This window comes from Equus caballus, unplaced genomic scaffold (genome assembly GCF_041296265.1).
Source record: "Equus caballus isolate H_3958 breed thoroughbred unplaced genomic scaffold, TB-T2T haplotype2-0000451, whole genome shotgun sequence".
NCBI classification, from domain to species: Eukaryota; Metazoa; Chordata; class Mammalia; order Perissodactyla; family Equidae; genus Equus; species Equus caballus.
In genome coordinates, this window is record NW_027221893.1 from 1,955,407 (window position 1) to 2,093,208 (window position 137,802).

Genomic DNA, 137,802 nt, shown 5'->3' on the forward strand with positions numbered 1-137,802 from the left:
GAGAGATCAGATCATTGGATGGTCTATCTGCATGGATGTTGGGGCCTCTGATTGATTCCTTCCCCTTTGAGTTCCTTTCCTGTCCACAGAATTGGCATTTCCTCTAACTCTAACCTTCAGTCCATGGCATGACTCTGGACAAGAAGGCAGAAATGGGGTGGTGAGAGAGAGGGTTGAAGTAGACATCCGTTTTGTTTTTGTTTTTATTTTGACACTCAGCATTCACTCACCTTCTAAAAATAGTCCTTCTTTTGCCCTCTGGGGATCTAACCCCGTTGTCAGTTTCAGTCCATGTGAAGTGGAGCTGTTTATCACTAACGCTCTTACTTTAAAGGAGGGCATTGAAGTCAGGCTTGGCCAAAAAGATTGGTCCATGCTTTTGGCAACAGTGATTGGTCAGGGATGGGCATGTGACCCAACAGGAAACAATAAGGCACAGTGGGACTTTTGAAGGGACTAGTGGGAGAAACAACCCATTTTTAGCTGCGCTTTTAGTTTGGAAGATGTAGCTACGAACTTGCCAGACAGACTTACAAGGTAGCCAGTCCAGAATCTAGAGCAGAGAAATGGATAGAAACTGAAACTTGATGACATCAGCTGAGCCCCAATATGAATCCTCCTGCGTGAGGGCAGCCTGACTCCCAGAGCTTTTTCAGGTGCCTGAGTCAACAGATCCTGTTTTTAAAGTCAGTTGAATTGCGCTTGCCATCATTTACATCCAAAGAATCCCTCACAGCCTAAGGGGGCTCTCCATCCCTGGCTCCCTCTTCTGTGCTAGCACTCTGAATATATATTACCTTCTCTGTCCTTCAGGTCGTGCCCTTCTATAAAAGAGGGTAAAGAAACCTACTTCAAAGCATTGTAAAGTTTAAATGGGATAATATACATAAAAAGCATAAATTTGTTTCACAACATTGAAGTACAATAAGCAGTACTTAATTTTTCTAAATTAAATTAAATCTGGCTCAAAGACCCCATTTTAAAGGGTAGGAAGATATACAATAGTAGTCATTAATGGGAGCTTTTTGCCTATTTAGTTAAGTATTCACCATCAAATATGTAGGTAAGAGCCTGTGATCTTGAGTCCATCTTGGTTGCCCCTGGGATTTTCATTGCCCAAGCCCTTCAGGCCCATTGAAAGGCCAGTGGCTGCACAGCCTCTGTGCTAAGTGTGAGCAATGCCGTGTCTTGCGACAGCTCTCAAGATGATGGGGCTTGATGATTAGTCATCTCAGCATCATCACTTCATCCCTTAAAACATTGTGCTGTCTGCTAGAGGACTTCCACACAGAACCCGTCCACCTAAGGGACTCGTGTCTACATCCTGATTCTCAGGGTCTTGGAGCCACTGCTACCTTTAGGCAACTCTCCTTCTCTCACCCCAGCACTTGTGTCAACCCCTATCTCCTCTCTCCTTGGAGCAGCCAGCTAAAGTCTCCTCCCACATGAGGGTCTGGACAGGACTGCACAACAGGTGTCTCACAACTTCTGCTTGGGTTCAGGAAACATGAAAGCCATTAATAACTCCTGAACCCAGAAGCCCAGAACTTCCTGTAAGACAAATGAGGAAAGGTAACTTTTATTCCTTCTGGAATCCCCTCAGGTGGAGGGTAGAAACAGCATTATCCTGCTTCAAATGAAGGTTGCCTCAAGCTGGGCAAGAATCCCTGCAAAGGAAAATTACCTACTCTTGTCAGCCCAACCCCCTCCCACAGTGAAGCATTGCTAAACTTGCATAATACTCAGTTCCTTCTCTACCTCCTGGCCCCCATAGAAGGAAGGAACAGACCCCGAGTCTCCTGGGAGAGATAGGGAGGCAGCCTCCACAAATCTCTGAGCTTCCACTTGGCCTCCCTAAGGAAGACCAAACGTGTCCTTGTGACCCCAGGAAAATAGCCTAAATTAGGCTCTGATCCAGGGCCAATGGAAGTTCCAGAGGAAAGGCCTCAAGAGGAGCCCCGGGGCCAGCCCCGTGGCCAAGTGGTTAAGTTCGCACGCTCCGCATTGGCGGCCCAGGGTTTCACTGGTTCGGATCCTGGGTGTGGACGTGGCACTGCTCCTCAGGCCACATTGAGGCGGCGTCCCACATGCCACAACTAGAGGGACCCACAACTGAAATATACAACTATGTACTGAGGGGATTTGTGGAGAAAAAAAGAAGGAGAAGATTGGCAACAGTTGTTAGCTCAGGTGCCAATCTTTTAAAAAAAAAAAGAGAGAGAGAAGAGCCCCTTCTCATAGCCTGGGCCCCTTCATTGTGGCTGCAGATTACGGCACAGTTCTGAGTGTTAATCCATGTGAAGGCTGCCTCAAGAAAGCTGATTCCCTTAGGCAGCACCTGGTACCAGAGAAATTCACAGTGCCTGAAGCTGAGATCTGGGGTTCCCATACCCAAGCCACATCAAGGTACCAGTCAATTCATGCATTTTATTCGCCCTGACATTAGGTTTGGAGTGTGGGCTTGAGGGTATAAAAATTCAGGTAACCCATTCCCATCACATTCTATGTCACTGAAAATTCTTCAGGTGCCACAGAGTACCATGTAAATGAGACCCCCACCCCCACCCCCCACACCCCCCAAGCTGCACAGCACTGATCTCTGGGTATAAGCAGCAAGCCCATGAAATCTAGAGAAATTCCTCCTCATCTCTCCAGTCACTGTTCAGCTAATACGTTTTCCTTCTTTTGGTAAGAGTCCTGCTTTCCCATAGGAACTGGAATCTGGGAGAAAGGAAAACAGTACTAGAAGCAGAACAAGAGTGTGGGATCACTCCTGGGCGGTACTGTCACCTCATTTGGACAGTTCACTGCCTAGATGTGCTGAGTGTGCAAATTCTGTCTCGTTGCCTCATCCAGTGTTTCTCTGAATAGAAGCAAATATCTGGGCACCAGGTATGACTTGTCTTGTGACCCCAGCCAGTAAGTCAGCCCTTTTGAGCCACCACCTCTCCCTTGGTTAGAAGCTCTTTGGCAGTGGGTTCATGGAAAACATCCCAGAATGGGAGCTACATGCTGAATTCCCTAGTACTGGCTTTGCCATCGATTGTGTGATTCATTCTCTCTGATGTTCAAGCTGTGAGAAGCAAATTTGAAATGATGGATGTGCTATATTAAATATATCAATAAGAGCAGAAGTTAAACCTTGCAAGCTGTAGGGTTTGCTTCCTCGATAAGCCTGGCTATCTCTATGGGAACTGAAGGTTGCTTCTTTAGGCCTATAGTCGGGGAGCTAGAGCAGAGTGGAGATTTGGTGGCAGAGCGAGGATGAGCCGTCTTGCTCCTAATTTTTCCTCCCCTCTAAGTCTGAATACTGGCAGTGGTGAGGCAGGTGGTTCTAAGGGCTCCTTTCACTTTACCGTTCATGATGACCCCACACCGCCTTTACCTCCATGCCACCTTTCCCTGCTTCTTTGGATGCTTCAATCTCTTTGATGTTTTTCTTACCAGACGTTTCTCCGCTTAGCCATTAAACAGCTTTACCTTTGATGACGTGGATATGGATGAGCACAAGGATCCACTTGGTCCCTTTGGTCACTTTTGCTTCAGTGAACTCAGTGGGATGTCCAAGAAGAAACCCTTGTGTTAGGAAGAGTTCTAAGAAGGTTTCAAAGATCCCTTCTTTTGCTAGTCACACCCTTGTATAAACTGCTCCCCTTGAGTGTAAGCTGGACCTCGTGATTTGCTTCTGACTAATAGAATAAGGGAAAGGTGATGGGATATCATTTCCCTCGTTAGTTTACAAGATTGTGACTTCTGTCTTGCTAGCAGACTCTCTCCTGGCTTTGATGAAGCAAGCTGCCATGTTGGAGAGGCCTACATGACAAGGAACTGAAGGTTGCCTCCGGCCAACTCCAGCCAACAGCCATCCAGGAATTGAGGCTCTCTGTCCAACAGGCCTTCAGGAACTGCATCCAGCCAGCAGCTATAGAAGTGAGCGAAGAAGTGTGTATTTCCCCAGTCAAGCCTTCAGCTGAGACCCCAGCCCCAGCTGCCACCTTAATTGCAGCCTTGTGAGAGACCTTGGAGCAGAGAACCCAGGTAGGCCTTGCCTAGATCCCTCACCAACAGAAACTATGAATTAATAAATACTTGGTTTTTTAAGCCACTAACTTTTGGGGTATTTGTTATATAGGAACTAACACACCCCTAAATTACTGTAACCTTGGTGTAAGATGTAGCATGGCTGGGAAGGCAGGCACCAAATGAGAGGACAACCTCCTTGACAGCATTCCTGGAGATACTGTCTTCAATCTCGAAGACTATCCCAAGTTCTCTTAGCTGCAGTGGTATCATTGTGCTCCCCCCAGCCCTGATTAGTCTCCAGGAGGTGAGGCCTAGGTAAGGTAATGCTGGGTGGAGTGGATGGCCAGGATGTGGGGTGTTAATCTGTCTGGAAGGGACATTTTGAGCTCGAAGTGACCCTCAGGGATCATGAGGTGTGATGATAAGGTCATTCTTCCCCTCCTCATTTTTTCTTTCCTTTTCCACTCACTCCACCATTCCTTTTTCCCTACTTGTTGTCTCCTTTTGCCCCAAATTCTGGGTGGCTGCCTGACGACCATTCCTACAAATGATAGCCAGGTGATCTCTTGGTCTTGCAATAATTCTACCAAGCTGGGCATCCTGAGGAAGTTTCCCTCGGGAGCGTCTCTGCCCTTTCCTTGAGGTGTCCTCACATGCAGGGAGACCTCATTGTTGAGCTCAGAATGTGCCTTCCAGACAGATTACCACCCCACATATAACAGATTCTTCGGTGGGACCCACCCAGTTCCTGGACCCTGCCCTGGCCACTCCAGTGTCCACAATCGCAAAACCCACCCATACGCACACCTGCACTGACTGCTCACCTGTGAGATACTCAGGAATCAGCAACTTTTTCTAAATGAAGGTAAGTTACCGTTTTCAGGAAAATATTCATATCTCTGGTCCTTTTCAGAGCTGCAAGGTCTCTCCTCCCGTCTGCTCCAGGAAGGGTAGAGGAAGGGGAAGGGTGAACTGCCCCCCATTTTCGTTAGGGTCAGCTGAGGCGTGGGGACGCGGCCCACCACCCAGACCTCCTGAGGGAGAGAAAGGCTCTTAGGAGCAGGTGACATTCATTCCTCACCAAGAGATCCAAGAGCAACATTTCCCCCTGCCACTCACCTCAGGGCCTAAACACCCCCACACTTCCAATTCCAAAACTTTCTGAGGCAACAAGGGGAAATTCTGGCTGTATCCTTCCAGAGGAACGCATCCCACCCTGCAGCTGTGTATAGTTCAGGATAGTGAGGGAGCAGATGGAAAGACAAGTTGAGCCAAGTTCTGGACTTGAAGGGTTCTTCTCATTTTGAGAAGGCCCGGAAGTTTTTAGAGTAAACTTTTTGTACTTTTTATGAAAAAGTAAAGTGTTTTAAGTACAGGACATCTGAGTAAGGTCAAATACAGGACCCAAGATAAGACTGAGAAAGCCACTGTCAGGCCCCCTACAAGGGACTGGTCATCTTGCAGAAACCAAATGAGGAAATCAGTCAGAGCTGACTTCCCTCCTTCCTTTCCCTGAGCATAAGCGCTGGGAACCCCAAACCCACTCCCCCAAAGCACCACACAGAGAACACTACTCTCTCCTAGCAGAAACATTTATTGAGGACGATCAGTATTCTTGGTTGTGCTAACCATGGTTCTCATCAGAGGATGTGTTCTCGTGAAAATGGCAATGCTTTCTCAACAAGGACTGAATGATTTCTTTGGGGACATTTTTCCTCCCTGGAAGTGTTGGAGAAGCATTTCCTGTTTGAATAGAAGAGTCAGATCTCTGAACACAGTGCTTTCATTAGAGGTGAGGGTGGCCGGAGGGACGTGGCATACATCATGCATGCAGGTGGGTCTTGGATGGGGCACAGACTCCCTTTAGGGTGGGGAAGGGGGTTGACTCTGGCATAAATGCTGGTCCTTGAAGGCCACAACTTTCCAGGGCTGTCTGATCCTGTCTCTTTTCTGTCTAACCCTTGTACGAAAACTCTTGTCAGGAGGGACAGCATCTTGGCTGCAGGATGTGGTCCTTGCCCATTCCCCTGGCTGTGGGTCAGAGAGAGCCCCGTAGTTGGAGGGATGTCCCTCGTCAGGCTCTACCTGGGCCTGCAGTTCCCCCTTCTGCTGACTTCACTCTGCAGCCTCAGGTTCGTATCTCCATGCCGGTTTCTCCTCTAGGATCTTCCCGATGGCTGCCATGAGCTCATGAGCTTCAGGAGGCCCACAGCTCACGAGAGCTGCACTTTGAGCTGGGTCTCGGAGCGGTGCAAAGGTTGACGTGAACTTGGCTTTTTGCTGGGGACTTTCCTGCCCTGTGATTTTTTTCTTGGAATTAATCCACTGACAAAACTGCCTCATTTTTTTTCTGAAGTAACTTTCAGGAGGAAACTGTTCATTCTGTGACAGATACGGGAAAGTGCCCTCTAATTCTCTGTCCTCAATAGAGTGGCTCTTCTTTCTGGCTTTAGACGTCCCAACTCCTGAATCCTCGCTTCCACATTCTCCTGCTCTGGAGTCCAGAGGTCTCACTGTCTTTGCAGCTGGTGGGAAATTCCTATCCTGGCATTTCCATGAGACATGCTTAGAGGCCCAGGGTTCCCGCCAATCCCCATTGTCCTCCAAGTGGACTTGCAGCACCTGGGAAGCTCCCATGTCCCCACTGGAGACGCTCTGGGACTGAGTCAGTGAGGAGTCGGAAGGCAAGCTATCTGAAGTAAGGGATATGTCAGCGGGAGAGCCTTTAGGCTGGCTATGTTCCCTGCTCTTCAATTGAAACTTCAACTCGGTAAGGAGCTGTTTTTTAATGTCTGATGGCTTGGAATCTTGGGGAACTGGTATTTTTGGTGAGGGACATTGACTGGTCAGGGTAGTTTCTACTTTGCTCACATTGATATTTACCATTTGGGAGCTTCCCAACTTGTTGGTTGTCAAGATGTCACAAGATTGTGATGTAAGAACGCACAGCTCCTCAGCCTTGAATATCTCCCTGAAGTTCATGGTGGACGTGGAAAAATGTTTTCAATTCTTCTCCACCATCTTTTGGCCCTGAATCATGTCCTCTCTATCACTGGAACTCACATTCTCATCCCTTGGCACATGTCCAGCCCCAGCTTGCCTTGTGGGCACCTCTCGGCTGCATCTGTTATTGTCTAGTGCAGTCTTACTCTGACTCACTTTGTCTATAAAGCTGTGTGTGAGGATCTCTGAAGTCTGTCTGCCATGCTCGATTGACTGGATGTCCTTGGCAAGCTCCTGGTCGCTATCAGAGTGGGATGGTTTTAGGGCCCCCTGTCCTTCGTTGCCCGCAGATGAGGTAGCAGGGAGTGGAAGATCCAGGATGGGGACTGAATTCGTTGTTTGCACCTTATTTCCCTGAAAACTTTTAGAGCTTCCCTCAAGGGGCTTGGAAACCTCAAATTCCTTTCCCTTACTTGGAGTCTTATTTCGTTTGTCACCTATGTCTTGACCCCCTCTTATTACTTACAGAACAATCATTTTATTCTATTTTTCCCTTTTTCTCCTCCCTTCCATTTTTAAAATCATGTTGTTTTTAGAAAACAAAATTGGTATTTTATTTTTCCACCCTTGTAACCATCTTTATTTTACTTAGACATCTACAACTTAATGTATTTCACGCTCACCATCATAATGCTTTTTGAATTTTGCCCCAGTTGACACTCAGCCAATTTTTGAGTCCCAGTCTGTCTAAGTGGAGTTGCCTTTCCTCCAAACCCCTATTGTAAGGGTGGGTATGTGTGCAGTCCATGGTGAGACCCCCATATATCTGTAACCTGGTGCATAGTCTGGGACTCACCTCTGGTTCATGAGCTGCAGATGTTCTGGGGGAGACCAACCATGGCTCCACCAAGGCCGTGAATATCAGAGGCGGCACTTCCATCCTGATAGGTGAACTGTACACATTAAGGGCAAGATCTTGTATATTCCTATTAAGCATAGATGGACGGAAGGCAGCAAGATCACCTTCCCAAAGAGGGGGATGCCATGCCTGATGACCTCCCTGCAGATAGTGTTTAGTATTCAAAGAACAGCCCAGTGCCTTTTTGGAATAAGGCATCAGTGTGCTGTGCAGTGCCTGGATCAGCCTCAAGGTGGTGATGCCTGGATCAGATTGAGGAGGGGGCGGGGGGAACAGGACAGGGTCACCATATGGATGATGATGTGGCATAAAGCTTTGTTCTACCAGCAAGGTCCTTCTTTCCCCTCTTCATTTTTTCTTTCCTCCTGGCTTACTCCAAGTCATCTTTTCCTTACTCTCAGCTTTATTTTATCCTGGGAGGTAGGTGGCTACTTGGTCAACATTGTTACTACTGGCAGCTGAGTGATGCTTTTGCTCTGCAACAAAATATCATTTGGCAGTCTGAAGAAATACCTACAGAGGGGAACCACTTCCCCCAGGTGCCTTTCCAGTAGGGAAACCTCAGTGTAAAGTTTAAAGTATTCTTCCCTAACACATTAATATGACTCACATGACAGATTCTTAAGGCGTGTCTGTGCTGTTGCTAGCCCCTCCCCCACCAGCCCAGGATCCACTGCAGCAATACCCTCCCCCACCCCCCAAATCCCATTTAGGGTTCACCCCCTGTGGGGTCCTCTGGTCACTGACCTCTAAATCATGATGAAGCCACTGTTTTTTCTTCATTGTTGTTTTATGAATTGCATACCTATTCTTGGCCCTCTTCGGATAGAGAACACCTGTCTTCCCTACTCTCTGAAGGATGTAAAACATTCAGTGAGCGGAAGGTGTGGGCTGCTCTACACTTTCGTTAAGGCTAAGCGAAGAGGCAGGAGGCAGAGCCCACCTCCTCAAACTTCATCAGGGAGGAAATGGGCTTTTGGGGGCACGTGATATCGCTTTGTCAACAAGAGCTGCAGAGCACTGGTGACCTTTCAGAAGCCAGAGGAAGCAATCAGTAAGAGCTGAACTCACTCCTCCTTTTCCCTAAGCACAAGCCCTGAGTTACCTGAAACCCATGCCCCCAACACAGGACACAGAAAAGACATCACTATTATTAGAGAATCATTTATTGGGGAGAATTAATATTCTCCACGAGAAGGAATTATTTTGTGGTGGGAAATTTTCCGCTCTCGAAACGCTGGAAAAGCGTTTTCTGTTGACGTAGAGACGGATCCCTAAACATAGTGCCTTTAGCAGTGGTGAGAACAGCTGGAGGCCCCTGGGCCGGCTTGACGCCTGCAGGTGGAGCTTGGATGGGGCACATGCTCCCTGCGGGGCACAGATAAGGGACGCTTCTGATCCAATAGCTGATCTTTAAGCGCCACGACTTTCTGAGGGTGTCTGTTGTGGTCTCTGATCCGTCTAGAACATGTAGGATAATTCTGGCCAGCAAAGACAACTTCTTGGTGGCAGGACTTGGCCTTTGGCACTTTACAGGAGGGAGCCCTGTAGTTGGAAGGATGCCCCTGGACGGGCTCTGCCTGGGCCTGCTCTTCTGCCTTCTGCTCAGTTTTCACAAACTTCCTCAGGGAAGGAAGGGGCTCTTGAGGGCGGGTGACCTCTGTTGCACACCGCTGCCCCAGTTTCTCCACTGGGAACTTCCCAGGGACCGTCCTGGTCTTCTGAGCCGTGGTGGTCCCAGTAACGGCAGCTCTCCCTTTAACCAGGCCTCTGCTCTGTGCAGATGATATGGGGCGGCCCTTTTCCGGGGGATGTTCTTGCTTTTTGCCTTTTGTCCCAGGACGAAGCCATTGAAAAATGTCGTTCATCTTTTTTCTGAACAGACTTTCAGGAGGAGGCTGTGCCTTCTGTGATGAGGTCTGGGAAGACTTGCTCCCAAGCGTCTCCTCTGATGCTGTGATCTGAGTAGGGAAACTCTTTCTTGTAGGTTGGGATGTCCCCAACCCTGCATCCCCTCCACCAAGCTCTTCTTTGTTGGGGCCCGGAGGGCTCAGTCTCATTGTAGCTGGTGGGAATTTCTTATCCTCGGACCTCTTTAGGTCTTTCTTAGGGACCCAAGGCTCCTGCCGCTGCTGTCTGCTGATCCCACTGTCCTCCAGATGGACACGCAGCACCTGGGAAGCTCCCATGTCCCCACTGGAGACACCGTGGGCATGAGTCAGTGAGGCCTTGTAAGTCAAGCTCTCTGAGGCAGGGGACCTGTCAGTGTCTTGGCCTTGGACCTGGCTCTGATTCCTCTTCTCTAGTTTTGACTTTAATTCCCCAAACAGATGTTCCTTAAGATCCGATGACTTTGGGTCTTGGGGAACTTGTCTTTTTGGTGCAGGGCTTTCAATGGTCCCAGTAATTTCTATTTTACTGTGATTCTCACGTATCATTTGGGAGCTTCCTGGCTTGCTGGTTGTCAACACACTACCAGTTTTTGACTGCAGAGCATTGAGCTCCTTGGCCCTGAATATGTCCCTGGCCGTGTTGTACATGGAAAAGGGTTCCGACTTCATCTTTTTGTCCTGTCGCCCTTCTCTTCTATCACTGGAACTCACTCTCTCATCTTTTGTCTCAGGTTTGGCACCAGCTTGCCTTGCAGGCAGCTCTGGGGGGCATCTGTTGCCTAGTTGAGTAAATTTCTGACTCGTTTTGCCTGTGATGCCACATGTGACAGGCAGATGAGTCTGCCTGGCACCCTTACTCCTCTGAACAACCTCTGCAATCTCTTGGTTGATACCAGAGGGTGATTGTCTCGGCACCCCTTGTCCTTCCCTGCCCATAGGTGATGTAGCAGGGCAATGACGATCCAGGACCAGGGCTGAATTTGTTGTTTCCGCTTTTTCTTGAAGAACAGATTTAGAGCTTCCTCTGTGGGGCTCGAAGCCCTCGGATTTGGAGTCGACTTCCAAAGTTGGGTTATTTGAGGGGGGCCAGTAGAAATAGGGCAAGGACTGGGATGCAGCATCTTCCAATTTAAACGCCTGTATGGATTCAAGGACCCTGCAGGGCAGGCCCCACTCCATCCTCATACGGAAACTTTTAATATGGGTTTCCATCATCTGTTGTGCACTGGAATCAATGAAGCAAATCTCCTGGAAGGTATTCAGGGAGGAGTCCCCACCCACTGAAGGTGGCAAACTCCTCTGAGTTATTTGGGTGCGGGGTTTGTCAGAAAGCAGCAATGTCTGCTTGCTAGCATGCCATGAACTGCGCACCGTCGCAGGGAGCCGAGCCTCACTGATTTCCTCAAACTTCTTGCTCAAATGTGCTTTCAGGACATTTTCAAGTTGTTTCTGATCTAGACTTTCCTCCAAGGCCCTTGAAGCTTTCCCTGACAGACTTGCCATGTGACTATTTAGGTCTTTCTCAGAGTCATATGCCGGATCCTTATCTGAAGAGCTCTCTGGGTCACTCAACAGATGAGCTTTTGGGCCGTTCTCTGGGCTATGCCCCTGATCCTTCCCCATCTCCTTCTCTACCTGAAGCAGTTCTGAACCCCTCTCATGGAAGCTTTTGGATTGGCTCAATCCAACATTTAGATCTTTGTTCACCGAGATCCGTGAGAGTCCACGATTGCTTTCTGACTTAGCTATCTCTGAGAAATCTCTTGGAGGCATCATCAGTGACAGACACTCACAGATCCTGCGGGGCAGGCCCCACCGGTGTTGGATGAGCCTCTTTCGAAGGTGATGTTCCAGTTTCTTCCTCAGCTCATCACTGAGAGGAAACTCTACGGGAAGGGTGGAGATGGAGGCATGGGCCTGGGAGGCCTGATGGTAAGGAAAGTTGGGAGCTGAAGAACAAAATTCTTCCTGAGATCTTTGGACTACAGAGGGGGAACCCCACAAACTTTCCTGTTGCTTCTGCAACACTTTCCATTCCAGTTGTTGAATTTCAGATGAGGTGAGAGACTCTGATTCATCCGGGGGTCTATGGTAACACACTCCACAGATCCTTCTCTGGGGTAGAGGACCAGATGGTAGGATTGGGAGTGGGGATTTAAGGTGGGCCTGGGACTTGACCTGAGTGAGAGGTAGGGGCTGGGATTGGGGCAGGGTTTGAGGCAAGGGTTGGGGCTGGATCTCAGGCAAGGATGGAGGTGGGCGATGGAGAGGTACTGGGGATTCTTGGCCCATGGAGGCATTTGAGATGGTATTGAAAAGGAAGATTGTGGTGCAGTCACGTGAGTCACGGATAGCAGAGGGCAAGGACTCGCTGTGCAGAGATGGGAGACCCCAGAAGAGCTGCATACATTTTTCCTGTAAATGGTCCTCCAAGATTTTAGGATATGGGGGCTGCTCATGCATGTGCAGCTCCTTTGGTTTGCCTGCACTGCTCCAGAAAGGAAGGGAGAATGCTGAGTCACACTCATCAGCATTTGACTCTGACATTTTCCCCAAAGGATTTAGTTGGTGGCCTGGCCTAAGTTGTTTTGGAAAAGAGCCCTTCTCCTTCTCCTTTTCCTTCCACATCAGGAAATCACTCCTCTTTCGGACTTGTCTCTCCAGGAGTGCCAGGACATGAGGGCTGAGAAATGAGAGGTTACCAGGCTCTATAAGGTTAGCTGTAGGGTGTCTCTCCAGAGAGGACTCTGGAGAATGGAGGGCAAGAAACTCTCGATTAAAATCACATGGTGCCAAGGTGGAAGGTGCTAAGAACAAGTCTTTGGCACAAGCTTGCCACCAGGATAATTCTGAAATTGACAGGCTTGAATGGTCAGTGCCTCTGATTGTTGGGACATAAGTGGACAACCCACCAGGGCTATCTGGAGATGAGTTCTCTGGAACAGACTTCAATAAGATGGAAACCGATTTAGATTGAGTCACAGTTAAAGGGTGGTCTGTCGGTGGTGAGACAGACAGGCTTGGTGGTGCGTGATGACAAGCCAGTGAGTCATTGGGATTCATTATCTGGGGCAAATTTGGTAAGGGGTTAATATCTTGGGAAAGGGTGCGGTCAAGAGAGAAGATCGTATTCAGAGACAGAGTGGCCTCTGGTTGGAGAATAGGACCCGTTGCCTGGGTGTCATGTGGTGGGAGAGGGGGAAGGGCAATGGGTTGGGGTGGGGAATGGTCTGCTGGGAATTTGGACTCCAAGGGAGGAATAGGCTCTGGTGGCATAGAGTGACCCGGTGGTGAGGGTGAAAGAAAGTCAGCTAAGGGTGTCATTGGGTTAGGTGAGAGAACGGAGGGGGGCGGTGGGGAAGGGTCAGGTGGAGGGGATGGTGTTAGGTCTCCTGGAGGGACTTCTGAGAAGGCAGAGGACAGAGTGAATGATGACTCAGTCCCAGAAGCTGTGGAAGCCATAGAGGACACAGAGGCAGTATCATCTTCCAGGTCCTCCAGGAACAGCAGCCGATTGATTTCAGCAGTTGTGCTATTACACACCTCACAGGAGGGGTCTGGGCATAATAGTTGACGAATGCGGGTGGTATCGAGAGGCCGGCCTAGGGGCCTGCGGGAGACAGGAAGTAGAAAACTGTAGCCAGGACCAGAACAAGGAAAGGAGGACCTGCTGGCCTGTCAGGGGAGGGGCCACCTGAAGCCTGCTGCCCCTTCACAATGCCCAACATCAATGACTTCACCATACACTCAGCAGCCCTCACCCCAAGGCGTTCATTCACATACCCGTTCCTATGGCAAACCCCTCCCATGACTACTGCAGGCTGTACTGAATCCCTGGAATTGCAGAGAACATGTCAAAGAGGGATCAGGAAAGAAAAGACTGGTCACCTTTTCAGAATAGAAATTAGCCTCCTTTTCTCCTCTGTTTCCCTCTGGTAGTTTCTCCAACCTGGGAAACCAGAAGAGTGAATTACATGTAATAAAGGTAGAAGCATAGGTGTTACACGGGAGTCCCTTTATGGGAGACCCTTGGGATATTAACGGGATATTAACTCTGAAAGCCCCAAGAATCAGTAGATGTGGTCAAACGGTCAATGATAATATTAATAAGGTTCACATGTGTTTGTTGCTTCATTTATAAAGTACTGTCACATACATTATCCCATGGGATGTTCAAAACCACCATGTGAGGAACATAGGTCAATGGTTACCTCAAAGAGGAGTCTGATCATCCAGGAAGTCAACGTAGTTTCACAAGGTCAGGACACAGAAGTTCTGACTCTTGGCGTCTCCCACGGCAACCCACTGGGCAACACCCATTGTCCAGGCCCATCACTGCTTCATGCCCAGAGCTGGGCAGAGCAGGAATCTGAGAAATGTCTCGGGTTCTGACTACCTTCCCATGAGCCTTTCCTCTGAGGCCTCTATTTTCTGAGAGGGACTCTATCTAGCGACTGACATCCTCAGAGACCATGGACCTGGGACCTCATGGAGAGGACAGGATGTGTCACCCTTGGAGAGCTCAGGTGGGATAGGTGGAACCTTACCACTTGATGTTCCACCTTTTCTTCTCCTCTTGGCTCTGCCCTGACGCTGAGAACAAAAAGAAAAGAATGAGGAGCGAGGACTTAGTTGGCTTGCTCCTCTCTCTAGGAAACTCAGATATTCATCCAAGATTAATGTCACTCTCTATTTTTATTACTAGCACTTTGTGTGCTTTCCCTTTCTGAATTTCTAAAGGTGATAAGATACTTTCAATTTTTCCTTCTTTGAAAAACTCGAAGGAGGATTTTTGGCTAGAGTCCACACTTGATATTCTCAGTCAGAAGTCCTCTGCTCAAGGAGGGCATAGACTCTGAGGCCCCCAGTCACATCTGTGCTTCCTCAGATAGGACCCTGTATCCTGGGACAGAGCTCACACTCCAGTGTCTGCTCAGAGGCTCAGCCCTGCTCTCCTGATCTGCCCAATACAAAGGACGGTTTGGTCGAATGACGCCCGTCATGGGAATGTGACTCGTGATCCAGTGTTGGGAACAGTGTTCTCCTACACAGAACCCAAACTCTCTAAATAACCTAATGCAGGGCCGTGAAATCACTGATGGGATTTTATCCGGGAATCCTCCACCACACCCAGATGGTCTGTGAGTTTTAAATGGGAAACAGTCCCAGCTGAACCCCTAGTCCTGCCTGGCCTATTCCCCTAGAAGGATGATGTTCTATCCTCTATTCAGACTTGCCATCTTAGGAGTCTCTCTGGACCAACTCATTTAAAAATGTGGGACTAGAAATGGAAACAACAATAAAAAATCCCTGTTGGTGGCTTGCCCAGGGATCCTTACCTTTTGGTAGATTTTGGTTTTCCACAAGGTTGGTAAAGATGGAATCCCCACCAGGAAGCACAGGAACAGAAGAAGCAACCACAACCCACACACGATGGTGAGGTTATAGTCACTATCTAAGAATGTTGAGCAGATGCTCAAAAACAACTCCATATGGCTATTCAGAAATGAGAGAACATTCCATTGACTGAACTCCATTTTCTGAATCGCAAGGCTGCCTGAGGCAACTGAGCTCTGAGAGTGTCCGCACTTGCCTATAATCCCAGGCCTGTATCACAGAGCACTGAAGAGTCACAAAGGGTTTCAGAGGGTGGGGGAGGGGACATGAAGAGGGTGTGCCCATGGCCCCTTCCTCCCACCAGCCCAGCTGATCTCTCCATCCATCCTGGGCCCTCCAGGTCCCTCTGCCCTACCCTGCCATCCTATTTTCCAACTCTGTCCATTCATGAAATCATACAATTACATTAATGAAATTTTCTGCCTGTTCCACCTGTACTCCAGATATTACCTGGGCCCCCTTTACTGTTTGGAGAGCTTGACTTTGGTTTCACCAATTCCACTGCCTCGAAAGTCTGAAATGCTCCCTGGAATTTTTGCTTGTACCCAGACATTTACACTCAGAATCATATATGTCCTCAAATCCATCTTTCCTTTAGAATGTTTTTGCCTTACATGAACCCTGATATAGAACTTAAAGTTCTTCTTTACTCATTTGGTTTTGTGCATGTTGAATAACAAATTTTAGTTTTTTGCTTCAGTCAGCCTTTACCATCTTCAGCCAGTGGGGCTGACTCAAATAATTGAAATGAGTAATTCATTATTCAACACTCACAAGACTAAAATCAGTACAGGCGTACCTCACTTAATGAAAGGGAAATGTTTAGAGAAATGCATCATTAGGCACTTTCACTGTTGTGTGAACATCACACAGTGTACTTACACAAACCTAAGTGGTAGAGCCTACTACACACCTAGGCTATGTGGTGCTACCCGTATGGGACCACTGTCATATATGTGGTCCATCAGTGACCGAAACATCGTTAATATTGTTACGTGGTGCGTGACTGTGGTGGATGACAATGACAAAACGGAATACCATTTTCAAGGCTTCTAAAATGGAGCTGGGAGGCCATTAAGGAAGTGGGGCTTATGCTTGTACACCACATCCACCACCAGATGTTAACTGAACTTTTGAGCTTTACCTGACAGCAGAGGTCACATCTTGAAGTGTTTCCTCATTCCAAGAAGGGACAGTCTGCCTAGGACCAACTATGTTCTGGCAAGTCAGCTCACCCCATGCCAGAACCAGTCAGTAACTGTTCACTGTAGACCTTTGTAAGCCTGTGTCCTTTCCGTTTATCTACCCCTGCCTCCTTTGTCTTCCTAGGAGCACATTTGAGCTTCTACTCGAATCTACATCTCCTGAATTGCAATTCTTGAGACCCCAAATAAACTTTTTGGTTCTTTTGCAGTTTATGCCTCTTATTTGCTGACTTTATATGGTGACAGAAGTGGGATCCCTAGCTACTGACCTTCAATTCTGGTGCCACTTCACAGACACAAGCAAGGTGCCTGCAAAGAATCTTTTGTGCTCTGTCGTCTCCTCCTGGTGGCTCTGGTTCCTGGTGGTAAGTCCTCCTGGGCCTGGACCTCCCATTTTTGGTAGAGGTCCAGACTCTTTCTGTAGGCGTCCTTTGATACTGGTTCTGGCCATCCTTCCGTTGTCAGCTTTGTTAGAAACTTCTGTTTCTTTCACTCCTTTTTTGGGCCTTTGATCCTTTGGTAAGTTCATACAGATGAGAAATCCATTTTCTAAGAGGACCACCAAAGAACAGCCCCACTCTGGGACTCCTGCTGGTTTTGTCTTTAAAGAATACAGACCTTCTACATGTAGATTTTTGTTCCACTGGGCTCAGATTACTCAGGGTGATTTAAGGCTTCACTGGCCTAAATGGGGCTCCTTTGAAATTCCTAAATTGGTTTATCTGTGCACTCAATTGGAAAAAGCCTATCAAACCAAACAAGTAAAATGGGAAACTTTTTAACATTGGTATCTTGAGGCCTCTAAATGAAACACTGAAAAGGACACTTCCTTGCAAGCCATAACAATGTCATAACTAAGAATTTCAAATGATTAAATGTAAATGCCATCGATAAAAGAATATTAACTCCTCCTGTATTCGTCAGGGTTCTCTGGAGAACCAAGGAGATTATCTATATATAATATATATTAATATTGCTATATAATAGAATATATAATCCATTGTATCTATATTTAAATTCATTTATTTAGTTCTATAAATTACATATATACACTCAAAATTTATATATGAAAGAAACTTTGGCCTCACCCCTAACTGCCTAAAAGAATTTAAGACAGAAGGCCTGTTCCAGGAAGGAGCTGTCAACGTAGGGAACTCTAGATGTGGTAGAGAAGAAGGTACCTAGCCGGGCCCATTTTACACAAGTTCTCTCTCATTTGTTTAGAGATGGCCCAGCAAACATTTGGTTTTCTGTCTCCTTGTGAATTGGCTTCCTCCTCTTTGAAGTCCCAAACCATGACCCCCAACCCCGCGCCTTTGTAAAATATCTAAACCCTAACCATAGGCCTGGCAGACACGCTGTGGACTGAGCAGCAGCATGAAGACCAGGGTCAACCTGATGACATTGTGGGTGGGACTACTGGCTGTTTGTCCACATCCTTGTCCTGGGTGCCCAGGAAGGCAGTCACCCAGCAACTTGCAGTGAGGTGTGGCGTGTGACTATGTTTCAGCCAATGCAATGGGAGTGGAAGTGGTGTGTGCCATTTCCAGGTTGGAACTTTTGAAAGCAGGTGTGTCTTCTCCGTGTTCCTTCTTTCTCCTTGTGCAGATTGGTTGCAGACAATGATACAGGCGTCAGGAATGGCGGAGCCAAGAGACGGGAATTCACGGGTGACTGACACACCCTGTGGAAGAGAACCACCTGCCCAACGCGAAACCCACCTTGGCCTGTAAGGTAATCACACATAAATTTCTACTCTCTGGTTATTCTTTTTCGGGATCTGCTTGTTATTTTCTTAACTATTATGGAAATATTTCAAATATGCAGAAGAGTACATAGTATGACCTCTATCTCCGGCCCCAATACCCAGAAAGAACAGACGTTCAATTCTGCCCTATTTGCTTCCGATGTTGCATTCATTTGCTGGGGCTGCCATGACAAAATGCCACACGTAGGGTGGCTTAAACAATAGAAATTTATTTTCTCACGGTTCTGGAGGCCGAAGTTCAAGATCAAGGCGTTGGCCGGTATAGTCTCTTCTGAGGCCTCTCTCCCCGGCCACTTCTCCCTGTGTCCTCACACGGTCTTCCCTCTGTGTGTGTCTGAGTTCTAATCTTCTCTTCTTACGTGACTATCAGTCACATTGGATTGGAGCCTACCCATGTGACCTCACTTGACCTTAATTACCTCTTTAGAGGCCCTCTCTCCAAATACAGCCCTATTTTGAGGTCCTGGAGTTAGGACTTCAACATATGAATTTTCAGGGACATGATTCAGCCCACAATGATATCTGTGTTTTTAAGAAGCAAAATGTTGCCGTCACACCTAAAATTCACATTTCCATCCCGTTCTCCTCCCTCTCTCATCATAGGTATCAGTATCCTAAAATTAATTACATTCTTTATGATTCCAAGAATATCCATGTGCATGGCTCCATTAACAAAAGATTACATTTTTATGCATAGTCAAGACATACATGTGTATGTCTCCATGAACAAATTCTTACATTGTTATGCACTTAAAAAATGTACAGGAACAGCATCACACTGCACATGTCCTTCTTTGATTGGCTTTGGGCTATAAATGGGGAAGGAAAAACAGCAGCCGAGGGTAAGAGAATAAATAAACGGCTTATGCATAAAAACCCAAAAGGACAGATTTCCAAGAGCGTCGCGGTTGGTGACCATGTGGAGGGTCTGGGAGAGAGGTGGTTCTGGGAGAGTGGTTACCTGGAGAGGGCGTGGAAGCTCAGTGCCCTTTCCCCATGTCTTGCCCTATGCGTCTGTTCCATCGAGCTATTCCCGAGTCATATCCTTTTCTAATAAACAGGTAATCTAGTAAGTAAGAGGTTTCTCTGAGTTCTGTGAGCCGCCCTAGCAAATTCGTCGAACCGGAGTAGAGAGTCTTGGGAACCTCCTACTGACAGCCAGTTGCTCAGAAGCATAGGCGACAACCCAGACTTGCTGTTGGCACCTGCAGTGGGGGCAGTCTTGTGGGGCTGAACCCTTAACCTGTGGGGTGTGATGCTGTCTCTGGGTACATAGTGTCAGAATCGAGTTGAATTGTAGGACACCCAGCTGGTGTCCCAAGAATTGCTTGTTGGTGTGGGGGACTCCCCCGACCCCCAACCCCACACACATTGGAATTGGTACCAGAACCCAGGAACAAACTGTGAAAGATAAGCGTCTTAGCTTGGGTTCCCATAACAAAATGCCATAGCGTGGGTGACTTAAACAACAGAAATTTATTTTCTCACCATTCTGGGGGCTGGAAGCCTGAGAGCAGGATGCCAGCATGGTCAGGTTCTGGCGAGGGCTGTCTCCTCAGCTTGCATAAGGTCCCCTTCTCACTGAGTCCTCAGATGGCGGGGTGTGTGTATGCGTGTGAAGAAACAGAAAGAGAGATCTCTTCAACTTCTGATGAGGCCACAGTCCTATCTGATTTAGGTTCCACCATTATGACTTCATTTTCACCATAATTACTTCCTAAAGACCTTGTGTCTGGACATGGTCACAACGGGGGTCAGGGCTTCCATTATATGAACTGTGGGGAGACAGAATTCAGTCCATAGCAATAAATAAAGAGCAAATAAATAGAAACAAAGGTTTGGCATTTATCTTTATCATTTCCTTTCTTCCTGACTTTACTGTCTCGCTCTTTGTCTAGCTTCTTGAGCAAGCAGCTCGTTGGTTTCTAATTTTTCTTTTTAGATAAGTATATTGAAGGTATCTTTCTTCGAAGTATTGTTTAATTCCGTCCACCAGATTTTGTCATGTAGTGCTTACAGCTATAATATTTCCTAAGTTCCATATGAGATCCCTTTCAACGCAAGGTTCTATAAGTTCCCGGCCATTATTATTATTTTCTCATCTGTCGCTCCTTTTACAAGTATGTAATGTTCCTCCTTGTCACCATGTTGGTTTTGTCTGGAGCCTTACCTCCAGATTTCTATAGATATACTTTTTTATTGACAAGTAAAGGACAAAATGAGGAAATATCTTTGCTATATATAAGCGTGGTATCAGTCTACACTCCTGGGGCAGTGTAGACTTCTAATCTGTCACTTATCCACCTTTGTGAAAAGGAATTCTAATATTGGCTCACTGAAGTCATTTTGGTCAACAGCAGAGGAAATTGATAATATGTATGTTTTCATCAGTCAGATAGTCCATGTTGTGCTGTATTCACAACAAACTCCTAAGTCTCAGCTAAAAATAACCAAGGTTTATTTCTCAAACATGCTCCATGTCATCAGGGGCTGGCTCTGTATTATCCTTGCTCAGTCTGGAGGATTGAGTAGATGGCAGCTAAAAGATGCTCGATCCAACTTCTTGCACAACTGCCAGGCAGGAAAAACACACTCCCACTGTTTGCCAAAGGTTCTGTCTGGAAGAGACAACCTCACTTTTGCTCAAGTTTCATTCGCCAAAGGCTCACAGAGTCACCTCTGACTTTAAGGGGCCAAGAAGATACATCCCTTCTGTGGGCCAGAGAAGAGCCGACAATATCTGGTGAACAGCAGTAATAATAACTATACACTGTGCTCTATTGTGCCTTCCAAAGCTTATTTTTGCTTTTTGTTTGTTGATTTTTCAAAAATTCCCTTCAGTTATGTGAGTTACCATAAATCCTTCTAGTCAATTTCTTTAATAAGAAAACTGAAGTTAGCCAGAGTTAGCTTCTTTCGCTTAAAAAAAAAAACTAAGGCATTAGATTTGGCGTTATAAATGTCACTAAGCGGCTTAGGAAAGTGAACTTCAGTTTACACCTTGGGCTGGTTTTGAAGAAAGGGTACACACCGATTTTTCAAGGATAAGGTTTTAATAGGAAAAGAAGCAGGGCATGGCATGAGCCAATATTTAGGTCCGAATAATTACTGGTGGCTGCAGCATGTCAGGCAGGGAGCCAGCTGTTTTTGCATATGCTCTCTAAGTCAATTTAATTCTTTATAAAAACAATATGAGGTGAGTCTTACTATTCATCACTTACATATGCAGAAACTGAGGGTCAGGGAGGTGAAATGACCTGTCCGAAAGTCACTTAACTAGCAAATGATGGCTTTGTTTCAACTCCATCATCTGATCAGGCAGAGGTGAAAGAGAAGAATGCAATGTGTGCTTTTGGGTAGTGGGTACTGTTCGGTTTGGCAGGACTGTGGGATACATGCAAGGCGGAGGGGCCCTTGAGTGCTAAGGCAGAGAGTTGGAGTCTATCAGGTAGGCAGTGAGAGGAAGGTTTCTGCATCAGAGAGGGCACTGGTGGAGCCATGCCTCAGAAACATTGATCTGCTATTGTCCTCTACGATGAAGAGAAATGAGGCACGCTGGAGGCCTGGAGACCAGTTGGAGCAGCATTGTAAAAACTCTCATAGGCCTGAATGGGCATGGGTGTTGGCAACGGAAAAAGAAAAAAGTATTCTATCGAGTCTCCAGACGCCCAGGGAATTGCTGAACGAAGTCTGAGTTCTCCCTATGTAGATAGCTCGTACTTTCCATTATAGGTTTCTCAAGAACTGGCTCCCAGAAAAAACCTGGATGGAGAACAAAACAGGTAAGTGCCCAAGTGAGAAATCTACAAAGCTCCTCTCCCCAAAAATCACCTCTTCCCCATCAGTTGTGGGGCCTAACATTTCACCAACGGGGTTCCGTTCTTTCAAGAGTCTCTTATTTAAGTAGGACTATCTGTGGACAAGAGGGAGAAGCGACACTGGGAAGTGTCCTCATTAGCAGCATCCAGGCAAGTAACATAAATGTATGAGGGCACTCTGGGGGGGCACCGTGAAGAACAGGGCACATGCTCCATGTCAGGGGGGCCTCTCGGTTCTGGCTGAGGGGCCCAAAGTTGCAGGATCTACTATTTCAGCAGAAACCTCATAGCCAAATTTTTTGGGAAAGTCCTCAATTTTACAACATTGCAACCAGTTTCAACTTCTTAATATCACTGCGCTGGCCACATTCAGTTCTTAATTTGTTACCAGTTTGCCACCTCTAGGTTAAATGTTAGTACCATTTTATCAAAACCTTTCCATATTTGAAAGCACATCTTTAGTAAAAGTAGCTACAGAGCAAGTTCATTTGGATTGCCGAGAGCTGGGATAGAGAAGTCTGGGAGCCGGGCAGGGACTGTAGGGAGGCCCCTGGACCACGTGCTGGGCATCCTGGTGCCTTAGCTTTGAAAGGGAGATGGACGACAGCAGTGACAATATTTGCTGCAACCGGGCCCTCCTGGGCGACCACCCAGAGCTGGGCCTGGAGCCGAAGGAGGGATGGGCAAGCTGTGCTGCTCCCAGCTCCAGTTGGCCCCTTCCCATTAACATTACAGGAGTGCAGTTGCGTGGTGTTTGAAAAAGCATCCCTAGTTCCACGAAATGATTTACAGGACACCAGACTCTGCATTTCAGAGGTCTCCGGTGTACCATAAAAAATATATTCTAAAGGAATAATCTTTATCTGAGCTGAAGCTGCAGTGAAGGAAGCTCATGTCCAGCTGAGAGCAGCCGTGAGCTTCTGTTCACTCAGGGAAAAGTCTGTGTTCATGTTATTGGAGCAACATTTTTTTCTCTCTTTGGCACTAGGTATCTAGTTAATATTTAGACACTATATACATTTTCTTTCAACTGTTGTCCCCGTTATGTGATCAAACAAAACCGGAGATGCCAAGCACATCAGCCCTGTAGGTGAAAGCAGACCCTCCAGGCACCCAGCTGTGGCTAGCAGGGTAAACAGGACTCACTGGAGCCAGCCTCTGGGAAAGACTGGCGCCAGGTGCGTGCAGGGCCAGCCCCTGCCCCCAGGAAGCAGAGTTCGCTGGAGTGCCTCAGTTGATAGCTCTGCCTGTTCCTGCCATTCCAGCCTCGCGTTTCCTCTACCTCCCTGAGCAAAAGGAAACAGGAAGCAAAGTGTAGTTTTGAATGTTCCAAAGCTTTCTGATGTTTACCATTCCCCCCAGGAGAGGGACGTGAGGGACAGAAATCTCTCTGCAAAGAAGATACTTTGTAATTCAATGAAGCGATGCACAGACACAGCAACACAACTTCTCTCTGCTTATAAGGTGTTTAGAGCGATGATAGTCTCAGTCTATTTTGGTCCAGGGAAATCCAGGGCGCATGTGCATCTGTGGTTCAGGGTGTCCAGGAGGAGACAGCCTCTCCTTTTGGAGCAGAAAGCACAGTCAACCAACCGGTGGCGGGACAGAGGCAGAAGCTCTAGGGCAAGGAAATTTGTGGGTTTGTGTCAAAGCTCCGCCAATCAGGAGCTTCAAGTTACGATGGGGAGGCTGGAAAGATGGAAGTTGGCATGGGAATCCTGGTATGGACAAGAAATTCCTCCTGGGTCAAAGGCAGGAGGATGTCCAGGAAGGGAGAAGGGCGGGTCACGGATGGACCGAGTTTACCTGGAGTCCCATGAGAAAAGGGGAAGCGAGAGCTCACCGCCTTGTGGCCGCCAGCTACCTGTTGGGCGGCACTGGCGGCAGGCGTCGGGCTCTAAGTCTCTGAAAGTATCAGGAGAGGGAAGGAGAAACTGGCGTCCCAGGCTCCCAGGGGAGGGGAACCTCTCCAGCATGAATGTGGTGCGGGGCGGGGGAGGGGGGCACGATCTCCGCTTTGCCGGGTGCCCCAGGCCTAGCGCACGCCGCCTCTGTTCTACGTCCCCCTCTGCAGGCGCGCTCGAGGCGCACTCCCCCTTCCCTCGGCGGCGCGGACCGCGCGCCCGGGCCCCTCCGCCTCCCATCCACGCCTTTCTCTTCCCGCAGAAAGTTAGCAGCGGGGAGGGAACTCGGGGCTGCAACAGGGCGCGGCGGCGGCGGCAGAGACTGAAGTAGGAGCCGCGTCGGAGCCGGGGAAGCGGGGGCGCTGCAGACGGAGCAGGTGCAGCCGGCGGGTCCACGCGCCCCCCTTGGTCCCCTTGCCGGAGGCTGAGGGGGGTGGTGGGGGGCCACCCGGACTCCGTGGGAAGAGTGGGGAGGGGGATCATGCAGCCGGGCTCTTCCCCGGCGCAGCGCGACAGCGGCCAGGGCCGGGGTGCAGTGGCGTCACTTCATGCAGCCTGGGCGGCTGGGGGAGGGGGGGCCGGGCGGGGGCGCTGGCGGCGGCTGAAACCATGTCCTGGCTGCGTCGGGGGCTGCCGCCGCCACTGCCGCAGCGAGCCCGGAGCCGCGATGACCCCGTGGCCCGCACCTCCTCCGCCTCTGCCTCCACTTCTCGCCGCGCCGCCGCCGCCTGGCGCGCAAGCTGCTTTTTCTCTGCGCCTTGTCCCTGTCTGTCACCTACCTGTGCTACAGCCTCCTGGGCGGCTCGGGCACCCTGCAGTTCCCCGTGGTGCTGCAGGAGCCGCCGGCACTGCCGCCGAGCCCCTGCCGAGCCCGCCGCCACCCTCTCTACTGCCGCCCCCCATGCGCCTCGGCACCCCGTCACAGCCCTCCGCGCTGCCGCCGGACAACGCGAGCCGCGAGGAGTCTCCGGAGCCCTCCAAGCAGCCCCCTGCCCCCGGGGCCGACGGCTGGGGTCTGGCGAGCGGCAGCGGGTTCGCTAGGGACCCCTGGCTCCGGACCCCTGTGGCCCCTGGCGAGATGATCACGGCGCAGAGCGCGCTGCTGGAGAGGGAAGCGCAGAAGTCCAGCACCACCCACGAGGAGCTCGCAGGCCGGAGAGCGGTGAATGGGAGCAGCGAGAGGAGCGGCGCCCTCAGCACCCCCAACTATGGGGAGAAGAAGCTGCCACAGGCGCTCATCATCGGGGTCAAGAAAGGAGGCACCCGCGAGCTGCTGGAGGCGATCCGAGTCCACCCGGACGTGCGGGCCGTGGGCGTAGAGCCACGCTTCTTCGACAGGAACTACGAAAAGGGGCTGGAGTGGTACAGGTAGGACCCTGGGCTCGGCGCAGGCGATAGATGGGTGGGGAAGACCCAGAGGGAAAGCTGCGGCTTCTCACGCCCTTCGACATCCAGGCACCTCCCCGAGAGCCCTTCGCCCCACGAGGGCTGTGCGGACCCTGGCGGGGCTGCTCGGGGGAGCGCGGAGAGGACTGGAGGCTGGCCAGGGATCACTGTATTTCAGGGCTAGGGGAGCTGGTGTCACACTGCCCTGCCTGCCTCAGGCTCCTCACCCAGGGAGGTGCTTTCTGAAGCTGCCTAGCTCTACGCCTGGAAATCCCCAGCCCAGGTGCCCACGGGGTGTTTCGCAGGCCAGTCTCTTGTGGGGCTCAGCGCTGCTGCGTTGGGGACGCTAAGGCATGAAGCAGGATAGCTAGATTGACTGAAGGGCTTTGAGATCTCCTGGAATCTCTCAAAATCGCCCTCAAACGTATTTGCGTGTCTGGAATCCGACTTTAGTATTTTCAGGTTAGAGCAAAATGAACAGGGAACAGTTAAAAAGATGATGCTGGCGAGTTTTGGCTTGCTAGAAAAGACTGAGGATGTTCCCCATCTCCAGCAACCCTGGGTTGCTTTGGCATCAGGAGCATCGAGGTCTGCAGGACAGTCGGTGCCCTAAGAGTTTTTACATCCTGCACCCCTGCCCTTTCTAACCGTCGCCTCCTTGGCAACAGATTAGAGCTTCTGTCTTGTGAGGTGTTCATCTCCCTTGTCTTCCACCGTCTCCCAGCGGTGAGGGAAAGGAGAGGAGAGTAGAAAGTTAAGTGCAGGTAAAATAAATTAGTAATCCGGCTTTCTTGCCCGCCATTACATTTAAAAAACACTGGAGCAGATTCCCAAAAGGCAAACCTCCTTTGCTCCCCCCCCCCTTTTTATCTCTTTCTGAAAAACATCTGGATGGCTGGTCCCATCTCTGTTGCGTCTCAGTAATTAATTGGAATTGTCAGACAAACACAGGCTTTGTCAGCTAAAGTGGTATTATCATCTTCACAAGGCCAATAGGTAAAATAAGGATTGTTTCCTGACAAGTTGCCTTGCTGTTGAAGAGATGTGCTTTCTAAGTTTAAATTACAGCCTGTGAAAGTTTTAGAAATAACCTAACTTCAGAAATATATAGCAAATGTGTATTATATAATAATATATATTACTATAGGTATGTATTATATAATATCTATTATATATGAATATATAATATGTATTGATTGATTTCTTCCGCTTTAGAAAATACCCCTTATGCTTTCAAAGCTTGAGAAAAGTACACTTAGGCATAAACATTCCAGCAGGTTAAATGGAAACAGCAAATGTGTCTGTTAATGTCTTGTCTGTTTCAACCGAGAGAACTAATTGCAACATTTTAGGAGGCTTCAAACAGCCGCTTCCTATCAAAACAGAAACCAGTCAATGCCTGCTTGAACTGGAAAATCAGTTTTATAACATTGCAAGTCATGGCTTCGAGTTTGCGATTATAATTAAAAAGGTGTCAGGATGATTAATGCAGCAACAGCAAACCAGAGAAAGAAGGGGATGTTTGGGAAGGTTTCGGTTGTTTAATTGTTGGTTGTAGGAATGTTCTGATTTCTGCTGTGGGGCAGCTTCAGCCCTATGAGGGTCACTGTGGTCTTTTCCAGTTCTAATTTTAAAGCTGTGTATCTTGTGAGAAGTGTCAGATGCCCTTTGGGGGAGAGGAAGGCCTGAGGATCAGACCTTTCCAACATGTGTTGTGTTGCTTTGTGGCAGCTGGAAATAGAGATGGGGTGTTTGATTCAGGTGACTTAAAATAACGTTGATGACGTGTGCGTGGTGGAGTGCTTGTCAGGAAGTCCCATCGTAGGGTCTGGAGAATTTTCTGAATGAAAGGATAGAAGATGCCAGATTTTCTCATGTTGTTTTTACACTGTGGCTTGGAAAGGAAGGTATGAACTGGCCTCGCTGTCGTGACATGGCTACTGAAGATGTCATTCCAGCTCGGTGGTACTCTCAGCCATCACTTGTGGTATTTGGGCCTTGTGGTATTGGGTGTCAGTATTTGGTAGCCACCTGTAGAACTGTTCCACTGGAGAGGTGTGGACAGAACTGGATCCTCTTGATCCTCACTTCAGAGGACCATGCGGTGTCTCTGTGTCCTCGATCTGCTATGCCAGTGACTTGCCTGTGGGAGACCCTTATGTTCAGTGGTGCCGATTGGAAGTGCGGGAGGAGAATCTGTCTAACATAGAGGTAATCATTAGCCACCCAAACCTGGCTGTTGAGAAGACTCCCAGAAACCCCTTGGACCTGCAGGAGCCGAGTGGGCTGGCACTGGCCTTGGACCGCTCTCCAGCCTTATGAGGGACAGCAGTGCTTTGAGGACATTTGTGGGATTTTTCCTTGCTGCACCTCTTCAGGCTCCTCTCTCTCCCATGTAGGAAGAGGGGATGACAACCTCACTCTATTGTAGGAAAGGAAACAGTGGCATTGATTCAAACCAGTAACAGAAACCCTTCCTCTTGGTTCCCTGATGCAACTGCGTCTTTTCAGTGGTGGCATCGCTACTTAAATGGTTATACCACGTATTCTGCCTGAAATCTTACTCTACTGTTTAACTGGTTAGAGATCCACAGGTTAATTAAAGGCTTTGATTTCCCCCATATATTTATTTTGTTTTTGTTTTTCTTTTCAGTGTGTTTCCCAATAGCCTACTAATTCTGCTAGTGTTTCTGTTCTGGTTGTGTTTTCAGCAAGAGGGAGAGCGAGAAGAAATTGGGGCTGCTCTCGGCACAGCTGGCTTGGGGTTTCCTCATATCCAACTAGGCAGCCCTAGCAGTTTTATTTCTGGTGTCCCTCAGGCTGTATCTAAATCTGGGTTTTGCTTTCTTCTGTGCTGTTGATCTAACGTGAGTCAAAGACACATCTGAGATGAGGACACGTGCATTGGATTTTCAGGGCAGTATGGACTGATGGATTAGGATGTGTGTGTTAAAGCTATGGAGAAGCAAGCTTCACTTGGTGGATGGACAGAGGCCAGTGATTAATAAGTGGGAGTAGATTAAACCCTCCACTCCTTCCTCTGTCCACCCCCCAAATAAAAGGGCAAAGCCAGAACACACCTTTCAGTATGAGCCGATACACTCTGGCTGGGCAGAGGCCTTGAACTCTCCTAAGGGATGGGACCTTGTGGCAGGCCAACTGGCTGCCACGGCAGAACTCATCAAAGTGAGAGAGACGACTCGAGCTGTGGCCTCCCTCGTGGTTTACAGACTGAACAGTAACCGTGACCACTTTGCTCTGGGAGCCACTCAGCTCCAGGGTGCTGAGAAGGGACCCTCCACGGTTTCCAGTTGTCTGCAGTGGTAGCAGTTAATAGGCAGGTCCCATTGGCTGGGGGAAAATAACTCAGGAAAACAGCTTCAGTCATGCTCATGCCACACAGAGGAAAGTGGTCAGCACCATTATTCGCATGTGGTATTTGGAGAGAATGAAAGAGGACAACGGAAAGGCGCTGGCATTGATTGAATGCCTGTGATTGTGGTGGTTGGTGCTTCACAGACATGTTATCACATCGGGGTGTCATGATGAGGCTGTGAGTTAAACAGCAATATTCCTGGTTTACACTCCAGGTGGCTCCCGGAGGGTGAACCACTGGCTGAAGGTTGCTCAGCTGGTCAGTGGTTGAGTTGACCACATCTGTCCAATTTCAGAGTGCTGGTTTCTTTCCCTGTGCCACGCTACCACTCAGAAAGTACTGGAATGTCTTTTCCTTCTTTCATTCAACAAACACTTAATAACGTTTACCATGTGCCCAGTACTGTTTTAGGTACTGGGGATAAAGTGGAGAACAAGACAGAGGGAGTACCTGTTCTTGTGGAAATGGCATCTTTTAGTAGGGTGGTAGGGGAGACAGCAAACAAACGAGTCGTTCTTTTAACCTTTTTAATGTGGCTGTAGAAAACTTAAAATGACACTTGTGACTCCCATTGCATTTCCAGTGGGCAGGGCTCCTGTAGAGCAGTGCTTTTTAAACTTGAAATGCACATGGATCACCTGGGGTGTTGTTAACATGCAGATTCTGATTCAGCAGGTCTGGGGAGGGGCCTCAGACTCTGCATTTCTAACTTCCCAGTTGATGCTGATGCTGCTGATCCCTGAACCTCACTTTGAGAAGCAGGAGTTTAGAGAGTAATTGGGGTGTGTGTGTGTGCATGCACAGATACTATTTTAAGTCAAATGGTTAGGGGAAACCTCTCTGGGGAGGGGATGTAAATGAAGTGAAAGAGTAAGAATCTTCCATGTGGATATGTAGGTGGAGAGGTTTCCAATAGAGGGAACAGCAGGCACAAAGGCCCTGAGGTGGAAACAGGCCTTATGGCCTTACAGAGTGTTCTTTCATTATTTCAAAAGCAAGGTGTTTGTAGCTGGACAAAATTGGGTTTTGCAACTTACTAGTTAGATGATCTTGGTTGGATAACTGATTTAACATCACTCATTTTCACTTTGTTTATCTGAGAATAATGCCTGCCTTGCAGGATTGTTGAGAGGAACAAATGAAATAATAAAAGTGAATGTATTTTCTAAGCAAAAAGTGAGTATCCTAGACCAAAAATCCAAATGGACTCAACTACTGGGTTTTTCCATTTCTCAAATCCTTTTGGTCTCATATGCCTTACCTTCTGTCACAGCTGTCTTAATAGTGAGAGAAGAGTCTGTTATTGGGGGTGTTTTTAGGAAAAGTCTAATAATGATTGGCTTTGCAGTCTACATCTGCTTAACCTCTTAAACCAAGGGTCACCAACTCACATGCCTTCTGGGCCCACAGCGATTGTATAAATGAGTGAAACAGACCAGGTGGGGAGAAACTGGGACGCACAAGCTCTGTCTAAAGGGGCAGCTACTCTTTTCCACGTGCAAATGTGGCATCAGGGTTATCAGATCTTCCAGTTGGTAAGAGAAACTGGAAATCCAGTTTTTGATGTGAAATTATCTGGTGTTTAATGCTGGCAACAGATGGAAATTTCTTCCGAGCGCAGTGTGGGCCAGCACTGCAGACAAACAAAACCCACCTGTGGGCTCGGTACAGCCAGCCGGCTACCAGTCTGTGGCTCTGGCTTAAACTCATTTTGGAAAGTAACTGGCACACCCGTACCCTTTGTGGTTGTCAGAATTGTGGCTTCTGTGTGCTGTTTTAGGTTACAGTTTTCCCCCTTTGCAGATGTTGCAAGAGCATGGGGCAAATACCTCCCAGATACATTGCAACAACAGCAAAAGGAGCTGGGTAGAAAGAGAAACATCGAGGCAGAAAAAGACAATTCCCCAATAAATTTCCCATTTGTTCCCAATGAACATTTTCCAGAAGTTGAGAAAATTTTCAGCTTTTCACTCATTAACGAGGCAGTCCCCTATTTGATCCATATTGATAAACTGTACTTATGTAATAGGGTCTGGTCAGGTGGATTGAGTAAGACCTGAGAGTTAGAAAAATTGAGTTCTGGCTTTGCCTTGCCCCATCCTAGTTCTGTTGGGCGTTGGGTTACTTATATTAAATTGTTTCTTTCTCTCCTTTTCTTTTCTTTTCATCTTTTTTTTTTTAAATCCCTGTTTCTTTTCTGATGAGGTTATATTGTCTCCGTAGGGCCCATTCGCCCACTAAAATGCTTTGGTTCTGGAGCAGACGTCTGTGTTAGACCCTTCAGAGGAAGCAGGAGAGCACTGTAGGAGCAACGTTATTTGGAGCCAGTTTTTGTATCTCTGAGTCAGAATCCACTGCATCCTCCTTGTGTGACCTTAGACAAGTTACTTAATATCACCAAGCCTCCATTTTTTTGTCTGCAGAATGGGCTCAATGTTACTTACTTGTAAGTGATTATGTGAGGGTGAAATGAAGTGGCCCTTAAAAAGTGCCCCCACGCAGAGTGTATGACATGATAAATTTCTTCTTCTCCTTCTCTCCTCTCTCTCTTTCCTAATTTTCCTTTTCCTTTGCATTTCTCCTTCATTTTCCTTCAATTCCTTCCTTTTATCTTGCCTATCAGTACAGAAGGCCCTACAGAGAAAGCTGTAATGCATTTTTCATTAGCAAATCATCTTTCATTTCAAGATTATGTCTGAATGAGGGATCTCAAACCCTGAAGCAGATCTTAAGTAGCTCTCCAGAGAATAATCCAAACCGATTCCAGAATTGGGTCTACTGTGACATGAGCCGAAGGAGGAGAAGAGTCTGATTTCCTGGGGTACCTGCAGCCAGCCTTCTCCACTAAGGGGACGGGGGATGGAAGGGGGCAGGCTCTCGGGGCTTTCCTTCTCATATTTTCTTGAGCCCACTGTAGGAAGGAGGCCGCTTGCAGTGGAGAGAGACTGAGGCATTTAGAATGCTGAGGGCATGCTTTGCCTTCCATTTTTCTGCAGAGCTGAAGGCACTGGAGAAGGCAGGACTGTTCTGGCAGACCCCGCCAAACTCCCTACGTTGCTATTTGGCCACTTTCCCTGGAGTTCTCCAGCCATCATAACATGACTTAATTATTTTAACTTTTGTAAATCATACCAGGCATTTTTAGTTTTAAATTGAGTCAGGAGAGGGGCCTTGAGACTTTAGGTGAATGAGAGATTGCCAGGGTTGTACGTTAGAAAGTTTTAAAGGTTTTGGGTTTGCATAATGGATGCTATTTCTGAAACTGATTGAACCAACGATCTTTCAAGTAATCTCTTGATTCCATTGGTCTCTGCGGTTTGACAAGCTCCTCTGTAACTGTCTTGGGAATTTCAGTCTGAAATTATAATTCACTAAGGGAGCTTTTCAGCCCATCTTGCCATTCATTAAAAGCAAGCGGTTGATTTTTTTTTTTTCTTAACACTCACTAGTTAGGGTTGCCTACCTTTACTTTTTTTTTTTTCAATCTTTATTTAAGAATGTGTAAAGCATATTTACAGGGAAACAAAGCAGCACATCAATTAGGCAATACTTTTTTGGTTGTGAATGATAGAAATTGAGCTTAAATTATTATAAACAAAAAAAAGATGCTTTATTGGCTTATGTAATTAGGAAGTCTGTGGGGTAAGTGGCTTCAGGAAAAGCTGAATCCAGGGGCTTGAGTGATTTGACAAGGTCTCTGTCTCTTTCCATTCTTTGCCGGGTTTGTCTCTACCTTGCCTCATTCTCAGATAGATTATCTCACTACATTTTAGGCAAGATGGTAAGCAGCAACCCGAGACAAACATTATATGTTTATTTAATTCTTTTGGAAGTAATACATTTTTTTTAAATTGAGAGGTTTATGCTTTCCCCCAAATTACAGAATTGTTAAACCCCATTACGGAAGTCTCTAGTGTATTGTTTTCCTCTGCATTGTGTTGAATTGTAAATGCTATTGCAAATTCCAGAAATATAAAATTTTCTAAATTTTATAGTCTCTTTTCTTGGTCTCTTGAAAATTTTCAGCTAGCTCTATTCACGTAAAAATACCCTCAACCAAAAGCAGTAGTAAACCATAGAGAAGAAAATAACTTCTCCATTAAAACACAGACGGCTCCACCACAAAGGCCCATATGAAATGACCACACATTCAAGCAAAGCTGAGTTCCCGAAGGCCAAGAAGATTCCGTGATGGATTGCCTCCAAAGGAGAAGCGTAGACCCATATTTTCATGAGTACAGTTTTGCTGATCTAAAGATGTCTGGGCACACTGAACAAAGTACTTTACTTATAAATGTAAGTTCACATTTGTGATGTCTGATCACTGAGATAACTAATAATGAGGCTACATGAAACTTAGGGTAGATAAGTGATTTTGAAAAAACTTTTCTTAAGAGCTTCTGCAAGAAATTCCTGGAGATGCCTGTGGTCCAGGTTGGGTCATGTGCTCATTCCTAAAGCTGTCGTTGTGTAGTACCCTGATCGGGCCTGGCTGATGTAGCCACCCCTTTGGCCTGGAGTGGTGGGGGGAGTAAGCAACCAGGGCTAGTCCCACTGAGACCATAGGGAATAGTTTCCCCATGAAGATGAGGTGTTCAAGGGTTCTGTTGCTAGAAGTGGGGACCAGTCTAGCCACATGTTTATTAAACCTATAAAGATCTACTTGGGACAGGTGTATGATCTCTCTGAGTATTTTAACCCAGAAAGAGGGACAAAGGGTTAATATTGGGAGGTTCCATGCACTTGTTATTTTAGTTATTCATTCATTTATTTATTCATTAACCATGTATTGACTGTCAACTTTGTGCTGGGGCAGACATGAATCAGTCATGGCCGGTGACCTGAAAGAGCCTGCAGAGTGGAGAAACGGACAAGTGAATGGTTACCTCACAAAGTAATAAAAGTCCTGACACAGTGGGGTTTATTCCAGGAATGGAAGGATGGTTCAATCTTAGGAAATCTAATAATTTGGCTTATTCTTAGTACGGGTAAATGAGAAAAATTCTATGATTTATTTGATGGATGCTAAAAGGCATGTGATTAAATTAGCATCTATCTCTAATTTTTAGAACACCTCCTAATAAAATGGGATCTTCCCCAAAGCCAGCATCATCTTTAATGGTGTAATACTAGAAACATTCCCATTAAATCCAGAGCAAGACTAGAATGCCCATTATCATCACTATTATTTACCATTGCTCAGTAATTAATAGATGATGCAGTTAGATACAAAAAAGAATAAGAAAGGGGGAGGTAGAATTATCAGCATTTGCCAGTAATTTCATTTCTTTTGGAAAATCTAAGATAACCAATCCCCCCATGAATCTATTAGAAACAATAATAGGGTTCATTAAGGGCATTGATGAGGAAATTACTATGCAAAATCTGTAGTTTTCCTATATGCCTACCCGAACCATTTTGGAAATATAATGAGAGAAAATATTCTATTTATAGAACCAGCCAACCAAACAGAATAACTTGAAATATATTTAGCAAAAGTTGCAAGGGACTTGTAAGAAGCAAATTTTATTACTTTATGGAGGGGCATCAAAGAAAGAGGAGTAAATGGAAAGTGACCTCTTTCTCTTGGCTAGCATGTCTTTTTTCCATCCCTCCCCCCTCCTCCCTCCCTCCCTCTCATCTTGTCCCTGGCTCTTCCCTTCTCCCTCCCCCCTCCCTCCCTCCCTCCCTCCCTCTCATCCTGTCCCTGGCTCTTCCCTCCTCCCTCCCCCCTCCCTCCCTCCCTCCCTCTCATCTTGTCCCTGGCTCTTCCCTCCCCCCTCCCTCCCTCTCATCTTGTCCCTGGCTCTTCCCTCCCCCCTCCCTCCCTCCCTCCCTCTCATCTTGTCCCTGGCTCTTCCCTCCCCCCTCCCTCCCTCCCTCCCTCCCATCCTGTCCCTGGCTCTTCCCTCCCCCCTCCCCCCTCCCTCCCTCCCTCTCATCTTGTCCCTGGCTCTTCCCTTCTCCCTCCCCCCTCCCCCCTCCCTCCCTCCCTCTCATCTTGTCCCTGGCTCTTCCCTTCTCCCTCCCTCCTCCCTCCCTCCCTCCCTTCTTGTCCCTGGCTCTTCCCTTCTCCCTCCCCCCTCCCTCCCTCCCTCCCTCCCTCCCTCCCTCTCATCCTCTCCCTGGCTCTTCCCTCCTCCCTCCCTCCCTCTCATCTTGTCCCTGGCTCTTTCCTCCTTCCTCCTTCCCTCCCTCCCTCTCATCCTGTCCCTGGCTCTTCCCTTCTCCCTCCCCCCTCCCTCCCTCCGTCCCTCTCATCTTGTCCCTGGCTCTTCCCTCCTCCCTCCCCCCTCCCTCCTCCTTTGATTAGAGTTCTTTGCTGCTAAGTTGAGGGTGTGTTTGAGAGTGGTCTGAAAGTATTGGTTATATGAACGTGGCGAAAATGTTGTACTTCATTTATAGAATTCCCTTACTTTCCACATTACGGAGAAGATGGTAAGACAGCTGTTACTGTTTAGATTCATAAACAGTGCGGTGGGTGCTGATTGTTTTCTATCCCAAATTCAGGGGTGGTAGGACTGTGCCAAGATGTGGATTAATAGTTGAATTGGTGTAAATCAGTAAATTTACATGCACTCCTGTTGCTGCAAAGCAAAAGTCCAGTCAGGGACAAGTGATGGTTATTCTCAATGGGACAGGGAGATGACGGTGTGGATGGGAAAGAATAATGGTGGTGGTGGTGGTGACAGCATGGTGATAGACACATATTGTATTCCTGTGTGTGCACCAGGCTCTGCTCCAAGCAGTGGAGTCATTCAGTCTTCAGAGGACCTGGCGAGGTAGGCGCTGTGATTTTACAGGCGAGGGAGCCGAGGCACAGAGAGGTCAAGTAACTTGCTCGAAATGTGGAGTTGAGATTCAGACCCAGGTGTTTGGTCACAAACATGCAGCATTTCCTTTTATTTGTTTCAAATCTCTTTCCCACTGGAGGTGGTGTCTTCCAGCATCACGGGAGTGAATAATCACTGCTGGCGTTCCCTGCTAGGAGCTTGTGATTTTCCGCATGCAGATGGACTGCTTGCCTACCAGATGGGCTAATTGAGGCGGTCTGGACCCAGCAGCAAACTGTGGCACTGGCTTCCATTCTGGGACCAGGCTCATTCCCACTGTTCCCTTCTCCTGAAATACTCGGTCCCAGATCCTTAAACTACCCTAGGCTCCTTATCTGTCCTTCAGGTGTCGGCTCAAATTTCAGCTCCTGGAAAATACCTCTCCCAGTTACCTAATTTAAAGACCCTTTTCCACGTCTGAGCTTGTGACGCTGTTTTATTTTCTTCAGAGCATTTACTGCTTTCCAAAATCATGCTACTTAGTTACTTCTTCCTCACCAGAAGGCAGATTACATGAGAGTGGGGGTCTTGTCCATCTCGTTCCTTGCCGGTGCCCAGAACAGTGCTTAGCACCCAGCAGGCACTCAGTCATGGTAGTTTATTAATCACTAATTCTGAATCAATGAATTATTGAATGGAAGGAGGGCCTGTTGTGTGCTAACTTTTCTTGCAAAACTCCAGGCTTCTGAAAAGAAATGACACTAACGTTTCTTGGGAACTCTGGCTAAGAATTGTTGTCAGCTCTTTCACGTCCTATTTTTGCAAGACTATTTTGGGTACAAGAAAGAGAAACCCACTCAAACAAACCATGTGGGCTCAGCAGTCTCCCACAAGCTGCCTACCGCACAGGACATCACCTCCTTTATTCCTCACTGCAGCCTCGTGAAGTCGAGACTTTCTTATCCCAGTGTTACACAGAAAGTGAATGTGACCTGGAAGGGCGGGCAGGAGTCCCAGCGTCACACAGCAGGCTGGCACAAGCCAGGTGTCTTCACTGTAACACGTGGCTTTTGGTTCCTGGCCTTTGTTGCTGATGCTGCCGAAGTTTTAGAAGAGTTCAATTACTCCCGATAGACCGTTATGCTCTAAGAGTGGATTATGTTTCTCTAAATGCGTTATCGAAATTACATAGTTGGCATTTAACAATCAAAACATTACGCTGAGGCCCGTGTTTGATATGTCACTCACTGTAGGTACAGGGGCACCCTTCCCGGTGCCTCCTGGCTGAGCCTTCTGCAGGGGGCTGGAGGGTTGGGAGTCGCTGGAGCTGAGGAAGTATTTGAGCCTAACTGCCTGAGCGCCTCTGTCACAGGGCAGTTGGACTGTTTGGAGCCATGTTGTGTTTTGAAAGAAAAAGCTGAACCTGAAGTCAGAATTAAGGCTTTGAGTCTGAGTTCTGTGTCTACCTTGCCTTGTGCACATAGATAAGTGTTCAGCCTTTGAGCTTTTGTTTTCTTATCTCTCAAATGGGAGTACCAGCCTCTAATAATTCCATGGTGCTTTTGCAAGGATAGAATGATGATGCTGTGCTGGGATCTGCTTTGTCTACGTCTGTTAGTTGTTATTAATCCATGCACGTTTTCGTGAATTCCCCCAGGTAACTGGTTTTCTGGAATATTGCCCTCCAGGGAGTACCTGAAATACAGGATGAGCATTCTTATCATAAAGTTAGATTAAGAAGCTTAATTTACAGAAACTATTACACACTATGGATATCAAACATCGTTAGGGCAGACTGCATAAAGATCCCGGAATTCTGGAGAACCTCTGTCTGCATCACTCTTTCACCCAGCTCAGGACCACTGATGCGTCATTCTTTTGTACTGAAAACGTACAGAGCGGTGGGGTACACTTGCTTCTTAGGATTGCGCTGCGGCTCCCGAACTTTGGGAGTGACCAGGAGATTCTTCCATTTTACTCTCAAATGACCTATCATTTCATTTTTCTCTGCACCCTGTCTCTTTTCCAGGTTGGCATATTAACTTCTTACCTTCTGGCTGCCTGACTAACCTACTTTCTCACCTATAGAAGGCAGAATAATGCCCCCCCCCCCATAACCACGTCCTAATTTCCGGAAACTGTGAATATGCTAGATTATGTGGCAAAGGGGAATTAAGGTTGCACATGGAATTATGATTTCTAGACAGCTAACCTTGAGATGGGAGATAATCCTGGATTATCTGGATGGGCCCAGTGTGATCCCAGGGGTCCTTTTAAGTGGAAGAGGGAGGCACGGAGCGAGAGTCAGAGGGATGGCAGCATGAGAGGGGCTTAACCTGCTGTTGCTGGCTTCGAAGATAGAGGAAGGGGTCATGAGCCAAGGAATTCAGGAAGCTTCTAGAAGCTAGGGAACAGGGAAGGAAATCCATCCTTGCTTAGAGCCTCCAGAGGAACGCAGCGTGTGGACACTTTGATTTTAGCCCGTGGAGACCCGTGTCAGGGTTCTGGCGTCCAGAACAGTTAAGCCATCGGTGAATGGTCATTTGTTACAGCAGCAGTACGCTCTACTCAGATAGCTCGAGCGGTCTCCATCTCATTCCATTTCTTCCCTTTGCTTCGTCTCCCTTTCTGGAAAATACCCCCTCTGGGGCTGTTTAGTTCTCTCGCCAAACAGCAAAAAAGATGTACCCATCCAATATTTGCAGATGGTAACTGTACGAGTTAGGGTGAAAACAAAGAGACCCCAACACAGTGGCTTCCGTAAGACAGACGATGATTTTTCTACTACGCAACGAAAGTTGATATTCACAGTTTGTAGCAGTCAGGGCTGCGTGGCGACCAGCCACTCTGAGAGACCCAAGCTGACCACAGTGAGTGCAGGCGTGTGTATTTGAACAGCAGCCGTGCATGAGCACTCCAGCCAGTCTTGCGGGGGCAGCTGTGCTCCAGGAGACCGTTCAGAGACCCACGTTCTGTTCTTCCCATCTGGTTGCTCTGCCGTCCAGAGCCCCCCAGGGAACTTGTTAGAAAAGCAGAATCTCAGATCCCATCCCAGACTTTCTGAAGCAGAATTTATGTTTTAAGACAATACTTGGGTAATTATTATGCACGAAGTTTGAGAAAAATGGCCTAACGGCAAGGTGGTTCCACTTCGGCATCAGTGACACTTGGGGCCAGGAAAGTCTTTGTTGCGGGGGGCTGTCCTGTGCATTGTAAGATGTTTAGCAGCCTCTCTGGCCTCTACCCCGCCAGACACTAGTAGTTAGGCCCTCCCCCAGTTTTAGTAACCAAAAATGTCTCCAGACGTTACCAAATGTCCCCTGGGGTCCAAAACTCCCTCTGATCGAGAACCCCTGCCTTAGAGAGTTTTCTCTGCTGCGTGATGGGAGCTGGGACTGCACCCTGTATGCATTGCAGCCACCGTGAAGCAGCGAGGGCAGAAGGCCGGGAGCGGATTCCTCTTCAGCAGGTGAGGCAGTAGTGACGCTCATAACTTCCGCTCTCCTTCTGCTGGGGAGACTTCGTTGCATGGCCACCTCCAGCTGCAGAGGACTCTGGGGAACTTACTGAGTGTCTGTGTGCCCAGGAAGGAGGAGAGAACGAGTCTGGGGACAGTCAGCTGTCTGCTACAGTAACTCACGCAAGGATGTGGTCATACTGTATTTCATTATGCTCTTCTATCCGAAGTCAATCCAATTGGCAGGGTGAAATAAATTGACGAGGTATTTTTTTAATTATTTTTTGCAGTTGGAACACAGAACTATTTTAGGAGGTCACAGGATATTTTAGGAGCACACATAAAATTTACCCAAAGCTCTGATAGTGTGTATTTTGATATCAAGAGTTTGGTATCTTCTAAACTTCAGTCGTGAGTATTATTCCTGCAAGTTTCTTTATTTTTTCTTTTTCCATATAGATGTATTTGCCTATATTGATTTTTTATGTGAAAAATAATTTTCTTCAATCATTGTAAAGACTATATCATACTATAAGTGTGTTGTTGTGGTGGAGATAGACGTGCATGTCCATACATGTCTATGTATATGTGTGTGTCGGTAGCTATCAGTAGATATCTCTTTCTCTGTGTATCTATTTATTTGGCACCACCTGCCTTGGTACCCCCTCATCCCTCGCCCAGGCTGCTGCAGCCGACTTCTGTTCTTGTTCCGCTGACTTTCTTGCCCTCTGTAATCTGCTCTCCACACAGTGGCTGGGGGAAGTGATCCTTTTAGAACATAAAGCAGGCCACATCACTCTCCTAATTTAAATTTTCCAATGGCTTGTTGTCAACCTAGAGAAAACTTCTAAGTCCTGGCCATGATCTACAAGGCCCTACAGGATCTGACCCTGCCAACCTCTTCAGCCACATTCACTTGTCATCTTCTCTGTGCTCCTCTCCTTGAGCCGCATTAGCTTCCTTGCTGTATCTGAGAAGCCAAACATGGCCCTGCCTCAGGACCTTTGCACTTGTTGCCCGCTCTGCCTTTAATGCTTTTTCCTTAGATAATTTCTTGGCTTGCATCCCTCCTTCATTCGAGCCTCTGCTGGGCTGTCCCTCCCTCCTCAATATGGCTTTTTCTTGTACTGTCTGGACTCCCCTTGTACATTCTTGGTGCTAAGAAAGAGCTCCACTCATTGGAAAATGCTGGTAAACACAATATTGCCATTAATATTTGCCTACGTTCCCCAGTTACACTACCCCAACCCAACGTTCTGGTGTCTTAATTTCTTGGTTCTTAATCCCCCCATTCTTGACGGAAGATCTTGCTTTGATCTGGGGGCACAAAATGACCTCGATGTTGCTGTGGTCAATTGAAAAGATGCTTAGGTAACTCTTAGCCGTTCCTGTTATTTAAGTAGACTGCCTCTAGGGGGTGGTGATGCGATACAGGCTGAGTCCGGAGTGAGGCGTTTTCCTGAGATGTGGGATGTGCGTGGCTCCTTGCTCCTTCCAAGCTAGGTTAACCCTCCACATTTGCCCCTGAAAATAAGACGCTTTAGGAAAGGCTCACTTTCAGTAAATGATAAACAAACACCAAAAGCAATGTTTAAAGCAAACTCAAGTATAGTTGAGTATCTTTTGTTCTCTACCCACTTTCTAGCTAGTTTTTCATTTGTGTTCAGATAGAGAGAGAATATTCCTGTTACTGTCTGAATATGGACAATGAACATACCACGTTACCATAAATATATGTTAAGACATTTAATATTAGAAATTATTATTATAACATATATGCCCAATATTAAATAGGTAAACTACCCACTTAGATTCTGAGAATCGCATGACAGGTTCAACCAACAAACCGCATGACCTCACCCAGAACCGCTGATTTCCTTATTTAGCGTGAAACAGAGAGTTTGTTCTGTCCGTACTGACTGGTTCTCATTCACTTATGAATTGCTGGGTTGAAAGTCTAGTGTTTTGGTTTACCTTCAACTCTTGGCCTTGATGCTCCTAGATTTTCTTGGCTTTGTGTCTCTTTTCAGTCCCTTTACCTCTCATCCTCCAGGAGGAAGAAATTGCCCCAAGTCATGGTATGTTAGAGCACTTTTAAAGAAAATCTTTCCCAGTGTTTTGAAACTTAGCTTTAGCTGCAGAAATCTATTGGGTAGGATTCTTCTGGTTATAACACACGGAAATTCCAGGTGAAATCTGAAATAAGCATGAATCAAAAAAGAATTTAGGGGTCGGCCTGGTGGCGTGGTGGTTAAGCTGGCGTGCTCCACTTCTGTGGCCTGGGGTTTGTAGGTTCGGATCCTAGGCGCGGACCTACACACTGGTCATCAAGCCACGCTGTGGCCGTGTGTGCATACAAAAAATAGAGGAAGATTCCATAGATGTTAGCTCAGGGACAGTCTTCCTCCAGTAAAAAGAGGGAGATTGGCAACAGATGTTAGCTCAAGGCCAATCTTCCTCACCAAAGAAAAGAAAAAGAAAAAGAATTTAATGGCTTATGTATCTGAGAAGTCCTGGGAAGGGGTGGCCTCATTAGGGCTTAAACAGTGTCACTGGATCTCCCACTTCTGGATTCTGCTGCCTCTGAGGTGGTTGGCTGCTTTCTTAAAACCTGTCCCCTTGTGGTCATAAGCGGGTGCCAGCCCAATTTTCTTGCCCCAAATGGAGTAGGAAAAGTGTACCATCTTTGTCCCAGAAGTCTCTGCTAACGCCTCAGGGTAGCTCATTGCTTCCTTAGGGGTCACGTGCACATCCAGCAAGCAGTTCTTGGTGCCAGAGGGGGTGTGGGGTTTGAGGCACTGCCTCCCTGGAGCAGAGGTGGGAGGCAGTTCTCCTGCGGGCACAGAGGATGAAATGGGGGCATTTTCCCAAAGCAAAGCCAGCAGACGGTCATCAAAGAAGGGAAATGCACGCTGGTGCCAAAACAACAGATGTCTGTTTTGAGACTCCACTGTTCAAACGTCATCTTTCACCGAAGTACCAATGAATAAAACAGACATCCCGAGAGTTCTGCTGGCTTGCGTGGAGATGGGGGACCCGGATCCTCTTCTGTGGCTCTCCTGAGGTGGGCACAAGTAGAATGGCTCCAGATCTCCCTCTGCCAGCTCACTGCTTGGAGACTCTGCATCTCTTCTTTAACACAGAAAGAAAGGAAGGAAAGAAAGGGGAGAGAGAGAGAGGGAAAGCAAGAAAGGAAACTTGTCTAGTCTCTGTGCCTAAGAGCTGTTCAATTCTGAGAAAAATATCTAAAGAACCTGCCCCTCAGAAATCACTAATTATTTACTTAGAATATTTTCTATTTCCATCACTTCCTTAGCAACCCCTAGCAGCTGCCTGGGAAAATGTAAAGGGATTGTACATTTTACAAGAGAATTCCTCAAATAGCAAGTGAAATGGTTTCGTACGTTCATCTTCCTGCCCAGATTCACTTCAAGTGGAGAGGGAGAAATGATTTGGTGTTTCATCAATCTTAATACAACAACTAGATTGCCCGGAATTTCTAGAACATCCTGCTTCTGTGTCATTTTCCTCCTTTCATTTGTGGTAAGGCCTACGATATAGATTTAAGTGTGATTCAGTCTTTTATGCTTTTGTAAGAGTTTTTATAGAAATCCACATTTTGGGAGAAAAAAATTCCTTTATTAAATCTAGTGTCTTGATGTTTTGTTTAAAAATAGGTTGTATTTAAAAATACTTCGTGTACTTTTTGGGTTTCTCATTAGCACACAATGACGTTGTCTTCCTCTGTGTGTGCGTTTGTGTGTGTGCGTGTGTATTGTGTTAAAGGTGTCTCTTGAAGGTGCTCTCTCTAGGGAAGCCTTGGGAACTCGTGGACCTTGGGCTTGTGAAGCCCCAGGGTCAGTTGTCAGGTCCAGGTCACTTTCCGGTATGGTTCTTGAACTTTCTGTGGCTCCAGCCTTCCCTGACAGGATCCCCCTGGTCCCGCCCCTGTCCTGGCTGTGGAGGAGGAGTCTGGCTCTTTCCTCATTCCCCTGAGAAGAAGACCACAGACCTTTCCCTTTAAGGGTTTGCCGGGTGGAGGTGAAGGAGCTGGAGGAACGAGGAGGAGTAACACAATACCACTTATTGCTGGTCCTCCAGTCTCTGTTGGGCCCATGTATTTGAACGCTGGTTTTCAGAAAGAGAATGCTCATCCAGATTTCTTGTGACTGATTTGATGAGTCTGAAGACTTCCTCAAAATTCTCTTTTATTTCAGGAAAAGGCAAAATTTAAAAACCAGTAGATTATGCAGGAAGTTAATTTTTGTGATTTTCACTTTCCAGTAATTGTGCTTTTGCATGTTAGGCATTCTTAGGAAGAGTAGCTAACTTCCTTTGAGTGCTTATGTGACTAAAAGAAAACCCCGATGCGTCCCTGCCCCTCCTTTGTCTGAGCTAATCCTCAGGGCAAGCCCTGTTGAGTAAGAGGTGCTGTATGTTATGTGGAAACTGAGGCACAGAGTGGGGAAGAATGATACCCAAAGGTTCACAGGTCATTAGTGACGGGACCTAGATTCGAAGATAAGCATTTAGGGTGTTCTGTTAGCCACAGTGCTGTGCTCTTCTCTGAGAGAGGAGATGCTCAGGTGTAGGTCCATCCACAGTCACCCAGAGTCCAGCTGTCTCTTGTGCCTGTCTGCAGACAGAGCTGGGATTCTCTGGAAAGCACTTCTGCAGCCGAATTCTAGATGTCTGCATCTTAGAGGATAGCTCCCGTTGCTGCCTTTCGAGGCTGTTTGGGAAGGAAACCCACATCTTCGAAGGCTGTGAAAGACTGTTGCTAATGTCTGCCTACTGCCGTTTGGGGTAAAGGTCTCAGCACTTCGGATCACTTCAGAGACAGATACTGATTTTCCAAGCCCTGCTGTGAGCCCGCAGCTTCTGAGACCCAGTGACTCAGCCTCCCCTCTCTGCATGGGGCAGCCAAGGCATGAGAATTGCCCTGGGCTGTGTATTTTTTAAAAATAAGGGGATCAGAAAAATCCCTTCAACCTAGGCTATTTGAAGGCAGTGTGAGGGATGGAAGGCAACCCTTCTCCATCATCTTGCTTAGGGATGCTTCTGACCCTCTGCCTCGGTTGTGCCGTGTCTGTGCAGAGAGGGGCTGCTCGCAGACACAGTGGTTTATTCAGTGACATCACGGCCACCCTTTTGTTCCTAGCGAAGAATTTTTTTTGCCCCCTGAGGTTAACAATTACCTTTGGAAAAGTGTTTTCGTGAACAGAACTTTGGCTAAAAGTGTAGTGATAACATTACTGCCTCGTTGCAAAGCTCTGACACCAGCACTCCTGCTGCAGAGTTACCTGGCATGGAGTAGAGGAGCATAACAAGCATGCTCATCATGCCCGCCAGGAACTTTTATATGCGTTATCTCCCCAAAAACAGTCCTCGTGACCACCCCATGAGAGAGAGGATGCTTTTTTAAAGTAGTTTAATTTGTTTCTCTTCTATTGTGTTAAAAAAAAACCATGCTATAAAATGTACCGTCTTAAGCATTTTGAAGTTCAGTAAAATATATTCACATTGTTGTGAAATAGATCTCCAGAACTTTTTCATCTTCTAGATGTGAAACTCTACACCCATTAAATTTTATTTTACTCAATAAATCATAAACATGTTTCCATAATAACAGGAGCGAGACTGTTCTTATCCCCATTTTACACAGGAGGAAACTGAGGTAGGGAAAGTTAAGTCACTTGCCCCGGGTCACCCTGATCCTAACACGAGTTGGTCTGGATGCCAGTCTCACTATCAAGTCCTGCATTTTGGTCCTGGTCGGGTCCTAGTCTTCCTAACTGCCCTGCGCTTGTTGGGGCACCTGGGACACAGTAGGATTTCACTTAAATTGTTATTATTTAAGCAATACATACTCAGTGAAGACAATGAGAAAATGCTGACAGCACAAAAAAGTCCTCTCACCCAAAGATAACTCTTACTAATAGTTTAGCGTATGTTCTTCCCTAAATTTTTCAGTACAGTCGTGTGCCATATAACATCGTTTCGGTCAATGATCCACCGTGTATCTGATGCTGGTGCCGTATAGCTGAGGTGTGCGGCGGGCTATTCCATCTAGGTTTGTGTAAGTGCACTCTATGATGTTTGCACAACGACAAAATCGCCTTACGACACATTTCTCAGAATGTATCCCCGTCATTACGCGATGCATGACCATACTTACAAAGTATATATAAATCACTTTCTTACAAAAATGTGTACTTTTAAAGATACTACTTTGGTTTTTTCCACCTCCTCAAATTGGAAACAACCCAATGTTCATCAGCAGTGGCATGGATAAATAAAATGGGTTATATGTTTTAAAATGGAATTGTATACAGAAATAAAAATCAACCACAGCCACATTCAAGAAAATTTATGAATCTTACAAGCATAATGAAAGAAGTCAGACATAGAAGAAGAAACTCTGCATGATTTTGTTTAAACACAGTTCCAAGACAAGGAAAGCAAATTCATAAGTTAGAATATTGGTTCCCCTTGGGCGAGTGAGGGCAGTGACCTGGGATCGGTGTATCAGGGGGCCACTGGAGGCTTAGTCACCTTCTGTTTCTTGTGAGTATGGTTGCCGGGTGTGTTCCCTTGGATAATTCATGGAGCTATGCAAGTACGATTTCCATACTTTCTGGTATGGATGCTATGCTCCAAATTGCAAATCCAATCGCATGATTATAGACTTTTTTACTGATTAGTTCCAAGGCATAGTTATTAGTGCAAGACTCCAGAATTATGGATGTGGGTTCATATCCTGGATTTAACCTCTTCTTATGTCAGAGAGACCCTGGCCAATTGATTAACCGTGTGGGCTTTGGTTTCTTCATCTGTAAAATGAGTTAATTTTGGTTCCTCTTACTTAGTGAGATAATTATCTCCTTGCTGGCACAGGGCAAGAACTCCTTGAATGACGGCTTTTATAGTTGTTCTTGCTGTTCTTATCTCTTTAGGTGAGGGAGCTGGTGGATGGTGTCCTGTGGCAGAGGGAGGAGCAGGAGGGGGATCCAGTCAAGACACAGTCTCCAGGTGAGCCTGAGGGGACAAAGCAGAGCTGATGCTGAGGTGCGGGAGGAAGGGTCCAAGGCCTGGGGCCCCTCCATCCTTCCCTGTCTCAGTTCCTGCCCATCTGTAAACACAGGAAGGGAACTAAACCAGGTCATCTCTAATTGGTTAGTCCTTTCAGCTCGGACATTGAAGAGTCAGGAGGGCAATAGAAATGCCACGAAAATTTAAAAACAAATTTCCCGGTTTGATCCCCATTCAAACACAAAGGACCAGGTCTGGGCGTGAAGGGAGCTGGATATCGGTGGTGGGATTATAGGTCGTTTCTATATTCTTCATTGTGCGTTTTTCCATTTTGGACAGAAGTAGCCTGAGCCAAGGAGCTGCTTGCGTGGCTGAGGACCCTGAGGTGGTTCATTTATCTGAAGACTCCACATGAAAGGCAGCCCCCTGTGTCCTGGAGAGCAGAGAATCACACCCTGTGGATGGGATAGGATGGAACCCCCTGGGCTCAGGCGTGCTCTGTCCACTCTGCCACAGCCTGTCCTTAAGGGACATCCCCACATTCGATGGCTTGCTGGGGGGGGGGGCATCAAGAGAAGGGGGCTCAGACTACCAGTGCCCAGACTCCAAGGGCCTCCACTCTCCTCCCTCTCACCCTGAATCAGCCCCTAGCCCCTCCTGAGTGGAACCCCGTCTTCCCAGCCTGGACCATTAGAGCACGAATTCCCCTTCCCAAGACGTGCATCCTGGAGAAGGGAGAGTCCCCTGGTGTGGACTCTGTCTCCCTTAGGATGTCAGTCTCTCCCAGCCTCCTGGGCTTGGCCTCTACTTGGGGAAATCTGGGTCTCAGAAGCTGTACCTCAGGCCCCTCTTAGCTGGCAATGTGTATGTCACACCCACATCCTGCCCCACCAAGCCATGTACACATATAGTGCACACAATCCAGGCACTGAGTCTTGTGTGGGGTGAAGATTTGTCCTGCACAGGGAGGCAGGGTGTATGGTGAGGAGAGAAGGAATGTGTGAAATGTATGTAGAACAGGGAGAAATGAGGTCCTCTGGGGACACTGGGAGAGGTGTGGGCAGCACTGAGGGCCCTTGTAGTCTGTGGTTGTGATGTGAAGGTGGGACCAGCCCTCACTGCACCAGCCTCTGCCCCTTTCCCGGCTGGGGGCAGATGCGGAGGAGGCAGAGAGTTGGGTTCCCAGGGTGGATTTCACCTGGCCAGGACCGTGGAAGGGGTCGGTCAGAGCTACAGGTCAGGAGCGTGGGGCTGTCCCGGAGCTCAGTGTCTGCAGAGGAAGAAAGGACGTGATGGAGGGGAAGGAGAGTGAACATGGGGCCAAGTTTGCAGATGGGGAGACCCAGTGGCTGAGGAGGAGTGAGGAGAGGGAGCCCACAGTGACTGGGCTGCAAAGACACCACTGGGTGCCGACTGGAAGGGGTTGGCCTGAAATGGGTTATCAGTCATGCTGGAGAGGTTTATATGTGTGGAGTGAGGCCAGGGTAGTGGGTGGCAGGGGTTGAGTGAAGGAGGGTGGAGAGGGCCCTGAGGGTCCAGGATGTCAGAAGGATCATCTGGGTGGATGGCAGAGTGACCAAGAAGGGTCGAGTCGCAGTGATGGTGAAGAGACAGACAGTGAAGACTTATACAGACACCCGAACACACACACACATGAACACACACACACACAGGGACCCTGATCAGCGCATAGGGTGCAGTTTGGCCCAATGGCTGAGCACAGCTGCCAGAGGTGCCAGCCCTTGTGGGCAGCCCCTTCTCTGTGGCCATGCCACTGTCCCTAAGGTGCCTCCTGCTCTGTGGAGAGCCCCACTCAAGAGCTTCATCATCTTCATGCCCTGATTATTCATCTTGTCCCTGAAGCACTCGATACCATGGTCTCTCTCCAGGATGAACCAGACGTTGATGGTGGGTTGCCACCCTGGAGGTGACATGGGTTAGAGCCATGTTGGACTCCTTGTGGCCTGTGGGGTTGGGGAAGGTCCTAATGCCTGAAGGAGGAAGAGCAGACGTGGGGGAAACCCCGATGCAGGGAGTTGCGTGGCCAGGAGGGATGCAGGCCCAGACCCCAGCAGTGCAGAGTGGAGACGGCTGATGGCCGGCAGGGAGGCTGTCCACCCTGCGTCTCTTTGCTGGCCTCAGGATCGCTGTCATCAGTCAAGGCTGCCGGAGGCTTGTTTTCACGAGTTCTCTCAAATGCTGCAGGAGCTTAGGAACAGGTGACCTGAACTTGAGACTTCCTGACCTGGTCTCTGAATGAAATAAGAGGAGGTGACAGGCTCTGTACCAGCAACTTTTGTGTCCCCTGAGGGTGGGGATCCTGTGAGGCCGGGGAAGCACAATTGTCCTGTCCCTGGGCACGAGGCCAGCTGCAGCGAGACAGGTTCACAGGTGGAGGGGTGATCACGGAAGGGCGTGCCCGGGCTTTGGAAAACTGGAGAAAGTTGGTCCTTGGATGGGGTGTGGAAAGAACATGAGCTATGGGTGGGGAGGAGCCAGGATGATTGACAGCTCTGAGCAGTGAAGGAAAAACTGTCTCCCCAAGTAGAGATCTGAGGTTTCCACAGTACAGTAGGAGCTGAGTCTGTCACATGGTGGTTCACCCAGATTCACAGACTGGGTGGTCACCTGGCACATTCCAGCAAAAGTGCTGCCCCCTGGAAGCCAAGGCCATCCATGCAGTTGAGCCAGTGGCCACTACCAGATTTTGAATTTTGAGGCAATGATTCCACAAAGGGCATTATAAACAGTTTGCATCCACTTGCCTTCCTAGAAAACAGGAGCTGCCTTCGAGATCTGTTCTGGCATTGGAAGCATCCCAAGGTTTCCAGGGTGTGAATACTGACTTGTCAACCAAAGGGCACGCTCCTCATTCTCTCAATGCCTATCCTGCCTCTTCCAACCCAGGGTTGTGCCACCATTTTATCCATTAAGCCCAGCCCCTGCCTTGTCAGTCCCACCCCAATACACCAAGGACACTGAACTGGGGTTCTGCAGCATCTTTGCTGAAAAAAAATGAAAGGATAGTTTCAATCCCATAGCCCCTGTCATCACCTCTCATCACACTCTACTGCCATGATCTCCTGAAGCATGTGAACCTCCGTGACCTCCCTCACAAATGTCCCCAGGCATTGCTGATGTGGCTGCATAGCATGGATGGTCAGGAGACTGTCCAGTGAATCTTGCAAACTCCTCCTCCCCCAACCTCAGCCAGGAGATCACTCCTGGGTGAAGTCCTCCCATCTCAAGCACAGTGAGGCTGTGGGTTGCAGGCTTCAGGACTGGCATTCCTCTTGGGTAAAGCTTGCCCATCTGCCACTCAAGAAGACTTTGAAAGTTTGAGCGGGGACCTCATCTTATTTACCTTGTCTTCAGTGCCCAGGATGGTGTAAACAACACCCAGCACATGTGGTAGGCTGAATGGAATGAGCTAACGGAACAGTCAATGCCCTGACTAGCCCCACTTCCCCCTGAGGAACAGAGCATTTTGCCTCTCACTAAGTGACTTTCACAATTCCCCCATAAGGCCTAGTCTAAGGACACATTATTCTTGTCTTGCTGACAGTTCCCAACAGGATCCTAGAGAGGCTGTTGGTGTGCTATGGAGAATACCCCAAACCTCTTCCTTGCCCATCTCGCTTACAGAGTTGAGCTGCCAGGTGAGTCCACCAGGGGCCCCACTGGGTACAAGAGGATGACAATGGCTGCCCCTGGCCCATTTGCCCACCTGTCTTGTAGACAAGAGGCCTCTGTTCTTTGTCTCAGCAGAAGCCAGTCCAGAGCTCGCACTCTGGGCTCAGAGATCCCCAGTGCCTATCAGTCTATTCACCTTCCAGCTCATGTGAGAACTGTGAAGCCTCCACTTCCTCAAATACCCACAGCACTGGGCTTTTGCGGGTTGTGAATGAGAGAAGGCAAGTAAAGCATTACCCAGGGAACCACACTGTAATTAGTTCTTAGTACATGGTGGTGACTCTCCCTTATTTTCATTAACACCACCACCATCTTTATCGTGTGAAGTGTCCTAGAAACACCAGCACATTAATAATTAGAAGACATAGGACCTATATGGCAGGCCACTGCCTGGCTCCAATGTGCAGGTAGGAGATGAGGCCTGTTTCCAGTACCCCAGGATTGGTATTGGGGAGCTCAGGGGTGGGACGAGAGGGAGGGACACCCCCATGTTGTGCGTTCTGAATTCCAAAAACCTTGAAGTTCATTCTGAAGCCGAAGGGTGGCAGGGATGGCATCACTTTACTCTGGTGATATCAATGGTTCCTGCTCAGCACTTTGTATACCATTTTCCTGAAAGCTTGGGAAAAAAGATGTCGGTAATAAGGGCTTTATGGAGAAAAATGTAACAAGATTGAAGGGACTGAGCCCAGATGTCTTTAAAATGACTAATATCAGAGCAGATGTCCATAGCTCAGGAAAGTGGGCTGTGAAGTCAGGTGAAACAAGGAAAGAGATCATATGGTTGATGGAGATACGAGAGGCAAACAGCAAGTTGTCCCTCCACTTGAGTCTGCCGTCCCATCGCGTCAGCTGAGGAAGCTGACACTAGTGGGAAATGTCCGATGAGATTTCCACAGAAACTGCGAAGACCCTAATATCCTGAAGGGGAGGGGCTGTTGATGAGCTCATTGAGAGGAGAACTGTGAAAGGACCACAACCTTGTCAGAATTGGACATCTCCCCAATCCAGAATAAGGAAGGGACGAGAAAGGCAGAGCAGTAGATGGAGCAGATGTGCATAGAGCTCACAGTGATGCTCAATTGGATTAGACTCACTTACCTTAGAAGTGTCCAAGTGTGCCTTGGCAATCGTTGCCTCATAGGTATTCATTCATCCATCCATCTAGCCATCCATCCATCCATCCATCCATCCACCATCCATCGTGCACACATCCGCAAGCCATCCATCCACCATTTATTCATCCATTCATCTATCCCTCATCTGTTCATCCATTCATTCACCATCCATCCATTATCCATCCATCCATCATCCTTCCATCCATCTAGCCATTCATCCATTCATCCATCCATCCATCCATCCATCCACCTATTTATCCACCATGCATCCCTATCTATCCATCCATCCAGTCGTCTACTCATCTATACACTATCCAGCCAGGCAGCCATCATCCATCCCTCCTCCCACTATCCATTCAAAATCCTGTCATTTATCCCCCATCCATGCAACATCTATCCATCCTTCCATACATTGATCTATCTATCCATCTACTCATCTATCCACTATCCATCCATCACCCACCTAACCACCATCCATCCATCCACCCACCATCCATCCACCATCCTTCCATCCTTTCACCATACATTCACTACCTACTATCAATCCATCCACCTACTATCCACCCACCATCCTTCAGTCCTTCCATCAACCATCCACTATCCATTCATCCACCCACCCACCCACTATCCATTTATTCACCATCTCTCTATCCATTTACTAGGTAATTTGGGAACATAGGATAAAAATTATTATGACTGTGTTGCCGGCCCTTCCTCTGCCCTGACACTATTGAGGGCTCCAGATCCTCTAAACCATTACCATTGTCAAGCTCTGTCCCCTGAAATCAAGTGCAGTTTTGTTCCGATGATGAGCACACATACTCATGCTATTCCCAAGATCTTGGACATGGCCACCCACCAGGATCTGGTTTCCCAGCACCAGCTCCTGCCTCATCCCTGTGTCTTCTGCGGCTCACGTTCCTTGAGAGGCTGAGGTTAAATCTCAGGACTGAACGAAACAATCCTTTCATGGGTGAGGGAGAGGGAAGATCCAGACATGGGCATATACCAGAGAAAAGGCAAAGAGAGGGGACCACTTGTCTCCTCAGGCCCAGGTGGACAAGAGTTAGGCTGGAAAGCTGACAATCACCCAGAGAGGAAAGGTGGACATGGGGAGACAAATGGGCAGAGAGGGGGAAGAAACGCTGGACTCTTTAGTGGGAGGTGAGGTGTTAGGGAGGCCTGGAGCCCAAGGCCAAGTGTCAGGGCGGTCCAGGTCACAAAAATACCAAGAAGAGGCACAGAGGGGTCCCAGGGAGGTGAGGCTGTGATGGTCCCCGTGTAGGGACTGGGAACTTGGTGTCATCTAGATATTTGCAGACCTCAAATATTGTTTCAACAGCACTATGGATTTTGGAAATTTATAACATGTTTGATAATAATGTGTTTGACTTTTAATATTGACCACAGTGTAGTACCTTGCAAAATATAAACACATAATAGGGACAACATTCTTCACATTAATAGGTAGACTTAAAATATGCAAAGTTCCTTCCAAACCATGACTTTGCTGAAGAAACTACATCTTAGAAAGGCTACCTGACTTGCCCATAATTTCACCAGAAGTAAGGGGTTGGCAGGGACCTATGGTGGATGAAAATCTGTCCAAGGCCTCACTGAACTGCCCACTCAGGCAGTGGTCAGGAAGATGCTCTGCTCTCCCCGGGAGACATCACCAAAGACACGAGAGGAAACTCTGGCCCAAGCTCACCTGATGCTCAGAATAACAGAATTGAGACTCTAAGCCAGTGAAGGTGGCTGACCTGGGGCCTGTACAGGCCAACTGCTCATCCCTACTGATATTCTCACCTCACCTTTTCAGTGTGGGTGGGAATAAACTGGGTCCCCTCTTCTCATAGCACAGAGAGCAGACTTAGCCATGCTTTCAGGAGGGAGGGCTGCATGGCCCAGTGGGAGCCCCTATATCTGTTCCCTGCTCACCTGGCCTGCCAGCTGCCCTTTTATCCTCTGGCTTAGGCTGACCTGGAGACAGGATCCTGCCACTCCCTGACCTTCATAAAGGCCCTTCAAGTTTGCCGTGTAGTTGGTGATTATATTGTTTGGATCCTGTGAATGGATGTTCTTAAATTTTTGTAATTAGCCATCATTACTCTTGGGTTTGATTCCTTCTGAAAAAAACATATCTGGAAGGGAGAATGTCATCAGAATGGGAAGTAGTAAACATCTGCATTGAGAGTTAGCAAGATAAACAATGGCTTCCTTGTGTGTATCCTCCACCTCGCCTTGGCCTTTATTGTACGAGCCCCAGGGATCCTCGACAAGCCCCGTCCCTCGAGCATCCCTGGGAGAGTTGGTCCAGTCCAGGCTACAGATCCCACCTTGGAGCTGACGTCCCCTCACCTCCCCTTTCCCGCCAGACCTCCTGAACTCCAAGCAAAGCATCCAGCCCGCTCTAAACATCCCCACAAGGATGCCCACGGCTCCCATTGCAGTTGCCTTTCTCCCTGCAGGCGGAATTGATCTCCTTCCTCTCAAATGTACCCTGGCTCCTGTGTTCTGTATTCTCATCACTGCTCCCAGTGAGACCCTGGGAGACCTCACTGACCCTCTGTACCCTTCACTTCTGTTCCCCACACCACCTGGGGCCTTGCTCAGATGCATGCCCGCAGTCCACCTCCTCCCTCTGCTGCTGCTGCCCCTTTCCTACCTCGAGACTTGGAAGTATTGGGATGAGATCTCTGACTGAAATATCCTGAGTGGCCTCTGCTTTCCCTGTCCCTCATTCCTCCTCCATTTTGCTCCCAGAACTTTCCACCAAATGCAAATGGCATCATCTTGTCCCTGTGGATGTGTGCTTAAGTGTGTGTGTGCATGTATGTGTATCTGCATATGTGTCTGTCTGTCTATGTGTGCATTCGTGTATGCATTTGTACACAAATTTACATGTTCATTTGTGCACATGTATATCCGTATGTAGACATGTACACACGTGTGCACATGCACATGTGTGTATATGTCTCTCTGTGTGCATAATAGTCTCTGTGTATCTGTCTGAGTGTGTGCATGTGCACAATTGCGTATGTGTCTCTCTGTGTTTACATTGTGCAGCAAGTGTGTCTGTAGTGTGTGTGTGTGTGTGTGTGCCTGGGTATGGTAAGGAGAAGGCTCCACAACATTCCCACTGCTACCCGGTACAGTTCTTGCTGAAAAGGGTGGAGGGACCTATGGTGAATGGAAAACCTGTCCAAGGCCTCACTGAGGTCCCCACTCCACTAGAGGGCAGGAAGATGCTCTGCTGTGCCTGGGAGATGTCACCAAGGACACAAGAGAAAACTCTGGCCCAGGTCCATGTGGGGCTCAGAATAACAGGACTGAGACCCTAACCAAGTGCAGGTAGGTATCCAGTTCTTGCTCCAAAGGATTCATGATTCCACCTTTACCAGGCCCCAGAACCCTCCAGCCCTGGCCATGTTGCTCCTCTGCTGGACGTTCATCACCGCTGATGGTGGTCCCGACAAAGGTCAGGTTTGACTATTCACAGTAGTCAAAGGGTGGAAACAACCCTGATGTCCACCAGCTGAAGAATGGATGACCAAATGCGATCTATCCAAGCAGTGGGATCTCATTCACTCATAAAGCAAATGAAGTTCTGACACAGCTGCAACGTGGATGGACCTTGGAAACGTGATACTGGGTGGAAGAAGGCAGACACCAAAGGCCACATATTGCAGGATTCCATTTATGAGAATGTTCAGAGTTGGCAAATCTAGGGAGATAGGAAGTAGATTAGTGATTGCCAGGGGTCACAGAAGAGGGAGGAATGAGAAGTGACTGCTAAAGCCTGAGGAATCTTTATGGGGTGATGAAAATATTCTGGAATTAGTGACGGGGGTGAGGGTGAGGTTGTGCCTCTCAGAAGGAGATGGCAGGAGTTGTGTGGAGTTTCTGAACTTGATGTGGAGCGAAAGTGCAGTGGTCAGTGATGGTAGCTGGCCAAGTGGCCTAGGCAATCCCCACCTGTGGCCTGGGTCCCCTCGAGGCTGACCCTAGATGGGGTGAGTTGAGGTCAGTGAGCCCCCACAGAGGCAGCTCCTCGGCAGTGGGGAGTCATTTCCTTCTGCTGAGTTGCACAGCAGGGCCTTTTAAGTGCAGAGCTGACCTGAACTGGGTCCCTCGGGAGGAGACCAGCCTGATTCCTGCTCTAGATGGTTCTTCCCAACCCCTTCTTAACTAGAGGTCAGGGGTCGAGTGCTCATCTGTGCAGACGTGGTGCTCCCATGTGTGGTGAGCATGAGTAGACATACGCTGCCCTCCAACCAGCAAGTAAACAGGAACAACTGGGTCATCCATCTGGGCCCCACTGAGATGGAGGGGGTCTCAGGGTGTGTGGCATAGAGAAGCAACTACTGAAGGGTGGCTGTGTGGGTCAGTCTGGCCCTAGGACCAGCTACAGTGGGTCAGGGGCTGTGGTTTGACCGCTGTTTTCTCTCTTCTGAGTGTCCTCTTGAAAGGAGGATTCCCAGGACCTGGAGGAGCTGCTCCCTAAAGGTGAGCAGAGGTGTTTACATGCGCTCAGGACATGACAGGTGGGCTATAGTGTCCACGCAGGGTGACGCTCTGAGCCCCTTCAGGAGAGAGCCTGCCAGTGAGCTGCAAGGATGACAGTTGGCTAAAGACACCAGTGGCAGCACCCCAGGACCGAGCCCATTGGGAGTTTGGGGAGGAGAGTGCTGAGCTGGCCTTTCCACCATGCAGGCTCCTCCATGGGCAGCCATGGCTCCCAACTCCCCGCTGGGCCAGCTCGGCTCCTTGGAGAGTCTCCTGCCTCATTTGGCTTCCTCCCTCCTGATCTTTCTCAGGTATCAACCCCAAGGCCCCTCTTGCTCTCTTACCCGGCTCAGTGGCCAATTCTCAGAGGAACCAACTGAGCAAGAAATCAGGTAAACAAGCCAGAGGAGAAAGGGAGAAATAGAAGGGTCCTGTCTGTAGGAACGATGAACTCTATGTGGGGTCCGCTTCTTACTCTTCGTTCTGTCTGTCCACCCATTGCTTTGAGGCCACGACAGCTAGGACCTCAGACCTGGACCTGTTTGGGGTGGTTTCATTTCAGGGATGCTCCTTGGGCTCCACCCAGAATGAAGTCCACGTGGGGAGTAAAGCATGGTGGTTTGACCGCAGGGACTTGAGTCCCCAGGATGCCAGCTGCCTCTCTGAGAAAGTCTGTGGTCTTCCTGGGGTCCATACAGGGTCCTGTCCCATGGGAAGTGTGGTTTGCAGGATTCGGTTAAGATTCCACTTGTTCTGCCCCATCTTGCCCATGAAGGCCCTCCCCGGACACCAGGCCCTCCAGGGTCCAGGAATCCACTGAAAACCACTGCCCAGCACAGACCAGGCACCTGGACAGCCTGCAGGCAGGGCCAAGGCTGTTGTGGTGCAGACAGTGCTGGGGCAGGTACTGGACTTGGATTCCCAGACCAAAGAAAAGACTTCATGTAGGAATTCTGTTGCCCCCCAATTAGGAAGACAGACCCTGAAAATCGGCTCTGTATGAGCCCATGGGCTGGGCACAGGGATTCTTCAGCTCTGCCCACTTGTTCTCCAGCTGGAGGGATGTACCCTGGGGAAGTTCTGCTGAGGATTGTCACCTGTCAGGTCTTAGCATCCCTACCCCAAGTCTTAACCCCTCGACCCTTGAGGACCCTGAACCCTGACCCTGGCCATCTCACAGCCCCTTCTCTGCACAGACCCCTGGGGCTGCCACATCAGAGGGACACCGCTGCTTAGGGGCACGTCAGCACCAGGTGGACAAATGGCACAGGGTCCTGGAATCCCAGGACACGGGCCTGCGTGCACAGAGTCTTCCACCGACTCCCTCCTCCCAGGCTCCTGCCTTGATGGCCTCGTGCCATTGCAGGGACAGTGGTATAAGAACTGTCATCCTTATGGAAGCTGAAAAAACAAAGCCAAGGCAGTTGTAACCTGTGATTGCCTGGCCCCCTGGGCACCGCCTCAACCTGTGGGGGGCTTGCACCATGCAGGGACTCCCTACCTAGTATTTCGTTGTCAAGGAAGTAACCTACAAGTACCAGGGTGCCAGAAGTCTGCATCTGGGGCCTGCTGTGTTCAGGAGAGGCCCAGGGATGCTCGCCATCCCACCGGGGACCTTGGGCCTGTGACTTGGGAAGGTGCACTGACCCTGCATGAAGGGAGCTCCAGGCACCCCCCTGTCTCTAGGGAAGCTGGGCTGCATTCACCTCTCCTACCACAAGCAAGGAGACCCTGACCTCAGTTGGCTGGCTGTCACTGCAAAGCCCCAGGGTGATTTGGGAAACCATAGTGATGACATTACAATTGTGAACAAGGTCCCTCTTGAAGTGGCTCCCTCCCCAGGGGCAGTGCATGTGTCCAGCCAGGCCTAGGGGGAAGGGGCAGGAGCAGAGTCCCACCCAGGCTGGGATTCCAGGGTCCTGCTGTCCCCATCCTGATGGCCTTTGGAAGCCTGGTCTCCTGCCTGCACCCTCAAAGGCAGCCTCCCAGCACTCCTGTCACCACATCTAGGCAGTTGGGAATCAGGGGGCCAGGTGATCCCCACCTGCACACATGTCATCACCTCTGGGCTGTATCTGACCCTGTTATCTTCACATCCCTTCTCCCCCACCACGTGACCACCCAGAACCTGAGCTTCTTGGGTGTCAGACCTGTCCCCCATTAGACCCTTGGTCAGAGCTGTAGCACCCATCCCTCGGCCTGGACCCTAATGCCCATTGGATTGGTCCAACTTTCAAGGAGAATGCAGACATAGATGGGTCCTCCTGTCCTGCCTTCTCTGGCTTGCCCACTTCCTCCCAGTTCCAAGCCCACGCGAGGGACCCCCACAGACAGGCAGAGTCACCAGGAACTGCTGAAGCTCTTTATGTGGAACTAGGAGAGGGGATGCATGGCTGGGGGAGGAAGGGGAGTCAAGGTAACTGGAGGGGCAGAGCAGGTCAGGCTCTAGAGGCAGGGGCTCCTTCCATGGCCTGCAGGACAGAGGGTCTTGATGGTGCTGCCCTGGGGCTGCTGTGGGGTGCTGATGTCCCCTGCCCTAGAAAGAAGGGAGAGGGTCAGTGAGTCCAGGACAGGGGAGGGGAGGGGGGGCAGGTGTGGGGTTCTCAGGGGTGGCAGTGTTGGGGGCATATGTAATGCTCTCAGGGCTGCTGCATGGAGGGCAGGCTCCCACTTCCACCAGGTGCATGGGTGTGGTGGAGGACAGACCCTGGCCCATTGGTCCCAAGTTACAGAGACAGAGAAAAGAAGGAGTCCCTAAATGTCCCAGGAATGATGTTCGGGGACAGACATCCCAAGTAAGGATCAAATCCCAGAAAGGATCTCAGAGCAGACAAGGCTCTGCCTGGCTCACATGGAGTCCCTCTTGTCTCCACCTTGGGGGTGCCTTGGTGACTCCTGACGTTCCTTTGAACCCAGGACTCTTGTTTGCTTCAAGGGTCACTTACCCTAGTCACTTTCAGGAATGCAGCTTTCTGTAGAAACCAAGGAAAATTCAGCAATGAGAAGAGACCCTAGCCAAGGGCCCAGACCCCATCAAGCTGCAGCTCTGACACCAATAGCAGAGACCCGGAGTGGGGCCCTTGTGCCCCTGTGACACAACACAGCGCTGATGTCTCCCCCATGGCGGGGGGCAGGGGAAGGGGCGAGGAAGGTCATGGGGGACACAGAGGGACTTGAAGGGCACAGTGGGACACGAGGAATCTGTTGGGGACACAGGGAGGGACATAGGGGACAAAGGGACATGCAGAGTGGACACAGGGAACCTGGGCAGAGTTGTCCTCTTACCCGTCTGGACAGGCATGATGATGATGTCCTGTGGCAATCCCTTGCGCTCTGTGAATTTCTTAAATTCTTCCAGGGCTTCCAGGCTCATGTCGGGATTTCTACCTGTAGGAGAGGTGACCAGGTGAGCCTCAGGTTCAGGAAGCAGACCCCAAGAGGAGACAGTGCCTCCTAGCACTTGGGGGGCTTTGTCCTGTAATGGCTGAGGCTGAGATGGAGGGTTCCCCCGAAAGTGGATACAGAGTAGGCCCAGAGGAGACAGGCCACCACCCAGGTGAGAGGTTCCTGTGAAGGAGGATAGCCAGGGAGACACTCCGAGACACTGAGGGCCCCTGGGGTCCCAGGCCCACTCAAAACCGATCTGCAGGGTCACACCCCTGACCTGGAAGAAGCTGATGGCCTGGAGGAATTGTGATGCTCTCTGGCCAGAAAATTCTTGGACTTCACCCCACTCTGGAGGGTCATTGCTCCAAGAAGACCTCTGTCAGCAACAGTGCACTCCCCAATGCTGACCTGGCCTCACGCCCCAGACCCCAAGAGATGGGACTTAGCAGCTGCGTCCATATCCCCTTGGTGAGAAGTCAGGTCACTGAGGGAGTTTGGACTGGACACCCCAGGGCAGCAAATTGTGCCAGGCCCCCAAAGACAGAAGCAGGGTGTTCGTATTCCCCAGAATCAGGACTGAAGCCAGTTCCACTGACTTCTAGAAGCAGAGCCTGTGGGGGTGGGTCAGGAGAGGTGGATCTCTGAGGACCTGGGGCAGCAGCCTCTTACCCACGAGTTTTGCCATGCGGATTGCTTTCCCTCCGAGCTGGCCCTCGCAGTAGAAGATGCGGTGGTCCTTTACTGGCAAGTCCAGGATGTACATGTGCCTCTTTCCCCCAACTGCAGACAGACATAGAGAAAATTGGTCTTTAGTGTCTTCATTCCTGCAGAAAATATTTGAGACATTAGGGAACATTTTGGAACGTTTCAGTTTCTCGGCCACCTTAGCTCTACTGACTGCCCCGTAATCCAGGTGCCCAAGCTGGTCCAGTGCCCAGGACACACTGCTGCTCAGAACCATGGACCACACTCTGGAGAGGGAGACTCTTCATGAGGAAGGTTCCAACCCAAGCAGTGGAGTCACCAGAGGCCAGAAGACATCAGAGGCTGGGGCTCTTTCCTTTGTTCACCCAGCACCTGCCCCGCCCTGCATCCTCATCCTCAACCCTTGGTTCTCTGCAAGCTGAATTGCTAGGACCATCCAGAGGGAGGGTTTGGTACTGTCATCCTTGCTGTGGAGAAACCTTTCCAATGTCAGGACAAGGAGACTCCTGGGAAGGGAGTGGCTAGCTGCTCCTGGGAGGGGACAGGGCAGGGACTGCCCGGCAGCAGGCAGCCTCAGGGGAAGGGGAGGCCTGGGCTCTGGCAGGGAATGTGGCACAGCCTGGTCTGGACTCACAGGCGCTATATCTGCCAGGCTCCTCGGTTTGGTGCATCACAACTCGCTTCTCGTGGCACTGGCCCCCCTTCCTGGAAAACGGGAGGCAGAGGGGAAGGCTGTCAGGAAACACACTCGAGCCAACCTGAGCTCACCTGGCACATGGGCCTCTGCCCTGGTGTCCCCACGAGTTCCATTGTCATCCCCACAGTCTGGACTCTCTCCTTTCTATGTCAGGGGGACATTCATTTTACCCACATCCCAAAGTGGGATGGGAAGAGGCACAAAGAGGGGCTGCTCTGGGCCACCTCGCAGCCTGGGGAGAGGGAGGAGGAGGGGAGAGCAGCACCCTTGGGAGGCAACACTCACATGAAGGTGCCCATGGCCTCCAAGTTTCCATCATCCAGGGCAGTGACTGTCAAGGGGGACACCTTCTTGGGCCTTTTCTCCTTAGGCAGGTCCTTGTCAGCCACCACGGCCTTCACATACCATGTCCCTATGATCTGAGCAGGGTGGGGGCCATGAGTCCAGCACGGACATAGCCCAGAATCTCCTCCTCACCCCACTACCCCCATCCTCTGTGCATGGGCTGCAGCCATCACCAGACATCCCCAGCACCCCAGGTGCTGTCCTCCAAAGGCTGGCTGGGTCCCGTACATCCACACCCTGTGCTCTGTTAGAACCAGCCCAGCACTCAGGGCTCCCGACCCTAAACAGAGGCAGGGGGTCTCTCACCCCATGAGTCTCTTCTCTGCTGAGACCGGGCCCTGGCCCTGGATGAGTCTATACTCCACAGGGTCCTCAGTGCCTCTGGGTTCCCAAAGTGTCAGACCAACAGTCCCTATGCTGAACCCACTCCCCTGCTTCAGCCTCTGGGCCCAAGGAGGAGCGCTGTCTGCAGACACAAGAACAGAGCCTCCTGCTCCTCTGACCACACTCTGCAGGGAGCACAGGGTCAGAACTTCGACCTTGAATGACACCTCCTAACACAAGGCCCCTGGTCACTGCTGGCCAACAGGTAGTCACCGCCTTTCCCCCATACCTCTCTTCCCGCCCTTCCCTGGGCTCACATTCTCGTTCTCTGAGGGGAAGAACAGAGGGTCCTGGGCCTGCAGGGCTGTGATCAGGCCAAGCGTGATGGTCAGGAACAGAACCTTCATCTCCAGGGGTCTGTGCTCACAGCCGCCGGCAGGTCACTGGGGTCTGGAGGAGGCTGTGCGAGTCCTCACAGCGCTGCCCTTTATACCCAGCTCGGCTCCTGCCCATGAACACTTGGCACTGGCCACACCCTTCCCACCTAGCATCCTGGCAATTCTGCATCAGGGGAGGTGGACTGTCATTATTGTTGGAATCTGATGAGTGACAATTAAGTGCCACCCACAGAATAAAAGACACATAATACCATCCCTTTTTCCTGCCTTCCAGGGTGCTTACTCCAAGTGAGCCATCTGGATGAGGACATTATCAGAAGGGGCAGGGGTGCGTGTCTGCACTCCCAGTCATGGAGGGAAGGCCAAGGGCTTCCTTACACCCCCGCCCATCCCCCTCCCCCAGGATCCCAGGGCTGGATCTTCCGCCAGTTCTCTGGTAACTGGCCTCTCACTGCTGAGGGGAGAGGGACTGAGCTTTACAACTACAGAGACAGGGTGTGCAATCAGCTGATTCCCACAGGGTCCCCAGAGTCCGAGCTCTCTCCTGCCCTGGGGCCCCTGCATTTGCTCGTCCTGGGCCTGGGCCCCTCAGGCCACCTCTTCCTGGCATTTGGGGCACTATTTTGTGTCTCAGGATCAGTTTAAATATCACCTCCTCAGAGGGGCCTCCCCAGGCCACAGGAGGGAGCGATCTGGCTGTGCCACCCCCTTCATTTGGGACCCCCAGGCCAGGCTGTGTTTCCCGGAGAGCACTCATTACTCTCTGGATTGTCTGCTCATTTCTCCCCATGAGTGTTCAGTGCCCATCTTCTCTGTTAGAATTAAGTTCCCCAAAGGGAAAGGCTTGATTCCCGGGTCTCATGAGTTCGATGGCCTGTAGGGAGGAGCTCCATCCACGTGCTAGGTGCTCTTGGTCGTTCGTTCATTCAAGAATAAACCAGTTACTGAATCTCTCTGAGCCTCAGAGGATTCCGCCCCCACAGGGGCACCCACAACTTCGATCACTTTGGATCTTTGTAAGGCTCTGCTGAGTGGGCCTGCGAAGACCCAGCTCCCCTGACATGTACAAGGCTCAATGAATGAGGGCTCCTCCCTCCTTCTGCCTGGAGTGGGGCCAGGGACCAGGATCCATCAGAGCCTGTCCAAACCCCTAATACTGCAAGTTGCTTACATTCATTCTTCTAAAACCCCGACTCTCCAAAATGCTTTCACCTCCCTCCTCAGCTTTGACTGCCTCATGTACTATAAGACAGGCCTCACATCTCCTTCCCTTTGGATAAATGGGCCGAGTGAGGCACAAACAGGCCACGAGGGGCCTGTGCTCTGAGTTCATGGTTGAGCACACTTGGGCACCTGGCTCTGCTGGTCTCAGTCCTGGCTGCCTTCTGAGCAAGAATTTGGCCTTCTCCCTCCCTGACCCTGTACTTCCTGGGCTTGAATCATCTCCGCTGAGACCCACAGCTGACGTAGACCCTGTACACAGGTGCTACGGCCACACAAGGGCAGCTTTGTGACTCTCTGGCAGAAGATTGGACACCACTGCCGATTGCACACCCCCAAGTACTCACTAAATAACAATAATTAGCCCTCTCTAATAACCCCTGGGGGATTGTACTGAGGGTGCTGGCACGATCCAGTAATCAACTGCCAACTTGGAAGGTGCTGCTGAGCAGAAAACCTTCCGTCCTGGGAGTAGGAAAGGGCGAGGCCAGTGCACTTTAGGACCAGAGATTAGTAAACATGCTGGAGTCTCTGTGTCAATGGGAGAGCTTTTCCTCTGTCCTGTTCTTGTTGACTGTACCCCAGAGACCTTGATTTCCCTCATTATATGGAGTCACTGATCTAAGCATCTTATGACATTGACAAATTTAATTCCATCCTTGAAAAAGATGATGGAACACCACGTAGGGGTCGTTGGGAGGACAGGGCTGCCCCCATGAACCCTATGCTTAGTGCAATTGGAGATTTCCAGGGGCTGCCCGTCGTCCACCATCTTGTGCTGTGCCACCTCAGGTGAACTCTACAGAGCTTTCCAATTGTGTGGTGGTTTTTTGGATACTGGATGTGTTCAACTGGTGGTAGACACCACTGGGAGAACAGTGGCAGGAGGGGAGACCTATCTCCGCCCCCCAGTACACAATGGCCTGAGGCGTTTCTTTGGATGGCTGCATCCCGTTATGATGGGAGACCATTATACCACCCACACCATGATGACTGCGTCTACTCCACAGCTGTAGCTCTTATCACTTCTGGTGACACCTCTCACAACCTCTCCTTTGAATCTCAGAGTGGTCACAGCTCCTCACAGCTGCTACTTCCCAGATGTCTCACTAAGGGGGACAATGTCTGGGCCTTCCTTGGCATACGGGAACAAGAAGGTTTTCATGGCGCTACCAAACAATCACCAAGACCAGAGGGCTTGCTGGCTGGGATAGGTGGGCATGTAGAAGGGGTAGGAGAGGAGGCAGGATGGCTGCAAATTAAAGCCCCCAGACCACCCGGAAAGCTGGGACTGCAGCTTGTTTCTACTAACCATCTCCTGTCATTATTTTAGAGATTGTGGCTGGTTACTACCCTGAAGCCTCAGTTCCATAATTCACCAGAACAGATTTGGTTTGGAGCATGAGCGCATCAGTGCAGTGCAAGGGGTGGACTATGGTTGACAGTGCTGATGGCCCACCCCCTCAGCCCACTGCACCTGTAGTTCCTGCACACTGAGAGGGTCACAGCTTCCCAACCCAATGCCTGCATCCTCTGTTCCCCTATGCTTCCTATGCACACATGGTGACACTAGAAGTGCAGGTGAATTCACCTACCAAGTCAGTAGAGATGGTAACTGATGGGCTAATAGTCCTCAGCTCTTTGTTCCCCTGGGACAGTCTTGAGATGGTTCCACCCTATGTCTCAGAGAATCTTCAGGAAGAGTGAGTCCCAGTTGCCCACAATAGTGACCATCTCATTGGCATACCCTTTATTGGATTTTCTACCTTCCCCATCTCACTTGATCTCAGACTTCTCCTCCTGGAACTGTGAGAGAATGAATGTTTATGTTTTAGCCACCTGGCTTATAGCACTGTTTACAGCAGCCTTAGGAAACGAATACAAGCCTTTACATATTAATGATTATAGCAAATGTACATAGACTAACCATGCAAACTAAACGACAGGGATTGGCAGAGTAGATTAAAAACCATGATACAACCATATGCTGTCTTCAAAAAACTTACTAGAAATATAACAATAGGGGTAAGTTGGAAGTAAAAGCATGGAAAACATAAACAAAATAAATCAGTGAATTATGTTACCAGTTATCAAGGGATTGCCTCTGTAATACAACATCAATGTGTTGCCCTCCATTGTTTGCTCTGCAATAATGGAGCTGGACCCAGTAGGCATTTCTCTTTTGCACCTGGCAGGGGTTAAGCTTTGCTAGCAGAAGGCTTAGGGCAAAGGGGCTTCCTTCCTGGTTCCAGGGTGCTTCCAGGTTTTTTCATTTTCTTTCTCCTCGTGTACAACCAGCAGTGGCACAATCTGGGGATGTCCACAGGCACTCACCCACAGTGGGTGATCGACAGTGGAATCAGTGGATCCCCTTGGATAGCTTCCTAGGGGGATTGAGTGGCACCCCCACAAGTGGAATCCCGGTGAGTCCTGTAGGTGTCATAACCTCAGCCCACCTGCCCCTGGCAGGGGACAGAACTTTGGCACTTGCCACTGTCCGCCTACATTTCCCTACCCGCTGAACGCTGCTCTGACCATGGACCAGCTCTGGCCCTTGGCAACCGGCAAACTCCTCCACCATCCCTGAACTGCAGCCACACCTTCTCCGACAAAGTCTGAACCCGGCCTTGCAGAAGTGGACCCCTCCCACAATTGTTTCTTTCTTAGCTACTCTACTGTAATTCTGGGCTATTCTCTATAGTTCTCTTTACACTTTTATACTTAATTTTTCCTTATAGAAACTATTCCTGCTCAATCTTTTGTATAGTTTCTGTGTCCTGATTGAACATTGATTCACATAATTACATATTATTTTAAAAGATGATAAGTGCTATGGGGAGAAATCTAAGTGGAACAAGTTGTTTAAGGAGTGTCAGGACAAGGGGATAGTTTTATTTTAAATGGCATGGTTGTGACAAGCCTCACCAAGGTGACATTTGAACACAGAATTAAAGATAATGAAGGAAATGAACCATGAAATCAACAGGTGGAAGAGAATTCCAGGTGGAAGGAACATAGAGTTCAAGTCTTTGGGTAGAAGAGTGCCTGGCATGCACCAGGGACATAATGGAGGGCAGAGGGACTGGAGAGATTAATACAGGGAAAGAGTGGCCAGAGATGAGGTCAGAGAGAGGGTGGGACCGATTCAGTTGGGCTTGTAGGCCATGATAAGGACCTTAACTTTTACTCTGAGAGTAATAGAAAGCCTCTGGTGAGATTTTACAACGAATTTGACTTCTGGTTTTAAAACATCACTCCAGTTGCTGCATTGAGGATAAATTTGTGGGGCAAAAATAGAGGCAGAGAAACTACTTTGAAAGGTGCTGCAATAATCCAGTCCAGAACGATGGTGCAATGAGGCCTACCAGCCATCAGGGAGTAACAGGGTGTGGAATTACATACCCACAGCAAACAAAGAGAAAACTGGTCAGAATAAATGAAATGATTTCTTCACTAATGGCTGGTCTACATATGTATTGTTGGAAAGTCCACAAGGCCAGAAAAAAAAAATCCTTTGTATAAAGAATGATTCCAAGGAACTGTAAGTCACACCACACCCAACACACACAGATTCTAGAATTAGTTGACATGCCAAGAAAATCGCAAAGGAATAGTCTTTCAACAAGCAGTGTTGGGATAACTGCATATCCACATGTGAAAGAATTAAGTTGACCCCCTACCTCACACCGTATGCAATACTTAAGTCAAAATGGATCAGGAATGTAAATGTAGGATCTAAAACTACAAAACCCCTAGAAGAAAATGTACAACTAAACTTCATGGCCTTGGATTAGGCAATGGTTTCTTACATATGACGCCCAAAGTACAAGCGACTAAAGGGAAAATAGGTCAATTGAACTTCATCAAAAGTAAAACTTTTGTGCATCAAAGGACATGGTCAAGGAAGTGGAAAGACAACCCACAGAAGGGGAGAACATATTTGCACATCTTTACATATCTGATAAGGGTCTACCGTTGAGTACATATAATATACTCTTGCAACTCAATGATAAAAATACAAATAGCTCAATTGTAAATGGGTAATGCATTTGGATAAGCATTGCTCCAGATTAATATGCAAATGGCCAATAAGTACAGGTAAAGATGCTCCCCATTATCAGTTGTTAGGGAAATGCAAATCAGTACCAGAATGAGATATCACGTTACACACACCAGGATGACTATAATAAAAAAGTCAAATAATACCAAGTGTTGGTGAGGATATGGAGAATTTGGAACCCTCACTCATTCGCTGCTTGCCAGTGGGAATGTGAAAAGGTAGAGTTGCTCAGGAAAATAGTTTGGCAGTTTACACTGATGAATAGCTCAACAAAAGTGATATATGAATACAATGGAATATTATTCAGCTGTAAAAAGGAATGAGGTATTGATACCTGGTACAACATGGATGAACCTTGAAAACATTATGCAAAATGAAAGAAGCCAGACCCAAAATACCACCTGTTGTGTGATTGCATTTATAGGAAATGTCCAGAATAGGCAAATCCAGAAGGACAGAAAGTAGATTAATGAATGCCAGTGGCTGGGGGGAAGGAAGTATGGAGTATGACTGCTAATGGGTATGAGGAACCTTTTTATGGTAATGAACATATTCTGGAATTAGCATCGATGATTGCACAACCTTGTGAATATATTAAAAACCACTGAATTATACGCTTTTTAAAACTTAAGATTATTTTTTAGAGCAGTCTTAAGTTCACAGCAAAATTGAGGGGAAAGCACAGAAATTATTCATGTGCCCCCTGCCTCCACACATGCATGGCTTCCCCCATTTTCAACATGTCCCACAAGAGTGGTAAATGTGTTATGATTGATAAGCCTACATTAGCACATCATACTCACCCCAAGTCCATAGTTTACCTTAACGTTCACTCTTGGCCTTGTTCATTCTATAACTCTGGACAAGAGAATAAGATGTATCCATCTTTAGGCTATCATACAGAGTATTTTCAATGCCTTAAAAATCCTCTGTGCTCTGCAGATTCACCCCTCTTCCTGCCCTCATCAATCTTCAGCAACCACTTAGGCATTTGTTCAGATCTTTCACTCATTGATTAATGAGGTTGTTTGTTTCCTTATTATTCAGTTTTAAGTGTTCTCTATGCATTTCCTATATCAGTCCTTTATGAGATGTGTTTTTGCAAATATTTTACCGTAGTCTGTTACTTATCTTCTCAATCCCTTGTTATCATCTTTCACAGAGCAGAAACTTTTTACTTTTAATGAAGTCCAATTTATCCATTTCTCATGGATTGTGCCTTGAGTTGTGTCTAAAAAATCATCAACATACCCAAGGTTATCTTGGTTTTCTCCTATGTTATCTTCTAAGAGTTTTGGAGTTTTCCATTTTACATTTAGATGCATGATCTATATTGAGTTAATTTTTGTGAAGGGTGTAAGATCTGTGTCCAGATTCATATTTTTGCAGGTGGATGTCCATTGTTCCAGCAGCATTGATTGAAGATCTGATCTTGGCTCCAGTGTATTGCCTTTGCTGCTTTGTCAATTCTCAGTTGACTATATTCCTGTGGGTTTATTTCTAGACTCTCTATTCTGTTCTATTGATTGATTTGTCGTTTCTTTCACCAATATCACACTGTTTTGATTACTGTAGCTTTCTAGTAAGTCTTGAAGTCAAGTAGTTTCCAACTTTGTTCTTCTCATTCAACATTGTGTTCTCTATTCAGAGTGAATTATACACTTTAAAATGGTGAATTTTTTGGTATGGAAATTAATATATAAATAAAACATATTTAAATCAACTCCTCAGAGAAACCTCCCCAGGCCACACTATGGAAGATGCTACCCCACGGCACTCCCTGCACTTCTGTCTCTGTCACTCCCCTGGCAGTGTCTATTGAGGACACATCTCTCCCTAGGGTTACCCTGCTCCTTGACTGCAACCCTGGTGATGATCAATTTTCCCATGGAGTAGGCTTGGTAATGGCTGTCACCAAAGATGTCCACATCCTAGTCCCCAGAGCCTGTATATGTGTTACCTTCATGGTAAAAGTCGCTATCCCAGTGGGATTAAGTGAAGGATCTTCAAATGGAAAGTTACCAACCTCTGTGGGCATCTGGAACTTCCAGGACCCCACACACCTGAGTGTAGACAGGGGCTAGAGGAGAGAGGCCACAGTGTCTCCTGTATAAATTAGGATGCTTGAAGTCAGTGATCCACATGACTGCAAAGTGTCTGTAGGCTTTGGCTCTCCATCAATGACCCACTACGCTCCAAGACCCTGGGATAATGCTTCCCAGACCTTGCAGGCCTGTGGATTAGGGAGAGGTTCAGGGGCTTTGGTGGATGAGGATTGGGCTAGAGAAGGACATGCCAGAGCACCGTGCAGCAAGGCCAAAGTAGAAGGAAAGATGGTTTTTGTTGGGGTGCTCTTTTGGAAGTCGAGGTGAGTCATTGTCCTAGCTGAGGCAAGGATGCCTCGTGAGTGAAGATGACGCCGCTGAATGAATACATGGGCGGGGGGAAGGAAGCTTCCAAAGCCCCTCATACTGTCCTTGGTGTCGTAGGTCCCACCGAGAACCTACAGAGCCACCGTCTTGAGAAGCCCCAGTAGAGGTGAATGTGTGGTTTTGTGCTGTCCCTGCCGTGGCTTCTGTCCAGTACTGGCCACTGGGGGGAACCTCCAGTGTCAGGGGGGCCCACTGAGCTGTGCTGGAGCAACTGAACAAAGGAGGAGTCATGTGGAAGTCACGCTGCCCATCCCCCCGCCTCAGAACCCGCTTGCACCTCCTATTACTAGCGTTCGTCTCCACCATTGCAGCAGGTCAAAAGCAGGAAGGAGAAACCGAAGATCCCCCTGTTTACTCATCGAGCAGCTGTGTGCCAAGCCCTCACCCTGGGCCAGGAGCCCTGGTCGGCCCTGGGGTGGTGCTAAAAAGTGCCTAGTGGTCCCTGAGCCCCAGGAGCTCAGTCTGGAGGGAGACGGGCAAAAGCACCACATCCGAGACATGTGAAAGAGAAGAGCATGAACTGGAACGACAAGAAAGAGTGTCCTGCAGGGAGGGCTGGGGTCTCACAGGGTAGGAGAGTATGAAAGGCCTCCCCGGGGTGACATTGGCTGTGAGCAGAGTGACAGGAGGAGCCAGCCCTGCACATGCCGGGAGCAGTGTGCCAGGGAGAGGGCACTGCTGGTGCAGAGACATGCAGGCCTAAGTGAGTTTGCCAGAGGAGGTTGGAAAGGCTGGCAGTGTGGCTGCAGAGAGCCTGGAGGAGAGCGGAGGGAGGAGGGCAGGCCAGACCCAGGGCCTGGGAGGCAGCGCGAGGGATCTGCTCCTCCTGGACTCCATTGCTCCCAACCCTGCACCTCTCAACTACAAATACTGACGATCTCGCCATCTCTGTGGGCCACGGACGCCAGCACCGCTGAGCTGGAGTCTCTGCCTCCTGGCGTCTTGCAGGTTGGGGCTGTGGCCTCAACTGAGGCTGTGCTAGGGTGAGATTTGCTATGGAGATCACTCCCGTGGGCGTGGTCATGATCAGCTTCACTGAGAGCTGAGCTCCTTTCTCCCTGTTGGCCAGGGCATGCCCCTGGTTCATCCCTATGTGGCCTCTACATAGGGGAGCTCAGGACATCCATGCATGGTCCCCAGGTCCATGGGTAAGAGAGACTGAGAGAGAGACAGAAACAAAGGGAGAGAGAGAAGGAGGGAACACAAGAGCGGGAGGAAGTGGGAAGGACAGCCTGGGGAATGAGATCTGGAGGGCTGATCTATCGCTTGTGCTGTGCTCTGTCGGTCAGAGGCCAGTCCCTGCCCACTGAGCGGCTCCACAGGGGTGTGTCGGACAGGCAGTGACATGCATGCCTGCCAGGGCCACACTGACCGTGAGTGGAGTGTCCCGCGGTGAAAGGCTCGCTTCCTCCCTGGGCTCGTCCTGGGCTGAGCTCCGATCCTCCTCCCTGGGAGTGTTACTCATCGGGACCAGCTCTGCTCTCCAGGTTTTCCTGGACTCCATCTCCTCAGAGGGAGGTGTACACAGAGGGGGACTGAGGGCCGAGAAAGCAGGGTCCCCCTCCCCACTCCCAGGTCCTTCTCTTCCTGTCCCAGGAGGGCTGAGGCCTCGGGAGCCTCTCCTCCCTGCTCCCCACCTTCTCTACCTTCAGAGCTCCTCGGCTCACCCTCTGAAGAAGACCAGGGAGAAGTTTCCAGGTGGGAAGGCCTCTCTGCATGCGAGCCCCAGAGAGGACAGGGACCCCACAGGGCTGGGCTTTGCCCCTCAGTCAGCTGGGACCCTCTGGGAGGCAGCAAGGCCTGGGGCCAAGGCCTGGGCTGGTGGCAGGTCTCTAACCCTCCCCACAATGCGCACCTGCCTGGTCTCTCCTGAGTGTGTACAGGCCTGCACGTGCGCAAAACCGTCCAGACCCCCAGGGATGCGTGGAGCCCATCAAGTCCTTGTGTCTGTCTCACTGCCTGGTTCTCCCTCTCCACTTTCTGGCTAGTTTGTGGCTCTGTTCTGGATCCAACCTCAGGCAGCTACAAAGTTGATCTTCCATGGCAGCTTGCCGCTGAGATGGCTACAGTTTCCAGAAATGCTCAGGGGCTGGGGATTCCCCACCCGTGCAGAAACCAAGTAGGCAACTTCTGACAGGGAAGCAGCCGCCTTCAGGCCTGCCATTGTCACAGGGCCCTGACACTGAGGGTGTGGGGTCGGGAGCTGCCCTGGGTGAAAACACCACAGACTCTCATTGGTCTCCCTCAGCCTCAGGTGCTCCTCAGTGGGCTGTGTGCCTTCGGTCTCTTGGCAGAGTGCTGACCTGGTGGTTTTCTGCCAGCTTCTCCAGGATGGTCATTGCTGTGCGGGAGGCGGATTTGCTGAATTCCTCGCTCCACCATTCCGTTTGTCTTGCCAGCCCACCCTGAGGACGTTTGGAAGGCACATCCTTCCAGCAATCTGAGCACCCAAGATGGAGACTCCGGGGCCTGGAGGATTTTGAGAAGAGCTGGTGGGAAGGCAGTACTGCAAAGCTTTTTGCTTCCGGAAAGCTCTCTGGGGTCCTCAGCATTTTCCTGTTTTGCATCAAAATCCTGAGATCTTGAAAATGCCAGCAAGGTTACAACGTGGGCCCCAAAAACCACTGTATCTGGGCATCCAACACCAATCAAATATTCGGAATTGCTTGTCACTTGAGATGAGTGGAAAGGAATCGGGCAGGTGGGGTGGAGGGGTGGTCTTGGACCCCACTTTGTGTTGGAAGGACAAATGCCATGCAGATGAGTCTTTCTCTGGGCAGAAGGGCGGGACCTTTGTGGAGAGCCCAGCCGCAGACACTGCTGTGGTCGCACTCCTGTTCCCTCAGCCCACCTGAGTGCCCCTGCAGCTGGGAGCCAGTGCCCAGGAGACTGATAGCGGCCCCCTGCAGTGCCTGCATCCCTCCTCCCTGCCTGAGGGCTCTCCTGCCCCATGGGCCCTTCCTCTCCTGCAAGGCTGTGCGGCCTTTTGCAGGAATGCCCTGGGGTGTTCCCTCCACCTGAGGGGACCGAGCCAGTCCAGGCAGGACCTGGTCTCCTGCTGGGACAGAGTGATGCTCACCACAGTGGTGCTGGTTCTTCAGGCCCCGCTAAGGCTTTAATCCTCCAGGCTCATTCCCCGCGTCCTCCTTCAGGCTTCCTGGGAAGACCTGCAAACAATTTCCCCTCCATCCTCCTCTGCATGGGTACCAAACTCTGCTGAGACGCCACACTGGCCGTGTCTCTGGACAGGCTGTACAGCCTGCTGGACTTGAGCTTCCTCGCCTGGAAGATGCTGACAAATGGCCTCCCTCAGGGAGTCATCGGGGGGACCCAGTGTGTGACGATGCAAACCACTGCAAAGAAAGACGCCAAGTGATCCTAAGTGAAAGTGCCAGCCTTGCAAAAGAAGCAGGAGCTCATGAGACCCAGGGGGGAATGCGGGCAGCCTGTCCCAATGGCAGGGACAGTCCCGGATGGATGAGGGTGGCCTCGCAGGGCAGGCCCCCGAGCAGCAGAGGAGCCATTGGATGAGGAGGGACCAGGACAGAGGCTTCCAAGGAGGAAGATTGAAGTGCTAGGAGGTGAAAGAGGCCTTAGGAAAAGTGTGAGCCCTAGAAGATGTTTCCTCAAATGCCATTGTTGGTCAGAAAAATGGTGTCACCAAGCCCCAATCCATTGAATTTCTTCTTTGTTGGTTTTAGGAATCAGTGCACACTTGTAATCAGAGCCCATGTTTTGTTCAACATAGGGCATATTTCTTTGTCCTAACTTTTCCTTCTTTTCTTGTTCTAGCAGAGGAGCCGTGCACGTGTTCTCTCCATTCTTTCCTGTGCATGACTGGCCTCTCTGTTCAGAAGCGGATTGCTGGTGCTCATCACTCCCCCTTACCCGAGAGATGGCCGTCTTCCATGTCACACAGCAGATGTGAACCGCGGGGACAAGGGTCACGCCGGATCACACTCACTGGTGAGGTCACATTGCTGGGTGCACAGCAGGGACCAGAGGATTTGGGCTGAATGAGTGAAAGGTATGAGTGAGAGTAGAAATGAATGAATGACTGAGTGAGTGAGTGAAGGAAGGAAGGAGGGAATGAAAGCCTCAGTGAATGAGTGAGGGAGTGCCTAAAGCCACAGCAGCTGGGATCCACCGAGGAGGAGACTTGATTTCTGGTGGGCTCCGGTGTCACAGGGCAGGCCCTGGACAGCGGCATGGAACGTGTCCAGCTGTCCTTCCGGCTCTGAGCCCCTGTCACCTGCAACACAGAGTTGCCTGGATCTTCTTCAGCTCCACCTCAAGGAATGCTGGCTATTCCTGGGGACAGGGCAGCAGGAGGGAAGCCGAGGAGGGACTCCCTGGACCCTGCACCCAGGAGGACCACTGTGAAAGCCTGGCAGGTGGTTCCCAATGCGCTCCGGACACCAGGCAAGAGATCCACAAGTCCTTCCTCAGCGGAGTCTCCCAAGAGCCCGTCACGAGGCCCAGTCATTTCCTCATTGCGCAGAAGGGGAAGCTGAGGCTCAGGGCCTCCCCTGCAGTCGCCAGCTAGAGAAAGGCTGAGCATCGCCCAGGACCCCTGTCTCTCCGGCCCGGGGTCATTCTGCCCAGTGTCCCACATTGCAACCTCCTGGAGCTCAGGGCTCCTGTCTCTCCTGGGGCCTGCCCCATTCCGGCCTCCAGCCCTCACTGAACTCGAGGCCCAGGGCCATCCCGTTTGCCTGGGGCTGGGGTGGTGACCAGGTTGGCCAGCCACAGACACTGTGGGCTCTCCGAGGACCAGGACCAGCCTATCCCCCCACAGGATGAGGTCTCTCTGGGCACCAGCACCAAAGATTGTCAGGACTTTAGGGAAAAGAGGTCGTTCCTGGTCAGGGGGGCCCATGGGCTCTAACAGGCACTGGCTTCCAGTCCTGGCTCTGCTCCTCTGTTGGGCACAGAGGGACCCAGTCTCTTTAAGCCTCGCTTTCCTCATCAGTGAATTGAAGACCAGAATCCCTCGTGCCCCACTGGGCTGCCAGGAGGATTCGGAGAGACAGCTCATGTGGCGAACAGAGGTGTGGTCTGAGCTCATGCCCAGGAGCCGATCCTGCTGACGTCACCCCCAGGAGAGCCCCTGGGGCCCTTGGCCTCTGCCCACTCTGTTCTCCCACCAGGCATGCCCGACTCGCTCTGACTCCTTTGTTTCTCTGGAATAACTTTCTCCACCCCATCCGGTGCCATGACGGTCTGCCAGTCCGGGTGGGATCCAGGCCCCCGGCCCAGTTCTCCTCCTGGGATTCCTCATCATGGGAGCTAGTAGCTGTGGAGCTCTTCGAAGGAGCAGCCACTCCAAGTGCAGCCTCCGTGAACTTGTCTCACACCACCACGGCAGGTCGGCTGCCAGCCCAGTGCACAGGGGAGGAAAGCGAGGTTCGAATGGCAGTCCCTTGCCAAGGTGCCCAGGGCTCTCTCCCTCATCCCTACTAAGCAGAGCCCCTCCCTCCCAGAAGCAGAGTCTGCTGGCTGTGTGGACCAGGGGCTGGCACAGAGCCTGAGGCAAGGGTCACTGCTAGAGGACCCTAGCTCTGCTTTGTGCTCAATGACCTTCTCTAAAGCCCCCAGCCCCAGGCTTAGAGCTCTGGCACCTTCCACGAGGCCTCCGCCATACCTTGTCAAAGTCCCTTCTGCTCACACGAGGTCCAGCGGGTCCTGCGCATGCAGCTGAGAACGAGCCCTGGACGGAGCACGTTCGAGGTGGTCCCCGTGACTCTGTGCACTGCCCTAGATGTGCTTTCCTGCCTGGAGGATGGGGTTTGGAGGGAGAGAGAGCAGGCAGGATTGTGCGGGCCCTCCTCATCCTCTGTCCTGGTCAGCAGGTCAGGCTGCTCAGCTCAGGAGAGTTAGAGGCCGGGAGGGGCATTGGGAGGCCAAAGTGGGCTAGGGAGGTGGAGGGTGGGACCAGGGATGAGGCCAGCAGCAGGACCAGGAGGGCAGGAGGGGAGCCCTCTAGCTGGGCAGATCACCCCTGGTGCCTTCCTCACCTGCATCCTAGCAGCCAGTCCTTGTCCATCCCTCCCTGAGTTCTCTGCCCCAGGCTCTCTGCATCCCCACTTTCCCAAAACAGGCTCACAGCAGAGAAGGAGACCTCGAAGGTCAGAGAGTGACCGACAGCGGAACACCGTGTTGACATCATGCACCAGAATCTCCCCCTCTGGGGATATGTCCTCCAGGATCAGAGATTGAGGTAGGCTGATGTTCCCATCAGCGTGAGGAGGGGAGAGGAAAGTCAGAAACGGGGCACGTTCCACATCGGGGCCATTTGGAAATTCGGATGCCGGGATATCCAAGAGGAAGAGTGTTGTCTGACCAGGGTCCGCCCGTGAAGAAATCAGATCCAGAGGAGCACACGCCCTGCAGGCCTCCGCACTCAGCACCCACAGGATGCACGCACTCTGACGCACACACCGGCATATCCATGTGCACACACGCAGCACAGGTGTGAATATGCATCACCCCACACACATGCACCCCCGCGCACGGGCACACGGGCACACGCACACACACACACACGCCCGCGTGCACACACACGTGGACACCAAGGGAAAGGACTGGAAAGGTGAAGACCACCTGTGAAGGGCACTCCTGAGTTGCCACTTCCTTAATTCTTCAGTCTCTTAAAATTCATTCTTTTACTACAATAAACGTTCATTGTCTTGGAATAGAAATCTTCAAAAATAGAAACTAAAGAATGTACTTTATTCCAAAGATGGATCATCAATGGATTTCATTGAAGCTGTGATATTCACCTTTTTAGAATTAGGAAAGGAAGACACGCACATTCTACAGAACTTTCGACATCCCGCCAGGAGCAGATAAGACTGGAAAGTCGCGAGCCCCGTGAACAGTTTGGTGCATATCTCCCTGGCGCGGTTGCTCTCATTCTGTCTCCTTCTGTCTGTCTCTCTCTCACACGCACATTCATTTTCATAGATGTCTGTCTCCCTGTTGATGTCACATATCCGTGTTCTGACGGATGGGCCGCATGGGTCCCATTGCCTCTCCATGAACCTGAGTTGTGTTCCCAGCTCCCAGCCATTGCAACCAGTGCTGTCATGACTACTCTTGAAAAGATATCTTGGGAACCTTGGGCAAGACCTCCTGTGGGCCACACTCCTGGCATTGGCACTGCCAGCAAAGGTGGGGTCCTGGGGAACTTGGAAGGGTCCTGCAGGCTATTCTCCCAGAGAGCAGTGCCCTTTCCCCCTGCTCTCTAGGGATCTGCGGGGGCCTCTGCTTCCCCAAATTCTCACCAGGCCTGGTCGCAACCAGACCAGAAACCTGGCAGTCTGCTGGTGACCAATGCCGTCTCCATGGTGTTTACGTTTGCACGTGTCCTCTAGGGGAGGTCGAGCATCTCTGACATATGCCGTCCCTACGTCCCTATGTATCGCCTCTCGGGGGAATTGCATGTGTTTACTCTCTGTCCCTTGAAAACAACGACTTTCGGGAGTTCTTTGGTCCAGAGGGAGGTTGCACCTTTCTCTCACCTTGGTTTAGGAGGAATGCTTTCGAGGTTCTGGTTTGTCTTTCCAGCTGTCTCCCTTTTTCTTGTTTGTGTTTTGGCCGCAGGAAGAACCAGGCACTTCCTGTGTGGCTTGTGGCTCTGGTGTCCCCCTTAGAAGAGCGGTCTGTAGCCTGACATAATGCACATGTTTACTAAAAGGGCTTCATTTGAAGCATCTAATCCATAAGCCATTGGGACTTTCCTATCAGCTGGGAAAAATGCTATTCAAGTAGAAAGAGAAATGAAAAATCGATCAGTGCTTCTGAAAATATGGAAGCAGACTAGGATGGCCACCTATTGCATGACACCGCTTATCGGATACATCCAGAAAAGATTGACCAAAACCTGCCAGAACACAGAATAGGTGTTGTCAGGGAGCGAAGGAGGAATGAGGCATGAGCGCTTTGGGAAAAGGCTTCCCTTGTGGTGAAGGGAATGTCCAGCAAGGGGACAGTGGTGATGGAGGCCGAGCATTGGGACTGTACTTAACGCTCGGGAATTGTACACTTGAAAAGGAGAAAATGCAGAGTTCTTAAAATATAAATAAATTTATTTTACAATTTACATAAAGACCAAAGAAAGACAAGAAAACGAGCAACATAAACGGCTACACAGACATACAGGGGAAGCAGGGAGAGGAAGGGAGGTCGTGGTGAGGGAGCAGGTGGAAGGGATGGGTCAGGAGCTGGGGATGAAGGGGGTTGGAGAGTGAGCTCTCCCGGGGACAATGCTGGGGCCTGAGCGGGCTCCAGGGCTCCAGGAGGCTCTGGAGCAGGGGATGGCTCTCCCTGCTCCCTGGCGACCACTTCAGCCTGCCCCGGGGCACTGGCAGGAGCCAGAGCAGGGGATGGCTCTCCCTGCTCCCTGGCGACCACTTCAGCCTGCCCCGGGGCACTGGCAGGAGCCAGAGCAGGGGATGGCTCTCCCTGCTCCCTGGCGACCACTTCAGCCTGCCCCCGGGCACTGGCAGGAGCTGGAGCAGGGGATGGCTCTCCCTGCTCAGCTGGTTCCATGAGAGCCGGCTGCATGGCTCCTGCCCGAGCCTGAGGAGGGGCTGGCTCTCCCCGCTCCCGTCCTGGGGCGCTGCTTGTCTCCTGCCCTTGTGCAGGAGCTGCTGGATGTGACTGTGCTCCCCGCACACGGGCTGGGGCCTGTGCTGGCTCTGATCCTTGTGCAACAGTCCCTGAGGACGGCAGCCTTTTCCCCACGCCTGCCGCTACGCTGTTCCTGCCCAGCTTCTCCTCCCTCGGGGAGCTGGACTCCGTGTCCTGAGTGGACCTCTGCAAAGACAGTGACCAACAGTCAGCCCAGAAGCATCAGAGCCCTGCTCAGCTGCCCCTGCTCTTTCTTCTGCCCTCTGCGCCTAATGCTCCCACATCAGGCACCACCCTGTGTCTGCGCAGAATTCTCCCCGGGATGAAACAGATAGACCTCAGGGGCTCGGGAGAAACCTCGGGCAGACGGTGCTGCCCGGCACTCCACGCCCCACCCGATCAGCCATGAGCTGGGGTGGGAATGGGCCCGGCCCACCAGGCTTCTAACCCCTCATCAGCCTGCTCCTCCTCGCGGTGGTCCACTCACACAAACCACCCTTCCACACACACACACACATGCACACACACACTAACACACACACACACACACACACACACACACACACACCCAGGGAGGGGACGTAGGGCTGTGCAAGTGGGACCACAGTGGTGGCCTGGCCTGGATTGGCCCACCCCGGGCGTCCCTGTGTTACCTCTGTGTCCCTCCGCACGAACGTCCAGAGACGTCTCGAGCGCGACAGGAGCCCGCCTTTGCGTCCAGGGCGCTCCTTGCGGGCTCTGCTGAGGCTGCGGCCCCGGCAGATAGGCAGACAGCAGAGAAACATGCTGCTCCTTCTAGACGAGTGCTAGACGAGTGAGCTGTTGGGGGCTGTCTCTAGGAGCTGGGTGCCTAGAGACCAGGGTTCCAAGTTCTCTTGGGCCCAGTGAGGTCGCTGCCTGGGGTCCCTTCCCTAGGCTTCCTGCTCACACGAGACCTCCCTAAGGGCCCCCTGGGCCGCTGACTGCTCACCCTCCATCCCAACACCACGGCCATCCACAGTTGCACCAACACAGCCCATCCCACCGCCCCCGAGGAGGCCTGGCTCGAGTCAGAAGCCAGCGTTGGGGACGCAGAGCTGGTCAGACCTGGCTCCTCCTTCTTGCCAGTGATGTCCCCCTGGACAGCCATGTGCCTCTCAGGGCCTCCCCATGCCCCCATGTGTGCAGTGCGGGTCGTTTAGTACCTACTTGCTAAGGGTGTCTTCAGGTGTCTAAACCTATCAATCCCTCTAGCGCCTGTCAACCCATGGGCCGCTACCCCGTGGAGCTCCTGCCCAGACTTAGCATGGGAAGGGTTCCACAAAGGGCTGGGTGGGAGTAGGCTCCAGGGCCCTGGCAGGAGTCGGAGCAGGGGATATCTCTCCCTGCTCCACGGAAGAGACTTCAGCAGGCTCCAGGGCCACTGCAGGAGCCAGAGCAGGGGTTGACTTTCCCTGCTCTGCAGCAACAGCTTCAGCTGACTCCACAGTCCCAGCAGGAGGCATAGCAGGGCATGTCCCTCCCTGGTCTGAGTCCATGGCTTCAGGCTGCTTCAGGGCCCAAGCAGGAGCCAGAGCAGGGGATGGCTGTCCCTGATCCACAGCCAAGGCTACTGCTGACTCCACAGCCCCAGCAGGAACCAGGGGAGGGGATGGCTCTCCCTGGTCTGAGGCTGCAGCTTCAGCTGGCCGCACAAGCGCCAGCAGGACCCAGAGCAGGCATGACTCTCCCTGCTTCCTGATCATGACTTCCAATGGCACCAGGGCCCTTGCATGAGCCAGAGCAGTGGATGGCTCTCCATGCTTCATGGCCGCGTATTCACTCGGCTCCACATCCCCAGCAGGAGGCGTAGCATGGGATGGCTCTCCTTGATCCAAGACCACCACTTCTGGCCGCTCCAGGGCCCTGGCAGGAGCTGCAGCAGGGGATGGCTCTCCCTGGTCCACGGCCACATCTTCAGCCGGCTCCACAGCCCCAGCAGGAGCCAGAGGAGGGGATTGCTCTCCCTCGTCCGCTGCCGTGGCTTCCACCAGCTCCTTTGCCCTGGCAGTCACCTGAGCAGGTGGTGGATCTGCCTGCTCTGTGGCCACATCTTCAGCCGGCTCCAGGGCCCTAGCAGGAGACTCAACAGGGGGTTGCTCTTCCTGGTCCGAGGCCGCCACTTCAGCCAGCTCTAGGGACCAGGCAGGAGCCACAGCAGGAGAAGGCTCTCCCCACTTCCTGGCTGTGTCTTCAGCTGGCTCCACAGCCCCAGCAGGAGCCGTTGCAGGGGATGGCTCTCCGTGCTCCCTGGCTGCAACTTCAGCCGGCTCCTGGGTCCTGGCATGAGCCGGAACCGGGGATGGATCTCCATGCTTGACGACTGCATCTTCAGCTGTTTCCAAAGCTCCAGCAAGACCCAGACAGGGGATGGCTGTCCCTGCTCTGCAGCCAAGGTTTCAGCTGACTCCACAGCCCCAGCAGGTGGGGGAGTGGGGGATGTCTCTCCCTGGTCTGTGGCCATGGCTTCAGCTGGGTGCACAGCCCCAGCAGAAGCCGTAGCAGGGGGTGGCTCTCCCTGCTCCCTTGCCACACCTTCAGCCTTCTCCCGGGTACTGGCAGGAGCTGGGGCAGAGGGTGGCTTTCCCTGGTTTCATGGCCATGTCTTCAGCCGGCTCCAGAGCCCCAGCAGGTGCTGTAGCAGGGGATGGCTCTCCCAGCTCCACGCCTATGTCTTCATCCGGCTCCACAGCCCCAGCAGGAGCCAAAGCAGAGGATGGCTCTCTCTGCTCCTTGGCTATGGCTTCTGCTGGCTCCAGGGCCCGGGCAGGAGCCAGAGGAGGGGATGGCTCTCCCTGCTCCGTTAGTTGGGACTCAGCCAGCTGCAGGTCTCCTGCCAGAGTCTGTGCAGGGGATGACTCTCCTTGCTCGGATGGTGGTGCCTCAGTCGGTGGCAGGTCTCCTGCAGGAACCTGTGTAGGGGAGGGGTCCCCTGGCTGTGATGGTTGGGCCTCAGCTGGCAGAAGGTCTCCTGCAGGAGGCTGTGCAGGGTATGGCTCTCCCAGCATGGATGGTGAGGCCTCATTTCCCCGCAGATCTGCTGCAAGAGCCTGTGCAAGGATGGCTCTCCTTGCATGGAGGGTGGGGTCACGTTCGGCTGCAGATCTCCTGCAGGAGCTTGTGCAAGGATGGCTCTCCCTACATGGAGGATGGGTCCTCAGCTGCTTGCATGTCTCCTGCAGGAGCCAGTGCAGGGGATGGCTCTCCCTGCTCAGTTAGTTGCGACTCAGCCAGCTGCAGGTCTCCTGCCAGAGTCTGCAGAAGACTCTCCTTGCTTGGATGGTGGTGGCTAGCCTGTGGCAGGTTTCCTGCTGGAGCCTGTTCAAGGATAGCTCTCCCTGCACAGAAGGTGGGATTTCAGGCCCCTGCAAGTCTCCTACAGGAGGCTCTGCAAGGATGGCTCTCCTTGCATGGATAGTAGGGCCTCGTTCGGCTGCAGATTTCCTGCAGGAGCCTGTGCAGGGGATGGCTATCCCTGCTCAGATGGTGTGGCCTCAGCCAGCTGCCGGTGTCCTGCAGTAGCCTTTCCAAGGATGGCTCTCCCTGCATGGATGGTGGGGCCTCAGCTGGCGGCAGGTTTCCTGCAGCATCCTGTGCAAGGACGGCTCTTCCTGCATGGATGGTGGGGCCTCAGCTGGCGGCAGGTTTCCTGCAGCATCCTGTGCAAGGACGGCTTTTCCTGCATGGATGGTGGGGCCTCACTTGGCCACAGTTCTCCTGCAGGAGCCTGTGCAGGGGATAATGTTTGGGGGGGAATGACACTCTTGTGGCAGAAAAAGCTTAAAAAAACTAGCTGCGCCAGACTGTATCCCAGCACTGTGTGTGTTCCAGGCTGCCTTTGTCTTGCTCACCATTTTATTTTCATCCCTGGGGCAGTGCCTGGCACATGGTAGGTACCCATAGTCAATACTTAAATCCATAAGTGAATGCAAACAGAAAGTGCTGTGAGAGTAGCAAAAGAGGAATTGGTAAGTCTCCCAGGGTGGAACACACGAGAGAGAAGGCATCGTGGGGGAGGTGGCAGGGGAATTTACCAGGTAGACTGGGGATGGGTGGCAGGAAAGGTTCCATGGCGAAGGGGAGGGGCAGGGGCAGGCTTTAACTGCTGAGAGCATGTGGGGCTGCTGGAGTCTGATCTGCTTCCAGGGCAGTGGTGTGGGAGAGGCTGGAGGACAGGTGGAGAGTGAGTGATGCAGGATTTTGTGGAGTTGGGGGAGGAGGTGGTGAAGGCCGCTTGGGGAGCTGCGGGCGGCAGACACAGGTGGGGAGACGTGTAAGGAGAATTGACTGGATTTGGGGCTTGATTCGATGGATGGAGTGAGCTAGAGGGAGTCGAGCATGACTCCACAGGCCAAAGAGCTGCTGCTGATGTTCTCAGCCCAGATCGGGGAGTCCCAGAGGAGGAATGGGCTTGGGCTGGGTGGGAGCGGGAAGCGAGGAGGAGGTAGAGAGTGTATCTGCTTTTAGGGTTGCGGTAGAGTGTAGTGCTTCTGGCACAGGCTTCAAAGTCACATGGATGCGAGTTCACGTCCCTGCTTCCCCAAATAGTAACTGGATGACTTTGGACAACTTACCAACCTTCTCTGAGATTCAGTTTCTTGTTAGATGGTCTTGGATATTGTCTTAGCACAGTGGCAGGCATGGTAAGCAGTCATTAAAGGTGCTTTTCATTAGGCTGTAGAAAAATAGATCTGGAACTCAGTAGACTTTTGGGGACCGGACATAACAGTGTATAGTCGAGAGTGAAAGTCTTGGGAACAGATGCTGCCTCCCAGGGGAGTAAATAGTGAGGAGAGAAGAGGGCAGAAGACAGACCTTGGAGAAGGCTTCCAGCACTGAAGGGTAAGGAGTAGAGGCTGAGCTAGTGACACAGATTGGAAGTTATTAGAGAGGAGGAAGAGATGGATGGGGAAGAGAAAGTCTCCTGGAGGAGGGAGTGTTTCCTCAGGGATGCAGTGGGATGGAGGAGCTCTCGGGTTTGCTCCTTAGGATGTCGGGCACCATCCTTTAGCAAGAGCACTTTCTGTGCAGTGGCACAGAAGCCAGGCTGCAGTCGATTGAGAAAGAATCCGATGTGGAGGCCGTGTGGGGCAGCCTGCCTGGATCCGGCCCCATCAGGGAGCATGAGGGAATGCTACTGTGCTTTGGGTCCATCGACTAGGACACTGGGCTTCCAGAGACTTCTTCTCATGAACCTCCGCTCTGTCTGATAGGTTGCGTGTGGTCAGGACCATAGGCTGTTGCTGAGGGATAGAGGAGAAGTCTGTTCTAGTGGATGGGGCACAGATGGACAAACAGATAGTGCCCTCACACCCCCTTGGGAGGGGCCGTATGCAGCTGTGAGCTGTAGGGCTCTCAGGGGCTGGAACCACCTGCCTTCCTTTCACTCTTCCCTCTCCCATCACTTCCTGGGGAACAGTTCTCTTTGTGCGGTCCATTTCCCCTCAGCCCCAGCTCCCATGGACAGGAACTGCCAGAGGGTTGGACGGGGGATTAGAGCCTCCCCTCCACAAAGGAGTTCTGAGCCTTTCTCTTCAGAGACACAGGAGACTGCCTGACGCTTTCAAAGAAGACACAGGGGCCACCTAAAGGGAGCTCAACTGTAGCTGATTTGAGAAGAATGTGATCAATGAAGGGAAGAATGAGCGACAAGCTTTCTCAGCCTTGTATGCTGAATCTTTTTGTCTCTGATATTTGTCTGAGGGAGGGCCATTAAATTTAAGATGAAATCTCATGTAAGTCCTCAATAATCCCACCACCACATGAAGCCGTCTTTGCCTCATTGTCTCCTGTTTTCCCCCAGTCCTTCTTCCTATGTGTCCATCATTTACACTGCAGTCTTAACCTAGATGTGGCTTTCTATGCTTGTTTTATCATTTCAAATTACAGAAACCATTTTTCCATGTTGGTAGAATGTTTTTTCTTTGCTGAGGAGATTTGCCCTGAACCAACATCTGTGCCAGTCTTCCTCTGTTTTGTATGTGGGTCACCACCACAGCACGGCCATTGGCAAGTGGTGTAGGTCTGCAGCGGGGAACCAAAGGCAGACCCCTGATGTGGAGCACGCCCAACTTAACCACAAGGCCATGGGACCACCCCCATGTTGGTACACTTTTCACAGTTACAGTTTTTAATGTTTGCATGATATAGCATCTTCTAATCATTTTATCCATGACTTACTTTTAGGTATAGAATACATTATTATTAACTATAGTCATCTTTTTGTATATTAGATCTCAATAGCTTATTTATCTCCTAACTGAGAGTTTGCACCTTTTCACCAACATCTCCTCGTTCCCCTCTCACACCCCCGCTCCCTGGGAGCCACCATTCTACTGTCTGTTTCTATGAATTTGAGTTTTTCAGATTCCACATATAAGTAAGACGATGCAGTAATTCCCTTTCTGTGTCTGGCTTATTTAACTCAGCATAATGTCCTCCAGGTACATCCACGTTGTCAGGAAAGGCAGGATTTCTTTCTTTTTGAAAGCTGAATAATATACAGTTGTGTAGATGCACCACATTTTTTTGTCCCTTCATCCATGAATAGCCCCGTGGTTTGCTCCCTGTGGTGGCTGTTGTGACAAATGTTGTGGTGCACACATGAGTGCGGAAGTTACTTCAAGACATAGATTCTGTTATCTTCCGATGTGCCCCCAGCTGTGGGATTGCTGCATCATATGACAGTTCCACTTTTAATGTTTGGAGAAAACTCCAAATTGTTTTTACGTAATGGCTGGACTAACAAAAACCAATTCCAGATGGATTTTAAATACAAATGGAAGTTATAAAAATACCTTCTGCGACACGTACCTTAGGAGAATATTTTCAAGAACTTGGGGCAGGCAAGCATTTCATAGAACAAAAGGCATACTAATCGTAAAGAACAAAAGGATAAATTGGAAAGTATTAAAAAGAAGAACTTGTTTTTGTCTAAAGAAACTTCTAAGAGAGTAAAGAAGGCAGGCACGAAGGGCATAAATACTTACCATTTATTTATCTGACAAAAGACGATTCTAGGATGTGTAACTAACTCCTATAAATTGATAAAGACACACACAGACAATCCACCATGAAAAGAAATGGGCAGGAGATTTGACTAGGCATGTCACAAAAAAGATACCCAAATGGGAATCATTAGATGAATGGGTGCTCCACATTATTACTCGTGAGGAAAATGCAAATTAAAATGACGACGAGATACCCCTACATGTACACCACAATGGTCAAAATCAAAAACTCTGACAACAGCCAGTGTTAATGAGGCTGTGAAGCAACTAGAACTCTCATACACAGCTGTGAGGGTAAACTATTTCATCCACTTTGAAGCTCTCTGGTAGTATCTCCTAGAGGTGGACGTGCACATAGTCTATGACCCAACAATGATGTCCCCAACATAGACGTGTTCCTATGTTGGCCAGCAGACTTATACAAGATGTTCAGAGCAGCATCTTTTGGCATATCCTCAAACTGGAAACAACTCACTGGACATCAGTGGTGGAGTGGACAAATAAAATGGGTTATGTTTCATAGTGCAATACCATACAGAAATAATGTTCAGCCACAGCCACATTCAAGAATATTGATGAATCTTACAAGCGTAATGAAAGAAGCTCGACATAGATTTCTTTCTTTTTGAATGATTCCATGTCAATAGAGTTCAAAGACAAGAAAGACAAATGGAAAGTTAGAATATTGATTTCCCTTGGGGGAGAGGCAGGGACCTGGGAGGGGGCATCAGGTGGCCGTTCAAGGGCAGCTCATGTTCTATTTCTTGTGGGTACCGGTTGCCGGATGTGTTCCCTTTGGGTAATTCATGGAGCTATGCAAGTATGATTTCCATAGTTTCTGGTATGTATGCTATGCTCCCAATTGCCAATCCAATCTTGTGATTGTACCCTTTTTGACTGATTAGTCCCAAGGCAAGGCATAGTGGTTGGTGCAAAGCTCTGGAATTAAGGACCTGGATGCATAGCCCAGATATAACCTCTTCCAGCCTCGGAGACCCTGGCCAAGGGACTACCTCTCTAAGCGTCACTTTCTTCATCTGTAGGCTGGCTTGAAGATGGAAGCTGTCTCTTACTTAGTGGGAGGATCCATTCCTTACTGGCACAGGGCAAGAACTCCATAAACAAGGGCTCTTGCGGTTGTTCTTGCTGTTCTTCCATGTTTGGGCGAGGGAGCTGGTGGATGGTGGCCAGTGGCGGAGGGAGGAGCAGGATGGGGATCCAGTGAAGACACGTTCTCCAGGTGAGGGTGAGGGGACAGAGCAGAGCTGATGCTGAGGTGCAGAGGGGAGGGTCCCAGGCCTGAGTCCCCTCCTTCCTTCCCCATCTCAGCTCCTGCCATCTGTAAACACAGGAGGTGAACTAACCAGGTGATCTCTAGATGGTTCACCCTTCCAGCTAGGACACTGGAGAGTTGGGAGGGTGACGGTTAGGCCATGAAAAGCCAAAAACAAATTTCCCAGTTGGATCCCCCCTCAAACACAAAGGACCATCTCTGGGAGCGAGTTGAGTTGGAGATCAGTGGTGGGATTATGGGTCCTTTCTATACTGTTCCTTGTACATTTTTCTATTTGGGATGGGAGCCACCCAAGCTGAGGAGCTGCCTGGGTGGCTGAGGCTCCTGGGGTGTTTCCCTTATCTCAAGACTCCACATGAAAGGGGGTCCCTTGGCCCTGGAGAGCAGAGAGTCACGTTCTGTGGATGGGACGGCGTGGAAGTCCCTGGGCTCCGGAGTGCTCTGTCGGCCCTGACACAGACCCTCCATGAGGAATGTCCCTGCATTTGATGGCTTGTGGGGGGAGTACATTAAGAGGAGGGGGCTCATGCTGTCAGTGCCTGTCCTCCAGGGACCCGTGACCTTCTGCCCTCCTCCTTGTTGCCCTGAATCAGCCCCTAGCCTCCCCTGGGTGGAGCCCCATCTTCCCAGCCTGACCCATTAGAATCCGAACTCCCCCAGAAGCTCAAGAGGAGAGAGTCCGTGAGTGCGGCTTTTGTCCACTCCAGGGTATCTACCCCTCTCAGCCTTTGGGCCTGGCCTCTCCCTGGGGGAGTCTGGGTCTCAGAAGCTGCACCTGGGCTCCTCCCAGCTAGCAATATGTGCTTCCACTCACATCTTGCGCCACCGAGCTGTGTCCGCCTGCAGTGTGCACAATCCATGCACTGAGCCTTGTTTGGGGTGAAGGTTTGTGCTGCACAGGGAAGCAGGGGTGGATGGTGAGGAGGGGACAGACGAGTGAAATGCTGCCTAGAGCAGGCAGGAGTCAGGGGAGCCAGGGCACGATATGGTCGGCACTGGGGGCCTTGACATCTGCAGTCATGATGTGAAGGTGGGAGCAGCCCGCGCTCTGCACCAGCCTCGGCCCCTCTGACTGCTGGGGTCAGGTGCAGGAGAGGCACAGAGTTGGGCTCCCAGGACGGATTTCACCTGGCCGGGACCATGGAAGGAATGGGCAGAGCTGTGGGTTGGGAGCGTGGGGCTGTCCCAGAGCTCAGTGTGTGCTGGGAAAGGAAGGATGTGATGTAGGGAAAGGAAAGTGGGCATGGAGCAAGGGTGGCAGACGGAGACCCACTGGGCTGAGGAGGTGTTGGGGGAAGGAACCGACAGTGAGAGGGCAGGAACGACACCAGTGGGTGCTGGCTAGAGGTGGCTGGCCTGAAAAGGGGTGTCAGTCATGGTGGAGATGTTTAAATGTGTTCTGTGAGGCCAGGGCAGTGGGTGGTGGGGTTCGAGTGGAGGAGGGAGGAGGCAGGGCCACAAGGGTCTGGGATGTCAGAAGGATCCTCTGGGTGGATGCAGAGTGACCAAGAGGGGTCGACTCACAGTGGTGGTGTAGAGAGAGACAGGGCTGGCTTGCACACCCACCTCGATGCACACACACATGAACACACACACACTGTGATCAGAACACAGGGTGCTGTTGGCCCAAAGGCTGAGCACAGCTGCCTCTAGTGCTGGCTGATGTTGACGGCCCACTCCTTGTAGCCACGCCACTGTCCCTAAGGCCCCTCCTGCCCACGGAGACCCCACTGAAGAGCTTCATCTGCACGTCCTGATTATTCATCTTTTCATTGAAGTCGCTGATGCACTGGTCCCTCTCCAGGATGAAGCAGACATGGATGATGGCTCTCCACCCTGGAAGGGACACAGGTTAGAGCCATGTTGGAGTTGTCAGGGTCCACGGGGATGGGGAGGGACCTACTGCCTGCAGGAGGGAGAGCAGATGTAGGGGGAGCCCCCATGCAGGGAGCTGCATGGTCAGGAGGGCAGCAGTCTCAGACCATCAGCAAAACAGAATGGATGTGGCTGGTGGCTGGCCGGGGTGCCCTCAACCCTGGTTCTCTGCTGGCCTCAGATCGCCACCCTCAACTTGGCTCCTGAGGCTTGTTTTCCCGAGTTCTCCCATTGCTGCAGGGAGCTTAGGAGCAGCTGACCCAAGCCCCAGACTTGCAGACCGGGTCTCTGGATGGCGTAAGAGGAGATGACGGACACCGTACCAGCAGGGTGTGGTGTCGCCTGAGGGCAGGGCCCGGTGAGGTGGGGGAAGCACAGGAGCCCTGTCCCTGGGCAGGGGCCAGCTTCAGTGAAAAAGACTCCTAGCTGGAAGGGTGGCCAGGGAAGACTGTGCTCGGGCTCTGGGAAACTGGAGAAAGTTGGTTCTTGGACACAGTGTGGACAGAACATGAGCTGCATGTTGGGACCCGCCGGGATGACGGACGACTCTGAGCAGTGGAGGAAAACTGCCTCCCCAGGTGGAGATCTGAGGTTTCAGTGGGCCACGGGAGATGAGTCTGTCCCCTGAAAGGTCAGCCAGATTTGTTACTGAACCTGATGTGAGTTCGCTCACCTGTTGCGCAGCAAGCCAATCTCTGACACTGGGTGTGGTGGAAGAAAGTAGGAACTTTATTTTTGCACAGCGCTGAGCAAGGAGAGAGGGAAGCTAACGCTGAAATCCCAAACTCCCCACAAAGGTAAAAGGAAGGGTTTTTATTTGGGGTTTTAGGTAGGGGAGTGGGAGCATATGGCCTTGCTGGTCGGAGCTTTCCCACCAGCCTGTCTTTTGCCTTGAGACTACTTGCAGAGAAGAGGAAGCCTGTGACCTTGCTGGTCAGCAGCTTTCCCACCAGACTGTATCTCTTTGCGGGGAGGAGATAATCCAGGTGCTTGTCCTTGATGGTATCTGTCTCCATGGAGGATAGTGGATTATGGAGCCAGGAAGCCAGAGAGTAAGCAAGGAATGAGTGTGATTTTAAACCCATATATTCTGGGTTTAATGTGAGGAAACTGATATCAGGGTCCGTATCATAGCCACTATAGAAAGCAGTATGGAGTATCCTTAGGTCATTAACAATAGATCTACCATAGGATCCAGCGATTCCACTGTTGGGTCTTTATCCAATGAGCTTGAAAACACAAATGCATACAGATACATGCATCTCTATGTTCATGGCAGCATTATTCACAATAGCCAAGACTTGGAAGCAACCTAGGTGCCCATCAAGGGACAAATGGATAAAGAAGATGTGGTGTATATATATACACAATGGAATACTACTCAGCCCTAAGCAATGATGAAACCTGGCCATTTGCGACAATATAGATCGACCTTGAGGGTATTATACTAAGTGAAAAATGTCAGAGGGAGAAAGTCAAATACCGTATGATTTCACCCATAAGTGGAAGACAAAAACAACAGCAAACAATCACATATCAACAGTGATTGGAGTAGTGGTTACCAGAGGGGAAGGAGGGAGGGAACAGGGTGAAAGGCGTGGCTGGGCACACGTGTGTCTTGTTGGATTGTAATTAGTCTTTGGGTGGTGAACATGATCTAATCTACACAGAATTTGAAATATATTATGATGTACATCATAATATACACAAAAATTTAGAATTACAGTCTGGATCCAAACTTCCGTATTTTTAAAAAAATGTGTTTAAATTCTTAGAATAGTTTCTTACTTTACATTGATCATCACTTTAATCTGTGTTACTTTTTTGTGTGTGTGTGTAAGGAAGATTGGCCCTGAGCTAACATCTGTTGCCAATCTTCCTCCTTTTTTTTTCTTGCCAAAGCCCCAGTACATAGTTGTGTATTCTAGCGCTTCTCTGTGCGATGCCTCCACAGCATGGCTTGATGAGCAGTGTGTAGGTTCACATGCAGGATCCGAACTGGCAAACCTTGGGCTGCCAAACAGGAGCACGTGAACTTAATCACTAGGCCACGGGGCTGGCCCACAGCTTCCATATTTTATGTGAATCTTAAATAATGCTATCCAGCAAACTGAGTAAGAGGGAAAATTTTCCAACTTGTTTTATGAGGACTGTAAAATCTTGATACCAAAACCTTACAAGGACCCTACAAAAAGGGGAATAATAAACAAACAGAAAATTAGACTTTATGAATTATACCATTAACTATAACAGCAAAAGCTTCAAATATGAAAGATTGAATTTGATGAAATATGTAGAAGACCCCTAGATTACACACAACAAAATATTTTTAAGAAAAATTTAAAAGACCTAAATAAAAGGAGGGCTGCAACATGCTCATGGATTGGAAGACTGTGTACTTAGAGATGTCAATTTTCTCCAAATTTTTCTATAGAGTCAATGTAATGGCAATCAAACTAAAAGCAGTTATGGGTGGTGGGTGGAGGGACTTACATAATGAGCCAAAAATAGTCATGATACTCTTGGAGAAGAAAAATAAAAGCGATGGACTTACACTGCTAAATATCTAGACTAAAGCTATAATAATTGAAACAGTGTGCTATTGGCACAACGTTATATACACAGACAAATGGAACATAGAAGTGTGGAAGCACACCTACAGATAAGACAGATCATGTTACAATGTAGCGGGGGAAGGATGTTCTTTTCAATAAATAATGCTGGGTAAGTTGGATGTGAATATGGAAAGAATACATTTTGATCCTGACCTCACACCATACACAAACATCAATTTCAGGTGGATATAAAATCTAAATGTGAAAGATATAACAGTAAAGACTCTTTTAGAAGAAAAAATAGAAAAATATTTATGAGCTTGGAGTAGGACAGATTTTTTAAACAGGACGTTAAAACACTATACAGGCTACAAATAGAAACATTGCACTACATTAAAATTAAGAACTTCCAGTTATCAAAAATTACCATATAAAGCCTAAAAATGAGAGTTACAGAGGAGAGAAAGGGTATCAATACTTAGGTTGAAGAAAGAACTCATGAGCAAAACATATTAAGAACCCTTACAATCTCACTAAGAAAAAAGCTGACAACTCAATAGAAAATAGGCAAAGCATTTGAACAGGCACTCACAACAGAGAACATCCAAATGGCTGATCAACATATGAAAGGCTCTTAACATGATTAGTCACCAGAGAAATGCAAAGTAAACCTACATTTGAAATAGAGTCACTCACCTCCTATGATGGCTAAAATAAAAAATACAGACACACCAACCGAATTTTGGCAAGGAGATTGAACAAGTGGAACAACTGGATTTCTCATACACTGCAGGTTGGAGAGTAAATTACTACAACCACCACTTTGTGAAACACTTTGTCAGTATCTGCTATAGCTGAGAATGAGCATACAGTCAACAGGAATGCTAGTATTTGGCCACCAAGGTCTTGTTCTAGAATTTTCATACGAGTACTATTTATAACAGACCAAAGTGGAAACTATCCAAATATCCATCAATATTAGAGTGGGTAATTAAACTGTGGGATAGGCACACAATGCAAATCTATTCAGTAACGAGAACAAATGTCTAAACACAACAGCAGGAATGAATCTCATGAAGCAAAATATTGAGCCAAAGAAGTTAGACACAAAAGAGTATGTCCTGTACGATTCTAAATTTATCAAGTTCAAAACCAGGCTCAATTTAGCTTTGGTATTCAAGGTCAAATAGTAGTTACCCCTGTGGGACACTGATGGAAAGCGGAATAATAAGAACCTCTGGGGGGCAAGTGACATTGTTTGTCTTGATCTGTGTGCTGGTTACCCTATGGATTCACTTTCTGAAAATTCATCATGCTGTACCCTTATGATTTGTTCAGTTCTCTGAATATATGGTATACTTAATAAAATGTTTTTAAACCCATATTACTCCTACAAGTATTAGGATTTAGTAGAGGGGTCAGATGAAATAATTAAAACTATAACACACTTCCTCTGTCTTTGACAAAATGAATAGTTAAATAGATCACACTTTCTAACCTAGAGAATCTAATTCAGTTGCTCAGCAAGCAAGCGGTCAGATTTGGGATCTAATGTATTAGGCCACATAAGCATTTCATTTAATATTTCAAAGTAGGGAACAAATCTAATCATTTCTAACATAATGGTCACTTTCTTAAAGGGCTCTTGGGTAAGAGCAGAAACAAAGACAAAAATCAGAAAATAGTAGCAAAGACGTGAGATGGCAGAGTGAGAGAAAGAGGATACGTAAATGAGTAGGTTGAGTGAGGCTGAAATTTCCCTAGACTTCACTTATCCTGGAACAATGTCAGCAGTTCCAGCTACACATGGCACGTTGAATATACATAAAACAAACACAGTGATAAAAATGTTTCTGAACTACATTTTGAAAACTTGTGGAGAAAAAAGCGCGGGAAGCCCAAGAGAGGGTCAGAGAATGAGAGAGATATTAGACAAATACTAAGAAAAGAATAGAAAGGCAGACAGATGCAGAAGACATCAAAGAGCAAGAAGAGGTCCAACTTCAGACCTATACGGACTTACTTCATCTTTTCCTCTCCAGATGCAATTCTACCTGCAGAAGTAGTGACTTTAACTCATATGGCAACTGATATAAATGTTGACAACGTGAAGGGATAATGGGACTTGGATGTGAATTTCCATCTTACTCATGAGCAAAACAAAATGTGGCAGCATCATGACATTAACAGTCAATCAGACATAGGACAAGTGCAGTTTGATTAAATGTAGGAAAAAAGAGAAAGCCCAACTCTATTGTTCCTGAAACCATTAGTGAAACAGAATCTAATGGAGAGGAAAGACCTCACAGATTATTTATTCCCTGCCCTTTCCTGGCATACAAACATAGGAAACTTGGCTCATTCCTAGTAAAATATAGAGAAAGTCTAGGTATTTCTCAAATTAAACTGACCCTTATATAAGAATTCTGTTTCTGCAGGTGGGACACAGACGCTTAGAGCTTCTCTATAAGGATATTATCAATGATCCTCAGTTTGGACACATTAGCAGATATATGACTCTGTAGGAGAAAATTTTTCTGTAGCCTGTAAGCACTGCCCTCTTGTGAAAAGATTGCATTCCTGAGGAAAACCACTTGTCCTATATTCCTAGTAACACCTATGGCAGGAAGGAGTGGACCCAGAACAAAAGAGGTTGATTCGTATCCCCCATCTCGCTTATGCTCTGGCCACACAGGAAGAGAAGAGGTGTGTGGAGAGTTCTAATGTGAGGTCCTGAAGGGAAAGGTGTGTGAAAGCAGAAGGGAAGTAAGACCAAAGGAAGAAAAATTGATTCCTCTCTCCAACTTTAAAGGGAAAAAGGCAAATGGAAAGAGACAGACTAAGTTAGAGGGGATGAGGGAATGGTGGACACAGCCAGCATAGGAGAAAATGAATTTGGAGTGCATTGGCTTAATGACCTGAAGCTTCAATAGATATGTGTCTTCATAATCACTGAAAATAAAAATAAAAATAAATAGGCTTAAAAGAGGACAAGAAGAAGAAACGGCATCTTGGATGATCATCCCAGTCTAGCCTGGTGATGACACAGCCTGCACACCATCAGATGGCAACAATACGAGAGTCCCCACGGAAGACCTGCCGAGCTAAACCCTTCCCAAACTCCTGACCCACAAAATAGTGAGAAAAATAAAACAATTCTTGCAAGTTGCCAAGTTTCAGGATAATTTGTTAACTAGCTAAAGGTAACTGGAACAGCCACCCAAGACAGATGCATTTCTGCCTGGGCAAAGAGAACTGCCAGAGAAACACATGGGTTAGAGGCATTGGATTTATGGGTGTTGCATGGGCCCAGGGTCCGGTATGCAGCCCCCAATGGTGGTAGAGCCCATGTCAGAGGTGCTGCCGCTGGAGGCTGTGTCACAAGTTCTGCTGTGGCTCCTGATACCTCAGGTTGAAGATGCTACCTTACACTGCTGTGGGAGGGGCAGGTGTGAAGCCAGAAGTACCTTTTCTCCTCCTGTAGCCTCTGGTTGTTGTTGTGGGTAAGTGTGATTTTTGAAACCTCGCATCAGGGCACCACTGCCTCTGCCAGTGGTATCTGCATTTTGAATGCAGCCCTTGATGTTGAAAGACCAGGGTCAGAGTCATTGCTGCCTGGGGAAACGGAGGGGGCTCGTTCACTGGCACTGCTGTGTTGCCTGCAGTCTCAGGGCATGGGCGCCCCCCACCATCGTGGGGGGTGGGGTAGGGCTAAACCGAATGTCATTGTTCTTCCTGCAGTCTCTGGTCACTGGCCCGCGCTGGTGAGCATTTTGAAATCTCAGGTCAGAGCACCACCACCCTTGCTGTGGATATCTGTGCTGTGGATGCTGTACCCACGGCTGGAAACACCAGAGCCACTGTCAGAGAGAGAGAGAGGGAGCTGGGTCGCTGGCACTGCTGTGTGTCCTGAAGCCTCAGGTCGTGTGCACGACCCACCACTGCTGGGACAAAGAGGGGCTATGCAACAAGCACCATGCCTGCTCCTGTAGCCTCAGGCTGCTGATGCATGCAGCTGTGCTCCTCAGGTTAGGACACCAGAACCACCGCTGGCAGCATACACATTTTGTATTGCCACTGCCTTCGGAGGGGGAGGGGGCTGCTTCCCTAGTTCCATTGCTCTAGCCCACCAACCTTTTGACGTATAGATGCACGGAAGTCTCAGGCATTCTGGTGTTCTTTGCAGCGAGTCCTTTTTTGGTCAATTGATGTCCCACTAGGTGTAACATAAAGTGGACAGACAAAGAGAACAACTGACTTTACCATGATGCAGCTGTCACGTTTCTTTTTTTAAAATTAATTATTTATTTATTTTCTGATGTACATCATAATATATTTCGAATTCTGTGTAGATTACATCGTGTTCACCACCAGAAAATGAATTATAGTCCATCACCTCACATGGGAGCCTCATCACCCCTATGCCCTCCCCCCTGCCCCCTCCCCCTATGATAACCACCAATCCAATCTCCAATGCTATGTGTTTGTTTGTCATTGTTTTTATCCTTTACTTATGAGGGAGATAATATGGAATTTGAGTTTCTCGCCCTGACTTATTTAACTCAGCATAATACCCTTAAGACCCATCCGTGTTGTCACAAATGGCCAGATTTCATCTTTTCTTATGGCTGAGTAGTAGTCCATCGTGTATAAATACCACATCTTCTTTATCCATTCGTCCCCTGATGGGCACCTAGGTTGCTTCCAAGTCTTGGCTATTGTGTATAACGCTGCAACGAACATGGGGTGCCAGTATCTTTGTGCCTTTGTGTTTTCAAGTTCCTTGGATAAATACCCAGCAGTGGGATAGCTGGATCATATGGTAGATCTATCCTTAATTTTCTGAGGGAACTCCATACTGCTTTCCATAGTGGCTGCACCAGTCTGCACTCCCACCAGCAGTGAACAAGCGCTCCCTTCTCTCCACATCCTCTTCAATATTTGTTGTTTCCTGTCTTGTTAATTATAGCCATTCTGACCAGAGTGAGGTGATCCCTCTTTGTAGTTTTGATTTGCATTTCCCTGATAGCTAATGATGTTATTTTACTTCTGTATCTGAAATCTTTTCACATGTTATATTAATGTAGTGTATAAAATTGGAGTATGACCAACAGCGAGAGTGAGGAATGCTAGCAGTAACTTCCTGCTTCCATTCCTTGACTTCTCTTCTATGATATGGCACATGGGGAAACCTCAAAAGTGTCTTGTGGGTAATAGAGGCTAGATCTTTCTCACTGTCTTCTCACAAGTGTTGGATACAAAAAGAGTACAGAGAACCTGGTTCCAAGATGGAAAAAAGCCAGGGACTCTAGGGAATATTTCTCTCCACGGTTAATTGACCCTTAGAGAAGATGTCCCCATGTTGTCTTCAGAGCCACGTTCATTGAGATAACTAGTTCTCCTGACCTCTACAGACTGAGTCCAGGAAAGCCCTTTGGGAATGCTCATCTCCGTGCATACAAGTGTAATTGGCATCTTGAGTAATGGTTTTCAGAAGAGATTCAGGATGTGTCCTCTGGGTTGGAATCTCTGATGCCATCTACTTAGTGTCTTTGATTTGCCTCAGGTGACATCATCATAGGTCTTCTGGACTATGGCTTGATTCATTTCTCACAGACAGTACTCCTCTTCCCTCACATTTGCCTTGTTTCAGACCAAGTCTCATTCCTGATAAGAAAACATTCATGGAGTCATGAAGGGGCTAATTCTAAAAAGACCAGTGCTAAAGGCAAATTCTGGTTTTATTAAATAGAAAAGGGGGTATAAAGCTAAGAAGAGAGTGCCTTCAACGATTCAAAATAGCAGAAAACACAAAACAGATTTTCTTTTGACTCTAGGCCCATTGATGATTAAGCTGGTGTTAGATGTAGCTTCTTAATCAGGTAACATTAATTGAAATTCTTATTGCCTAAGCTTGCATGGCCAGTTTGGAATGGAGAGGCATCTGAAATATAGGTTTAGAGGCAGCAGAAGCATTTGCATGATTCAAAGACCCAACTAGTAGACGTTAAGGAAGTCCAGTTACTTAATCTATCCTGGCGTGTGCTGATGGAGCTCAAAACCTGAGCATACCTTGCCAGAGCCTTACAGAATTACATGCACTCTTGCTCTTGATGATGGTCTGTCACTAGGATAGTTAGCATAATCAGTGCTGACTGTGGAGGACAATATAGTCTATGCCATTCCACCAGTAAAAAGAGAGTTCCAGGGTTAGAGAAGGAAGTCTGATGAGCACCTCAGAAAAGACTTGTTTGGATGACCAATAGCCAATGTGTGAGTCAGCGTGGGCCTATCCTGGCCTCTCTATTTCACTTCTATACTTGTTCTGCCCACAAGCCTCTGCAGAGGAAATTTCAGGTAAGGTAATGTTGGTGTTTCAGGTATCCATGAAATCCTTTTCAGAAACTGGCGCACACTCTGACATTGTCAGTTTATGTCCTCATTCCTTAAATATGAAGGTGATATTAGTCAGTTCATGAGGAAAGCTGCCTGATGAGGCAGAGGAAAAAAAAGCCAGTTGAGAGCTGCAAATTGGAATGGGAAATTATTATAAAAGCTACCTGGGGCAGAAAGAGAGACGACATGAATCAGATGATGGAAAAGTTACGCTACAGAGATTTACAGAGAAAAATGGGGGAAAAAATGAGGAAAGAGATAGGAAATATATGAATATTTTAGTAAAAGGGAAATGTGTGGATGTCTGGTTAGGGCTGGAGCGATCAGGGGGAATGCGGAAGATTTGGGCCCTTAGTCCACAAGAAGCTGAATTTGAAATAACAGTGTGAGGTGACAGCCAATATAATGATACTAGGCTGCATTAATATGGAGAGAGTTAATACATGTGACTTCTTTCTTATGGTCGAATTATACTTTAAAGAATACGTTCTGTTCTGAATTCTTCACTTTAGAAACTAAGTAGATAGTGTGGAATGCATGGAGAGCTAGCGAAACATTTAGGAGGAAAAACACAAAGAGGGATAGAGTGGATATTTTGAGGATCAATGTAGATTAGTATTTTGCACTAGGCTTCACCATGGCTGCCAACTCTCATTTTGAGAAGTGTGCATATGAGAATTAGATACAGGGCTGATTGGGAGATTTGGTTGATTAAATATTATAATCCTAGTTTTATCAGCCTGATCTATAATTTGAAGGCTCTCAGGTCTACCTAGGACACATATCCTGTTTGTTTTTAAGTACATAAGTACAATGGCTTTATTATGTTTCAACCTGGCACCTATTCATATTTCTTTAAACTATTCTTAACTTCCAAATAAAGACAGTACTGAGTTTTCCTTCCACCTAACATGATAAAGCTTTCCATGTACAATGAAAAACATGTTAACCTTTTCTCAAGAAGAGGATATAAAAGACACTGTGCCTTTCCCCATAAGAGGATACAAAATCCTTTTAGGTTTTTAGGCAAAATTCATTTACTCCTATCTGATTCATACCCCTCCTTTTATGTCATATAACTTAAATACCGAGATATGAATCTAACCATTTTGTTATATCGTATGTTAGAAAAGGTGATGATGGAGAGGATGAAGACAAAAATATTTAGTTAATATATGTGAACCAAACGTTCATATCAAAACAAGGAAGAAAGGGCTGTACTGTTACAGTTTTGTTTTGCAGCAGCTCACATGAGCACGGCTGGTGTTTACAGCTGTCTTCATTCACTCCCCATTTCATATTCCCTTAGTGTGCAGCTGGTCAGCTTCCTTGTCAGGTGAGGTGACACCAACTTCATTCCGGAATGATCTGGGCCCTTAGTAGTCCTGTCTGAATTGGGTGGTTATGGGTTTCCCCTGACTTTCATCACAAAGAGGCTCCCTAGAACATCTCCTGCATTGCAGACATGCTCCTCCTTATCTCCATGGTGTAGTAGCAACTGAATTTCCCCTTGCTACTCAGGATCGGTCACATCAGCCAGTATATAGTACCTCCTTAGCTTGTTGATTCAGTGATATGTGGAGCCAAAAGTGGCAGGGTAGCAGGCTCAATTATCAGTAAATGAAATCCTTGTTGTGTCACCTGGTAGAAAAATACTTCCCTTTGGAACAAAGACCTCTAACGCAGCAGAGCCTAAAAGTGCAGAAACAGGAAGCAAAGATTTTCCTGGTGGATCATAATTATAAATTTTATAGTGAGAGGACTCATTCCCATTTTTACCTATTGATGCCTGGTCCCGAGAAACTGATTGATGGAAGAAACAGCATCAGAAATTAGATGCAGATTAACAGGATTTACTGCATCCTGGAGGACATTGTCCCAGCCATATGAGGTGTTTCCGACCAGCTGTTGCCATAACCGAGTCTTCAAAAGCCCTTTCCACCATCATATTAAGCCAGTTGTTTTAGGAAGATGGAGAATATGCTAAGACCAGTGGATTCCATGAGCATGGGCCCATTCCCACACTTCATTTGCTGTGAAATGAGTTCCTTAGGCAGAAGCAATGTTTCATGGAGTACCACTATGGTGAGTAAAGCATTCTATAGGTCCACAGGTGGTTTTTTGGCAGCAACTGTACGCAAGGAAGGCAAATTTATATCCAGAGTAAGCGTCTATTGTAATAAAAACAAAGCACTGTCCCTTCCACGATGAAAGTTATCCAGTTGACCCACTCTGCCACCAAGTAGCTGGCTGTTCTCCTGGATAGTAATACCGTATCAAGGATGCAATCTTGGTCTCAGTTGCTGGCAGGTTGGGCACCCAACAGTGGAACTTGGTGAGTGGAAGTCCATGTTGCTGAGTCCATGTGTAGCCTCCATCATGTCTTCCATGGCTACCTTGTTTGTGGGTCCATTTGCATGAACAGGAGTGACTGAGGAAGAGTCCTAACTGACATCCACAGAATAGGTTAGCACGTGGATAGGAGGACTCATTCTGTGGACAATAGTAATGGGCATTTCTTCCCTGTTTTTTATGAATGTTTGGCATGATTTTGGTTGTATGCAGGATAGTTATACCATGTTAGGCAGGAGGATGACTTTGTCCTGTTTATTTTGTGATTAAGTGTGCTTTAAGGAGATGTGTATGTGTACCAAATTGACATGGGATGGACTCTGGTCGCTTTGTAATGTGTCAATGTGGCTAGGATGAACTACATTTCCCAGAGTTCCCACGTTTGTGTGTTTCTGGCTAAGAGGAGCCACAGGAAAGATTCTCAGGGAGATGTCGAGGCTGAAGGGAAGCAGCTGCTGTGTTGTTTACAGACCGTAAAGTTGGTGATATGCTGCCTCACCTCACTCTTGTGAAGCAGCATCTGGGCCTGAGATTGGCTCTACCTTGCCCTCAACCTTCCTTTAGCATCTGTGACTTCTGGGCCAGGTGTGTGTGTTCAGCCTCATGAAGAAGGACCCCAGCTTCCACAAGATAGCCATACCACAAATTCCAGAGACAGCAAGAAAGGACATGAATTTCAGTCCACGTTGCAGGGTCACAGCTGAAGCATGTGGGTTCCAGCCTGCAATTGATCTACCACACTTCATACCCATCTTCCCTTCGTGACTGCTTGCCACAAGGCCTATCAATGTCCAGCATCAGACACAAAGGTAACAGCCTCACACAGACTGCTTAACCAGCTTTCACACTTTCACAGGGCCAAATTTCCATACAATCTATTAAATGTATATGTCTACGTATCTATCAATTTCTTAGTGGTTCAGCTTCTCTGGTTAAACCTTGACTGGTATAATAAGCAAAAATAGTATTCATGTATTATTTATACATATAAATATAATATATAGAAAATTTATTGTATACATAAGGATAAAAGTACAAATGTTTACAAAAATATGAAACTGTATATATGTGTTTACATATTTTATAAAAGTGTATTTGTGTGTATATGTACTTATATATATAGGTGGTTATATATTTCTTACTTAATGAGGAGAGACTATTGTTTTGAAGTTTGGCACTTAAAGGGGCCAGAAGATTCTAGAATTTCAGAGTGACCATGTTTGTGAAGAGAAATTTGAAGTTCTCACTTTTTCTAAATGGTTACTTCAACAATTTGACCTGTTGTATAATTAGAAATAGAAAAATTTTTCTTCAAAGATTCTTTTGTAGATCAAAAGGTCATATTGTGAGGTATGCTGAACCCCAGTATTTCTGATGTTGCTCTTCCTTTCCACTTCCTGTTTCCCAAGGGACACAGAAAGGGGAGATGTGGCAGAGGAATCAGACCTCTCTGGCAGACTTCATCCTTGAAGGTCTCTTTGATGACTCCCTCACCCACCTTTTTCTTTTCTCCTTGACCCTGATGGTCTTCCTGATTGCAGTGAGTGGCAACACCCTCACCACTCTCCTCATCTGTGCAGATCCCCCGCTTCATACACCCATGTACTTGCTGCTCAGCCAGCTCTCCGTTATGGATCTGATGTATGTCTTCACAACCGTCCCCAAGATGGCTACCAACTACCTATCTGGCAAGAAGTCCATCTCCTTTGCCGGCTGTGTGACCCAGCACTTCCTCTATTTGTCTGTGGCTGGTGCGGAGTGTCTCCTCCTAGCTCTCATGTCCTATGACCGCTATGTTGCCATCTGTCATCCACTGCATTACACTGTTCTCATGAACAGAAGGGTGGGACCGATGATGGCTGTCATGTCATGGTTGGGATCATCCATAAACTCCCTATTTCACACAGTGTCCTTGATGCACTTCCGTTTCTGTGGGCCTCTAAAAAGCCACCCTTTCTATTGTGAGTTTCCAGCTGTTGTGAAGTTGGTACGTGGAGACATTACTGCTTATGAGACCACTGTGTGCGTCAGCAGTGTCCTGCTTCTCCTCCTCCCCATCTTTCCAATTTGTACATCCTGCATCTTCATCCTCCATAGTGTCACTCAGAGGCATTCAGCTGGGGGTAAGAGAAATGCCTTTGCCACTTGGAGCTCTCACCTCACTGTGGTTTCCCTCTGGTTTGGTGCCTACATATTCTCATATATGAGGCCCAGGTCCAAGCGCACACCATTGCAAGGCGAAGTTGGTTCTGTGTTCTATAGTATCGTTACTCCCACACTGAATCCTTTAATGTATACTCTCTGGAATAAGAATGTAGCGAAGGCTCTGAGGAGAGTGCTGGGGAGAGATGTTATCACTTAAAGACAGCAATTGCAGTTGCTCTGAGTGTAAGAGAGGAATGGGATAACCTCCTCGGATTGATCTGGGCAAGCCCCTAAGAGTTTTCAAGGGTCCATATCCCTGATGACTGCTGCATAAATGAAGTGGTCAACACACAATTCCAGTCTTCTAACTTGGTCTCAGGCCTCCAAGCACTATAGAGTACTTACCTTAGTCCATTCGGGCTGCTGTTACAAAAATACCATAGACTGGGTGGGTTAAACAACAAACATTAATTTTTCACCATTCTAGACACTGAGAAGCCCAAGATCAAGTCTTGAAAGTGGTAGACCCTGTTTCATTTCCTTTTTATCTCTTTTTAAATGTAAGCTTGCCCTAATGTGTTTCCCTGAGTAACCTATCCAAATGGCACTCACCCTTCTCTGTCCCCTGCATCCACGTTGTAACCCTTCTTTGCATGATTTTGCACTGTATTGTTATATTATATTTTTTGTCTGTTTTACTAGAATGTAAGCTCCCTGATGGCTAGGACTTTGTTTGGGTTACTATTGTCTCACCAGAGACAATAAAACAGCCTGACATGAAAGAAGTGATCAATGAGTATTTGTTACATGGATAAATAAGTGACAGGACATAGATTGCTTTACTATCCCCATGACATTAATGAAGTCTCATTCAGAGAGGGGAAGAGACCTAAAAATGTATAACACAATTGATGACTTTGTAAGACTCATTTTGTGTCAGATATTCAGGGATTAATACCAGTCAAATTCAGAGGGCTAATATCTCCATGAACTTTCCTGAGGTGTAGTAGTCTGAGGGATGCCAAAATGAGGGACAAATTTCTATATCATACTACCTCTCCTAGATAAAAATGTCAGGAAGCCCTGGGACCTTCTTCAGAAGAATGACCCTTAAGGTTTGACAGCACAGCTGTACTCTCTTTGACAAGTAAGTATCTTCCCTTTGAGAAACAGCTTTTGGCATTTTGTAACCAGGTGAGCCAATGATCATGAGTTGGGTGTCATCTCAACCACCTAGCCCTAAGGTTGAATTTACCCTGTAACACTCCACAACCAGGGGGAATTAATATTTACAGAAACTGGGCCTGGGTGGTTTCTGAAGGCACAAGGGTGTTGCATACACAGCCGGCTCACAATCCCAGTTAGAGACAGGGGATTGTTCCTCAGCTACCTCTCCCTCGACACACGCAACTATGACGTTGTCAGGAATCCTATAAAATCATTGGAGAATGAAACAATCTAAGTGAAGAGTACGGATGGTTATTTGTGTATTTCTGGCATGTGCCAAAGTAAATAATACAGTTTTTATGTGGGCTCCTTTTGAAAAGAGATATAAAACTATGTTATTGTAATCATTGTTTATATGTTCTGGATATTAACTGCTTAGCCAATGGATGGTTCACAAATATTTTATCTCATTCCATAGTTTGTCTTTTCCCTCTGTTGGTTGTGTCTTCTGATGAACAGAACTTTTAAATGTTGATGTATTCCAATTTATCTACTTTTACTTTTGTTGTCTGTGCTTTTTGTGTCATATCCAAGAGGCCATTGGCAAACCATGAAGCTTCACCCCCAGATTTTCTTAAGCATTTTACAATTTTGGCTCTTACATTAGATTTTGGATATATTTTCAGTTAACTTTTGTATATATTGTGTCAGGTAAGGGTCCAAATTCATTCCATTTACAAAAAGAATCAAAAAGTATAAAATATCTAGGAATTAACTTAACCAATGAATTGATAGAGTTGTCCAGAGAAAATAGAAAACACTGCTTAAAGAAATTAAGGAGACATAAATAACTGAGAAGATATTCCGGGTTCAGGTTTGTAACACTTACTGTTATTATGATGTCCATACTACTGAAAGTGACCTACAGAATCAATGCAATCTTTACCAGAATCCCACTGGAATTTATTCAGGAAAGAAAAACCTATCCTAAAATGCATATGGAATCAAGGGACCTCAAATAGCCAAAACAGTCCTGAAAGAGAATAAAGCTGTGGGACTCCCAGTTCCTGATTTCGAGACTTTAATTCAAAAGCATGGTGATCAAAACAGTGCAGCCCTGGCATAAAGACAGGCATATCAACAAACGGAACTGAACAGAGAGCTCAAATACGAACCTTCACCTATATGGGCAAATGATTTTCAACAAGGGGGCAAGGTCATTCAATAGGGAAAGGACAGTTTGTTTCGCTAAATGGTGCTAGGAAAACTGGACATGCAAAAGAATGAAGTTGGACGCTTACTTTACACCATATACAAAAATAACTGAAAATGTATCAAAAAGTAAAACGTAATAGCTAAAACTACAAAACTGATAGAAGAAATCATAGAAGAAATTGTTTATGACATTGTATTTGCCCATTGATTTCTTGGATATGATAGAAAAACACAGGCCACAGAAGTAAAAAGAGATAAATTGGACAACATCAAAATTTACAGTTCTGTTAAGCACAGGACACAATCAGGAGAGTGAAAAGACCACCTATGGAATGAGATAAAATATTTGTAAACCAACTGTCTGATATATATATCCAAATATATAAAAATGACTACAACTCAAAAGCAGCAATAAAACAACCTGATTAAAAAATGATCAAGGAATTGTCTAGACATTTCTCCAAACAAGTTGTACAAATGGCCGACAGCCACATGAAAATATGTGCAGCATCACTAATCTTTAGGGATATGATTAGGAAAAATCAGCTCATATTGGATTAAAGACTTAAAAGTAAGACCTGCAACCATAAAATCTTTAGAAGAAAACATAGGGGATAAGCTCTGGGACATTAGTCTTGATAATGATGTTTTGGGCTTAATACCAAAAGCAGAAGCAACAAGAAAAGCAAAACTAAACAACTGGGACTACATCAAACTAAAGGACTTCTGCACAGCATGTGACACCACCAACAAAATGAAAAGATAACCTAGAAAATGAGAGAAATATTTTCAAATAATAAATCTGAAAATTAGTTACTATCAAAAACACACAAAGAACTCATACAACTCAATAGCAATACACCCCAGATAAATGCAAATGAAAACTACAATGAGATACCACCTCATGCCTGAAGAATGGCTTGTTAAAAAGACAAGAAATAACAAGTGTTGGAGAGGATGTGGAAAAAGAGAATCAATGCGCACTGTTGGTGGGAATGTAGACTGGCACATCCACCATCGAAAACAGAGTGGAGATTCCTCAAAAAATACAAATAGAATCACCATATGATCCAGCAATTCTATTCCTGGGTATATATTCAAAGGAAGTGAAATCACTATCTTGAAAAGATGTCTGCATCCCCATGTTCACTGTAGTGTTATTTATAATAGACAAGACATGGAAACTACTGAAGCGTCCATCTATGGATGAATGGATACAGAAAATGTAATATATATATATACAATGGGATATTAGTCAGCCATAAAAAGGAAGGAAATTCTGACATTTGTGACAACAGGGATGGACCTTGAGGGTGTTATATTAAGTGAAATAAGCCAGACAAAGAAAGACAAATACTGTGCAATTTCACTTATATGAGGAATCTAAAGAAATGGAACTCAAAGATACAGAGAAGAGATTGATGGTTGCCAGAGCTGGGGGTGAAGGTGGTCAAAAGTTAGAAACTTTCAGTTGTAAGATCAATAAATTCTGGGGATGCAATATACAGCATTGTGACTATAGTTAACAATGCCATATTGGGGGGCTGGCCTGAGGGCATAGTGGTTAAGTTCACATGCTCCGCTTTGGTGGTCCAGGGTTCACCAGTTTGGATCCTGGGTATGGACCTAGTACCGCTCATCAAGCCATGCTGAGGTAGCGTCCAACGTAGAAGAAGTAGAAGGACATAATATACAACAATGTACTGGGGTTTTGGGAAGAAAAACGAAAAAAGATAAATATTGGGAACAGATGTTAGCTCAGGGCCAATCTTCCTCACCAAAAAGCACACACACAACACGAAATACCATATTGAATATTTGAAAGCTGCTAAGAGAATAGACTATCAAAGTTCTTATTCTGACACATGCTACAACATGGATGAACCTTGAGGAAAATATGCTAAGTGCAATATGCCATCCGTGAAAAGACACATACTATATGATTCCAATTATAGGAGATGCACAGAGTAGTAAAATTCATAGAGATAGAAAGTAGAATAGTGGTTGTCAGGGGCTGGGGAAGGAGGGTTTGAGGAATTGTTCCATGAGTACAGAGTTTCATTTTCAGAAAATGAAAAGACTAAAATTTGTTGCACACAATGTGAAAGTACTTAAAAGTACTGAATCATACAATTAAAATGGTTAAGATGGTAAATTTTGTTATGCGTATTTTATCACATTTAAAAATTTTATGTACAAAGCACAGACAGGGCACTCTCATAATTAATGAGATATTTGTTTGGATCGCAACTCGACTTTTGGTGGTGAACACAAGGTAGCCTATATAGAAGTCAAAATATAATGATACAATTGAAATTTATATAATGCTATAAATCACTTTTACCTCAATAAAAAGATAAAGTTCATATGAAATATTAAAAAAAGTATGATCAGAAATGTACCACCAACATAAATTTTTTTTTCTGCTTTATCTCCCCAACCCCCCCCAACCCCGTACACAGCTGCATATCATAGTTGCATGTCCTTCTAGTTGTGGGATTAAATTTTAACAGATAAAATCTTTAGGAACATTTCCACTAAAACCAAGAGCAATAAAAGCTCACAATTATGACTACTGTTGGACATTGTACTAGAGAATCTTGCCAATGCAATAAGAAAGCAATAAGGATAAAGCTTGAGCAGAAAGAATCATTTTATTGTTTTTCACAGCTTAGAAGTCCAAGACAATCAACTTACAAATCAATGGAAGCAACAAGTAACCTCCAGAAATGTATGACAAACAATACACTATGTAACAGCCCAAATGACCAGTCCGAAATAGAATAAAACATTGATAAATAAAGTGAAAATGGTGAGATAAATGGGGATAAAACACATTCTTGAATGGGAAACATTTTATTGCAAAGAAGTCAGTTCTTAATAAAATTAGTCTTTAAGTTCAATAAATTTGAATCTGAATCTCTTAATGTGTATTATGGACTTTGCCAAAACAATTCTAAAAGTCAAATCAAGGAGAAAATTTGTAAGAATGAACGCAAGATAACTGAAAAAGAGCAGCAAGCAAGAACAGGTGCTATCAGCTGTCAGAACATGCTCTGAAATAGAGAAAGTGAAAACAGTGTGGTATTCATTCAGGGAAAGAATCAATGAAAGAACAGTGAGTCCAGAACACAGATTTATATACAGGAATCTGATACTAATAACCGTGACATTCCAAACCAGGAGAAGATGTTAGAACATGTAGCTACCCATGGCAGGATGTGGGGCAAGAACTCTTTAAGGTATCATATAATTTTCAAGCTTTCTAAATGTTTCATGAAGTCCGTGAATTAAAATCTTGTATTTATTTTCTGTGAGAGTTTGTTTTACCACTTAATCCTGGCAGGGTGTTCCTATCTGGCTTCAGCAGAATATTATAGCACTTGGGGGCAAAGATGCATCGTAGTAGCCCAGCACTGGAAGCCAAGATAGAAAAGATCTCTGCAGCTACCATGCTCTTCCCCTTGGTGCTTGTATACGGGGGAGAAAGGTGATCCAGACACCACAGAACACCAAAATGCTGAATGTCAGGTACTTGGCTTCACTGAAATTGTCAGGAGTCTGCTGGCCAGAGAAGCCAAGGTGAAGCTCACGAGGGCCAAGGAACCCAAGTAGCCTAAGGAAAGGTAGAAATGATGACAGAGCCCTTTTTGCACACATGATAAGGAGCGTAGGCTCAGAATGTGCATCTAGGTGAACAAAAGGGAGAAAATCACTTGAATCGATGAGCAGATGGGAATGATGGAATTATGTGCCCCTGACAGCATCCACTGCCTTATCTTTCTCCCTGGTGTTGTGATCTTGAAAGCCAGAACTACAGCGATGGTTTTATCCAAAATCTGGAAACAGCTACAGTCCACATGACTCCAATGTCATTTGTTGCAGGATGCAAGTGGAAGTGTTGGGATGGCCCTTGAAGAGCAAGGAGCACAGGAAGCAGAGGATGAGGCATTTGAGAAGGATGTAACTGAGAGACTGGTTATTAGCTTTGACTGTGAGGGTGTCCCTGTACTTCAGAAAAATCCTAAGAACCACAGATCTTAGGGCAGACAGACAAAGGGCTGCACAGGCAAGTACCATCCCCAGAGGATCTTCGTAGGCCAATAAGGTCACAGTCTTTAAGAGGCAATGACCTTGATTACGATTTGGGTATTGATTGTCTGGATATGTCATACATTGCTTCATACCTAGCAAGAAAAGCAAAGTGCCGTTAACTTGGGTTCAGTGATTCTCATGAGCCCCAGAATACTCACATTTGGACAAATTGCTATAATTAGACACCAAACTAAAGAATGTTATAGGAAGAAAAATTCCAAGTTAATGCTGTCTATTTTTTTCTTGCTATATCAAAGGCCAAGGAGCCCTAACATCATCTCTTGTTCATCTTCCAGACACAGAGGAACAAGTTTTAACTTACAAATAAAAATTACACCCATCTATACCACTTAAATAGAGGTAGGATTGCACATATCCTGGATTCATTCACTCAAAGGAAAGCATTTATTGATAACCTCTAGTGACGCATGGAGCTTCCAAAGTTTTGCAGATATAGAGATGGCCAAGACGTAAACTGTCACTTAAGCTTCAAAATTGCATTAATTCTGATAGCCAAATAATTAAAAAACATCTCCTATTCATTATAGCTTCTACTATTTCTGTTCAGATTTGAATCCCTTCTATTTTAACAAGACAACTCCCTAACGAGTCACCCTATCTTCTGTCTTGAAGCCCTCTTACGTCTCATCAACTCAATTGTACTAATTAAGGTTTCTATTATTTAAACCCATTCACGTACCTTTCTCGCTTAAAATGCCACAATTATTCTCACATTTGTAAAGAAACAAGTCTCAAACATTAGTGCATATTAGAATCACCTGGAGGGCTTGTTAAAGCAGAGTGCTGGCCCACACTATCAGAGTTCCTGATTTGGAAACTCAGAATTTACATCTCTAATAAGCTCCCAAGTGATGCTGATGCTGTTGGTATAGATACTACACTTTGAGACCCACCATTCTAGGTGGAATCCAAACTCCTAGCAATGCACAAAAGGTCCATTATTATCTAGGTTCTACCTACCTCTCCTGTAGCAACTTTTTTGTGAGGGATTGGATAGCAAGGATAAAGGAACAAATTTTAATGTGCGCGGGTGCTATCCCAAGCAATTTACTTGACAGATGAAAAAATATATCTCAATTCTCCCACAGTCTGTGAGGTAGCTAGACAGTATCGACTCATTTTTCAGAGAAAATAATTGAGGCTTAAAGAGCTTCAGTAACGCACCTGAGATCTTGGAGATAGTGAAGGCTGGGCTGGGATCCAGACTTCAGAGCAGGAGGTCAGACTAGGGTGAGGGAAGTGAGATCCCAGAGGTGCAAAATTTAAGGAAGCACTCACTTTCAGGTGCCAACCCCGCCCTTGCCTGACCCTGAGAGTGAGTGCCTCCTTAAATTTTGTCACCCAGGCACCTCACCTACCTTTCCCTAGTCCTGGCTCTACTCAAGACTGTCTGACTTCAAAGCAGATGATCTTCCCATTACATGCCTTTTGCTAAATTTAATGTTCATCACCACCTTTTCTCTTAAAAAGTTGTAATTCTCATAAAATTATAGGGTTTAGATAAATTTCTGTATTTTGATACTTTTTCTCAAGAGGAGTTCCTATAGGTTTAAGTTCATAAATTTAATTCATCACTAAAAAGAAAACTGTAGGCCAACCTCATTTATGAAAACGCTAAATCCTTAAATAAAATATTAGATAATGTATTCAGGTCCATTAAAAAGTAACACATCACAATTAGGGCTTTTTAAATGCTTTAATGGAAGAACTTGAAAGAACATTCAACTTGCAATGAGGTAGAACTGAGTTCAAAATTGTCCAAAAGTTCGCATTGATTTTACACTGAATTATAATAAACAAAAAGAAATAACAAAAACTCTGAAGATTTCTTTTTAAAAAATTTTATGGTGTAGTTCAAATTGGCTGAAATTTGTCTCTGAATGTTTGATGAGATTCCCATGTGAAACCTATCTGGACCTAGTGCCTTTTTTGGTTAATAGCCTTTTTACAGCTTTTAACACTTAAAATCTTAAAAGAAATCCGTCTTTAAATCTTAAAATGCTCCATTAACCTCATATCTGTGTGTATAACTTCTCTTTCTCTCTTCCTGGAACCTCTTTTCTTCCCTTCTACACCTAACTATCAACCATGTCTCTAGACTGAGCTGGAATCATCTCACCTGAGTAGCATTCCTTGCTTGTGTAAGGCTTATTGATTCTATATTTCCCAACACATCTTATTTCTATTTCTACAATCAAGTTTTACACTTTATTGCAATTTTTATTTACTTGCCTGCTTATTTTATTAAGCTGGGGATGTTCAATGGAAACGTGGTTTATTTGAAAGAAAATGAGATTTGGACTTATAATAGTATTAAAATTTGGGCTCTTCCACTTACTAGGGGTCTAATCTTATTAACCAATTTTGTTAAAAATTATTAAAAAGTTTGAAATAATGTAAGAGGGTGACTGAATGCATTTTCAGTGGCATACTCTAGCATCGTCTAACCAGCCAACACAAGCGTTATTTATTTATCTAGGACTATATATCTGTTTGACTTAATGATTTATTGTTTCATTAGAACCCAAACACTGTGTAGTTACATGTTAATCTGTACATTGTTGGGGAGTGGCAGCCAGGAGAAAGATAAACCCAAAGATTATGGTTTTATTGCCCTGTAGGACATTAACCATTTTTCTATGTAACCTAGCAATTGTATTCTAACATTCTTTTGTTGATGTTGTATTGTCAAAAATGCTTTTAGTGGGGCTGGCCTGATGGCTTAGCAGTTAATTTCATGTACTCTGCTTTGGTGGCCCTGGGTTCACTGATTGGGATCCCAGTCACAGACCTCCACACTGTTTATCAAGTCATGCTGTTGCAGGCGTCCCACATATAGAGGAAGATGGGCACAGATATTATCTCAGGGCCAATCTTCCTCAGCAAAAAGAGGAGGATTGGCAGCAGATGTTAGCTCAGGACTAATCTTCCACACCAAAAAAATGCTTCTAGTGATGAACTATAGAAACCGCTGTTTCACTAAAAAGGTTTGTGGTTCTTAGAACCACTTTTATCATCTCATTGATTTCCACATTAATTAATTAGTTAAATAAAATCATTGATACGTGTTTATTCCATAATGTTGAAAGTCATGGACTTAATTTTTAAAAATTTATGCTCAAAGTGCACTAAACTCACAGAAAAATAGTAATGATGATACACTTACCCCCATAGCTATTTTTATGGGAAAAAATGAGTATATGTGTATGTACCTGCACCATAGTCTCTCAATAACTAGTATTTGTATTTAGCATTACTTTCTCTTTATCTGGTATGTTGCACCTAATAGGAACTCAATATTGATTTCTTGAACATATGTATCGTTGAATACAAATACAGTTACTTGTTGAGTAACTGACTGAATTATCAACAACGAATTGGCAAAAATAGCCACACTTACATCTTCAATGAGCCTAAATTTCTAGGTGTTAATTGACACTGAAATGCTAAGTTTTGGTCTGTTTTCCTAAGTCTGAGCTGTCTAACTTTTTATCTAGACTTTTTATTTTAAGGTAATTGTCGATTCGCATGCAGTTAGAAATAACACAGGGTGATCCCGTGTACCCGTTACCCAGTTTCCTCCAATGGTAACACCTTGCAAAACTCTAGTACAATGTCACCACCAGGATATTGACCCTAATATTCATTCATTGGTGAAACTTTCTATTTCTTTGCTGAGGCTTTCCACTTTTTCATTTCTCTCAAGCATGTTCATAATTGCTCACTGGAACATTTTTATGATAGTTCCTTTAGAATATTTATTAAATAATTCTGACATCTCTGTGATCTTGGCGTTACCATCTATCGGTTTTCTTTCTGCACTCAGTTCAGATCTTCCTGGTTCTTGTTATGATGAGTGATTTTTGATGGAAACCAGAACATGTTGGGTATTGTGATATGCAGCTCTGGATTTTATTTAAACCTTCTATTTTATCTGGCTGCTTCTGCCAAGGTTCTGGCTAGGAAAAGGAAAAAGTGGTTCCTTGTTACTGCAGGGGAGGGAGAAGTCCAAGATTTCCACTCAGCCTCTGTTGACACATGATGAGGGAAGATGTCCCCATTTCTTCTGGGTGGGGTAGGAGTTCTGATTCCCCACTAGGCCTCCATGGCAGCTCCCTGGTTGGGAGGAGTGGGAGTGCCCCCTTACTGCTGCCCATGTGGCTTCACTACCCTGAGACAGAAAGGGAGCCTTGTAACTACTGGACCATGATGGAAGCCCTCACTCTCCACTTGGCCTCCTCTAAGACAACACCTGTTGGGGGGGAGGGGTGCTTCATTGTTGGCATGTAGGGGGAAGTCTATGCACCCCACCTGGCAGGAGAGGGCCTGGGCACTGCCCAGAAGTGAGAAATGTCCTGTCTGTCCACTTGGCCATCTCTGATACCACCCTGGCAGCTTGCCTTGTTGCAGGTGGAAAGGGTGGCTGTCCACACTCCCCACTTGGCCTTTCCTGGTGAGAGTGGGCCACAGATTTTGCCATGATGTTTGAGTGGATTAGAGCAGTTCTTGTCTAAAAGTTTTCTGTCTTGCTAGCCTGTCCGTTTCCTGATCTTTTTGATAGAGAGAGCAGACTTTTGTTAGGGCTTTTTAATGTTGTAAGTGCTCCGGCCTTTCCAGGTTGTTGGCTTCTTCAGACCCAAGTCTAGGACATATGAAGCAAAAAGAAATCCCAGGAAACTCACCACCATGGCCTTCCTTGGGTGCCACGGTCCCTACAAGTGTGTCTCTTCTCTCACATTTCAGAATCATCGTAGGTTTGTTTTATATATATGCCCAGCGTTTTAGTTGTACTTAGAGGGCGGAATAGAGAAAAGTGTGTCTGCTCCATCCTTCCAGATGTGGAAGTCCTCTGAGCACTAAGGTTTATGTTCATTCTGAGGAAGAGAAACTTCAGGAAAATCAATTGCCTTTTATTGTTTTGTTTCTACTAACTGCTCACTACTCCTGATCCTTGACATATTTGGATATTTTGTCAATATTGATCTTGATTTTCTTTTATATTTTTCTGTGTATTGTTAATATCTAGAAAAAATTACAATTGACCTATGGAAGAGAAAATAGAAATATTGGTTGATACTGTTATTGAAATTTGGTCTGTGAAGTAAAAAATTTAATTAATTCGTCAAGGAGGCAGCATACTGTGTTGGCTAAATGCATGGACAGTTCAGCCAGATTATCAGGTTGAAATTTGGTTCCACAGTGGCCAGCAGGGTGACTTTGGGTAAGCTCCTGTGCCACCATTTCCTCATCTTTAAATGGAGTTGATATCACTATCTGTTTTTATATGCAGATACTTGTTGTTAAATGATTTGATGTGTGGAAAGCACTTCTTAGAACTGTGCCTAGCATCTAATAAATACTATCCAAAGGTTTGCTATTCCTAACCATTTGCCTATTTATTTTTATTAGACATAATTCCCAGCTGCATGTTCTGTTCTATATTTAAGTGTGTATTTTTGGATAGTATCTCATTTCTTTATTGTTAGAGTTTAAGAACACATTTTAGTGTCTGGAAACAGAAGTCTCCTATCTATCAAAATTCTCTTCCAATATTTTCTCCAAATCATTCTCTGTATCAACTTTAAAATACATTCCATAAAGGTCCACATTTTCAAGCAAATTTCAGTATGAAATGCCTTCGATTTACAAATAAATTTAGTAAGGCTTGCTATCATTCCAATTCCATCAATAAATAAAGGTGTCCTATCAATAAATAATGTGAGCCTTTTGCTTATTCAAAAATTGTATTATATTAACAATTAAATTTTAGAAGTTTTTAAATCAGATTTGCACACTTGCAGTTTATTACTAAGTATTTTAAATTTATTCCTATGTTATTGGGATATTTTTCTGCTATATCTTTAATAGGGTTGTTACTTGTACACGGAAAGCCACTGCTTTTTGTGTGCTTATTTGGAGACGGAACTTCTTCCCAAATTGTGGCAAAAATGCTCATTTTTGCCTGTTCTTATTTTTATTGTTTTTGGTGGAGAATATGGGCCCTGAGCTAACAACTGTTGCCAAAATTCCTCTATTTCCTTGAGGAAAGTTTTCCCTGAGCTAAGAGCTGTGCCTGTCTTCCTCTGTTTTGTATGTGGGACACCAGCAAAGCATGGCTTGATAAGCGATGTGCAGGTCTGCACTCAGGATCAAACTGGAGAACCCCAGGCGGCAGAAGCAGAGCACATGACCTTAACCACTATGACACCGGGCCAGCCCCTCTGACTAGGTAATCACCGTGCATCTCTCCTTCAAGTTACCCAGAGTTATATTACACACTGGTATTATGTGAATGGAATATTTTATCATTTTATCTACATGATTATTGTTATAAAAAGAAAAATCATATATTTTTGTATTTGTATCTCATATCCAGGAGGTTTTACTTTCAAGTTTTAGGAATTATACTGTTTCAGTTGATTCTTTGGAGTATTTTTTGTATAAAATGATGTATTTTAATTTCTTATGTTTTCCTTTTTAATAAATATCACCCTTTTTGTTTCATGAATTGTTGCACCACCCAGAACTCTGGAGCAATGTTAAAAGACAGGAATGAAAGTGAACATTTTATGTTGTCCACAAATTTAAGTGTAGATGGTATTTTCAGTTTTTCATTATTTAACTGCAATGTCTGTTGGCAATTCCAAAATGTTAGTTATTGTGTGAAAAGTCTTCAGGACCAGTCTTTCATCTTGGGGTCCCATGCAACCCTAGACTTGCTGTTTTTCAGCCACAGTAGACCTTTTTGTCAGGTCCCCGAATAGTGGAAGAAATGTGCTATTCTAATTATCTCTGACAAGGAAGTCTTCCTTTATTCAGCTGTTATAATTCTACTTATCTTTCAGTACTTAAAATAAAACACTTTTGTACTTTTTTGTTTCTTTTGTGGGGAATATTCTGACATCTCAAAGTAAGGTTAGATACTACCCCAATATTTGTATTTACTGCACTTGTATCGTGACCCTTATAATGTTCCTTGTGATCACTCATCATGTTCATCTCCTTGCTCCCTGACTCTGAACTGGCAGAGAACAAGTGTGATAGGGCAACCAGGGGTACTAAAATGCATCCTCAGCATATTTCACAGTGGCTGGTTCATAGCAGAAATATAGGATATGTTTTTCGTTTGTTAAGTCATGCACATTGTTTCTGAACACTTACGTGTGTCATCATCGGTGCTAGTAACTTGAGAAATTAAGCTAAATAACATGCACCCTTCAACGTGTTCATATTTGGTTGAAAGACTTATATACAATAAAACCAAGATACTCATAATGACGTGTGTTAGGTTCCATGGTAGACACAAACACAGGTCACTCTGGGATAGCCCTTCAAAATATTTTCTTGAGAAGGTAATGCAAAGAGTCAAAAGATAAGTAGGAGTGAACCAGGTCAAAGAGAAGAGTATCCTTACATAGGGAAGATTATTAACTTTACTGGAGAAATCAGTGAGTAAATGAGAGAACAACTTTGAGATGTCAGTCCTATTCTCGATCCTCCCCATTTTGGGAACAAATAAGGACGTAAACGAAAGGATGAGTAGGAAACTTCCTCCAGATCTGCACCTGTGTCAGTGGAAACCTCCTTCTCTGGGCAGAGGGCACAGTCAAAGCAGCAGGCAGCCTTTCTCCACTGGGGAGCTTGCCTGGATGCAGGGCCACAGCTCTTGCTACACAGAACAGGGACTCTGAAGAAATCAGAGGGAAGTCTTGTTAAAATCTGAAAATATGATCTAGTTCTGTGTAACCAAAATGTTTCAGGGACAATCAACAAATTCCATTTAAAAGAAGCAGCCCCTTTGATCACAGGGCTGGATGCTCTTAACTACTGTATGATGTTAGCCATAACAAATTATAGAACCATACACTTTATTACATGTATTTTTATTATCTAATAGGCATTAAGAAAGAAAGATTACTCAAGTTGAAAGGAATGTTAGACAATAACTTGAGTTGGAAGAGGTGACTGTGCTTGCCCTATTGAGCTGAAGGAGGACATCAAAATCCCCACGCTGGGCTCTGTTCTAAATACATATGGGTCATAAATATCCAGCAATGAAACTCTCCAACCAACCTCTTTAAACCCAGTGACCCAATCAATGAACTCTTCGTAGATGGAAAAGTCTTGACAAGGTGGTGCCTGTAGGACAAATTGTCCTACTTTCACCTGAAGTCCAAGTCCACCAGCAAAGTTCGAAAAGTTGAGAATATCATACTCTTTCACAGAGATTCTTGCTGATCTAGATGTACCTGGTCCCTACCATTGCAGTCAAACTGTGTGGTCTTCCGAAAGGAGTGGAGATGGAAAAGCTGTAGTTGAGCTGCAGAAGGAATTTTGGATTTGGACACAAAAGATCTGATAGCTGTGTGACATTGGAAACATCCCTCTTCTTTTTAACTTCAAACTTAAAAGTACTCACTTGTATTATAAGATTCAAAAGAGGCAACCCATATGGAAGTAACTTGATAACCTAAAACAAAAATTTAAACTGATATTTAAATATCATATAGTATGTATGTGATTTACATATGTGATACATATATTTTTATGAGATAAACATGGTAAGTTATCCACTATAGAATCAGACCCTACATAGGCACTTCCCCTGTCAGTCACCTCCTTGAGGAGATGCTTGGAGAACATGAAAATCAAAAAATATCTATGCATAGCATTCAGAAAATATTGACCAGAGAATCAAATTCAGCCTCTCTCATTTGTCATTAGCAGTCTCTCAAAACTTCTCTTAACTCTTTTGCAAAATGGGGATAAAAATACTGCCTAAAGAAATTGTGATATAAGGTGAAACATATACATATATAAATATACCATTTCTATATCATGCATATATATATATGCATAAGATAAAAAATTTAAGTTAGCTACTAGCATGCCAGAACTGACATAAGCAATTCGAGCACTAGAGTTCTCTCTACTATCATTTAAGGCCATCATGGAAGAAGTCCAAACCTACAATAATGAAAAAAGAAAGACAATATTGGCAAGACTCTGAGGCTCTTTGTGACTCAAAGAGTTCCCTTTGGCCCATAAATTCCAAAATTCTATCTCTGCCATTGTCACCTTTTTCTTTACAATTATTTCTACACAAACAAGTTGAAATTGAAAGACTCTAAGACTAGAACTCTGTCTTAAGCACTGAAGTTAGTAAAGAAACTGGTATAAGTCTGAAAAAAGAACCCCAAACGCTGATTTCATACTGACGTCCTGAAAAAAGTACATTTGACTATGTATTTGGACAAGATATAAAATTTATAGACCATCAGACAAGGAGCAGCTTGATTTGGAACATTACCTACTGAGGGTAAACAACCAGCCTCTCCCCATTCCCTATTGATTGCATTTCTGATGGCTGCAAAAGAAGTTTATGAAGGGTCTGGGCCACAGCACAGACAGCATTTTATACACAGTTACTCCCGCCAGCCATGGCCATATCAAACTTATGCAAAGGGCGAGACTCAAAAGAGGCATTGAGAGGACAGTCCTCCAAATTTTTACATTCAGTTTCAGAAATCAAGCAATCAAAGTGCAGGTTCCGTAATTTAGTGAGGTAGAAGTCTTCTGGGTGTTTAGAAGGGGTAACTTTCTGGAGAAATTGTTTCAAACCAGGGATCTCGCTGTGTGGTTGTCAAAAAGTGAGAGTCCCATGGAACGTATCAAGCATGGAATAACTTTCACGGAACATAAAATCCCAAGGCAATGTATTGATCAGACTTGCCTGTCACCAAAAGGTTCCCCTTTGAAAAGCTCAGTCCTATGAGTGAGTCAGAGTCACCATAAATGACAACCACATTTGCTGATGAATCGCTAATCCTGAAATGCTATTACCAGGCCAATGAGAAATATATGCTGTCAGTGACAGAAATCAATTCAACAAAGGCCACACAGATGCCACTCTGGTACATCTCTTTTCTCAAGTCCCATAGAAACTGAACCCCTTTCTTGTCTTCTGAAACAGCCAGCACAACCCAGATCTAGTCAAAATGCAGCCTCAACCAAACCATACCAAGGGCCAGTGCTGTGTTTCTGGGGGCCGTCTGGTAGAGAGATGGAAACTGGTCTTTGTCCCTCAGGATGGGATCAAAAGGGCCATAGGTGAGTTAAACGGGAAAAGAAAAATATTGTCCCATTTGAGATCAAAGGAAGCAACGTGAGGAAGAAATGAAGCGCAATTATCAGCCTATCTGACTTCCATTATGTTCAATGGCCTCAAGCCAGACTGATGGTTGCTGTTCAACAAGTGTCCCTTCGGGGCCGGCTCCCTGGCCCAGTGGTTAATTTCACGCACTCCGCTGCGGCGACCCAGGGTTCAGATCCTGGGCGCGGACATGACAACACTCCTCAGGCCACGTTGAGGCAGCATCCCACATCCCACAACTAGAAGGACCTGCAACTAACATATACAACTGTGTACGGGGTAGGGGGCTGGGGAGATAAAGCAGAAAAAGAAAAAGTAAATAAGATTGGCAACAGTTGTTAGCCCAGGTGCCAATCTTAAAAAAAAAAAGTGTCCCCTGTAGAAAGGAATCACAGAAAAGCTTTGTTCCTTCCACTTTTGTGCATCACTCTCCCTCTGAAAGTTCTCTGCAAAACAATGGCCATAAGTCAGAAATCCCCAAAACTTTAGCCAGTTAGGATCTATCCATTAGTATGCTCTTTGACATCAGTCTTAGCAGCCTATTTTCAAGTACCATGTCTGACTGGGCAATGGAAACAAAATGCAAAATGAACAAATGGGACTACATCAAAGTAAAAAAATCTTCTGCACGGCAAAGGAAACCATCCACAAAACCAAAACACAACCTAACAACTGGGAAAAGATACTTGCAAACCATATATCGGATAAGGGGTTAATATCCAAAAGACAGAAAGAACTCATACATCTCAACAACAACAAAAATCAACAACCCAATTTAAAAAACGGGCAAAAGATCTGAGCAGTGACTTCTCCAAAGAAGATATCCGGATGGCCAACAGGCATATGGAGAGGTGCTCAACATCATTAGCGATCAGAGAAATGCAAATCAGAACTACAAGGAGAGGTCCCCTTACTCTGCTCAGAAAGGCTCTAGTTAACAAGACAGGAGACAAGTGTTGGAGAGGATGTGGAGAGAAGGGAACTCTGCTACACTGCTGGTGGGAGTGCAGACTGGTGCAGCCACTATGGAAAGCAGTATGGAGTATCCTCAGAAAACTAAGAATACATCTACCGTATATATGATCCAGCCAACCCACTGCTGGGTATTTATCCAAAGAACTTGAAAACACCAATGCAGAAAGACACATGCACCCCTAGGTTCACTGTGGCATTATTCACAACAGCCAAAACTCGGAAGCAACCTAGGTGCCCATCAAGGGAAGAATGGATAAAGAAGATGTGGTACGTATGCACAATGGAATACTACTCAGCCATAAGAAATGATGAGATCTGGCCATTTGTGACAACATGGATGGACCTTGAGGGTATTATGTAAAGTGAAATAAATCAGAGGGAGAAAGTCAAACACCGTGTGATCTCACTCATAAGTAGAAGATAAAAACAGTGACAAACACACACAGAGCCATGGAGATTGGATTGGTGGTTACCATAGGGGAAGGGGGGAGGGGAGAGAGCAAAAGGGGTGATGAGGCTCCCATGTGAGGTGACGGAGTATAATTAGTTTTTGGGTTGTGAACATGATGTAATCTACACAGAATTCGAAATATATTACAACGTACATCTGAAAGCTATATGATGTTAGAATCCACTGTTACTGCAATAAAATAAAATAAACTAAAGAAGTATAGGAGCCTCAAGAGACTAACAGGCTTTTGAAAAGTTATTCTAGGGATTTGTATGGCTTAGCTCAGGGTGGCAGACACCAGCCTGAGAAACAGCTGTGACATAGCCACTAACTTCAACTAAATTATACTCCGACTGGAGGGAAATCAAAACTACTATAATCATAATTTATTGAAGGCTTCACTTTGTGCCAGATCCTGTGCTAACTGCTTTGCACCAACTATCTCATTTAATCCTCACATCCAAAAGCTAGGTTACCGTTATTCTCCCCATTTTAAAGGTGAGGAGGCGGAAGCAGAAAGATGGCAATCTGCCTGGAATTCACAGAAGGATTCTCTATGTCATGACATGACTTTTTGACAAGATTTAAAGGTTTAACACATTACCCGGAAGATGCAGATCACAGCATCACGGAACGTGAAAAACACTGAGTCCTGCAAAATGTATTAAAACACTAATTATGGATCCTCACAATCTCTTTGCACGTTTTTTCAGATGAGGGAAAACCCAGTGTGAAAAACCGTTGATGAGATGTCTCCAGATGAGGACTATGTCTGGTCTTTAAAGCCGGGAACTATCCCAGTAGATTCTGAGTCAGTGGGTCCAGAGTAGGCCTTGAGCATCTCTGTTCTTTTAAAAAGCCCCACAGGGTACACTTCCGTGCCTTTGGAGTTGGGCAGTACAGTCATGCCCTACATCGGGACGTTTCAGTCCACAACGGGGGTCCCAGAAGATTAGTCCCATGTGGCCTAGGTGTGTAGGAGGCTCTGCCATCTAGGTTTAGGAACTCCATGGTGTTTGCACAGTCTCGAGATTGCCTGACCATGACACACTCCTCGGAACTTCTGCCCACTGTTAGGCAAAGCATGACTGTACTGCCTTAGATTCTCCACGGTTCCAGACCCTGCACTGTTTACATGACTGCACACACAGAGGGCACCGTGTCTGAGGCAGAGAGCAGCTGGAATCACACAAGCTCTCGACAGATAGTCAAGGAAAGGCGTGCTCTGCTTACACGACTCTCTACTTTTCTTTGTGTCTGAACTATTTTATAGCTAATCTGCTTTTCTTAACGGAGCAGCTTTGCAAAAAAAAAAAGTTACCAACAAATAGTAAACAAACCAATATAAACAATACGTATTAAATAAGCCTAACCCTAAAATGCTACTGAAAAGGCTTTTATTTCCCTGGGATAATTTTGACAGCAGTAGATTCTTTTACCAAGAGCAGCCAATTTGAGAGAGATTATTTCTAATTCCACAGTGCTACAGATGCGGTCAGTAGCAAGTGCAAGCTGGAAAGGAAATAAAGTTGGGTGTAATCCATTCAAGTTCACACGTTTCACCAGGGACAGCCTCCGAGCCTTTAATACTTATGTATGTATTTATCCATTTATTTAATCAACCACTACTAACACCTACTATAGGCCAGACACTGCTCTAAGTACTTTACTGATAGGAAATATCCTTTCAGCTTTACACTCACCTATGGAGGGTGTGTTATAATCATCCCCATCTTACAGATCAGGAAACTGACACACAGAATGGTACGGTAACTTGCCCAAGTTCACACAGCCCATAGGTGGCAGAGCTAGGACCCATTTGACAGAGTCTGGCTCCAGAGTCCATGTTCTGAATCACCATGCTTGGTCTCCATAAACCTATAGAAAGCGCCAGCTTTAATCGAAAAGTTTTGTTTTCCCCACCCTAAGGTCCCTACGCGGCCCCAGGCTCCAGGGCACTCTTTCAGCTCCTCTGACAGGCCATACTCCTTCCTTGCCCTGTCCCAACACTCTCCCGCACAAGTCCTCCTTTTCTTTTAGGCATCTGCTCTCAGCTTGAACATCACTGCCTAAGCCACAAAGTCTAACAGTAAATGCTGTATTTTTCAACACTCAACACAAAATTGCTTTCACGTATCTCCTAGGTAATTAGTTGCTGCCTGTCTGTCCTTTCCAACTAGGCTGTGAGGCCCAGTACGTCAAACACCCTGTCAGTCTTGCTCACCAAGTGTCCAGACCACTGAACACGCACCGACCAGAGGAAAGGAAGGACTTGTCCCAAAGTCAACTCTCCGGACTTTCTGTGGAAGGCGGGAACGAACGGAGCACCCTCGAGCCTCACGCTTTCTTTGCCAGACTTTCAAGTGTGGGACACATAACCTGTGCTCACAACGCTCCCCGGACAGCCCCCACTCCACCCCTAACAGGTAGACTTCTGCACAGTCAAGGGCTTTGGAAATCACTGGCTCTGCACACAAATATCAAGTGGCCCTGGACAGGCCACTTCCCCTGAACCGGCCTCAGCTTCAGGGGCACAACAGGCTTCATGAAAACCCCAACGGAACGTAGCCTCTAAAACAGGGAGACCTGCACTCCTCAGAACGCATCGAGACCACTGTCCTTATCGACTTCGCGTCTGTCCTTCCAAGGAGCCAAGACCACGGGGGCCGCTTCAGCGCCCGACTCCCGGGCACCGCATTCCCAGGCTGGCCCCGTGCCCGGCACACACCGCCCGTTCCATGAACGTGTGACGCGCACGAAGAGACGCCCCCCCTCGCTCCGCGCGCCGCACAGCTGTCCCGCGACCTGACGGGCACCTCTCGGCGCACAAGCCTATTCCTCAGGGACACGCTCGCCTCCCACCAGCCCCCAGGCCCACGCCCCCAGGTACCTCTCCCAGATGGCATCGTCTTCGCAGGCGCCCTGGTCGTCCGTGTCCGGCGAGCAGGAAGAGCGGGAGCTGAAGGAGGGCCTCCTCAGGCTAGCGGCCATGGCTGTGGAGGGCCCGGGCTGCTGTGCCCAGCGGGGACACGGAGCGGCGTCCACGGACGAGCCCGGCCCGGGAGAGAGCAGCAGAGCGCGGCCGGACTCCGCCGGGCTCGGCTCTGGCCAGGCGCGGCTCGCGGACGCCTCCCCGCAAGGTGGCCCAGCAGCCGCGCGCTCTTCGCGCGCGCGCACGCCCGCCGCCCAGATGCTCCCTGGCCTTTGCCCCGCCCCCCCTCCGGCGGCGGACGTGGACACCTCCCAACCAACCAACCACAACAACAGAAACCCAGGACTCCTGTCTCCCTCGGGGTGAGATCAGATATTAAAAGCTTGCTTCCCGTTCATTCAGTTGAGGAACCAATGGGTGTCACTGATTTGCAAAGTAGAAATGACCTTGGGCGAGGCTGAGGTGGGGCAGTTTAGCCAAGCGGAGAGGTTAGCAGATGAAATACACCACTTTCTTTGACTCATCCTCAGCCTAGAGGGTATTGCAAGCCACTCAACAAGCATAGTCGTCGAGGTCAGCAGCATACACAGTCCACACGTGTGAGTGGGTATGAAGTGTCAACAACACACAGTAGAAGGTGTGTATCCCATCCGTCTAGATGAGGAGGCTGAGGGGGACTGGAAGAAGGTGGAGGCAGCCGCACCAATACACCTCTGTTGATCGATGAGCAAAGAATTCTTGTGTTCTTTGCTGAGCCTCTGATTCAGAAAAACTGGTGATTCAGAGGACTCTGGTCAGTTTTTCATTGTGAGGCCACCCCAAAGGCTTCCCTCAGGCAGGGCCAGCTCATTCCATTTAAGCTCCTGATCAAGGGGCTGAAACTTTAGGACATAGCAGTAGAGTCTGGAAATGGTGAGCTTAACCATCTCAAGCTGCATGATGCCTCCAAGTTTGCGACTGTACTGGGGGAGCCATGAACAATGTCCCAGCCAGAGAAGGTGGCTGCCGGCTAGTCTGTCTCCTCTGACAAAGTCAAGAAAAGAGAAACTGGAGTTTCGATCCCTGTGAACACTAATATTGGGAGAGAAAGCTGGGCATGAACCATGGCCTTTCTCCCCATGAGGCTCAAGTGGACATTTGCTGCCTTGGCTGTCCAGGATTGCTTTCTGCTCGAACAACAGCTAGAGTTTATTCTGAAGAACTAAACTCTCCTTTCAGTCCACTTGTATCACATGAGGCTCCATGCTTGGCACGGGGGGCAGAACCTTACCGCGGCCTGGCAATGATACCCAGAACACCCCAGTGATACTTTAGGATTGCGTGTATGTGTGTGTTGGGGCAAGGGAGGGCGGTGACCAGGTGAGTCCAATCTGAACGAGTCCAAGGAGTTGAACCAAACCAGGAGTTACTAAGTCTGGAAGAGCTCTCTTTTTGGCCAGACTTGAACCTGGGAGGATGTACCTTTCAAGCTACTGAGAGCCATCTTGCCATCTCATATAGCCTGAGAACGATGCTAATGGGCAGGCTAACGGAGTCTGGGGCACCGTATACACAATTAGTGGTGACCTGAGTTTGGAGTGTGGTAGCTGACGGGAAAATCACCAGCGTCTGTGGAAATGGTCAATCAGAAGCAGCTAAATTCAGAAAGATGAAATAAGCTCTCATTGGGTAGTTGCAACTTTACTCCTGAGCTAGGCGCCAACTATCCCTCCCTTTCCATCACCACCTGGTAGTACCTCAGTCAACCATTTTCTTCCTTCCCTGTGTTTCCATTTGCCTAAGTTTTGACCTGTGATTTGCTCCCAAGCCTTAAGTAGCTCTAGTCTCTTGGAAGACCAACTTTCTTCCATTGAACTGCTGTTGCTCCTTTGTCAAAAATCAGTGGGGCATATTTGTTGGGACTATATCTGGGTTCTTTGTTCAGTTCCATTGATCTATGTGTCAATCCCTCTGCAAATATTACACAGTCTTGCTTACGGTACCTGTGTAATAAGTTATGAAACTGAGTAGCTCGATTACTCCCACTTCTTCCTTGTCAGAGTTGTTTAAGCTATTTTAATTCCTTTCTCTTTCTGTACAGATTTTGGAATTACTTTGTCTCTAGCTACAAAACCAATTTACTGGATTTTGATTGCATTAAATCTGTATAACAGTTACGGAGTATTGACATCTTTACTATATTTCGTCTTCCAATTCAGGAACATGGTATTTTTCTCCACTTATTTAGCTGTTTCACTGCTATTATCAGTGTTGTGTAGAGTTCGCCATACAAGTCCTGGACATGTTTTGTTGGATTTACACCTAAGTCTTTTATTTTTATTAGTGATCCCAAGTGTACTTTTAATTTTGGTGTCCTATGCACATGTTCATTGCTAGTACATAGAAATACAACTGACTTTTACATGTTTATTTTCTATCCTAGCATATTGCTGAACTGTGTTATCACTTCTAGGAAGAATTACTTATTAATTTAATTTTCTTTTTTGAGGAAGATTGGACCTGAGCTAACATCTGTGACCATCTTCTTCTACTTTGTATGTGGAGCACCTGCCACAGCATGGCTTGATAAGCGATGCATAGGTCTGTGTCTGGGATCCAAACTGGTGAATTCTGAGCCACCGAAGCGGAGTGCACCAACTTAACCAACTACCACCGGGCCAGAGCCAAGAATTATTTTTAATAACTTCTTGTGACATAAAGCATGAAATTAAGATTCAATATTATGACCTGTCTTGACATCTGATAAATCAAGGGGACTTCAAATGGCCTAACTGCAATTCCCCACTCCTCTGCCCCCTCTTCTCCCGCAGATAAGGGCCCCTGGCCAAACACCCCTTCTCATCACAGGGAGCAGACACAGTGCCTGCTTGTTCCTGACCTCAGGCTTCAGTTCCCTATCAGAGAATCATTCCAACAAGCCCACCACACCCTCCTGTGGGAACCAGGGCTCACTTCACCCTCTTGTTACCACACAGTCCTGTTCCTACCCAAACCTCTGCTTGTTCCATCTGTTCCCAAGTGCAGTCCCCGTGTGGCCCTGCATGGTGTGTGCTGTCCTCCTCCTGGGGCTGTGAGAATATATGATAAACTAATAAACTGCTGTCCATTCCACCTGTCCACTGTCGAGTGTACTGTGTTTAGCCAGCCCCATGAGTCTAGGGTGGAAATCTCCCTCTCACCAATGGAGTGAAGTGACTAAAACAGTTGGCATCACAAGGAGGATGGCCCAACCTCACCTGAGGACACCTGGGCAGTGCTCACTAACTACTCCTTTGCTAACTATCGGGGTCATTGGCAGCAGTTACTATCTTGGGAGTGAGGGCCCATTGCCGGCCAGCTTGGGCTTTAGCTCATGTTCTGTTCTCTCAAGTGGATGCTGCCATCTCTTCCCCACCCCAGTGTCTCATTCTTCCCCAGAAAGCAAGACTTATTCTTAGTTGACTCTATCCCAGAGTGAGGTGCCATCAGGTGTGGCCTGTGTCTGGCAGGTGGTCTCCCAGCCTCCTACCTGAGGGCAGCGACAACACAACCTCCTAACTGGTGGATGCTTGAGTTCCATTTCCTGAATCTCAGGCTGATGCTCCTTAGTCACTGTGTCTAGTCTGATGACCATCAGTGGCTGCTTGGGGCGGTCACAGAGACACTGTTTGGGAAAGTGTCCCCCCAGCACAGTCCTGGGGATGACCCCTTGTTTGGCTTGAGGAAAGGAGAAGGCCATGACCCCAGGAAGATTTCAGAATGACTCCCTGGTTCCCTCCAGAGTCAGGGCTGTTCAGGCAAAGGCAGTGAGCTCACCCATCTCCTGTGCTGCTGCTCATCATGCTGCTGTCAGGGGCTCTCCAGACCCATAAGGGTTTCGAGGTCCACGAGCATGGGAGCCCATGGCCCAGGCACAGATCAAAAAGAACAAGTGTCTATGGGGGAGCGTGTGGTGTTCTACTTCTCTCCCAACGTGAAACTCTGAACCAGCACACTTGGGCTGTGCTTAGCGTTGTTCCTGACCAGCATGCCAAAGGACTAATCTGGTCATCAAGGGGCTCGAGGCCCCCACCTCGGCCATAGACAAAATGACCTCCTGGATGTGGACTTCAACACTGGGGAGATTGACTGGCATTCCTGGAGGGAAAGAACACTTGTCTTTGAGGCCCGACACCTGGTTCCTTTCCACATAACCACCCTGAAGTTCTGCCCACATGTCATCCGATGGAGAAACACAAACACTGTGACTCTCCAGGCAAAAATATCCCGAGGGAATAAGTACAGAGAGAAGGTGGGGGGAGGGAAGCAGTGCCCAGCGGGGAGAAGGTAGGGCTGCAGCAGAAGATGGCTTCCACCCCTCAACGTCTGCATGCTGGGGGCCCTGGGCTCCTCCAATGCACCCTGTCACCTAAGCCGGGGTGGCACAAAACTCTGATCCTCAGGGTTATGAGGAAAACAATGCACAGCACCCCTGTGGCACAGTGAAGGTGTTAATTCAAACCTGACTTAAATACAACCATTGCTGTGAGAGAGCCCCTAACCCTGATGCTCCCGACCTGAGCCTCTCTGGAGGGAAAACTGATAAACAAGAGCAGAGCAGAAAGACACTCCCCCAGCCCCAAGTGCATCCTGTGACCATCAGACCAATCTAAAGATAAATAAAGGAGAGAAACCTGGATACGTGCGGAGGAAGCAATCACACAAAAGACCTAATTCCAGAAAGGTTCACAATTTGGCCCAATTAGAAATTGAAAATTTACTAGAGTAATTTATATGGCAAAAAGATAAAGGGTTCTAACTGGCCTTTGTGCCTCCACAACATAGTTTCTGAACTAACTTTAACATCTGCTAACATGCCCTAGTTTGGAAACCATCATGGACTTTACACAAGAGCTGAAATTATGGTTATACCTAGTGAAATGAGCATGTTTTCTAGTTTCTGTATTTAAGGCTTTGACATCCGAGGCCTCGGCAACCTTGGAGGAACTGCCCTGCCAGGGTTAACTAGTTGCTACAGATAGTAAATGACTCCTCTGAGCAATCCTTTCGTACGTAATCATCTAGAGTCAACACCCTCAACCCCCTCCTCTCCGAGGCTCTTCCACTCTGGGCCACCCTTCCCTTGCCCTCGTCACCCCAGGGACGGGGACCAGACAACCAGGGACACTGCTGTGCCCTGAGCCCACTGAAATGATTCAAACCAGCCAAGCCAACACCTGCTCACCCTGCCTCACTCCTTCCTTCCCGTGGAATCCACTCGAAAGGCTCTCGCCCACGTTTTCCCCTCGCTCCGTCTGTCTCCTGACCGACCCTGGTGCTGCCCTGTGTGGCCCTCCATGGTGTACCCTGCCTTCTTTTGCTCGGAATCTGTGAGGAGAGAAAGCTTCTTCCTTCGTGACAGTTATTTCTGTGTCTTTGAGTCTGACTGTACCTGAAGGAAATAAACCCTGGTCCACTTAAACCTCCTGGGCCCAACTACATTTACACGTGGCTGAACATTTTGCTGTTATAGATTGGGTTAATATGCTCTGTTCAGAGCCTGTTTCAACATCCTCCGAGCCACAGTTTGCCATCACCTCTGAGGGGACATGTTTTTGCCTTGTTACCCACAGGAACTAAGCTGTTCTGCTCTCACAGGCAGTCTTTGCAGGCACCGGATCCCCCTTTCTCCAGGAGTACAGGCATGACATGACTTTTATGACCTCCTCCTTCGAGGACATTTGTTTGACACACTTGTGAAGGACGTACAATCCAATATCATGTGATCCCTTTTTGCTTCTGGAGGCAATATAGTCCTTGTCTACAAATTTTACTTAAGGCCATTTATGCTGTGACTTATAAATGAGCCCAGCTTCAGTGGGGACCCCCTCCAACAAAGGACTCTAGGAGCTGTCCAAATTAAAATCAACAGGCCCTCCCACTAGAGCCCTCAGAGACTCTTGTGGGGAAGAGGCTTCGGCAACCTCCTCTCATGCTTCCTGGAGTCTCTGGAAAACCCAGCACATGCATAAGTTGTCTGTGGGTTCCTGATGCAAGAAGCCCGCCTCCTTGGCCCTGCATTCTGCCGTATTAGAGCAGCAATTACTGGCCACACACTGGCCTCTTCTGGAAACAGAATCTCTCCCAGACGCTGAGCCTCCATCCCCAGCTGCCTATTATCACTTTAGTCCTGGAAGTAGCATCCAACAAGTGCGGGAAGATGCGGCTGGCCCGGTGGCACAGCAGTTAAGTGCACACGTTCTGCTTCAGCAGCCCGGGGTTCGCCAGTTCGGATCCACGGTGCGGACATGGCCCTGCTTGGCACGCCATGCTGTGGTAGGGGTCCCACATATAAAGTGGAGGAAGATGGGCACGGATGTAAGCTCAGGGCCAACCTTCCTCAGCAAAAAGAGGAAGATTGGCGGCAGTTAGCTCAGGGCTAATGTTCCTCAAAAACAAAACAAAACAAAACAAAACCAAGTGCGAGAAGGTTACCAAGGCTTCCTTGCAATAGGATGGATCCAAACCTGGGCCCTGTGGCATGTGCGACCTGCCAGATGGGGTGCCCTCCCCTGTCCTCCCTCCATTGCCAAATATGATGGAGCTGCAGGATGTCACCTCTCCCACAGAACCTTTGGCTGCTTGGGAATTCTCTTGGGATCAAGCGAGTGAATATCAATGAAAGTTCATACACTCAAGGTTGTCGATGACCCCCTCTCCCTCCTGGTCTAGTGCCAACATTGTTTCCCAGGGAAGCATTTCTCTTCCTCCCTAAATGTCTCAGATATCACCAGGGTGTAAGACGATGTCAAGGCATCAGAGAGACAACTGTACTATGAGGCCTGAGATGAAGATTCAATATGAAGTGTTGCTTTGAAACCTGGTAAACGAAGAGGGCCTCAAATGGCCTACCTGCAAGTTTCCCTCCTCCACAGCTCCCAGAGACAAGATCCCCTCGCCAAACAACCCCTTCATCACAGGGAGCAGGCATGGGTGCTCCCCAAGTAGTGGTCTCAAGTTCCCTGCTCACCTGTGAAATTATTCAAATGAGCCAGTCCCACATTCCTGTGGAAACCAGGGGACAGCGCACCTCTCCTGATACTACAAAGACTGTCCCCCACCCACTTGCGTATTTACTCTCTCCCCAAGCGCACTTTCCTATGTGGCTACACATGGTGTAGAGTGTCCTCGCATAGGCTGCCTGTGTAAATAAATAAGAAATTGCCATTGAACTCACGTGTTTAGTGTTCAGAAATCCCCATCAACCTAAGGTGCATAGGAATCCATCCCTCGCCATCTAGGTCAGGCAGAGGAAAATTAAAGACTTTCGGTGTGCACTGGATTGAAGGAGTTACCCTGCTACGATTAGGCTCGATGAGCTTGAAGTCCTTTGAGGCAGAACCTGTTTGGGGTCTGCAGAGAGTCGCGCGTGGTGGGAGGGTGGCCCACGTGTGGGTGAGGAGCAGGGAGGAAGGCTGCAGGGGCAAGGCCTTGGAGATTCTGCTCCAGTTTGGCCTGCAGGCAGTGGAGAACCCTGGATTCCTTTCAAGCAGGGAAGCGATGGGACCACACACAAACTCAGGTCCGGGTACCCGATTTCGCAGCCAAGCCAATCAGTGAGACGTCAGGGTTGCAGCAAGGAAAGAGGTTTATGATCAAGAGGCGGCCAGACAAGGAGGTGGGAGTAAAACTCAAACCCGCCTCCTCAAAGGGAAAACAAAACGTTGGGGCGTTTATCTGGGGTTCGGGGTAGGGGTGGGACCAGGAGAGCGCTGGGGGTGAAGCTTGAAGAGTCCTCTGCTCAGGTGCGACTGTCACTGGTATTTCTTCGTGGGTCACAAGTGCAAAGTCAGTGGGGTTCGACGTGTTGCACGCCGAGGATCTCTGTCCGTGACGCGGGAAGTGGGCGATCCGTCATTTCAGCTGGTCCAAGCCTCTGCACGATGTCCGCTCGGGCGGGGGCCGGGGGGGCGGGGGGGGGGCTGCCATTCAAGCTGCTCTCTGATCTGCCGTCTTCCTGTTGTTCTGCAAAACAACCTCAGAAACTTTGGTTACTTTCTTGCCCACGTCCAGCCCTGTGGGGGCCGGGCACCGTGGTGTCAGCAACGGCAGGGTTTTCCTCTTGGGTCACCCTCCCAACAGTGTGGAGGATGGATTCAAGCGGGGGGGGGGGGGGGGTGTGCCAGGAGGCCAGCCGGCAAGATCAGTAAGGAGTCTACGGGGCTGGTTGCGTGCAAGAGACAGGAAGGCATGCGGCAGAGCAGCAGGGAAGGCAAACACGGGAAGGCGCTCGGCTCCCTTTGGGAGTCGGTAGACTGTGAAGTGGGTGAGACAGAGAGCTCAAGCGTGGCCCTGAGGCCTCTCGCTCTGCTCTCGGGTGATGAGATGGGCAGAGGTTTTCTGAGGGGATGAAAGGAAGGTAAGAGGAGGGGGGGGTTTTGTTGGAGGATACCGGGCTCCCTTTTGGACGTGTCGGTTTTGAGAAGCCTTTGGACATCCTGAGGGTGCGTCCAGCAGACAGTTAGAGAAAGCAGCGTGGAGTCAGGGGCAGGGTGACATCAGTCGTACGCACTCAGAAGCCCTGGGCATCCGGGGGGCGAGTCGAATCGTAGGAGAGCGCATGAGCTTGCTCTGAGACCCGAGGGGTTCCTGTTCCCTGAAGACCGTGCCTTCGAGAACAGAACCCTTTGAGAAGTGGTCGGGAGGAGAAGCCGCAGAGGAAAGTGAGACAGAGGGGTCTGAGGTTAGGAAGGGCACCTGGGGAGGGGGCCATCCCCCAGAGAAAGAGGGTGGAGAGAACTTGCAGAGACTGAAGACGTGGGCAGCATTCCTCAGACACCACAGAGAGTTTAGGAAGACGAAGGAACCGAAGGGCGTGCCCTGGCCTCTTGCTAGGACGGGACGGCGACGAGATTTGGGGAGTCTTTCGAGGAGCCGGTGAGAGACGAGCCGATGACTGGATGGCTGACGAGGAGAGGAGTCGAGGTCTTTTGGCAGCAGCTTAGCCGTGAAAGGTAGAGAGAGAAGGCGGTGGTGGAGGAGCAGAAAGGAGAGGTGTGGATGCCGGGAGACACTTGGGTGTGCTCAGCGGCTTAAGGAAAGAGACGGGCCGAAGAGAAAGCAGCTGGCAAACTGAGGCAACGAGATCTTAGGGGGAGGCTGAGCAGATGGTTCCCAGGGCATCCCACGTGGAGCCGGGACCCTGGAACTGCCAAGCTGAATCCCTCTTCCTGGAAAACCCCAAAGGGAAAGGGGAGGGGTGGGTGGAGAGAAATAGAGGGACATTCAAACGGGGGTGGGGGGGGTGCGGGAAACGGAGAGTTCTTGACTAGCTGGCCTCTGATCTCTTCGGGTCCCGAACGGTATGAGGACGATCCCGCTTGAGGCAGGCGATGGAGATTTGGAGGGGCTGTTGAGGAAACGGGGCGGGGGGAGGGCGTTGACCACGGCCCTCTGATGGGCTTGGGGGCGGAAGCGGCTTCCATGCCCATCGCGAGGCGCCGGTTCAGTCAGTCGGTGTCCATCCGGACCACAGACCACAGACCCCTGCTTTGGAAAACAACAAGATGCAGTTCGTAAACCCTTGCAAAGATCTCTGAGGTCAGGTGACTGGCTTTGCAACCAAAAGCGAGTCAGGGAATAAGATCCTCCCGTGCTTAGGAGTTTTCTTTCCTGTCTGTCCCAGAGGCCGGAGAGCACCCGAGGGCGGTTTCCCAGGCAGTGGAAAGAGGAGGAGGACCAAGCCGAGCCGGGGGAAACCAAGCTTTCTTCCTGAAGTTTGGATGCCTGCCCCTTGCACGTTGGTGCCCTTCCCCTTTCTTCCTACTGTCCCGGGAGTGGGCGCCCTCGCGCGCTTTCTGATTCTGCAGCACTAAGGCAAGTTAGGTTCCCGCTCCCCGAGGGAAAGCTCAATAAACGCCCCCCTCCCCCACCCCCGCCCTTCCCACCCCCCCACTCTTCCCACCCCCCCACCCCCCACCCGCCCGCAACCCCCCCACCTCCCAGACCCAACCCCCACCCCCCGCCCCACGCCCCCCAGCTCCTCGGAGACGGTGACAGCGTGACAAACAGAATCGGAAGCGTCCTTGGCCCACAGCCTGCGATCCCACCCGTGCCAAGCCTGCTCTCCAGAGAAGTGACATCCGTCCGTCCGCTTTAAGCTGGGTGACTACCTGCAGCGACCCCCTTTTGAAAGCGTGAACCCTAGCTATTTCTTTGAAAGCTCGAGTAAAGCCGCAGAGAAACCTGTGACCTTTAGCACAAGGCCACTCCGTGCTAAGGAACCCGCAGCGGGGACCGGCTTTCCTGAAAGCGCCGTCGTCTCCTCTGCGGCTTGGGGAGCCTCTAGGGCTTGGACAGGCCTTGGAGCAGCCCGGCAGCACTCTTGGCGGGTGGCAGCAGCCAAGGTGTGCCCGTGGGCACGACGTCGGTCACGGCGTCTAAGAGAAGGTGCCCAGACCCTCCGGTTCCGGGGCCGGGTGGGTCGATGAGAGACACGGCTGGGGAGCAGGGATTCCCATCCGATCTTCTGGGGGTGGCTGCGAGGGCGGGTCTCAGAAGAGCTGGCACGTTCTTAGCCAGTCTCTGCCTGGCGGGTGCTTCGGGACGCTTCCTGGGCTGAGCGGGGAGCTGTCGTGGTGGAGAAGCTCCCTGAGACTCAGCTTCTAGAAAATTCACCAGAAGCTCCGAGAAGGAACTCTTGAGCTCGGATTGCTGGCTGGGTCTCCGAGGCGTGTCGGGGGCACTGCGGGATCCGAGCCGCCCGGTCACCCATCCGGTAAGGCCGCCCTGCTCTTCCTGCAGCAACTGCTCCATTTCCTCCCTTTCCACACCCAGGGTGCTTCCCATCCGTCGGAACGCTTCCCGGCGTTCGTGTCTGGCGCTTTGCAAGGCGTCCGTGAAGAGCTTTCTCAGGAGGGCCTTGTCTGCTTTTCCTTCCAGGGTGCTCACTAAGCCGGTCCACTTCTTTTGGACGTCCTCCAGCACTTCCTGTCGGGCCTCGTCTTGTCGCTGCAGTTCTCCGATCTGCTCCTCCTGCAGGCGCGAGGCGGCTTGCGCTCTCTCCAGCCGTCCCTGCAGCGACCTCAGCTTCCCTTCCAGACCGTCTGCCTTTTGCATCCATTCGGCCAGGACCACCTTCAGGTTGGCCAGGGCTCCGGCGTGCTGCTTCTCTGCTTCCCAGGAGGCGGACAGCTGGAGGGCAGTCTCCTCTTTCTGCTGGGTGACCGCAGTCAGTTGCTCCTGCAGGGACCCGAGCCGGGCAGCGGCCCGCTGGCTCGCCTTCTGCATGGCGTGGGAAGATGACAGGAGCCTCTCCTCTAGCGCCGTGACTTTCCTCCTGAGTTGAGCCGCTCTGTCTTCTGCCAGCCGCGCTGCCCGGAGATGCGCGTCTTCGCATTCTGAAGCCTGAGTCCGAGACCTCCCCAGCTCCTGGCCTAAGCGCGCTTCCTGGTCCCGCAAAAGGCGAACCTCCTCCCGCAGGGCGCAGTTTTCCACTCGTTCCTGTCTCAGCGCCAGCGCCGCCTCATCTCTCTCGCGCTGAAAGAGAATGCTCTTTTCCTGCATGGAGGTCACTGCATTGCGAAGCTGGCTTAATTCCCCAGCCCGGCCCTGTTCTTTTTCTCTCAGGAGGCACTCAAAAGCCAGAGCCGCCTTCTTCACGGAGACGCATTCGAATTCCTTCTCCCTCAGCGTCATAGAGAGGCGCATGTTCGTCTCTTGTAAGGCTTGGTTTTCGGTGTCCTTCTCCCTGGACCTTTCCAGCAGTTTTGCATTTTCCTGTTTGACTTGGCACGCATCCGCTTCCAGATGGACTATCCTCTCCTTCAGGTTTGTCACCGCCTGCCTCAAAAGTTCGTTTTCGCTCGCTTGGGTCGTGAGGTTTTCCCTCAGAGAAAGGAATTCCTCCCTCTGCGCCTCGATTAAGAGCTCTTTGTCCTCCAGCGTGTTCTGTAAAGCCTCTTGTTTCTCCTTGAGCCGCTGAATTTCGGAATCCGTCTGTGCGTGCCGTTCTCTCTCCAGTTCCGAGGTGGCGGCCATCGCCTCGGACAGTCTCTGAGTCTCCTCCTGGAGGCTTCTGATGGCTGCGTCTTTTTCCTCCGTGGCTCGCCTTAAGGCTTCCATCTCTGCTGGCGGCCCTTTCGAAGACTCGCCCAGCGCCTCGGACTTAATTGCCTCCTGAGAGCCGGCTGCCTCGCAAGTCCGCGACGATGCGGCGGGCGGCTGTGGTGACGTGAGGTCGGGTGGACCCAAGAGAACCTCCTCGGCATTGCAGAGCTGCTCTAGGCCGAGCTGCATCTGTGCCAGTCTCTTCCCCAAGAGCCGGAGTTGGGTCGCATCCCCTTGAGAACGGGGCAACGGGGCGGCAGGGTGCATCTGTCGCCGAGACTTCTCCTCGCTGTCCACTAAGGCCCGGGCCTCGAGTGGTGGGAGTTCCTTCTGAAGTTGGGATGACTCCCGCTGCAGATTGTGCACCTCGGTCAGCACCAGCCGCTGCCACTCCTCCAGCACGTTGACCCGCTGCTTCAACGTGTCCCGTTCCCGGAGAAGCTCCTCCAACTGATTCGCGTCCACGCCCCGAACCTCATGGCCAGCGTCGGACGTTTGCCAGATGGTCAGTAAAGTCTGACATTTCTGGCTCAAGGCACCGATTTCAATGTCTTTGGCTCGGACGAGGCGTGATAAGTGCCGGATCGCTTCTCGAAACATGTCCTCCCCGCCGCCGTCAGAGCGAGGGCGCCGTGTCTGATTTTCGCCTCGCAGCTTCCCGAGCTCTGCTTCTTTGGCCACCAGCAGGTCCATCATTGCGTGATACGCCCTTTTCAGCTGGCTGTTTTCCCTCACCTTCTCGTCGAAAACGGCCAACACTCGTTCCCTTTCCAAAGCGTAGGCTTGCAGTTGCTGCTGGAGGCCCCCCGCATCCTGGACGGAGGCAGCCGAAGCTAGGCGAGCGGGAAGGCCCTGGCTCTCCCAGTCTTGCGGCTGGATCGTCTGAGTTCGTGGCCCGGTCTCATCTTCGTCCGGCTCATCAAGCCGCTCGGTCAGAGGCATCGTCTTTTCGGTCCCAAGTTTCAGTGCCTTCCTCTGCTTTTGCTCTTCAGTGGTCCTTGGAGGATGCTGGGTTTCCTCCTCCAGGTGACCTTCGATCCCTTCCAGTGGAGACACCTCAGATTCTAGTTGTGTCACGGCGTCGAGGGTGTTCGGGTCAACCACTGGAGCGGCTCGAGCCCGTTGTTGTCTCTGTGGCTCCAGTTCTTCCCTCAGGTGACTGCCTTCTTCTTGCAGGGAGGCGAGCCTCGTGTCTCCTTCCTCGAGGGTTTCCTGCAGAGTTGCGGTGTCTCTCCGAGCTGGAGTTGCCGGTCTCTCCTGCTCGGGTGGTCCGGTCGCCTGAATGGCTTCCGTCTCCTTTCTCCCCGAGTCGGGGAAGTCTGGCAGCTTTTGCGTCCCCTTCCTCAGCACACCTCTGGTGAAGTCAGAGAGGTGTGCGGGGAGGGAAGCCACACTGCCGCCCACTCGCCCCAGGGAATGGCCTAAGCCGGAGCCGAGGCCGAGGCGGCCAAACCAGGAGGCCATCGCTGCGGGTCACAGTACTGACCTGGTGCGCTCCGCGAAGAGCGTCCAGCCCAGTCGGACAGTCCCGCCAAGTGTCAGGGCCCCGGCGGCTGCGCGAGGCTAAGAGTCAAATCACAGCCAGGCGCTGCTAGGCGACGGCGGGCTGGCGGCCTGGGGGCGGGGCCTGGGCGGGGCCTGGGCGGGGCGCGGGCTCCAACCGTTGGGCTCGGGCTCCCGGAGGGGAGGGGCGGGGCTGCCCGCAACCGCGAGGCCTGCCGCCCGGCCCTCACCCATGGCCACCTCCTGACCCGCGTGCCCCGCTCCACCCCCCGCACCCCCCACCGCCAGCCCCGTGGGCCTCCGCTCAAGCCCAGGGCTTCCCACCACGGCGGTGGGCCGCCCTCTCCCTCTGCTTCAGTGCCGCCCCCGGGGGCCAGGCGGCCCTCCTGCCCCCTGGGGCCGCCCGCCACGACCGCCGCGCTGAAGGCCGCCATCCCCACACCACCGCCACCTGTGCGCGTGGCAGCGCGTGTGGGCAGAAAGGACCCCAGGGCTCTGACTGCCGCCGAGCGCCTCCCACGCTCCCTCCTGTCCTGCGGCCGGGTGAGGGTTTTCCCAGCCGGCTTGGAGAACACTCGGAGGGCCAAGGGAGGTGGGGACCCGCCTCCACCTGCAGAGTTCCGACGAGTGGGTTTGGACACACGTCGGCCCCCTGCGCGGAAGCACGACCCTCCTGAGCACTCTGACCATTGCCATCCCCCACACAGTCGCCGGGGTCCTTGCCCCGCCGCCTCGCCCCCCTCGTCCTGCGGCCCTGCCTGGAGAAGCGGTCCCCCGGAGGAGTCTGGGGGCTCTCGGGCGCCACAGGCGGGGTGTGGCACACCGCGTGCACGCTGTGCGCCCGCTTCTGTCAGCGCGGGGCGGGCTCTGGTCGGGGAAGGGAGTCTTCCCCATGCGTCGAGCGGGCGGTGGAGCGGGGAAGGGACCCAGAGGTGCTCGTGGAGCGCGCGGCCCCCAGCCCCGCTGAGCCCGGCGGAACGTCGTCCCCGGGGCCCGACTCGGGGCCGGCGGCCAAGGCCCGGCTGCGCGCCGCGCCCTGGGCCTGCCGTGCGCTCTTGCCCGGGCGCGGGGCGTGGGGGCGGCGCGGCTGGCCCCGCGGGCCTGGGGACCCGCCGCCGCAGCGACCAGAAAGTCCCGGTCAGCCTGCCCCGAGCTCCGCGTTTTTGTAGGTAATGTAAACAAAATTATTAGGAACAAGTAAAGTAAATGATGTAAGTAAGATAAAAGTTTTTAGCTGAACTTTTTAATAATAGTCATGTGTTATGGTATAAGTACTTAAAAATAACTTCAAAACCTCCTGGTAACTTGAAACCTTTGAGTTTTACTAAATTAAGTTAAATGCTAGAAATTTGTTGAGTATCTTGACCATTTCCAGATAAGATAAAATAGTAAAACATTAATTACTAAACATAGGTTTATCTACTTTCAGCTTCTGATTAAAAACAAAAAACCCAAAAGATGTTTGGGTCTATTAGTAAACATGTCTTGTGCCGCACTGAAAAATGTATGCTATAAGGAAATGTATGTTTTCAGTAAAAGAAGGTATAAGGAATGGAGATGCTTTAAGAAAGTAAATTGGTCCTAAAGTCAAAGTGGTTATGGGAAAGAGGAAAGAACAAACTCTGAATATGAGTAAGAAAGTCTCTGAAGGTTTGTGGAAAAGGAACCCCGAGAAAAGAAGTTTTCCGCCTAGCCAAGCTGGCAAAGATTGAAGGAATTTAATTAAGTCAGCGTTTCTAAGACCAAAAGTAAGCTGGTGCAAAATTGGAAACTTGGCTTTCTCACTGTTATAAGGATGAGGTTTTCTTGGGCTTCTAGTCTGCTCTTGATGAAGAGATTATGAAAGGCTTCTCTTTACATTTGATAGTCTGCCTAAAAGGCAAAAAAGGGATTTTATGTTTTCAAAATCATTTCCCGTGTTGCTTTTATCAGGTCTTTGATTGCGAGAGCTAAGGGTTTTCTTACGGCCATTTAACTTTCTCTATTTGTCTGAAAGTCTTTGTCACCATGGTCGAAGGCATAACTGAGTATTAGCTCACAGTGACCTATGATCCTATTTGACGAAGGGTTTTAAAACTGATTTGAGATTTTTTGATGAACTTCTGAAAATCAAATCCTAAATGAAGTCTTTTTCGACCTCTAGTTAACTTTGGGATTTTTCAG

General features: G+C 48.4%; 1 protein-coding gene, 2 long non-coding RNA genes and 1 pseudogene across 12 annotated transcripts; 2 read left to right on the forward strand and 2 right to left on the reverse strand.

Moving 5' to 3' along the window:
• Nucleotides 1–9,033: 9,033 nt before the first annotated feature.
• On the reverse strand, nucleotides 9,034–16,592 carry LOC138922130 (uncharacterized). Its single transcript, XR_011435208.1, has 4 exons — nucleotides 15,117–16,592; nucleotides 14,325–14,370; nucleotides 13,666–13,726; nucleotides 9,034–13,387 (listed from the first exon to the last, which is right to left on the reverse strand). It is a non-coding gene; the product is annotated as an uncharacterized lncRNA (long non-coding RNA).
• Nucleotides 16,593–18,022: 1,430 nt separating this feature from the next.
• On the forward strand, nucleotides 18,023–76,892 carry LOC138922127 (heparan sulfate glucosamine 3-O-sulfotransferase 4-like; annotated as a pseudogene).
• On the forward strand, nucleotides 45,848–108,261 carry LOC138922126 (olfactory receptor 2AE1-like). 10 transcript variants are annotated; one of them, XM_070258955.1, is made up of 5 exons: nucleotides 45,848–45,893; nucleotides 49,459–49,552; nucleotides 49,662–49,807; nucleotides 72,575–72,748; nucleotides 100,326–108,261. In XM_070258955.1, the coding sequence occupies exons 3-5, from the start codon at nucleotides 49,798–49,800 to the stop codon at nucleotides 101,276–101,278; spliced, it is 1,137 nt and encodes a 378-aa protein (XP_070115056.1). In that variant the 5' UTR covers nucleotides 45,848–45,893; nucleotides 49,459–49,552; nucleotides 49,662–49,797; the 3' UTR covers nucleotides 101,279–108,261. The 10 variants fall into 10 exon arrangements, with proteins under 10 accessions (XP_070115056.1, XP_070115055.1, XP_070115054.1 ...); XM_070258954.1 differs by lacking the exon at nucleotides 45,848–45,893 and adding an exon at nucleotides 46,236–46,278; XM_070258953.1 differs by lacking the exon at nucleotides 45,848–45,893 and adding an exon at nucleotides 47,782–47,801.
• LOC138922128 (uncharacterized) lies at nucleotides 84,410–121,032 on the reverse strand. Its single transcript, XR_011435206.1, has 3 exons — nucleotides 120,842–121,032; nucleotides 94,303–94,384; nucleotides 84,410–87,574 (listed from the first exon to the last, which is right to left on the reverse strand). It is a non-coding gene; the product is annotated as an uncharacterized lncRNA (long non-coding RNA).
• Nucleotides 121,033–137,802: the final 16,770 nt, after the last annotated feature.

Coding starts and splice junctions, on each gene's coding strand:
- LOC138922126 (XM_070258947.1), top strand. CDS start 49,495: ATGGAGAATACCCCAAACCTCTTCCTTGCCCATCTCGCTTACAGAGTT. Junction 49,553..72,574: donor TTACAGAGTTGAGCTGCCAG/GTGAGTCCACCA, acceptor TTCTTGTTCTAG/CAGAGGAGCCGTGCACGTGT. Junction 72,749..100,325: donor ACGCCGGATCACACTCACTG/GTGAGGTCACAT, acceptor CTGTTTCCCAAG/GGACACAGAAAGGGGAGATG.